This window comes from Centroberyx gerrardi, chromosome 9, assembly GCF_048128805.1.
Source record: "Centroberyx gerrardi isolate f3 chromosome 9, fCenGer3.hap1.cur.20231027, whole genome shotgun sequence".
Lineage (NCBI taxonomy): Eukaryota > Metazoa > Chordata > Actinopteri > Beryciformes > Berycidae > Centroberyx > Centroberyx gerrardi.
Window position 1 is genome coordinate 12,765,475 of NC_136005.1, and position 112,500 is coordinate 12,877,974.

Here is a 112,500-nt window from a genome sequence, read left to right on the forward strand (position 1 = left end):
CAATACTTCACAGCCACTATAGCTCTGCCATCCTTTGTGATTCCATCATAAAATGGTTGAACCGCTGAATGGGAGGTAAACCTGTAGTGACTGCAGCTCCCACAGGAATTGAATGTGAAATCAGTAAGGCAACACAGTGTTGTCTTTTACCTGTGACATGTTCAAATAATTTTATCATCAAATTTAAATTTAATGAGACACTCATGCACTCATACAACCAAAGCAGAGCCTACTTCTGCTTTCTCCATGATTTCATATTGTGAGCTTCAAGTACACATACCTAAGTCACCTGCTTTCCTCCCCGGTGTATCTCAGCGTATGAATGTGTGTGTTATCACAGTAAGTCTGGAGCAGAGGCGGTAAGGGGCTTAACGTTCAGCGCTGTATCTCCTGCATGTTTCTTTAAAGGCGATCTCTATAAGTCACAGCCTGCATTCCCCAATGCCTACTGTGCTGGTATCACTCTCCACCACACACACACACACACACACATCAGGGAGTGGAGAGCTGGCTTTCTCTCGCTCTCTCTCTTTCGCTCTCTAATAGCCCCTTAGAATTATGTATATTTTCTCTCCTCTCCTCTCCTCTCCTCTCCTCTCCTCTCCTCTCCTCTCCTCTCCTCTCCTCTCCTCTCCTCTCCTCTCCTCTCTCCTCTTTATTCTGTAGTGTATCTGCTGAGGGGAAAGTAGGTCTCGTGGTAGTCGGACGTCACCTCATCCCAGTCACAAACAGTGCAACCTCTGCAGTTCTCATTTTCCTACCTTTCCCTCTCTCCACTTCTCCCTATCACTTCCCGCTCTCCCTCTTTTGACTCCTATGAGCGGAATGCACCTCAACGCTGAAGCGACGTGCGAACCAGCCCGCGGTTTTCTGTCTTTTTTCTTTTTTTTTTTTTCATGAAATGACGCCATACCTTCATCGTTCCCTCTGTATCCCCACCCCCTTTGATGCCTCTTTAGCTCTGCACTTGGCTGCTTCAATAATATTTATAGCACAATCTCTCTCACCCTCTTTCTCCTTTTAATTTTTTTTTTCCTCGAACAAACAAGTCCAATGCCATGGGGCAAAAGACCCCCAACAACACCACCACCACCCCTCCCCACCTCACCCGCCCCCTTTTCCCTCTGCCCTCTCTCCTTCAGCACTGACAGATAGACAAACGTACTGTTCCCTCTTTCTTTGCCTTTCACCTCTCAAACCTCCCTCCATCCATCCTGCCGGCCGGGTACAATGCAGGCGCTCTATCCCGCGGCAGGGAGAATGCAGCCCTGAACTAACAATATCACCAAGGCTGCCTGAATGCCGCCGAGCCCCATTGTGCTCTGTCAGAGGGGAGTTAACACCCATGTCTGAGCCCAATGAATAGTATTATTGTGTCTGAGACATGCACCGCACCCCCAGTCCCCCTCCATGTCCCCCTAACTCAACTCGCCCCCCCCTCCCAAACTCGCTTCTCTTGTCCCAACAGTGTAACCCCCCCCACCACCCTCGCAACCCCCTTCTCTCCCTCCTTAACAGACAGCTCTAACTTCCAAAGCCTCGCCAGCCCACCAGCCTCTAAACCTCTACACTTTACTTCTCTATTCCCTTGGCGGTAAGCCTGTGGGTTTTAGTCTCTTTTTCAAGCCTGCAGAGGGGTGGAGAGAGGTGGACAGAAGGGCTGTCAGGGCTCTGTGGTGGCTGTGCTGGACGTGGTGAGGGTATTTTGGGGAGAGTGTGGTGCGGTGTGGTGTGGTGAGGTGAGGTGGGGGTTGAATTTGGCCGTGGCTCTTTCTCTGCTGAGGGACACAATGGGACCATGAGTCCTCAAAGAAATGTCCCCCAACTGCTATTATCATAAGAAGAGGGCTGCTGAACCCATTTGAATAATTCTGGATGATACAAAAGCCGAGATGTTTTCTTTGACAAAGTTTCTATAGAGCACTACTGGTCTGGCCAAAACATTTCCATTCCTTCACACTCACTATGGCCCAAACAGAGTAGGGCGAGGGAAGGGTAGTTTGGGCATTTTAAATATCCCATCAGTTGTAAACTGATGCTTATATTATTTATTGCTAATAATGGCAAATAAATATAAAACTTTGTGGGCTTCTCTGGCTAGGGGAGAGCTAAAGGGGTTGGTTGGCGAAGAAAAAGTTTTCCTGGTAAATATTTCTAATGTATTCTATTGATGCAGTGGTGATTTTTATAATGGGCCCACTCTCGCTATATTTTGCTATCTGCAGCACATCAGAATCTAATAGCTGAGAGTACCTTTGGCAGGCAGTATCTCTCTGCCTGACACACTTAACTCTCAGGCCTCCCATCCCTGCGGTTTCTGCTCTCTAAGGTTAGCAGGTTCATATTACCGGCTGAGAGAGGATGCCAGAATCCTCACCCCCCACTTCTCACTGATCAAAGAGCAGGATTGACATTCAGAGTGGGTAAAACGCTGAAAGTTAAGATTAACTTGTTTTTTCTCCATCTCTGTCTCTGGTTGTTTGTGTACAGCAGGAAGAGGAGGAGGCAGTGGAGGAGGAAGAAGAGAAGCAGAGTGGGTGGAAGGATGGAAGGATAGAAGGATAGAAACAGTTGGAGGAGGTGGTTAGAAGCGGGTGAACCCAGAGCAGGTGAACACAGCTGTGGATCGCCATGGGCTCTCTGGCTGCCTTCCTCCTGTGGCTCGGCGCTGCATACAGGGGTCCCGGGGAGCCGGCAGGGGCCAGCCAAAGCAGCGGCAGAGTGGGCAGGCTAGGCCAGCCGAGCCAGGAGAGAGGCAGGTGAGGCGGGTGAGCCGAGCTCTCATCCCCGCCGGCTAGCAGCCTCCACGGCAGAGCGGAGCAGCGCGGAGCAGCAGAAATCAATACAGAGGAGAGAGGCTAGCAGAGGTCGCCCAGCACTGCCTGCAGGCCTCAGAGCCCAGGGACCAACCACCACCACCACCACCACCACCACCACACCACCACACCACCACCGCTCGCAGCACCTCTCTCTCTATCTCTCTCTCTCTCTCTCTCTCTCTCTCTCTCTCGCTCTCGCTCTCTCTCGCTCTCTTTCTGCAACAGTCCCAGCACCAGCCAGGGCCAGGGCCCTAACCCTGCAACCACCCCACACGCTGTGTGTGTGTGCGTCAGTACGTGCACTTCTAAGTGTGAAACAGAGAGAGAGAGAGAGAGAGGGAGGAGAGAGAGAGAGAGAGAGAGAGAGAGAGAGAGAGAGAGAAAGAGAGAGAGAGTCTTTGTGTGTGGTTCAGCTGGAGGGGTTTTTGCTGGGTCCAACACCACTTGATAAAACTTTGCCAGAGAGAGATGGAGACAGCAAGGGAGGAAGAGAAATGGAAGAAGAATAAGACAGGACGTCGAAGGTCTCTCTCTTCCACCCCCTCCCACTTATTACTCATTCCACCTAACTGTTTGAATAAGGATTCAATGGAGACTGTACACAGGACGTTCTGCTCAGTCCCCCTTCCAAGCACGTAGCGCACAATATTCCTCAGATCTCATGAGCCAGGATGAAAGGACAATTTGAACTTTTTCTCTTATCCGCTGTATCAGACACAACCTGTCTTTTCGCCTTAGATTTTCTTACCCTCGCTACAGCAGCTCCCATCAGAGGATATGGCAGTGCGGTATTGATCTATAAGGTGGAAGAAAGGAAGGAGGGCCTGGGTTTTCATACCTCTCTCTGTGTGTGTGGAAATAGCACCTGAAGTCCACTTACTGCTGTGCAGCAGGAATCCCACGGCAGCAGAAGTGAATGGCTGCTAATTGAATGAGAGATGAAAAGGACAGTGGTCGTACCTGTTCAGTGCCCCCTCCTCCTGTCTAACACCACTTGGTTTTTCATCTGACTTTTTCTCCTCCACATTTATAAAAGCCCTTCTCCACATAAAGAGACTCGCTCTTCAGATATGTAATGAAAATTGCTGGCGACTAAAGAAAATTGGCAAAATCCTTTGGAATGAAAATACCTGGCTTAACATCAGTGCAGAGAGGAGAACCTCAGTGGAAGAGAATCAAGTATATTTGATTTTTTTTTTTTTGTGCGTGCAGGGATAGAGACATCCTGCTTAAAACTTTAGTCTTGAGAGGTTATACCCCACAACATTTTTATTTGTGGACTGGACAGGACATAAAAGGACAGTTGGGCCCACAACAGGACATTTTTCCAAGCGTGAGACCTCCAGAGTGTACAAAGGAACGCATACCTCTTGGTGAGTACAATATCATCGTTTAATGGTTCAATTTGTTATAAGTAAAAATGATAATGTGAGAAAAAAAAATAGTCTGACAGCTGTATAAGAAATAACGCTAACAAAAAATAAGAAATATTCTCCTTCTCGATAACGGTGTTATCAAAAGGTAACATCTGTGCTCAGAAGTACATGTGTGTTTTTAAACTGAACACAGAAGCTCTGTGTTGTAGTTGATCTCCTCAGTCAGCTCTCAACAGGAGCCCTGGGGTGTGATCATACTGTCAGTGACTGCTGGAGGAGTTAGTTGTTGTTGCCTGTACCAGGCAGCGTATTAAAGAAAGATTCCCCCTCGCCTGCCAATCTCCTGGCACAGAGAGAGTGAGACTGGCGCCTCTCTATGCTTCAGCCTGGCAGCGACCCATGCTTACAAAATGGCCGATTCCTGTCTGCCAGCTGTCTCCCTCAGCCAAGATGGCGCTCGGTCGCCTTTTAATGCCCGCTGTTTGCCATCTGCCCTCTAATTGTTAACGGCTATGCAAATGTCTTGTAATTGCATTTGCATGTGCTTGATACTTAACCCCTCCCCCCTTGATTGTAAATAATAGCGCTAGTGTAAAAGGAAAAAAAAGGAAAAACAATCCCGCGCGGTCACTGAATGAATACACAGCAGGAACAATTAGCAAATGAATGTTGCCTGTTGTTGCCCTCCTCTTTACTTCTCTTTAATCTCACCTTATTCTTCATGCGAATCATTGATAGCGTTTTCTTGCTTTTGATGCTAGCTGAAAAATGGAGCGTCACCCCGTCTTTCACTCAGCCAGCCATTCTGAGACGCTGATGTGTCTTCTCATTGTGCCATATGTGACATCTGTGGTTGGCTGCATTAGCAGGGTACCCAGCCTCCTCTGACAGGCAAAGCCCACACTGTAAAGGAGAGCAAGAGCGGGAGAGAGGCATAACATAATGACCTCATTAGCATGCTCAGCACTCCCCGCTATAGGCCCTGGTGCGCTGCTGCGCCGTGGGACCCACCGGTGTACGCCCTTCTCACAGCACTCAGCATGCAACATTGTGTTCTCCCCACACAATGCGGCGCTTCATACAGGCTTTATTACGCCTTGTCAAAGCGCAGGGGGATCAGGGGTATCAGTGCAGAAGCAGCAGGATACGGGCTGTGTACGTGGAACAGGAGATGTATTGGTGCTTTATGGTCTTAATGTGGTGTTAGCTGTGCTGATGGATCCACTGTTGCTGTTGTTGTGCATTGACATGTGTGTTTGTGTGTGTGTGTGTTTATGTTTGTGTGTCTGAATATGTGCGTGCTATATGTCTGTGTGTGTGTGTGTGTGTGTGTGTGTGTGTTTGTGCAATTGTCCGTTTCGCTGTGGACTCCCAAGGCATTCGTGGCTGTTTTCACCTGTCAGTGCTAATTATTGGAGAGCGGTTTTGGTGAATTGTCTGTGTCCTGGAAATAGGCTATCATCCACTCTGAAGACCTACTGTATGGGTGTCTCTGTCTCTCTGTCCGTCTGTGGCAGTGCAGCCTTGAACTTCACAGCAAGGATTGGACACACACACACACACACATGCACACACACACTCTCTCCTCAGCGGGAGCCCATGACAAGAGAACCAAAGCGCATATAGGCGGTTTTCTTGTTTATTGGCACACTGGGCTGAGGCAGCCAGCTATCAGCGCTGAAACGTATAGCCAAGTCACACAGGTCACACTCCTGATTTAAAACCTATAGTGGAATTCTATGGAGAACTTATTGCTTCCTTCTGACAAAAGGCTGAAATAGGACATCATTTTGCCGCTTCAGCGTGAATGTAGTCTTCACCTGTCACACTTGGGCATGGACTGGCTCTTTGCATTGCTGGCATGGCGAACAAATGAATGTGTGTGTGTGTTAGTGTGTGTGTGTGAAAAAGAGAAATAGCAAGAGTGTGAAATACGTTTGACAATCAATTGCTGTTAACCATCCTTTCATAGCGTGAAAACAAAAGCACCGTGATCCATTTATAGCGAACGGAAAGATTCTGCCAAGCTTCATACCGCTGATATGCCCCGCCATACATTTTCTACCATTGCAAAGATGTATTATTTAACATCTCTAAATGGCTGCTTACAGAGCAACGGGTGACGTTTGTAAAATACGGGCTATATTTTGTCCTTGAAAGCTGTTGGTGGATTGCCACATTGCCCTGAATTGTCTTGTAAGTAGTGTGGTAAACAGTGAGGCGGGACCGCACAGCGCTGAAGGTAGCAGACGTGTGCTGTCATTTACCGATTCAAAGGAGGCTGCTCCACCCCCCATTATCTTCCTCTCCATCGGGCTGAGGCAGTTTTAATCAAGCCTCTTGGTCTAATCTGCCTATAGTGACACTGATGAGACGGAGGTGGAGCAGAGCGGGTTTCGTTTTAGACCCCACGCTAGCTGGCGTTAGCCTGGGGGGGCTGCAGGCTACTGTATCCTTTTGTGGGTAAAATGGCAGTCAAGAAGACAGGCAGGCAGGCCGGCGCACATCACTGTGTTGCTCTCACTGTGTGGCTGGCTGGGAGGCATCAGCTAAACTAGACTAGATCGAATTTGTTTCATTTATTCGTTAATTTGTTACATTTTTATTTGACCTATTTTTCCAGGTTAGTTAACCCCTTTGAAATGTAGGTTCTCTTTTACAATGGGGACCTGGCCAAGACAGCAGCAGCACATTATGTTACAGATAGAACAACAACAATAAAAAAAAAAAACCCCAACACAATTCATAGTAATTGACAGTTTCAGAAACACTGAGACAAACAGGGATGGAGAGAGAGACAAGAGAAAGACAGAGAGAAAGCAAAAAGAGACAGACAGAGGAAAAAACAGTTCGCAGAGTCCAAAAATGTCAAACGTAAAAATGTAAAACGTGTCCTAACGTCTTGGATTTGTGTGTGTGTGTGTGTGTGTTCACTACAGAAGGGTGGGGTTAGACAGAGGGATGGACGACAAGCCAGGGGAGGTGGGGTGTCTGGGTGGGACACCAAGTCTTTATGAGAAGAGGGGAGGAAAAAAGGGGAGAGAATAGTTTGTCTGGGTCACAGGGGGGTGAAAGGGTGTGTGTATGTGGGGGGGGGGGGGCAGTTTTATTCTTCATTTGCATATTCAGAACAGCTAGGGAGGCCATATGTTTTATGAAGCGCCAGACGAACATAACACCCTACCTTACATGCTAGTCTGCCACTGCAACTGTTACATACGCACGCATGCACAAGCCCAAGCCCAAGCACACACATACATGCACACCGACACACACACACACACACACACACACACACACACACACACGCACGCCAATCCATATCAACTGCCATTTGGGTATGAATGTGTCCATTCACACTTACTCACAGAAAAAAAAAACCCTCTCCACCACCATCTCTCCTGCAGAAAGCTTTTATGCTAATGACGGTTACAGCCATGTGTGTTACTACGCTGCTGCAATTATGCATAATTCAGCACAAAGGGAACAGACAGGCTGGGTACAGTAGATCCTGCTTCAGCCGGACGTACTGCAGGCAGGCAGAATATTATTAGACTAGGTGTGTGCATGTGCTTGTGTGCAGGTGTGTGTGTTTATGCCTGCATGTGTGTGTGTGTGTGTGTGTGTGTGTGTGTGTCTGTGTGAGGGAGCAAAGAACTTAGAAAGTAGGCAATACCCACACCTTTCTATTCTCATAGGCTCTACTGCTAAGACCAAACAGATTCACCAGTAGTGCTCAGGCCACATACTGACACATCAAATTCAAAACCAAATTATTTTAACAAACAATTTTGGTGATTGGTAGTATTTAGGTAGATGATGCACATTTGCATCTTTGAATATTTTAATTTGTGATAATAATTCTGGCAAAATGATGAATACATATTAAATGTCTTTTGCCAAATACCATTTCTTGTTATGCTCAGAATGTCGCTTTGTGCTAGCTCCCAAGGAACTAAGCATGTGCGTCGTTTTCATCAAATTGTTACATGATTGAACATTTAATTTGGTCAGAGTGAAATGAAAAGTCCTCCTAAAATTTATTGTGAACATCATCATATATTAGAAAAAACAAAAACACTGACCAATATTTAGATAAGGCCCAAGTCTCAGAGTGAGGCAGTTTTATTCATTTCTAAACACCAGGAATGTTTTTGGGGTATTTACTGTAGAGGCTTTTTCTGGAGCGGTTGGTGTGTGGACTGTTCATTTGTGTGTGAATGTCGTCCGGTCCTGTGAAGCTTTCCTCATTCGGACTGCCCACTGCTTTTTATTTGCTTAGGTATTGATTGAATGTGTTCCACCCACTGAAGTAATAGTTGCTGAAAGCATTTACAGCCATTGCTCAATTCACCCAGACCCATTCCACATTTCTCTTCCTTCTTTGTTGTGGTCAAACAAATAAGTGGGACGTTCTGTCTCAAACCACTTTATCATTCAAATGAAAAAAAATAATTTGAATGTGTGCTCTGCACTGCATTGGTATGTTTTTGAATACATCAGAAAAAGGTAAATTGGTCATTTTTGACTTGTCATTTCCAAATACTTCCCTCATATGAAGATGCTTTCAAAAATATAAGTAGCTTTGCAGTTATTTGTTGCATGGAAGTAAAAACATTTTATTGTGAAGAGATTGCTGAGTCTAGATGATCAAGCACGCTTATTTTTGTAGGTGCATGTTTTCATGGATTGCACTTTGCATTTTGCAAAATTCTTTCTACATGTATGAAAGGAATTAATTTCCATAAATTGCTTGATTTTTTTTTTTTGCAGTGAAGAGGACCATCCATTATTTCCTACAAATCAAGCCATTTGTGATTTTGTTTGTACGATTTCCAATAATTCAGATAATTAGCGTATGTATTTGTAACACATATCTTTTCTGCCTGTCATTTAATGACACAAATTGCACTTATGACCAAAATCTTTTTCTGCTCCTTGAAGTAACAGCAGTAAGTTTATTTTTTCAAGCTGCACTTGGCAGACCGAACTAAATTCATTTAATTGATACTCAAGCAAATTCCTGGTGTGAAACTACTCACCTTCGGAAGTGATTCCTGAAACAAGCGTTGCTGCTGCTGCTATTTTAGAGCTGCAACACTGAACCCCAATTCTGATTACAGACTCGGGGAAAAAGAGTCAGGCATTTATCCAAGTCACTGATTATGTCATTTCAACAGGCTGCAAACACTCAGACGGGCTAGACAGCTCTGAGGGGAGAATTATGAAGCCGGAGCGGAATGGAGGCTGTATGAAAAGGAAATGAAAATGGAGTAGTGCTGTATGTGTGATTAAACTGCCTGCTCGCTAGCAAAAGGCCACGCTGGAGTAGCACAGGCCTGAGATTTGGCCATAATGAAAATGTGAGGGTGGAGGGGTTTGAACCCCCTGAATGACGTGTGCACACACACACACACACACACACACACACACCCTTACACATGCATTATATACAGTACGTATATGCTCATGCTGAATGGTTTATGTGAGAGAGAAGTTGAGAGAGACTGCAGATGCAATTTGAGAGATTTTAGAGACCAAGCAAGAAACCAGATGAAGTAAAATCACAGAGTGGAAACAAACCTGAAAGAAAGAAAAGCTTCACTAATTATAAAGGAAGCATTTTGATTAATGTTTAGCCGATAATTCATACAAACCGCAGAAAATCCTGCAGAAGTGGTTGCCATTAGAAACAGGCAGACAGGATCACGGTAGCCGACCACATAAATATTAAATTCTACCATTCAGATGCAGAGGCAGCATCCCGGTCACCAAGCGTGGGAACAGGCGAAATGATTAGGGGATGAGGGGGTGTGGGTGGCGGAGGGGGTTGTGCTCAGGCCGTGGCTAGACGCCCCAGCTGCACTGACTTCCATTCAGAAGCAGGTGAGGAAGGACCTCAGGGGTCAAGGTCAGGGGGGCGGGGGGGGTATCACTGGGAGGGGGGGGTCGTCTGCTGTGCATCCCTGGCTGGCTGTCTGGGTGCTGCTAGGTGCTTCTGTGTTTGCTTATTTTATAAGCTGCTTCTTATTGCTTCGCTCTGGGGAGAGCTTCAGCGGAGAGGCAGGGGAACCCAGCCCCCTCCGCCGGCCGCTGGCCCGGCTCCAGCCGGCCATCAGCCAAATCTAGCCAGAAATCTGTCCTGTAGCCTCGTCAACCCGCTGGTCAAACAACCCCCAGCCCAACACAGTCAAACCCAGTCAGACACTATGACAGCCCCCCTTGTCTGTCTCAGTCTGGTGCCTCCTGTAATTTAACATGTTGGCTCAGGGTTCATCTTATGTCCACGCCACAATCAGAAGTGTGTGTAATGCATGAAATGCACTTATTTCAATTGCTTCGGCTGTATCCATAAGAGACTAATTGTAGGCTACTCTCAGGGTGTTACAGAGATGTTTTGCAATGATTTTTTAAATAATTACATTTTGATTCAAATCTAATTTCTGTTTCATCCTGGGTGTGACAAAATAAAGATTCAGTATAATGTGGTTATGATTGTTCTCCCATTGTACTCTTCCACATTGTACTGCTTAGTAACATCTATACTGCATCTCCAGTCCTGTGGTAATCGAGGAGATCTCGGTCATTTGCTAATTGCATCCGTTGTAATATTCCATTCTTTACGGTATGTGACATTTTCTTGATGAAACCTCCCATCAATAGTAATCCTCTTTATTGGTTAAATGCAGTTGGTCACTGTATCATTGCCATTTCATCAAATCATCTCTGGGGCGAGTGCATGAGCTTGCGGCGCATTACGCTGCTTTGAAATAAACAGTGCAAGCCCTTTAAGAGGAGGGACTGCAGCACGCGAGATCCTTGGCGGAGGAGAGGAAGAGTAGAGGAGAGGAGAGAAGAGGAGATCTGGAGGGAGGAAGGGGAGAGAGATGGCCAGGTAAAGGAGGGAGAACGAGGGGGAGAGATGAGGAAAAGAGAGGATGGAAGAAGAGAGGAAAGGAGTGGAGGAGAGAGGAGAGAAGTGGAGAGGAGTGGAGACTCAAGCTAACCCACCCTGCGGTAGCCAGCTTCCATTCTTCATCGGGGACTTATGCTTCATTAGACTGTCTGAAAGAAAGACCCGCTTTCCCTCATCACCTCAATAGACCGGTCCCCCTTCTCTTCCACAGCCTGGAGGGTATTCCTACAAAACCCACCTCCCTTACCCCCCCGTTTCCCCCCCACCATCCCTGCTCCTAATCGTCTCAACTCGCGCTGAAATCAAGCTTAGTAACGGCAGTTTTGTGAGCCCCTCTGGCCCCCCACCCCACCCCCTCCGCACCCCTCTCCACCCCCCACCCCCCCACCTCCTCCTATCATCCTCCGATCCCCACCAGCTCCCCTTCTCTGCTCATTCACTCACCTTGGTCAGACACACCACCCACCCACTGCTTAAATCCCTATCAGCATGTCAAGTAAATGTCTGCCCAGCTGGGGTTGACACACATATGCACACACACACACACACACACACACACACACACAGACACACACAAATATAGATGCACTGCACACACAATCTTTTGCTTGCTTCTGGGGTTTAGCCTTCCTCCCTGCTGACCCTTTTCACCCGTCTTTTGCTCTCTTTCCTCTCTCCCTGCCTCTCTTTCCCCCCTCTGCCTCTCCTAAGGCAGTGTTCTGACAGGATGGTTTGGCTAGCTGACTATATCTGCAAGAGGTTTATCAGAGGAGTTTTACCGTGCCTCCACTGTAGCCTACCTATTTTTATTTTTCAAAATTATCATTAAAACCGCTGCTCAAAAAGGCAAATGTTACCTCACTCCGCGCTCACCTTCAAACACCATCGGTTTGGTTAAAGGTTACTGGAATCCGATCTTCCAAATTTGTTACAGTAAAATCTGGTGAGTTTATCTTCTAATAAAATCTGGAGCTAAAATATCTGTGTTACATTTTAAGAAATATGGTTTTATATTTTTCATACCTTTAAGTAGGTGTGCTACAACCAAACCAGTCCTTCATTTGCAGAGTTTTTCTGGGAAGACGCAAAAAAATTCAGGACTCAGGAACATTTATCTAACAGATATTTTTCTATTAAAAAGAACCTGGTTGTTCAAAGATTTATAAGATAAATTATGTATAAGATAGCGTTGCATTACGTTGTATTATCTTTCTCAGCTGTAACATTATTTTTACAGACATATCAGCATTTTACTGAGATGTAATTACTTTGTGATAAAGTAAGATTAGATTGTGATTAAGATGTTTGTCATAGGCAAGACAATATGTGGAGATCCGGTTTGTCTGTCGGCGCGCAAGAGCTGGTGTGTCGCCTCGTGCGTATTTGCATTTCCGTCTGCAATGAAACCAATTGTATTTATTTTATTGAGCTGCTCAGAGGAGGGGAAGTGATTTGGGGCCACTTGCTGGATTTCCCCTGGTCATCTCATTTGTCAGAAACTCATCCTTGATCTAATCTCTTACTCTGACTTGCTCAAAAAATACCAGCCTCAGTCTCCGTCTCGTGGGTCGTAAAAATTCTTTTGTTTAATTTGTGTCTATATTTGCTCTCCTGGTGCTACTTTATGCTGTTAGCCTCTATCTTTCTCCCCCGCCTGTGTTTCTGATTCCCATATCCACCGCTGATATCATTAACATAGAGGGGAACAGGGCACACTGAGATCCCAGCAGACTTTAAAAACACACAGCTCCCCTACTTCTTCTCACGGCAGAATAAAGTGACCGTTTTCCCTTTTTTTTTTCCCTCCCCCCCGCTCCAACCCACATTTCAATCATTACTGTGATTTTTGGGGACAATGACTAGCGCGGTGCATTCTCAGCAGTGGCCCTGCCTCTGCCAACGTAGCACAATCTTTATGTAAATGTATTCAGATGCATTCTCAGCCCATAGACCATCATCTCTGCTGGGTGGTGGAGGCTGTTCAGTCAGATTGCTGCTGTAGCCGGCTAGCAGGCTGAAAACGTGCTACGCGGCTGGTGATGCGCGCGGCGAGGTGGACCCCTGCCAACCAGCCCGAGAAACCCCTATTAAACACCATGTTTATATTGGGCTGTGATTTACAAATGTCCGCTTTCTTGCCTTTGGGCATTTGCACCCCCTATGTCATTTTGCTTTTTCATCAGGCACGCAGCAGACAGCTATAGAATAGAGTCGAGGGGTCCTTGCTGCATGTGCATGGGGAGACGGGGAGGGGAGGGGAGGGGAGGCGAGCGAGCGAGCGAGAAGAGGAGGTGTGTGCGCATTTTCATCTTAGTGGGCACTCCTCTCTGGATCCCAGTTCTCTATTCATATTGAGATATTCCTGGGTGCATCGACACAATTACACGCACGCACACATGGGCACGCACACACACACAGACACACACACATGGGTACGCACACACCCACACACACACACACACACACACACACACACACACTGTACCTTTGCGTACGGCTACACTCCTAAGCCCTAGTTCATCTCTAATGTTGTGAACTTCACTCTCAGCAAGTTCATTGTTATTCATTTCACTGTCATCCTGGGTGCCCTGTGAGACTGACTAAGTCTCCACACCAGGTTTACAAGACAGGGCTGTGTTTGTCACACACACACACACACACACACATGCACACAAATCTATTGTTTCAGCAGCAGGATGCCCGTATTCCTGGGGGTAAATGTGTATGCTGACTATATCAGAGGACACAGAGAGACGGTGCAGTTTGTCAGTGACCTGGTTCCACTGCATCCAACTGCTGCAAAGTTCACTTCTCAGGTGATTAGATGCAGTGCGGGTTTTATGTGTACAGGCCTCTGTGTGGGATTATATTGTCTTCGTTGTTTTGGCAAGGTGTTGAGGGCGGACTGGAAATATCAAAGTCAAATTTTATAAGTTGTAAATATTTCCATCAGTATTCATTTCATATCTCATAAAATTGAGGATAAAATAATCTCACTGTTGACAATTTTTTTTCTTCGGCGCTCACTTGCCAGTAATTTGAAAAGTTTTTTTAAATTTCCTTTGAAAACAAAAAACCTCCTTTAAAAAAAACCCCAACCTTTTCAACCTTCTTTTTTTTCTCTCATTCTCTTGCCCTTCAATCTCTCCTCCTCACCCTCTCGTTCTCGCTGTTTTCTTTTTTTTTTTTTTTTTTTACTTTCTCCTTCTGGCGTTAGAAAACCAAGGGCTGCAGTTTGCTTAGCTGAGTCCATAAAGAGGCGTTTTAAAAAGCTGTGTTAACAGACCAACAATGCTTTAAATGTGCCCCCCTCTGAGTGGGGGTGGTTCCCATAGGGACGTAGCGTGGCGCTCCATTGGTAGGCCTCTATCTGGCCTCCCATTCAGCCCAACGCTCAGTCACGGTCACTTATGGTAGGAGGGAAAATCACACGATTCAGCCCAGGCCTGATCCAATGACATGTATTTTTAATGAGGTGGCTCTATGTCTTTGTTTGGGCACCGAACCAAACTCCAGACCTGGGCAAGTCCCGCTGAATAAGATGCAAGGCCATGGTCAGCCAAAACTTACAAAGCATATAGAGCTATTCACCGGCTCCAGTGAATAGCTTTCTGCTTTTGTTCTGTTCCTCTGCACAAACCACTGGTACCTACCATGACGATATTAATAATTAACTGTATATTATAACAGATAATGGATTATATTAACTATTTTAGTGCTAAGAATAGCTTTATGTGTTGTTTGCTTGTTGGAAAATCGTGGGGAAAAAATGTGTAAATGTACTAAAAGACAACCTCAAGCTTTTATTTTCTTAACAGATTAAAGTGACGGTCAAAAGAAGCGCATGTTAGTCAATTCAAGCCCCTGCAGTTATTTTTTCCGGGGTCGTACACAGAGAGATTTCTTTCTGTTTCATTTTCGCCGGCCCCAGTGTCTTTTTCAGAAAACGCCACACCATATATCACACATATGTGCACATGTGTCATACAGTGTGTGTACATCTGTGAGCGTGCCAGGCGCTAGCTGGCTTGTATGTTCAGGGGTGAGGACTGTCATTAAACTGTCCGCCTGCATCACCAGACTCAACCATCACCCTGCCTGGCTGTCCATTCTGCTTCTCACTGGTCCCTCTCACACAACACACACACACACACACACAACACACACACACACACACACAGTCACTTGGCCCTCAGCCAGCTTTCACATACATAAAGCATATGTCTACCTCCTCACTCTCTACACAGTAGGGTTCCACTGATTTTGAAGGCTGATACCAATACTGATATTTTTGTTAAAGCTGCAGATAAACAATATTTTGTGCCGATATTCAATATCTTTAAAATCTTTCCATTTATATGCCAAAAAATTAGTAGTATTCAGTGTTTCCTCACAGATTTTTCTTCTTGACAGGGTAGACAAGCTTCTGACACAGTATTTTAGACCATCATGTGACATTAAAAGTCTCCATTGAAACCCATAGTAATGAAATTATTTTAGGTTGATTAGCAGCTCCTTAAGGCAGTGTGACCCATCGCACCTCTTCTATGGCAGGGAAACTCTGGGGTAAATTACAACCTTTAAATGAAGAATTAATTGAGAAAAAAACATAATTGAACAATTAAATGAATAAATAAAATGTGCAAAGAAAATAAAATTCCATTGCAGGTTTTTCAGACTATTTTCCTGCAGCTGTGTTCAGGGAGGAACCTCCATCATGTCGGCAGTGGAGCACATGACTGTCTGATTTAATGAAAGGCCAATATCGGCAAACCAGCGTCGGTCTAACACACCACAGTCTGGCTGCTAAAGCACTCCTAGTCCCACCGCCTCTCATACAACCGACCCGTCAGCCAGCCGACTTGTTTCTCATGTAGTCAGACTCTGTTCCTCGCTCACGTTCATGGCTGTGGTAATGGGGAATTAGTATGCAGAGAAGCAGACAGACAGCCGTGTGGATCTAATAGGTAGCCAGACTGGAGAAGACTAGAGCGGGGGGGGGGGGGGGGGGGGGAGCAGTTCTTGCAGAGAGAGAGGGGGTTAAGCGTGGCCTCTCCCTCTCTTCTCCTCCTCTCCTCCTATCTCCCATTCTCTTCCCTCCTCCCTTTATCCCCTCGTTCCCCCGGCCCCGTCCCAAACCTTAATGGGACGTCAGACGGACAGCCTGCCTTGAATTGAGCAGGGAGAGCAGCCTCCACCCCCCCCTCCCCACCCCCCCCCCCCACCCCTCCTTGTCTCTCCAAAAAAGAGGCTCCCCCATCCCCCATCCCCCATGCCCCTCTTGCTCTCACTGCTATAGCACCCATAGCCGCTCCTGTCGCCTCTGAGGGCTATTGAGGGGGTCCCAGACACCCTCCACTCTTCAGCCCCTCAGCTAAACTCTGCATAAATTAGGCACGTCTCTCCCTGGTGTCTCGTCTGCCGGTTAGGGCGCGCCTGGCCCTGGGTCCGCCGTCTCCCAATCTGCTGCTCCCGCTCCCCTCATGCTGTCACCTTCTGTCTCCCTCCGCCTCCCCCACCTACTGTATTCTATCAATCTTCTACTTATTTTGACCACACTTCCTCTAGCTACTCTGTCTCCAGTGTAGCTCCGTTTTCATATCTCGTCTCCCTTCTCGTGTCTCTTATGTCTCCCGTTTCTTCCAACCTCCCTATCCCTTCTTTTTTGTCAACCCTCATCTCATCCTCCACTTCCTCCTGTGCTTTCTCTGCTTCTCCTAAATCCCCCGACTCCCTCACTCCCACCTTACCTGCTTTATATTCTCCCCATTCTCCCTATCTCTACCTTCCTTAGCCTTCCAGCAGTGTGCTACCCAGCTCGACCAAGTCCTCTCCTCTCCTCTCCTCTCCTCTCCTCTCCTCTCCTCTCCTCTCCTCTCCTCTCTCCTCTCCCCTCTTTTCAGCCAGGATATTGTTTACATCTGTCTGGCTAATCACTGGCAGAGCCTCTCTAGACCTCACAGATGTTGCAATAATACAGGGGATTAGCGGGCTTAACACTCTGGCTTATTTGGGGGGTTTTCCCGATGCCCCGGCAGCGCAGCCCGTCAGCTCCTCCGGCTTTGACCTTTTTCTGTTTTACTCTGTGCTGAGATCCTACAGTCCCACATCGCTTTGATTTGTGATTTTAACAAGCGTCTGGTGCGTTTATGCTGTTTGGGGCCGTATCCATCCCGGTTCTCTGTGCTCTCACTTCATGCAGCGCTGTATTGTATTTTGCTTAACTCCGCCTTCAGTTATAGGGTTAAACACAATTACCGAAAAAAATGTTTGACATACATGACAAGCTGTGCATTTGACGGCTTTAGTAGCAGTGCTTTCTTTCAGCGGTGTGCTGCCATAATGCAGCTCCTTCACCCAGTCTAGTTTGCAAAAATACAATGCCCATAACATAGCTTGTGTATATTCATATGCTTCACTGACAGCGCTAACAGCGTTATTTAAATATTGTAACTGTCGTAGCTACCTCCACCAGTTCCCCAGTGATTCTGTGGGTATATTTGAGGTCTCCTCTCCTCTCTAGCAGCAGTAACGCCACAGTGTAGCTAGCTAACACACTGTCCTGGCTCCAGTCTCCTCTCCGCTCACCATGGTGATGCTGGTATAATGCGCTCGGCAGAAGAACCTCCCCCCAGTCTCCTCTCCTCTCCTCTCTAACTCAGAGCTGAAAGATAATTAGATGGCCTTCTCAGACTCAGCAACTCTGCTGCTCCTCTCTGCGTCATGCAGTGCAACCGAGCCTTATTTTATGACCAAGCAGATCCAACGTCTGAGACTCTGAGTGTGTGTGTGTGTGTGTGTGCGTGTGTGCATGCACGTGTGAGTGTGTGTGTTTGGGGTCAATGTATTTCTGTCTGGATCCTAATCCCAAAGGTGATATTAGTCTGGTAGGGGGCACCCCATCCCCCAGTCTGTGTGTGTGTGTGTGTGTGTTGTGTGTGTGTGTGTATGTGCTGCAGGCGCTGGGGTCAGCCGGCAAACCCAGACAGGCCCTATCCTGGCCTTTGACCCATGACTGTCTGCTAGCTCAGAGGTCATGCACACTACTGATACAGAGAGCTGATAGACGCACACACACACACACACACACACACACACACACACATACACGCACACACACACACACACAGCCCTCCCCCCATAGTAAACAACAACAGTTTGGTGTGTCTGGGGAGATGATGACACAAACGGCGTCATCCCAGCTAGCTGTATGTGCAGAGCGCATGTGCAGTGTGATTTAAGTACAGATAGTGCTTCCGTGTGCGTTAGCCTTCCTCTGCAGCTGTACTGGCTGCTGTGGCTGAGTCTCTTCAGAAAAACTGGGATTTCAATTCAGAAGTGATTTCCTGCATATAAATGTTTAATATGTAGTTACATGAAAATGAAACACACAGACACACAGAAACATGAGAATGTGACAGAACTGATTCTACAATTTAGGGGGTCTTCTCTTTTCCTCATTTATAATGATAGTGTTGATTCCCCATGTTGAATTTACTAATCGCCCTTTTCTCTTTGCTCCTGTCTTCACAGATGCAGACCAGAATGCCACTGTGGAGACAGAAAGCGATGATCAAGCTGCCACCGTTTGTCTTGAATCAGTGGAAGAACGCATGGCGTCTGTAGCCAATTTCTCTGATCATGTTTAGCCACGGCCACATATGGAAAATGCCACCTCTGTGACTGGAAGCAGAGTCAGTCAGACACCACATCATTACAGTCCGATTATCAGTTTCCTAGTCTGCGGTCTTTGTGTATGTGGACAGGTAAGTTGGAGCTGCATATAAAAGGTAAGTTTGGAGGTTGAATCAATTTAAGAGCTGTCTGAAGTGTAAAATGGAGCTGCCAAGTAATATTTCTCAAAATTAGTTTCATTAGATATGAATTACTATATTTGAGACCAATTTTAGGTTGGAGATTGGAGGAGACCCCAAGGGGTCCTTCTTTTCACTCTGTAATTTACATTCAAGTATTTGACTGGAAAATCTTTTGACAGGAGTTCGTAGCAGTGGAATTACTCGACAGATTTTCCCTTTGCTTTAGGACATTATGTACACCACATATTTATACAATCTATTTCATATTCTAATGAACTAATTTATCATAAGAAATGAAATTAGATAGCAATTTGCCAAAAGTTTTGTCTTTATGTTTTATATATTTTCAATAAAATGGAACTATTTGTGAAATGAAAAACTGCCTCAGTTGTTTTTTTTCCCTCCTATTCAATTCCTATTTCTTGATATGCCAGTAATGTTTGTTTTATTACTAGGATAACATTAGAGTTGCAGCACAGTAGAAGCGCAGCAGTGATGCTACAGTGCTGTATACACAAGTGCCACCAAAGACGTGATACGAGAAGCTATAGGAGCCTGTTCGCTTCAGTTATTCTGATTATTCCAGCAGTGTCTGAAGGGCTGGAAGGGGAACAGTTAAACCTAGTGGCCTAAATCTGTGGTGTCAATTAGGTCCCTCTGTGTGTGAGCACCAGGGGTGTTGAAGCGAGTTGCTGGAGCTGAAGGAAACTCCGAACAATGATACACATTCACACACACACACACACACAGGCACTGCTCCTATGTTTTGTGGTGATCACACCTCCTATTGTTTTCCCCCAACAGCCAGTAGAGGCGATGCCCCAGTGCCCCCAGTGCGCTCCAGTGCTCTGGCTGAAATGGGCTCCCTGTCCCCCTCTGTCTCCCCCCAGACCGTCCCCTCGCTCTGGGCTCCCCAGCCCTAGGCCTCCCCCTGACTGGTCCTGACCCGAAATTAGGGCCAAGCAAGCCTCCGTGGCCAGGCCAGCGTAAAAGGAGGTGTGTGTGTGCGTGTGTGTGTGTGTATACGCGCGCCATGGCCCTGAAAGAAAGTAGGAGATTATCCCATTCTGTGTGTCCAGTCACCAGTGCGGTATTGACCATGGTGGGCCACCCAGGGAGCGTCCAGCCAGCCGTGAGATGGCCTGATATACATGCTTACTGGCCATGCTAGATTCCCCCACTCTCACCGGGGAGAAAGCCAAACCCTACAGGCTGGACGCTTTCTAAAAACACAGGAGATTACAGGAGTGACCAGCCCTCCATATACAGGCACACACACACACACACACACACACACACACACACATGCTCACACACACACACACATGCTCACACACACACACACATGCTCACAGATCCATACATACACAGACATGCATGCCTAACATACATACACACAAACACATGTTCAGCATCCACAATCCCCTTGTACACATACACATGCGCGAAACCACACATAACACACACACACACACACACACACACACACACACACACACATTTCACCGTACCCTCTGTACAGTGAAAGACAATGCCATCAGGTCGTTTTCTGTGTCCTGTGAGGCGAGGCGGAGGTCATTGGGAAGGTGGAAAACCTCTTTAATGGTGGGAATGATACCATAACACCTATAGATAGAGTTACGGATCATGTCACATACAGTCTGCATACAGTGTACAGCTGTGACAGCAGGCCTCGCTCACTTCTGATGGTTATTGTGAAGACGTGCGGAAAGAAATGTAACTTGTGTTGAAAGACAAAATGAATTGTTCCGCATGTTCTTACTGTATGCCCATGTATATGTACTCTACTGTGTGTTTTATTGTGAATCTAAGTTTTTGAAATTATTGCATGTTTTATATGTACTTAAAGCATCCTTTGGGTCAAAACTAACTGTAATCAATTCATTTTTCATTTATTTTCACTTTGTGTTTCTCCATGCATTGCACAAGCATTGCCTTATATAAACCAATAAATATGTAAACCAAATTTTCATTCGTGAGATTTTTGTGCATGCACATATATAGATGATGAACACAACCATTCTGACAGGGAGTTTAACAAACTCTTTGCCACCCAGGACTCCAGGTCCACTGTGCTGGTTTGTGAGGGGCTTCTCTGACACAAACAGCCCCCTGGGTTGTAAAAGCAGCCCGTTGTTGACCCAAACAAAGCCTCAGGGGTCAGCTAATTGTCTTTTAATTGGTGGCGTGTTGGTCAGCTGTTTGTTTGTAGATAGAGAGTCTCTAACATCCTCCTCCGTTAACAACACAAAGGCCTTTAACAGCAACACAGAGCTGCACAAAGCTGGTCCTTGTCATGCTCATTAGCAGTTAAAACAAATAAGAGACTTCATAGGGAAGAGTGTGTTTACTGGATTTTTTCAGTGCTGTAAACCACGAATAAGGAGGTATCACAAGAATGCAATGGAAATAAATGATTTAATTTATTCTGTTTTGTTTTGCTTTGTTTTCCCAATGACAAGCTAAATTTATGTGTTTTATTTGCCTAGTAAATGAATAAAGAATAGGCTTGAATGAGTCATTTAAATTGATCAAATTATTTATTTTATATTAACAGATTTAAAATCATTCTAGAGAATTACAAAATGTATGCATCATACTAAATCACCGGCTTTCATGTAAATGTAATATCATCAATGCCAGTTTTTTTTTTATTTAGTCTATTTACATGTACAATATTTAACTATGGATGCAGATATATATGATTTATGATATCAAAGCAGAACATTTTTTTGTTGTTTATGTAATGGATCACATGAACACAATATTTCCTACTATGTTATTGCATTAAATGCAGGTCTTAAGTTATTTTTTAAATCTCTGTTAGGATAATAAATGCCAATTTTTAGCATCCATTTTTACACCCCATCTCTGATTGGCTAAATTGGCTCACATGAGGCAAATGGGCCTGAGCCCAACAGCTAATGCACAGAGATACACAGAATAGAGGAGATTTAATTAATAAAGCAGAGACATGAAGAAACAAATTAACTCGGCACATCGAGTGTGATTTTGCCACAATAAGCAATTCTTGTTATTGGTTCTAATGAGTAAAAAACTATTTTGCTCAAATTGCACTTACATTAGTCACATATTTTTATGAAGTGTGTGTGTGTGTGTCAGGTTTTATCACGTATTTTTTCATAGATTTCAGAAATTAAGATGACATTTTATTTTTACTTCTACAGCTGTTGAACATTATTGTATCTCATGGGATATTAACATTTTATATCAGAGTGTGGGGTTTTTAATTTTACATAAATTACCCCAAAATACTGTATGATATAATTTTTACCATTTTGGTTGATTAAATAGTATCTCATCAATTGTCCCTTATAACCCAGACAGAGCAGAACAGAGGGAGGAACAGACTCATCGCGCTCTGAAGTGAAATGTGTTTTACACTCAGACTATTTAGATGAACACAAGAATACATCAGGTTATCATTATCCGGTTCTGATTAACAACAGTAAAACATGCATTCACAAAACAAATCCCAATGTTTACTACATCCATTTATTTTCCATTTACATTGTAGGCATTTAGCTAATGCTCCTATCCAGACGGACTTACAATGAGTGCGACAATAGAGTAAGCTTTTATTCCTCGATCACCAGCATTACAACCAGCCAATAGTAAAGAGTACAAGGGTCAGAGCCACAGCACGCTAATTATAGATGGAACAATATTTCTGTTTCCCTAGAATTATCATGTGTGGTAAAAGACGTGCTCTATAAAAAGTAAGAGCAGAGGAGAAAATAGGCTTTTTCCATTTGAAATGGTATATACTGTACATGTGAAATGAATTGACTTCATGTAAACTAATCTTTTATGCCTTTGTACCATCCCTCATACACAAATACAAAATTGTATTATTATTCTTATGCTCTTATATTCTTGTGCTCTAATTTCAGGCCACATGTTCATTCTCACATTCATATTCAGTGAGTTGCTGGCTTTAAAATCATGTCGTTATGGTTTTAGAGTGTAGTGTAGCTCTTAAAGGTCCTGGCAAAGTTTAGGAAAACAATGTCCAGAATGACTGAAGCAAACCTACAGATTTTAGAATCCTGTATGTAGTTTAGATTTTGCTTGTATTTAGCTAATTGATTCTGCTGAATCAAAAGCTCTGAATCTTTGAAAATAAAATCCTTACATGTAGAGGTTGTGAATCCGTCCCACTTGCAGTGTGTGTGTGTGTGTGTGTGTGTGTGTGTAGTGCACTGTGCAGGGGTCGCCTGCCTGGCTCCCCTGAACTTGGTAGCCCCCAGACAGCTAATAAAAAGTGTAGGCTCAGCCCATAGTGTGCACAGAGGAGCAAGTTGAGGGTAAGGGGCTGACAAGAGGGGGTTGTGCTGGAGTCAGGACATGGACGGGTGGGGGGGCGAGGGGGGTGGAGGGTGGAGGGTGGGCCGTGTTAAAGAAAGTCCGAGAACTTGGAGCCTAGTTTGTCATGCTAACCGCAGCGGTGCTATTGAATGTGGACACAGGGAGCAGAAGGTTCACAGGACCCCGGCCATTCTCATGCAAAGTCTGTCAGAGCCTTCTCCTTCGTCCGTCCACCCACCCGCCCCAGCACCCCACCCCACCCAACCCACCCCCAGTGCTTTCCTCTGCCAGGAAAAATACATACATGTTTATAAATGGGCGCAGAACAGAGGGGTGCAGCTCTCCTTATGCATGCCATGTCTGAAAACATGCTAAGTTACATGGAGAAACAATAGAGGGGTTTCATGCCAAAATGAGATATTCACCATTTGAAAAAATATGACATCTCCTCACACACAATTATTGCTGACATGAAAACACAGCTCACTATAGAATGATGTTGAAATTATTAGCTATCTTACAACCTTCATTTGCAAAACAGTAGATTTTAGAGAATGTAACCTGCTTAAATTTGAAATATTTACCAATTACTGTAAAATCAAATAACATTTTCCCCCAAAATGGTTATAGAACATTTTGGAATGGAAACCCTGTATCAGCAGCATTTAATACAAGACCAGAGGGGAGAAAGACTGGAAAAGGAGGGAAATGAGGTCAGTTAGTCCACTTCATCGTTTATGAGTGAGGCAGAATGCACCCCAGCTCATTCTGCTGTGTTGTATAATAGTTTATTATTATAAAGCCCAGCAACACTGAATTAAGGCACTTCTTAAACTTTCTGTGACCTTGACACTACCTTGACAGGCAGAGGCATAAAATTGACCTCATTTCCTGACTGATTGTAAAATTAATTTCAACCCAATTTTTCACCGCATGTTCCAACGAACACAAATTCTATTTAAATTTCTATTTTGGGGACTCTATTAAATCAGCCTTACTCCCTGGGTCTTATTTCGGCTCGCTGCTGGTCTCCACCGCTCACCTCTCATCTGTCTCACCTGATCCAGAGATCGGGAAGCTACAACTCATTTAGTGTTGAATCTGTTAAAATGCCAAGTGGTGGAAATGCCATCTGTGGTACAAGCAGATACACCTATGCATTTACTCTCTTTTAATGCATACACTCTATGCAAATGAATGTGTTACCCCTCCGGGCTCGAAACAGTGCAGAGTGGTAACAAGCATGGACTGAGTGTGTGTGTGTGTGTGTGCGGTGTGTGTTTGTGCCTGTGTGCGTGTATGTGTGTGTATACGCACTTGGCATGTGCAGACGTGTACATGCTCAGATTTATGTGCTCAGATTTATGTGCACTATAGTTTCACAACCAGGGATTGAGGGAGTCTCCATTTGAGTGTGTGTATGTGTGTGTGTGTGTGTGTGTGTGTGTGTGTGTGTGTGTGCCCCCTCATCTGCACTTGGAGCAGCCGTTTGGAGCCTGTATTTGATTGAGTGAAGGCCAGCGCAGCCTGAACACTCCCTCTAATGGAAGAGTGGGGCCCAGCAGCTCAGTAATGCACTGACCTCAGAGCTTTTACAACGCTGCCAGCCGATAAGTGGCAATATGCTGGATCTTATAAAATTAACAAGACTGAGCTATGGGAGAAGGAGCTCGGAGGGTGGGAGTGGGAGAGGATGACGTCCCTAGCACTTGTAAATATCAGCATGCATGCATGGAGGGATTACAGCTATTCTTGAATGAGAGTTTTATTGTCACGGCTGCGCGATTTGATATTTTTTCACTCGTTTCTTGGCTTTTTTAAGGGAAGTTTACGGGGCAACGTTTACAGGGCCGTTTATGTTAGATAAAACGTCTCTCAAGGCGTTTTAATGCCACTGAATTTATGAAAGCTGCTGTAGAACCAGGTGCTTGTGAAGCTAACACTGCCTGGCCTTCAAAGTGACTGCAACTGGATCCTGGCCAGCATGGCTTTGCATGGTGCCACCGGGTTGTTAAAACGTGTATGTGTGTGTGTGTGTGTGTGTGTGTGTGTGTGTTTACCATATACTCTGTGCTAAGCCTCCTGTGCTGTGACGTCCGCAATATAAGCTCAAAGTCAAACAACAGATTGCATCCCTACGCTTGGTTATGCAGCGTTCTATTGTGTTTAAGGAAAACAGGGCCTCATCCGACCAGAACTGAACGTTTTGAAGAGCATTGAAATTTCTCGTGAAAAAAATTATATTACACTGACATGCATCTCCTGTCTTTACGCGTCCGAATCACATTCATTTCTGAGCAAGACATTATTCCTGCGTACCTCCCAGCATAACCTCCTCACCTTTCCCACACAGGATCGGGAGGGATTGGGAGGAGGATTGTGTATGTTCGTGTACGTGTGTGAGTGTGTGTGTATGCGTGCGTGTTTGCACCCACATACATTTGTGTGTGTGTGTGTGTGTGTGAACAGCTATTGTCTGCCAGTGTTCCAGCAGGGGCTCCAAAGTGAATTATTCATGCAAGATTTGAATACATGCAAATGGATCGCTCTCCTCTCTTGGCACAGATCCAGGTTACCTATGGCAACCGCGCCTTCAAGAAGCATCTTCTCACCCCTCCTCCTCCTCCTCCCCCTCCTCCTCCTCCTCTCAGGCACCCGCCCTCCGACCATGCTATCGCCCGCCCAGTGGTATTGTTTCGATTGTCGCAATACCAGGCTGGGTGGCTGCACACTGTAGGGTGGCAGGGTATCCCACAATTCACAGTCAAGGTCATGGGCAGAAAGGAGGAGAGATGGAGGGATGGAGGGATGGAAGGACAGCGGGAGGCAGAGGGCAGGATCCCTCCATCCAGCTGCTCCGTCATGAAGTTCGGGAGGCGACACTCGGCCGCTGGTACAGAGGATGAGGTGGTGGAAGGGGGTGAGGCGGCGCTGACAGACTGGGCACACAGTCACCTCCGCTTCAGATTCAGTCTCACTGCTCATGCGCAGTAACCAGTGCAGAGAGACAGGATGAGCAGAAACAAAACCACTCTCCCTCCTGTAGCATGCTGTGTATCACTCAGATATCTTATTTGTTCAAATCAAATGTAGCAGATTTGAAACAGTGAACGACAGAGAAGGATTTCAATATCTGAAGGAAAAAATGATTTAAGTTTTAATGGCATTCATGTGTTTTCTGATTAAATGAATTTAAGATTTGGGTTTTTCAAGATCATCTCTTATTTCTGGGAATAATTCTGCTATCGACTGTGTTATTGAGCTCTTTTATCAATGGCTTTTAATTAGATATTATATAAATAACAACAAAAAAATATTTTTGAGCTAAGGTGTCTCATTTCAATTTTCTTTGTTACAATGTCCATATATAAATTTTTTTGTCTTCAGAACATCTGTGCATAAAACAAAGAATAAAAATGTATAAAATATTTATACAATGTTGTGGTGTGTGATTAGTCTTTATACTGTTTTATAACTGATATTCACTGATATCACTGACATTCAATTAATATTTTTTGCAAAATTTCGTTTAGCAAAACAAACACAGCTTTTGCAGCATTTAGAAAATAAGACAGAACTGCATACAGAATCCACAGAATCACAGAGACTTGGCACAGAGCAGTAAAAGTGTCACAGTGAGCAGAGTGAAGGTCAAGTTCAGGGCAGGAGGTGATCAGAGCCCTAACTAACCTCCATCATGCTCCTGGTGCTCAGAGAAGACCAGCAGCTGCTGACTGCTGCCACCTACTGGAACTACTGAGCGGGCTGGTCTCTCAAACCCAAGCAGTTCAGAAATGATTAATCAACTTGATATGTCATATATTGCACTTATATTCTTATATATGACATATTGGATAGTGCCATCTATTTCTACTTAGATTATTTAAGAGTTTCAAATTTGGCAAATGGCCTGAGTTGAATAGATGCCAAACACAGAATTTAAATTGCTGTGATGTTGCAGCAACGTAATTAAACCAAAATCTGTACACAAAACAGAACAAAATGTGTCAAGCAGTGGTTGTACAATTGTAGGGATAAATTGTCCTTTGGCCAGTAAATATCTATTGTAACTAATACAGCCTTCAAATTCAAATTTCTCTGAGGCCCCTAGTCAATGTCCCTGATGCTGAGACAGCCTGTCACACGGCTCCCTCAAGTGGACAAACGGACTCATTGCTCAGCGTAGTGATAAGACACCTTTATTATTGCAAGTGGTAATTTTTGCTTGAAACAACAGTAAACGTATAGATCTTTGGAAATATTGCATTTTAGAAATTTAGGTTAGCAATGAAAGTATGATTACTCATTATTTCACATAAAACTCAGAGTTATAAAGGTGAGTGCTTTGGCATAACAGTATTTTTCAAGTGAACAGTGCCTCACTATCAAGCAAAGGCAATGAACATCACAGACAGAAGCTCCACAACAAAGTGAGCACAGGAAGAAATATAAATGATATCTTAGATAATATGGACATATTTTAATATCTGAAATATGTATAGATTTATTTCTCATATAATTGATTTGCCTCCACATGTTAGACATTATAAAACTTTACCATAATACTTAAGTGCTTTACAACGGACAGTGAAACTGTGCAGTCCTGCTGACATGATCCCTGACCCACAACCATTCATTCCATCCATCTCCATTCATTCCACCTTGGCACCTAAATAAAACGGAGAATTAAAACATAAACCATTGCATAATTACTTCCTTAGTGACGGGTATCAGGTGACACGTCAAACGTTAATGCCAAAACTCAGTTTGATTCAGAATGACTGAGCGAGTTACACCCACAAAGCATTAACCCTACACGATCAGGCTGCTTGAAATAATCAAAAAGAAAGAAAGCTGCGATATATGATTCAAGTAAAAATAAAATTTCCATCAAAATCAAATAAAAACATATCAAAGCAATAAAACTCACTTAAAACACTGTTTTCTTCGCCGATACCGTTTAGTTGAAAGAAAGCTGAAGATAAAATTGTGCGTCCATTATTGTATTAACACAAATTAACACAAAACTAAATTCTCCACATGCACTCATCATGAAGCAACCAGTGTCCTTATCCACGCATTTCCGCTGTCAATCGCTCTAATCGCCACCGTGACAGCACGATGAGCTCAAGACAAAGCTGCGATAAATTCATTTAAAGACACTTATTTTGTCTTTGCACTCAGCTGACATTGTCTTCTAGGGACGACGAGTGTGGATCTTGTGCGTTTACCCAACCTTTCGATACTGTGCAGCTGTGTACAAGATAGATCCGCTATCCCAATGTCAACACACACACACACACACTCCCTTGAATCCCTGTGTGAGGTGAAAAGGAGAGTGCAGCAGGACAGTCCTGCAGAGTGGACAGACTGGTTATTATTGCCATACATTCAAAGTCTCTCTGTGACTGGCTTGACCGCCTCCCACATGGCAGTCTCATCCGTGATTTTTGTCGCCGTCGCTCCGTCCTCCGTTGCTGATTTAGTGGGTGAAGCAGCCCATCTGGTGCAGTTTGTGCAGGAGGCTGTGTGTGAGGTCAAACGTGGTCAAGCTCACCCCCACGGCGATGGGCCCTTTCACCCAGTTCATGCTCAGGCCTTTGTACAGTCCGCGTACGACTCCCTCCTGCGTGACGATCTCTCGCATGGTGCCCAGAATTGTGCCGTAGGTCGAGCCGGTGACGCCGGCCGTCTGCATGCGCCGGCGGACCACGTCCAGCGGGTACGAAGCCGACTGTCCGATGAGGCCGGCGCACGCACCGAAGGCCAGGCGCTCGTGGGGGTATGGCTGGGACCTCTTTGTCTTTTCTGGAGAGAAGGATGGAAACAATGTCAGAGAAAGAGTTGAACCTCTGAGTCAATAATAGTCAATAATAGGATCATTTACAGTATATACACTACCAGTCAAACGTTTGGACACACCTGATTCCACTGTTTTTCATTACCATAAAGCCATTTTGATCTAAAGGTTTATGCTTAAATGCTTGAAATTTGTATGAATATGTATGAATTTCTTTCCAAAGCCTTTACCTTTCCATCAAGGCAAAGGGTGGCTACTTTAAAGAATCTAAAATATAATAGATAGTTTTGATTTGTTTAACACTTTGTTGGTCACTGCATAATTCCATTTGTGTTATTTCATAGCTTTGATGTCTTTGCTATTATTCTAAAATGTGAAAAATAGTAAAAATAAAGAAAAATGCCAAACTTTTGACTGGTAGTGTACTATAACGGAAATTTACAGAGATACCATTTACATTTCAAGCGACTTCACAGATCATCACTGAATGCGGGCGTGTAGCTCAAGAACCATGATCAGTACCTGCGTGTAGTTTCTTGAGGGTCTCGTAGGTGAAGAATGTGATGCCTGCGTATGGGATGACTCCCAGGATGGTGGGGGTGAAGCCTCTGTAAAGCGTCCTCACACCCTCTTCCTGGGAGATTCGCACAAAGGCGTGCATGATGTTGCTGTACCTGTGGGGGGAAAAGGGCCTCAGGTAAGATATTATGCACACTATATTTATATTACATTATGTCATTTAGCAGACGCTTTTGTCCAAAGCAACTTACAATAAGTACATTTTGTGAACAGTATTTTTTTAAAATTTTTATTAAGAGTAGAAGGGGATATATACTGTATATCCCCTTGTATATCAAACTCATATGATGTGGCAAACTGTGCAGAATTTGTGACATTTAGTGTATTTAACTGCCATGCTCTACGTTTGTCCCTTTTACTGTAATTGGAATAAAAACAATGGGACTAGAGAGTGGGGGATCCCTTGGCACTTAGCAGTGGGTGTTGTGGGAATGTAACAGTAGGTGGGTGCCTACATTTCTCTGGCAGTGACTGCCATCCTGGCTCGCATCATGTCCAGAGGGTAGGTGAGCATCACAGCGGTGGTGCCAGCCAGCGAGCCGGCCAGGAGGCGAGGGAGGGGAGGCAGAGCTCTGAAGCAAGAACACAGATTCAATTACATGTTAGCATGAGTGTCTGTAGGTCCATGATACTGTAGTATATAACAGTACATACTATAATGTGATTAAAATATAGTTAATGTACACTACCAGTCAAAGGTTTGGACACACCTGATTGAAAGTACTATGTTTTTCATTATCTTAAAAGCCATTTTGATCTAAAGGCTTATGCTTAAATGCTTGAAATTAGTTTTTTCTTAAATAGTGAAGTTGATGCCTTTGTATGAATTTCTTTCCAAAGCCTTTGCCTTGCAAGGCAAAGGGTGGCTACTTTAAAGAATCTAAAATATAAGATCGTTTTGATTTGTTTACACTGTTTTGGTCACTGCATAATTCCATTTGTGTTATTTCCTAGTTTTGATGTCTTTACTATTATTCTAAAATGTAAAAAAAATAGTAAAAAAAAATAAAGAAAAATGTGTGTGTCCAAACTTTTGACTGGTAGTGTAAGTTTCTTAAAAAAATCAGTATCATATTGATTATTAGACAGCATGCTGATATTGAAATCATCTGCCCATGATGTATTATTTTGGTGATTTGGTAATTATTTAGGTGATGTTTTAATCACCCATCACCAAACTAAACGAGTTAAAACAAGTAGCAGAGATCACCAACACATGCAGTAGCTGGTTAAACAATTGAGTCATTCCAGCTGTGTGTCTTCTACAGATGACTGTACAGAGCTGGTATGTAAATTATCACAACTACTGCATCTGCTGTGGTCCAAGGAGCCTCTACTCACTTTCCCTGGAGGCCGTAGTGGCTCCCCAGTAACCTTTTGTACTGCTCATGGGAGCAGAACTGGATGGCAGCGTAGGGGATGACCCGCACCATGGTGGCAGAGTTTCCCCTCCACAGACTGAGCAGCCCGTCCTTCATGTATGTGCAGTAGATGAGCCGGAAGGCCTCCTGAGGACAGCAAGTGCAGTGGTACATTTAGCTTTTTATTTACTAACGATCATAACACATTCAAGAGATTCCTGCTATATAGTCAAGTGTAAAATCAGATGTGTAAAGATTAGGAGACTGAGTAAGTTAATGAGTGACTGAGTGACTGAGTTAGTAAGTGGATGAGTGAGTGAGTAAATAAGTAAGTGAATGAGAGACTGACTGATTCAGAAATCAAATGCAATATTGCCACTGATACTGACATTTTGCTGGCATCTTCAATAATACTACAGTAGAGATATACTAGATATGTTCTAGTCTACTTTGAAGCCCTTCAATTTTGCCCTGGCTGGATGCCTATGCTAAGTACTAAATCTGCTACATCTAGAACAGATTTATTATTGATGGGATAGAGACCTGAACTCACCTTGGCAGAGAATCTGTTTGAGGACACTGTGACAAATAAAGGGAGAAAGAGAAACTCAAGAGTTAAACAACATGTAGGCTAAACATCTACTAAGAGGATTAGCAGCTAGTTAAGCACTGTTACAACGGTCGGTGCAAACTCCAACTGTTACATGTATGATTTACTGTAATAACATCAACAACAGAATTCAATTCAAATTTACAGAAAGCCTCTAGATTCTGTGTTTGTAAATCATGTTTATGGAGTGTTGTGCTTGCCTTGGAAGATGATCTTGGTTCGATCCAGAGGAGCGATGACTGTTTTGGCCACGGCTCCAGCAAACGCACCACACAGCAGGGAGTCCAGCACCGTCCATCTCTGCCTGAAGTCCTGTTTTCACACACACACACACACACACACACACACACATATTTGTGTTGCAAGATTTGTGAGGACATTTCATCAACTTCCATTTATTCCCAAACTGGTGCCACTAAAAAGCTAACAGTAACCCTTATAATAAAATGTCCCGAGTCAGGAGGATTTTAGTCATTTTTCTCTCTTTATGGGGATGTTTGATCCTCACAAGCATATAACACACACACACACACACACACACACACACACACACGTGCACATACGCTTATCAGCACTAGTGCTCCCATGTATATCCGTCAACAAAGTAGCTGACATAGCTCAGTAAAATCTGCATGTGTGGCTTAGAGCCAGAGTGACTCAACTGTTGTATGTCAGAATAACAAGAGATAAGATAACACCGAGCTGTACTTCCTTGTAGCATGTCTGTGTGTGTGTGGGTGTGTGTGTGTGTATTTGTGTACGTGTTCAGCTGGATGGGCAAGTTGGACCCAATAAACAGTCTCTCTAGCTGATAAGGAGTGTTTGGCATGAATAACAAACATGGTCTTTCGCAAGTATATTGTAATGCATACAACAGGTTTTAGTCCTGACTGGTGTTTTTTTTGTTTGTTTTTCACAACTCAGTGACCTAGATGAAGGAAATAGGTTAGGAGTTTATTCATTTACATACACAGTATAAAATTATTCATACACACAATCAATTTACCAATATGCGTAAAGCTACAGACTGAGGACAACTGCTGTTTTTCAGCAACACCTTGCTATATACTCACACAGTTAAACACATAAATACCTGTGCGCTGCCCAAAACAACTACATTCTTCTATTCTGGGTAATTGTCCAATTGTCCAAGGGACCAGTTGAGGGTTGAGTGTTTTGCTCAGGGGAAGATTAGCAGTATTTATGGCAGAGAATGACATAGCAACGCTCATTTCTCTTAACTTCAACTGCCCACCAACTGACTTTTAGCTTTCTTTTTTACTCTGGCAACAGTATATATAATGGCTGATAAACTCACTATTTCAGTCATTTGAAAAGATGTTTATTCTAGAAAAACATTCTATGGTGCTAGAGTAAACCAGCTGCCGTGAGTCTCCTCAGTCAGTGCCACCTATAACTCTGTAAACTGAAGACAGGCTGAGCTGGCCGGCTGCTGCTGGCACCTTCCTGCTATTTAGAGCAACGTTCTGGCAGAGGCATGTACTCAGAGCAAGCATGTACCAGCAAAGCTCCACGCTCAACAACAGCCCCATAATAGCCCTGAGAGCCCGAGAGCCATACAGTGTGGTTTAGTGTTGAACAATATCATGAAATCATACTGATATGGTAATGTTAAAGATTACAAGATCTTTTTAACGGCTTTTAAAATGAATTTAAAAATGCAATTTAAAAAGAATTTAAAGGATTTTATTTTTTTATTTTTACAATGCATAACCTATAATAGTGGGAAATATAATGTGAATGACAAGTGTTTGACGGGTACACCACCCTATAGCCTGAAAATATATCAGGAAAATAGTGAATACAAAGTCCAATGGGAGATTTACCCACAATGTACCACATTAGAACTACTGCAGGTGTTTCAAACAGCATCAAACATGACTTGTAACAACTTGAATAAAACAAACACACTGCATACCACGCTTTATCTGTCAAAATAACTGTAACAAACGTCTATGGAGAAAGGGTCAGGAGAGGCACAGTACTCACTTCTGGCTGGCTGGAGGGGGGCAGAGACAGCACCGTGTCCTGGGCCACTGGCAGGGCGCTCTGGTGGTCGTGCACACGGTGGGCCATGTGTGCCCTTGACGGATAATCAGGCTTTCAGACAGTCAGTCACTCACTCATTCAGCTCAACACAGACAGGGAACCTCTGCAGAAGACAACAGAATGCAATAAATAAAAAAAAGGAGAAGAAGTGGAGACAATTATAGAGACATGATTTCACAACAGCACGCCATGTCGCACTGCCATAATACACAAGCAGCCTGCACTGTAAACATGAGTATCACATTACAATATAGGAAGATACAGTATCGGAAGCCTTACTGTGCAGTTCAGAGTTATTTTCCCCTAAAGCACCAAATACTTTGTCTAATTATACTCAAATTGTCCCACTTGTCAATGAACTAAAACAGATGTGGACGATAACTTAACGGCCACACCTCAAAGAAATCAACTGCGCACCATATAGTTAAAATCAGAATAATCAAACAGGCCTGTGGCAAGTATTGCTACTAAATCAAGATGATTTCTTCCTTAACAGACTGTCATTTGTTACCTTGCTCCGTGTTTAAAAAGGACAGAAATCCGTGTTTGAAAAATCCTCTTGGTATTTATTTGTCCAACCCAGATTCTTGCACACTTCTTGTTTGCTCACTGGAAGCTGGTCAATCGCTCTTGTCTTGCAACACGCTGTGTTGTGTCTGCACGTCTTTCACGCTGTTGACGTTTCTGTGAAGGTGATTGGAAACGGCAGGTGTCAACGCCGCTGCAGGAGAAGGTTGCCTATTTTTAGAGGCGTCTGCGAGGAATTTCTTCTCGGAGTTGCTGGTTGGTTTTGCGCACAAGATTATTTGGGCTTTTCAAAGGCTTATCAGATCGAGGGCAACCTATGCTTGTATTTTGGACTACAATACCCATGAACGAATCCCGTTGCTATGATAAAATCTCGCGAGGGTTGCTACAACATTGGGTTGCCAGTTTGGGGCATACTGACCAAATCAGCCGTTATTTATTTGCAGTGATTAAATGCCTTTTTCATTTAGACTGCTCATTTCGTGTTCCAGTGCGATTTCCCTCATATTCACTGAGCAACTAGCCTTCTACAATGGGGATGAAAGTAAAATGTTTGAGTTGGAGGAGCTCAACTGTTAATTTCTGACAGTTCTGTCTAACTTGGGTTCAGGAGCCCTGCCAGTGCAGTTGTATATGTGTGTGTGGTGGGGGGTTAATTTGACAAGAACATAATATGGGCTTATCCTGGTTTCAGGAATCATTATTATATATACAAGCAAAGACCCACAAAAGTTTCTGAATTTATAATTACGGAGTATTTGCTCTGGATGCACTTCTTCTGTAAACTAATTTCAACTGGTACAAAGGCCCGTATCAAACAAATTATTAATTCTAAGTCCTATCCATGATAATTCCACATTTGCTTGAAGATGATTACAAGTGAATACTCCTCACTGGGGAAAATGAAAAATAAGAGTGAGTATCAGACACGGTTGGGGCTTCTGGAGACCTTTGTCGAGGGTTCTACGCGACCTAACCTGGCAACCCTGGAATCTCGCCATAGCGCTGAAAAACTTGTTGTTGTTGTCGGGGAAAATGGCGTCAAACGTAGAGGCCCCGGAGCCTTGGTACCTCGCCCTTCTCGGTTTTGCAGAGCATTTCAGAACCTCGAGTCCGCCCAAAATCCGACTCTGTGTGCACTGTCTACAGGCCGTGTTTCAGTTCAAGCCCCAGCAGAGGATCGAGGCCCGGACGCACCTCCAGCTGGGCTCGGTTCTCTACCACCACACCAAGAACAGCGAGCTAGCCCGGAGCCACCTGGAGAAAGCGGTGAGGGACAGTTGCTCTGGGAAAGAGCGGGGATGGGGCAGCGGAGGGGATGGGCATAGGCCAAAGCCAGCGGAATCAGTAACGGGGAAGTGTTAAAATAGCTGTTCCATGACGAAAGTTACATTTATAGAGAAGTTGAGATGCTAGATTCAGTTAGCATCCCGTTTTGTCGGCCGTTTTATTATTAAATATCCGAGTCGCTCGCTTTCGCTCTTTACTGGTGTTAGCCAAGTAACGTTAAGGCGCTTTATGGAAAAGTTGCTGATTAAAAGTGAATGCACGTCTGGCAATATGACGCCGCTAACATGATTTTTTATTTCATTTCTTTTTGCAGTGGTTTATATCTCAGCAGGTCCCTCAGTTTGAAGATGTCAAATTTGAGGCTGCCAGTATTTTGTCAGAACTCTTCTGCCAACAGGTAAACCCAACTATAATTTTATGAAATGTTTGGTTTGCAAGCCTTGGATTTGGAAATACATTTGTTTTCGTAAATTAACGTTTTCTACATAAATATTGCAGTCGCCTGTACTTTCTGTAACACCTAACGAGATGGTCATGGTGTCAGAAAGAAATGGTTGGGCTGGTGAAGTTTATTATGCTACTTGCAAACAGTGCGGATTAGTATTTAATATTGGTCCTGTTCATTCATTTTCAGAACCTGGTGGATTCTGCAAAACCCTTATTGCGGAAGGCCATCCAGATCTCACAGCAAACCCCTTACTGGCACTGCAGGCTGCTGTTCCAATTGGCGGTATGTGTTAGTATAAATATGTCCCAATGAGCACAGACACTGTATTGCATTGCTTCACTCACTCAATTGATTTTCATATGCAGTGCTAGCAGTACTTTGAAAAGAGATGCACAACAACCATAAGATGGTATTGGTGTAATAAACTTTTCTGACTCCAGTTTGCTCACAGCTTCTCTTAGTTAATGTCTTTGGAAGAGTTCACCAGGCTCTTGTGTCTAAATAGCAGTCTTAATTGATTTGTGTCTTATTACTTATTACCTTATTATCTCCTCCAGCAACTGCATACACTGGAGAAAGACTTGGTGTCAGCATGTGACCTGCTGGGTGTTGGAGCGGAGTACGCCAGAGTAGTGGGCTCAGAATACACCAGGTACATTTGTCCTAGTCCTCTATTGATTTTTTTTTGTTCACACAAGGCTTTTAGTGGTATTGTTATTAAACATTGCCACCAATACAGCTGTAGTACATGGTGTTTATATATTGGTTGATTGGAAGAACTTGATGTTCGATAATCTGACTTGATGTCTCTGCTTTTTTTTTAACAGGGCGTTGTTTCTCCTTAGTAAAGGAATGGTGAGTCTTCTGTTGACTTTTTTGTGAATGAAAAAATTAAACCTTTTTTGCATCTGTATTACTATGCCTTTTTGTGTACTGTTTCCACTCACCATGCTCAAGTATGGATATTTATTATGGTATCTATGGTGTAAAAGTATGGTAATTAATGGTAATTATTTGGCAGTATGAACAATCACCACGCTTTCATTCTTTCAACACAATAACATCACATTCTTTTTTTTTGTGTTTTCTATTTTATCATCATTACATTATTATATACAGCAATAGCATAATAATCTAATAATAAACAATTTAAAAACAACATCAAATTCTAACACATACTGAGTGTGCCGATGTTTTCTTATCTTCCAGTTGCTGCTAATGGAGAGGAAGCTGGGGGAGGTGCATCCTCTGCTCACGCTGTGCGGGACCATCGTGGAGAACTGGCAGGGAAACCCCATCCAGAAGGAGTCGCTGAGGGTCTTCTTCCTGGTCCTGCAGGTCACACACTACCTGGATGCTGGACAGGTATGAAATCCAGTCTGACAGGGTTAAGAAAAGCAGAGAATGACATGACATTCATAAACTTAAGGGGGCATTGTTGATCAGCTTAGGAGGGTCCATATTGAAATTGTAATGGCCATAGGGATGATGGACCATTTAAATATCTAGCTGTCAAAAACAACTAAAAGCTTATTGGAAACTTGGGCACAGAAACAAAGGAGATGAGAGTATACAGTAGGCTGAGACAGGATATTGTCATGTTTTTCCCAGGTGAAGAGTGTGAAGCCGTGTCTGAAGCAGTTGCAGCAGTGCATCCAGACGATCTCTACGCTCCACGACGACGAGATCCTGCCCACCAACCCAGCAGACCTCTTCCACTGGCTGCCGAAGGAGCACATGTGTGTCCTCGTATATTTGGTAATGCCACCTATCCTTCTGTGCCACCCGAAAGCTCCAGAAAGTTATCGTCTCCCACATGTATTGCTTTTTCTTCTGTGGAAAGTTGACTGAGCATGTTGTTTTTAACATACTCATTCGACTGCATTAGGAAGTACTGTGCTAATTGGTTCTCAGTGCTAAATGTATATTCTATCATTTTACAGGTGACGGTCATGCACTCTATGCAGGCAGGCTATCTGGAGAAGGCCCAGAAGTACACAGACAAGGCCCTCATGCAGCTTGAGAAACTAAAAAGTGAGTTATCCCACTTTTTCCTGTGCATTTCCCAAAAATCATTCAATATGAGTGAGGCTGCAATGTGGAGCCATGCTTTTGGGCTGGAAAGTGATTGTATATTTAACACCGCTTGCTCATATGCTGTTTCTCCATTTTGTCTGTTGTTCCAGTGTTGGACTGCAGCCCCATCCTCTCTACCTTCCAAGTCATTCTACTGGAGCACATCATCATGTGTAGACTCGTCACAGGTCACAAGGCTACTGCATTACAAGAGGTACATTGCTGCTGTATCCATGGTTTCTACCTTCATTTCTTGAGTCTAAGTATCATCTTTAGTATTATTTGATATGTAGCCATGTGAAAAAGATACAGCCATATCTCAGGCCGTGAAGTCACTACCAAGAATGTAGAAGTCCTCAAGTGCAGCAACCGGGAAACTCGCTTTTGCAACATCTATTAATAAAATGAGGAACAGCATATGAATGTGAACACTGATGACTTTCTGTTCTGTCTCTCCAGATCTCGCAGGTGTGTCAGCTGTGCCAACAGTCCCCCAGGTTATTCACCAACCACGCTGCCCAGCTTCACACGCTATTAGTGAGTATTTTCAACCTGAGCATGCAGGCGTGTGCATTGGCAGGGATGTGATCAGGAACCAAGGTTATTATTGTGAACTGAAACTTAAGACAAAAACTAGATGTTAAAAACATTGTTGTAAACTTAAAATGGGAACAAAAATAAATGTTCAAAATAATTGGATTTTTTTGTATTACATAAAGTCTGTTGCAAACATATAACATTATACCTTTAAAAAATATCACCCCTATCAAAATATCACCCCTATCAAAAATACTAAAACTAAAACTAAACATTTGTAAAAAAAAAACAAAAAAAAAACAAAACTACGAAACCAGATCTGAAAACTAACTTAAAATGAACTGAAATTGAAATAAAAATGAAAAACTATATAAAAATAAAAACTAATGAAAAACCCCAAACTATAATAACCCTGTCAGGAACACCAAAAAGCAGGACAATGGTAATCTTTCTGCCAAAAGCATGCCATTTGTACCTCCCAAAACTGAAACCCTGGGGAAAAAAGCTCTTAAAAATCCCATCCGTATTTCAGTGAGTAATTGACATCTATAACGGTCACATGTAACACACCTCCTTCTCATTCCCTAGGGTCTGTATTGCATCTCAGTGAACTGTATGGATAATGCAGAGGCACAGTTTACCACAGCCTTACGGGTGAGTGCCTAGTTGGCTGCAAATATCTGTTCAAATGCAGTGGAATTTCTCTCTTTATTGTATTGTATTGTATTGCATGTGCTAATTGGGGTTTGTGTTCCAGCTCACCACGCACCAGGAGCTATGGACATTTATTGTAACCAACTTGGCCAGTGTCTACATCAGGGAAGGAAACAGACACCAGGAGGTTAGTTTAATAATAATCATAATATAATGATAATGATATAATAATCATTTAATAAACATCTTTGAAGTAAAACAATGAAGAAAAGAATAATCTCGAAATAGTTGTGAATAGACAAGATGCATAAATAAGACACCCTCTTTATTTGATGTCATGGGTTATCTCATAATTCAACGCATCCAGGCACTGTCAGAATCAAGCAATCTGTTGCTGTGAACCTTTGTAGATTCCTTGGTCAGAATTAGAAGTACAACACAAGTACAGTGCAAGTTTCTGACAACTTGCCAGTGACAGGCTGCATATGTGCCCTGTTTCCCTTGTGTATGTGTTCAGCCCCCAACTGTCACTAGCCATTCTGCTCATTCTCCTGTTGAGTCCAAATGTCTACATCTGCTCTTGCTACTATTTGTAGACTGGACCAAGAGGACCAAATAATGTCCATCCAAGAGGCCAGCATGTTTTTGGTCCATTGTACTCACTTGCTGTTTTTTAACGAGTACACATTCATCTGTTTCATCATCCATCCATAAGAGTTAAGGGGCATTCCTACTTCAGCGAGAAGTGGTTAGTGGAAGCTTTTTCAGTAGTTGAGTGTATCATCTTTGTTGTGTACTCCACGTTCACTTTTTTGTAAACGTGTTTGCTTTCCTCCAGTGTACATAACACCCAGTGTTCTTGTGGTTGGACTTCACACCTGCTTTCACAGTGATTTTAGTCGTCCATTCAGCTTTCATGGAGATGATTTCGGCAGTTGGACAAATGTGTGATCGTCTTATTCACACATATCATAGACTACTCCACAGAAACAATTAGCATGAACAGCTGAAGGGAATGTACCCTGTTCCTTTTTTTTTTTTTTTTTCACAAATGAGACTTCAGAGTGAAGTATGAATTTGCCTAATATGCAAACCCATTCAACTCATTTCCTTTTCGTTACTCCTCCAGCTGTACAGTCTCCTAGAGAGAATAAACCCAGACCACAACTTCCCAGTCAGGTAAAATGCATAAGACAATGCCAAACACCAGTGCATGTTTTCATTCTTTCTCAGTGTGTAATTAGGCTAATATATCTATACAATACAAATACTTTGTTTTTAAACTACCGTACAATCTAAATCGAACCACTTGTCTCTGTTTCTGATCCAGCTCCCATTGTCTACGTGCTGCAGCCTTCTACATCAGGGGACTCCTGTCCTTCTTCCAAGGACGCTACAATGAGGCCAAGTACGGACTCTGCAAATCATACATTGTTTCGTGCAAACACACACACACACACACACACACACACACACACTGAACTGATCAAAGTGATGTTTTCTTCCCTCACATGGAAATGCATTCAGAACACTTTCTATGAATAGTGAAGGTATCGACCACACTGTGATCCGTAGTCATAAAACTCAGCTGTAACAGCATTGCTGCAGCACTAAATCTGCAGCGCAGGAATTTGAGGCGATTCATAATGTTACTGCTGCAGAGATAGTTTACATGTTATTGTCCACGGTGGCCCAAGTGAAAGCCAATGAAAATCAATATGTAAATGAAGTTTTGCATATTAAACACCCCCCTGGTCATCCACGCCCATGCGCAAGCACAATGGATCACAAACTAGATATGCCAGAAAGGCAAAGAAAGCCGAAGTTCTTGGCAGCAGAACTCTGTATATTAAGAGAAGAGGTCGTGTCATGCTAGGCAAAATTGTTGGGAAAAGATATGGTAACCCTGTTTCCAAGGACTGCACTGAAACACAAACACAACACAACCTAGCTTTTATTGATATTTGGTTTATTATGAAACTTTTTAACCATACTGCCTTGCCAGAGCAAGTGGTATTGTTGCGCAGCGGTGTGCTTGTATTAATCGCTTACGGGACATATGATGCAAATGTTCAGAAGCAGGTGGTGGAGCCAAAATAGTGTGAGCGGTAAAACTGAGGCGGCAAACCCCATTTATGAATAGGGAAAATGCTGACCGCCGCAGTCTTGCCCACAACCGCGGCGTTAACCCTGCTGGTGCCCTGTATGTCCTCAATATTACAGGTTTTCTCTCTTTTTGTGTTGCAGACGTTTCCTGAGAGAAACCCTGAAGATGTCCAACGCTGAGGACCTGAACAGACTGACTGCCTGCTCCCTGGTTCTGCTGGGCCACATCTTCTATGTGCTGGGAAACCACAGAGTAAGACTTAATACCTGACTATTGTCTAAAGTCCCCACGAAAGCTGACTTGACATTCACTTTTCACTCTGTGGCCAAACCATGAATTGGGTTCAAACACTGCTGTGATTACTTCCCAGGCACAAGAACGGATTACAGTGTCCTTTCAAACATTTATAGAACAGTTTTGTTTTGTCTCACTTCCATTTCAACTAATTTTTTATTGACAAGTATATTTTTAACTAAACTTTCAAAGCGATGCAGAGAATGTAGATCTCTTGTTCATTCTGTCATTTTACCCTTCTTGATGTGCGATGCTTGCCAGATTCACTGGTCTGTGATGTTCTCTACCACTTTGTTCCCTGATAAGTTGTCATCTTCTCCTCAGGAAAGTAACAACATGGTTGTACCAGCCATGCAGCTGGCCAGCAAGATCCCTGACATGTCTGTTCAGCTATGGTCCTCAGCACTGTTGAAAGGTACATAAAGCACTTGGATGCTTGTAAGCACTTGGATGAAAGCACAGGATTGTCTGACCACTATTGACAAAAGACCTGATTTTCCATCACATTTTGGCTTGTGGCACAAAATCTATGATGCCAACAAGATAAACAAGCTGTAGTTGAAGGAAGGTTTTGACCATGTGTTGTATTTGTAGACTTGAACAAAGCCCTGGGGAACACCATGGACGCCCATGAAGCAGCCCAGATGCACCAGAACTTCTCTCAGCAGCTGCTGCAAGACCACATTGCTGCCTGCAGCCTCCCTGAGCATAACCTCATCAGTGTATGTACAACAGCTTACATCGCTTCTCCAAGTTTACACATCATTGCTCTCCGTTATCACTTGTAACTCCACTGCCTGACTGGATTGACAATTTCTCACTTGCTCTGTTTACCTCGGATGCGTCTGTTTTCTGGATTACCATAATTACGGTGTCTTTCTGTCTGTTTTTCAGTGGACCGACGGCCCTCCTCCTGTCCAGATCCAAGCCCAGAATGGCCCCACCACCAGCCTTGCAAGCTTGCTATGAGGGACCCTTCTGTCTCACACATGACGCTAGCTGGTACATAATATCACATGCAACAGATGGATGCCTAATAACCTGCTGTCCGGACCCACTGTAGTCAAGATTTGAGCGGATTTAACAGGAGGCTCGCGGTTGGGGCCTTCACTTTACGAGCTTCTCAAGATGGCTTCCTAATAGTCTGCTATCAGTTTCATAATTGCTCTAAAAAGAATTGCCACTACTGTTCTACACTTAGGCTATTCATGGATGCTTGCTGGGTAAAGGGGCAGAGGTAGACACTTCATTGGAGTGGTGAAGGACACACAGAGACCTACACAAGGGCTTCTTTGCCTCAGATATCGAGAACAGGTTTCTTTTCCTTTCGTTGGAAAATAAAGGGGATAGATACGGGGGCAGTAGAAGAAATGTAGAAGAAATTAATTTATTCATGTTGATATTTTTGTAACTGTTGGTAAATATTTTACAGCTTGGCTTTTCTTTGTATGAATGCTATTTTTCCTCATGCATGGAAGTTACTGATGTGGACTCCCTGTACAATTGTTGCTGGCCTGAGTTGCTAAAAACGAACACTTGGTAGATAATTTGTTGCACAATATCCACATTAGAGAGAATAGACACATCTTGTCATCTGTTTTCACAAAGTAATCAGTTGAATTTCATGCTGTAAGATGCTAGATTGGAAACTACATCGTTTAGAGACACTGTACCATTATGTGCAGTTCTTTAATGGACCAGAAGATGCCTCTGTGGTGTCGTCTGTCAATGAGCAATGTTTAAATACTTCAAAATTTTATACCATTTGGCGGCTGTGAGAGATGCCACTCGCCCTTTTTTAAAAAAAAACACATTAAACTCCTGTATATTTTTGAAGTTCCATAATATATGAATTCCTGTTCATGTATTCAGTTTTACAAATCATCATGTTTAGACTTTTGGAGCTTACAGTAATCTTCAGATATTCAAAAAGTGAATTTATTTTATTTTGTAATATTTTAATTTGTCTTAATAGTTCTAGTTATTGGTTTTCTTTACAGTATGTTTGTATAGATTTGCCACTTGTTGAACCTTTTATTGTACAGTGACATTTTATAAAGTCAATTTAGTAAAGTGTGATATGTATTTTTAGCTATCCTATGTAGAAATCAAACTCAATGCTTGGTATTTAAGGCACTCTGTAAGGACACAGTTTAAGCTTGAGTACTGGCCATATTCTATCCAATGCCTATGTTTTTATTGCTTACATTGTTTTCAACAATTTTCCAATAAAAATATGATTAAAAATGATAAGTTACTGATTTGTTCATCAGTGTGCAAACTTGATATGCTCTTATTTGTATTGTCATTATTATTATTCCTATAATAACTTTACTTGTATGGCACGTATTAAAACATGTTACAAAGTGGTTTACAACAGGAAAATGGCAAACTGTCAAAGTGCAAAGTACAAGTGAATAGTCTTTTTATACAATGGCACAAATTCTCCTCACAGAACTTTGGTATCATGTGGCTTAGATTTCTGTTTCGCTGACTGAACGTTCACTCCCTGAGCGAGCAAATGAGCTCAAAACATTTCATGCTTATACAAAAACACATGCAAGATCATGAGACTATTTTCTACCAATGTGGCACATTGCCAGACTGGCTGTCTTTAAATAACCTGTTTTCCTACCAAAATAGCAGAGAGGTGATGTAATGCAGGACTTCCCAAACCTTTTCATGTGAAGGACCCCCAAATAAGAGATCCATTAGGCCATGGACCCCCTTTTGTGCTAAGGTTTTGTCCCAGGCTCCCCCATCTGAGAGGGTTTTTGTTCTTAGATCTGATATAGTCCAGAATGACATACTGTAATTGTCTAGGTGGCATAACAGAGGAGAGTGAAGCCTCTAATTAGGAGAACCGTTCTCTTGTGCAAATTTCTAGGGAATAAAAGGATAGTGAAATTAACACCACTCTTTACTTTATTGAGGACTCCCTGGAACATTCTCAGGTATGCCTCGTAGCCCCCAGACTCCACTTTGGGAACCACTAATATAATTACTCTATGAATTGTGTAGGATTTGTTTTCAGTGCCCGATGCAGCGGCGCAGCCTGGATATGCTCAGTTTATAAAATGTCATGATGTTGATTGGCCTTGCACTGCCTCCAAATGGGCCTGCTGATGATGGGAAGCCGACCCAGGACACTGAATCAACCAGTAGCTTACTGGTATGGCAGACTTTGGAAAATAATGAAAGGGAAGCTGGGTGAACAACGTATGAGGCGTGATGAATGCCACAGAGAAGGAAGAGAAGGAGGAGAAGCATCATTGTCATTGTGGAAACCAGGGGAAAAGAATAAGACTTTAAAAATACAGGTTCCATCTAAATTAGACAAGCACAAGAACTGTAATTTTGAAAAAGACTGGATAATGTTTATAGCCACTATTGAGTTTTGAAAGCAGGTGATATTGAAAAAGAAAGTTGCAATTATTGGAAATGTATTGACATGCGTAGGCTAGATTAGAGAAGCCACAAAGAGGGTAAATTACATAATTATACAAGATTGTGAAATATAGGAAATACTGTAAGTTCCAGTGGTGGAGATATGAAAAAAAAGAAGTGAAGGAACAACTTAATAGCAACAGTGACGATGCTTAACAGCAACTTGTTGTTGTTTTTTTGACAGCATCCAGACGTCCAGCATCCAGATGTTTATCCAAACATGCTGCATCTCTATTTGCGTAATCTCATAAGAAAAATCCTCATAATTCTTACCATCCACTGTTGCCACCAACATGAGTCTTGTGTCTGATTAAAGCCTTTCAAAATACTGGTGAAGTTATTAACATTTCTCCTGCTTCTCCTCCATTTCCCTCTCTATGGGATTAATCGCCCTCATACCCTGGACTTTACATTCAATGGTTGCCACATATGTTGTTGTTTTTTTTATAGTAAGCTTTGAGATTTCAGCTCCCTCATTTTTGTAATTACAGTGTAAATATTAAAAGATCTGTGCCAAATTACAAGTTGTTATCAAGAGGTTACTAATATTTCAATCAAAGTTGAGCTCTAATCAAGAACATTAACCATTTAGTGAGGGTGCCATGTTACCAAATCTCAGAATGGTATTGGCAAATCATAGATTTTTGTAGCTTAAACCAAGCCCTATATTCGTTGCACACCATCCACCCATTCTGATTGCTAATTTATGAGACATTGTTGATTTACATAAAAGGTATCTTATGGGTTCGCTGTGGCTTCACATATTCAGTCACTGAAAAATCTCCTAAATGATCAATATTACTCAGATTACTTATAAAATAAAAGGGTTATAATTTATAAGTAATCTGAGTTATGTCATTTTGATAAATACTAATAAAATAATAATAATTATAAACAATAAAAAAGTCAAAAATGTTTAAAGCCCTACATGGGTTGCTGGTGGAGGAATTTCAAAATGTTCCTTGAAATTTCCATGTAGCCTAAGCCTTGGTGAGGGTGCAGGTGGGGAGAGGTGCAGGCATGCAGCTGTCCTGGCAGTCTTTACACAGCCTCCTGGTTTGACTCTGCATAGAAACAAAGCAAGAGTGTGGGCTCTAGCTGGGCTGGCTCTGCTGTTGCTCACCTTTGCTTTGCCAGGACGTTTGCAGATGGGCAGCAGATGTGATCAGTGGCCTTCCCCACTCTCCCTGGCAGCCTAGTGTGGCCCTGGTGCTGAATCTGCACCGCTGTGGATCCCTGGGGACCCCAGTGGTGAAGAGCTTTGTCCCCACCTTCACTCCCTTATCTCCTGGACATGTTTGCTGAGTGAGTGGTGAAGAGAAGGCTGCTGCTCCCATGACTCCTTTGCCACATCTATCAGGCTAAGTAGAGCAGCCTGAATGGGGAGAAGCCTGCGGACACCTGTGGAACCTCCTGGACGGCAAAGGATGTAGGGGAGCTTGAGGGCCCAGTTATCCACCACCTTCTGCAGCGATCTCTTCAGGGTTTGAACCTCTCTATGAAGCTGTCCGTCTGCAGGTGGTAGACGAGGTTTGGAGGTGATGTAGCTTGCACAGGTTTGCCATTTGCCGGGAGACAAAGAGGGGCCTATTGTTACTGAGGATATCCATGGGAATCCCCACTTGGTAGAACAGCAGCACCAGATCACGGGCTACCTGGTGCATATGGTGTGAGTGGACCGCCTATAGGTACCGGGATGCATAGTCCATCAGCACCAGGATGTACTTGTGTCCTTTGGCAGACTTCGGGAGCAGGCCCACCAGGTCCACCATGATGCGGTCAAAAGGCAGTAAGAATCTAAGGGAGCTGGCGGGGGATGGTTTGGCACGGCCTTCTGGCACACCGGACACAAATGGCAAACGTTTTGCACCTGTGTCTCCATCTGTTTCTGCTTCAGTGTCTTCTGTGGTCTCAGGTGGGCCCCGAGGGATGGGAGGGGGCCAGCTCCATGGCGATGTACATTTTGGGCCGAGGCAGCACCAGTAGCTCCTGTTCTATCGCCCCATTGCTGTGCCACGTAATATACAGGAGACAGTTTTTTTTTTACTTGTAGGCAATGAAATATCAACTCCATATTGAAAGTGTTATAGTGTTATAGTTATAGTTTATACAAAGGGTGATTCATTGAACAACAGCAAAAAGGGCATGGTTGCAAGGTACCCAAATGGGAGTGGTTATGAAGGGTACTCCTTCAGCAAAAAGTGGTGCAAAAATAATCTTTACCTTACTTTGGGTAGTTATGCTATTTTCATGGAGTGCCAATTTAACATAAATAGCACAAAAAGGAAAACAAATGTAATGTGTTCTGCTCTTGTCCGACAGCCTGCTAAGAGTTGCTGTTAATTTTTTGAGCCATGTGAGCAGAGGCTCTATTACAGGCTGTCTGATTAAACGATGCAGTTTGCATTGAACAATTTCAGTTGGCATGTCCAGTAGGGATTTTGAAGGTGTCCATTGGAACTGAGAAGTTTCTGTCTTGAGCAGAGAACACTATTGTCACACAGGCCTGAATTAGGTGATACAATACATTACATTTGCAGTATTTATTTTTTTATTTGGTTTCAATTTGCGAGTTTGGGTTCTCCTGAAACAGTTGTCCTCTCCTTGTTTATAATTTTCCCTGTTTATCCTATTTCTGCCTTGAAGGTTGGAGATATCCTAGTTTCGAATGGTTTTGAACGCAGCATTTTCGTTCGAGTTTAGCAGCAGTCGGAATATTCACAGTTCCGAGGTATTTTGAACGCAGCATGACGCCGCATGTGGTGGCTCATTACATTATCTGGCAACCGGAGTGGCAGCGGACAGAAGAGAGGGGATCCCCGGGATTTTTTCAGCGAATTACGGGTGTAGCTAGCTTAAATACTACGTCAAAACAATTGAAAAACTTGGGTGAAGTCGGCCAGGCTGCTCCTATACTCCGTAAGTTCACATATTCAATTAACATATAAACTAATCAAATCTTTTAATTTCCAATTTAATTAAGACGACGACGGGAAGTTTTTTTCTCTCCCGACGTTAGCCCAGCTAAACTAAGCTAGCTAGCATAGCTTGATCTGCTTTGGCTAACAGCTAATGTGCAAGGTACGGTTTGTGTGTCGCCCTCAGCTACACACATACACACCTACCGAGTAACGTTACCGACTGCCAAGAACAAACCGCCTCAAAAAGTCGAGGAATAATATAACTCTAACTTCACTAGCAGAACTTGTTCCAGGATGCTTCAATAGTAAGATGAATTCTTTATTTTAGTTACCCATAATGAATCTACGAAACTCTTAGACAAAACTTTCAGATTGTGCATATCATTAAGGTCTGATTATTTGTGAGTGAATCTGAAGCGACTGTCTGGCCAGACTGGTGTCCAGGGAGTTAACGTTAGCAGGCTAACTTAGCTAGCTAGCTAGCTAGCCTGTTAACACAAGCGGCTCTCCGACATGGGGTCGGTTTCATTGTCTGTCGTGTATCGCTATTTGGACAAGTATTAGGATTCTAGCTAAATATCATCATTGTAGTTCAAGGTGTGTATGTTCCAACGTTCAATGATTTTTGTATTGTCTATGTAACCGCTGATAACCATAAATGGCTGTTAGCTAGCTTTAGTTAGCTCTTGGTTTTGTAGCTGGACAGATGGACAGGTTGTTGTTGGCAAGCCAAGTTAGCATGAGATAGCTTGTTGTTGTTGATGGGTTAGTTGGAAAGAGGTATTCTGTTGGGCAAAGTTGCATCACTAAAGTTTATGAATATGATAATCGTCTTACTACCGGATATGGCAAAGCCGGCTATTCCTTCTTGACTATGGATGAATATGATTATAGCTTAATGAGCGCTTAATTTCAGAACTTTGTCAGATTAGCTCAACCATGAAAAGCCTTTTTATGGAGGCGTAATGGTGGACGGTGGTGTCTCCGTCAGGGTGTGTGTCTGTCCGTTCACAACCGTATCACCCACCCAAAGCCATAGACAACTCAGCGACGACTTTATGTCTCCTGTAATATTAAGGCTCCGGTAATGGTAGTACCAGTTAATTTCTATAATATACGATCTTATCCTCAAATCTTGAGGCATGCTCTGCAACTACTATTGAAGACACCCCTGTGATATTAAATATTCAAATTTACATGCGCTCATTGTGAGCTATGCCTGAATCATTAACCCTTTTAATGACTGTGATGTGACATAGTTAGAGGAAATGTTTCTTAGCTTATCCACTCTACTTCTACAACAAGATGAACATTCATCAGATTGACTGAACTTGGGACACCTTGAGAGGGCTGCATACACCTGTCTTTCAGGTGTATTTAGGCTGAACAGCGGTGTTCATATCCCTTTTTCTGCCAAGCAAGTGCCCTCCATTGAGAGCAAGCAGGCAGTGGGCACCCTCGGCTAGTGATGGGGGACACATGTCGCTTTGCATTTTATGATGGGCTGTGGAGTTGCCGCAGGAGTGGTGCCTCTTGTGAAAAACCCTCCTGAGAGTGATGTGACCAGACAGGCATGACTCCACTGACTTGAGATCCACTCTTGTTCTGCTGCATCAGGGTTGCAACTTTTTTTTAAAGATACATCTGTATTTTCTACCACTTGCTAGATCTTTTTTTTTTTTTTACTTTCGTCATAAATAAGGGTGCAAAAGTACGTAGGACATTTGCTCAGTGTCACCACAAAGGGAGATCCATTGTGAAGTTTATTGTGGTCGTATTTATTTTTGTGTTTGTAGGTCTCTCTTTATGGAATGTCGTCTATGTATAGCCTAATTTTTTTTCCAGTTGTGCTGCAGTTGCAGTATGTGGAAATAGTAGTGTAATCACGATGTTGTGGAATGCAAATGAATTTGAAAGATCAGAAATTAATTTGAAAGAGCAGACAATAGCCTAATGAAAGTATCCTACTGCACAATTAAGAGGCTTCAGACCCTTTTCATAATTACATTTTGTTAATATAATATATATCTAAACTGCAGCAACGAAATATGTTGGCGCCGTTGCATTTTGTTGTTACTGTGTAGATCCATTAAATACCATCTATGGATCTGAGAGATATTAAAGTGGAGATCCCATTTGTTTCTCACTGCCTTGACAGAACATAGGCCATATACCGATTTTACCAAGATATTCTTTTCCCTGAGAAACGATAAAGGATAAAGGATTTCTCAGATCAGTCTTTTCATTCTCACCTGCTCTAATGCTTCACAGTGAAGACCTAATACAGGCCACAATTCTCTGCAGAGTAGTATTATAGCATAGCTCTTATTGTTTCCATCCATCCACATGTCTGGCTGAGGCGTTATCATAATGGCATCTGTGTAGCTCACTGTGGGGCACCATTCAACACTGCAGTCAGGGTCTGTGGTAGACTGTGAGCCCAAGCAGAGTTAAGGCTAGGTCACACTAGCTGATTTTAATGCAGATTCTAAGCCCGACTGGACCGTCCAGACCGCCGGGGTGAGTTGGGGCTTGAGGCCGTGATGATTGGGCAAGAATGTGCTGTAGTGTTAACAGGCTTAAGACCGTCTGCCTTGGCTCTCCTGACGACTCCTGAGCCGGAGCCTGACAAGATTTTATTCAAACGTTTTTTATTTCATTGAGCCCAGTTTGGCCATGCTCATGTAGTGTGAAGCAGTCTGAGACTCGCCAGGACTGAAATCTGAAAGTGATCCTGGCAACAACCAATGGGAGTTGAGCTCAAGGGGGAAGAGAAAAAGAATGAACTGGTAGAGAAGCCACTTCTAACAGAAACAACAACAACTCCCACTGGTGTAGATTGTTCACATCAGTAGAGATTCCCAAGTCCACTTGCTCCACTCTAGATAAGTTGCGATACCGTTTTATTTGGAGAAATAAATCTCATATAAAATGGTATAAGATGGCAACATGCCTGAATCAATCCAAGTCTCATAAAGAATTTTTCATCAGTGTTATCCTTATAATAATGTCACTTCAGAACACATTTGTAATGTAAATGTTAACTGTAGCTTCTCTACCATGAATCAAAAAACGATTGACATGAAGATGAGTGTATCTTCATGTGTATAACGCCTCATCTTTGCTCTGTTGCGCAGTGTGCATTGTTTCCCAAAGGGACAGAAAGCATTTACTCAAGACCAGTCGTTCGCTCTGAAATTCCTCCATCGGACAAGATTTGAACAGGGTTTGGCAGATTAGTCTCTGCGTTGCTGTAGTGGTCAGCTAAAAGTGGTCGGGTAAGAAATGCAGTTGGGAGATCCATAGTTGTCCAGATGAGGAGATACAGAGGGAGAGAGACTTACTGCTACTAGTGTTTTATTCTTGTCTCCAAAAATACATTTGTCATTTATCCTGTGATTTAGGGAGAAAGTTAGTGTTGATACATCCTCTCAGCAACCATATCTTTATAAATCTATGGGCAGCCAAGCAGTGGACAAGTGGTGTAATATTACTGCGTATAAAAAGTGTGTTCAATTAGCAGTGTCAAACTAATACAACTGAAACAGGTTGTATTAGGTCTAGATCTGATTTATGACGGCCTGCTAGCTGCTGATTTCCCAGGGTGGGGTGCTTGTTGTACACCGTCATTGTCAAGAGGTTAACAGGAAATGCTGGCGGAACTGTGAGGTTTTACTTACCCCAACTAGTCGCAAGGCTTCAATCGCCTCGCTGGGTTTCCTGACACTGAGAAGAGGTAGGCCTGGGCTAGAGTCAGTGGAGGATTTGTTGTTGTTTTGAGGTATGTGGGACCTGGATCAGTATACTTAAGTTTTTTAGTGATTGGGCCAATGTAGTGTCCTCAAGAACACTGTTTGTAGGATCTTGGTTTAGGCTCAGTCAGGCATTTTGTATGTTAGAGGCAGAGCAATTGCTTTCAATAGCTGCTTGATTGTCAAATTAGATGCAAAAGTGAAAGCCACAGCAGCAAGTGAAAAAGGACCCTCATGAAGGCCTAGCTAAATTTCAACATTTTCATGTTGTTACCTTCTTCAATTACTGGTAAACAATATTGTGCTTTTCAGCTTGCATAATATTTGGCGGAGGAACATGATATATGGTCAGTTTGTCCTCGTTCTTGTTTTAATTCATGAAACAGACCTTGCTTTCTTGTCATTTTTGGATAGTTGAGCAACATACACTGATTGCTACATATACTGGCTGCCACCGTTGAACTAGGCCTATTACCTGTTTCTGAAGGCATGCAAGTAACAGGATGTCATGGCTCTGTTTGGTTGACAAATCATGTAGTGTTGTGTCCACTGAGAAGACTTAGTTATTAGTTATTTTCAGGATGTGAATATTTTTTGTGCAAATAAGTTTGTGTGTCAGTTTCTGTTTTGGTGCTTTTCCACCGCATGGTACCGGCTCAAATCGACTCGACTCTACTCGCTTTTGGTAGTACCACTTGGTTTTCCACTGCAGATAGTACCCCCTCAATGTGCCCCCCCAACTGGTCGTCATAGCGACGCAGCATGAAACTGCTGTGACGTCATCTTCAACGCGACACACACAACAACAATGGAGGATATCGAAGGGATGGTGTTCTTGATTCTCGGTATGTGGCTGTTAGTCACAGCAAGGAGACAGATTTTATTTCAGAAGAGGCTGAAGGCAGCAAGACAAAAGACTGCTGAAAAAAACAGGAGAGTTTGGGAAATCCTACAAAGGTGACGCAAGAGGGTAAGCTAACCTGGTGGCTAACGTTAGCATATGTTCGCGCAATGATGACGATTCTCTCTGACCAATCAGTAGTCTGCAGTGTTTTCACGTCACCTTTTGGTATCGACTCAGGTCGCTTGGAACCTTGACGGAGGTGCTACCAAAAAAAGTACCAGGTACCAGCTAATATGGTACCTGGTACTGGTACTTGCCCAATGGAAAACCAAAAAAGGCGAGTAGAGTTGAGTTGAGCCGGTACCATGCGGTGGAAAAGCGGCTTTTGTAGTGTGCTAAATACCTGAGGACTGTAGTAGTTGTACTGGCCATGGGGTCCCACCCTAAGCCCTCGGGCAATTCTCAAAGGTGGAAGAGAGGAATCCTCCAGTGTTTGATTGACTGAACCATCTCTTGTTTACCCTGTTGGACTTCATATTGACTCAACTATGTGTACCAAGTTTACAGTTTGCCTAACCTCTGTTAGACAGTTTGAGGCGCATGTATGTGTGGATGAGTTAGGTATCTGGTTCAACAAAGCTAACCTCTTGGAAAGTTTCAACTGCACTACAACCGAATCAACACTATATCAGGCCTATTCATACCCCTCCCCCATACTCTCTGTACTCGCCATACTTCATGCTCTCCTCTTGACAGCACCATTAAAACACATATCCAGCATCATGACTGCCTAAGGTCCAACAGCCAGCTAAGCTTAATTGAAACACGTTACTCACTGTGTAGCTATAGTTTGGCTCATGCCCAATGAAACGCTGCTGTCTTTTTCAACATGGAGATGTGAGACTGGCTATGCGTCATTGTATAGGTCTGCATGGTATTCCTTAGGGAAATAGCCACCTGTTGACCAGGTAGGCCATATGGCTAACAATGAAATGGCCCTTGAAGAATAAGTAAGAAATGGTGTCGTGGTTAGGAGAGTGCCCTATATATTTATGGAGTCATTACTTTTTATGAGGTAGATAAATTAAAGAATTAATTCTCCCTCACTGTGAAAATATTTTTGCTTCTTGTTTTATGAGCTGTGCGGTCGAGATTGGTCACTATAATAATGACGGCCTGACATCATAAAGCCCAGGCTTATGTGCATGAAAGCCGTTGAACCCATGAGATCAATTGCAAATTGACACACATATTGTGTAATAAGCCTTTATACATTTGTTATTACAGTAATTCATATGCTATTACGTTGGCAGCCACTCGTATATAGCACACCTTTAGATGCTATCATCCATTGCTCCGTTTTTCCAGTCGGTGCATAACAATCGCTTCCACAGTGTTTTAACTGGCAGTGCTGACATGGCAACTCTGGAACTCTCAGTGCGGCAGGCAGGACAGCCACTTGGATGGATGCAGCATCAAGGCATGTGTCCAAGAGGGGAACCAACTGTCCCCTGCCTGTCTCCATGCCACATGGCTGTTAGTGTAAATGTGTGTGTTGCGTGACAGTATTGTCATGCACAGCCTAAAAAGCATCGTACCTAGAGTTTGTTACCTCAGCTTTTATCTGTAATGACAAACTGGAATGACTGAAAGGGCTTCACTGACTTTTTGGGAGTTTTCAATATCTGGCCTATCCCTAAGTGCTAGTTGGCAATGGTTAATTAACATACTGTATGCTAAAGCCTTAGCATGTGCACCAGACAGAGCCATCTACCGGACACAGATATCATTTTGGTGACAGTCCTCTCAGCACATATTGGGTAAACTCACAAGTCAGATTTTAATATTACTATATTAAAATCTGACAGCGACTGTCCAAAATCAGTATGTAGCATGCTTTACTGGATATCCCACCCATTTAACCATTCAACTGCTTATAGTTACTCTGACTTACCAGGATGGTGTGTGTGGGTCTTGTCTCTCTCCCTGGAATTTATTCATGATGATGTAAAAACAAATAAGTATGGAAAAGAGTTGATTTTCTGCGTGAGTCAGCTAATTGTCTTAAGAAGTTGCAGCCCTAATCTCAGAAATTGTGTTCAATGACCCTGATAACTGAGTAGAAATTGTTGTGTTGAAGTAACGGGTTGATACTCTGAATTGGTTGATGATTCAAATTATTTGGCTACTCATTGTCAGGTAAAAAGTAAATCATATAGCTATAGCAGTTAACAATGCAAATTAGTCTACAGAGAAACTTGTTTAACACCTGTAAAATTTTTTTTTTTTTTGGATATGTCTTTAGCATTTACATATTTTACAATTTATCGCCTGTTGTAACAAGGGCACTGCTGAAACTAAATTGACATTGAATTGACATTAACATTAGTGAGCAGAACAAGTGCTTGCATATGCCATCAAAGATTTTGACAACTTTGCATTCTTGAAACAGTTTCGTTTTCAAGTTCATTGCATCTACAGCTGTCCTTGTTGCCTTTGTTGCAGATGGTGTTTTGTCATGTGCATTGTCTGAGTGCGCCTACCTAAATTTTAGACGCCTCTTCTATACTTTGAGGTCATACGCACAATGGCTTGGCCTAGATCAAACCCTGCTGATGAAGTTTTCATGAAAGTTGTGATTGCTGACCCAAACTCAAAATAAAAGGCGACTGACCTAGTTTACCCTGTTGTTCTTCAGCAGTACAGCTGTGATGTGCTCAGCTCCCGGTTGTCTTGTCTGGTATACTGTACTCCTTTGCACCCTTTGGGCTCTTTTTTTTTTTCTTCCACTCTGGTCACTTCCTGCTACTGTCCATTTCCAAGAAATGTAATCTGATAGGAGTCTGCGTGTGTCCTGGCCCTCCAGTCTATATGTGGGTATGGGCTTCTGGTTTTACAGGATTTATGCAATAGACATTTGGAAACAATTTGTCTGAAATTGGAGATTATGCCTGTCAAAGATATTTTAAACAGTTTAGCTATTCCTTTTTATTATAGCAAGTAAGCTTTTGTGGTTGAAAACATATCCAATGATTTTGTGATTAGAGGCTCAAGAAAACAACTGGAGGAGGTTGACTTGACTTGGCTGCTCAGTGTTTAGGACCTTTTTAATGTAGCTGTTCCTTCTGTCATTTGATAGAAATGGAGTGGAAAAGGTCAGCCTTTTCAGTTTTCCCCAATTCTCACTTATACCTACATTGTTGTTTTGAGTCAGGGGTCAGCAAATGATTATCTGTTGTTAGTTGTGTTGTATAAATTGATTACTCAAAAAAACTAGTAGTAACCTAAGTAGGCTTAGGTCTTTTCCTGTGTGTGTGTGTGTGTGTGTGTGTGTGTGTGTGTGTGTGTGTGTGTGTGTGTGTGTGTGTGTGTGTGTATGAAAGCCAGAGGAGATGTGGGGTGAGAAATCCCTGTGCTTATAATTTGTATGCTAGTTTGGTATGTGGACTATACATTAGCAAGCATGTCGGTGTGTGTTTGTGTGTTTACTTTTTAAAAAATATTTTTTTAATGTGACCGTCTGGCTGTGCGTGTGTGTGTGTGTGTGTGTATGCATTCCTGTGTGCTCACGTGCAAAAGTCTGGCTTGCACTTCCTGGGCTTACTGCTGTTGTCGTTGTCACGTTGCTGAGGGAGAATCCAGGTGGAGCCACGCACACACATACACTCTCACTCACTCACACACACACACATACACACACACACACACGCACACAAACACACACACACACACAGAGGCAGTCTGGCAGATTCAGGGTTAAAGGCTTCCATTTTGTTAGGTAACACCCTAATGGTCTGATCTGTCAGTGGCGTTAAAATGGCAGGGGCTTAACCCTTGGCGTTCAGGACACAACCAGTAGGGGCACACTCGCTAGGCTGGCCCAGCGGACAGCAGAAGAACTGAGAATGGGGGGGGTTGAGTGAGTGAGGGAGGGGTAGAGGGAAGAAGGAAGAGTGAGCAAGAGAGAGAGAGGGAGAAGACAAGGAAGAGTATTTTTCAGTTGGGTACAGTTAGATTATGGCACAGCTAGCAACACACACGCTCTAAGCCCCTTTCCCTCCCCCAACCGTGGCACCTCCTCAGCTGGGTCCCTGCCCCCACTCTTAGCCTGGTGAGCACAGATTAGGGTAGGTAGTCTATTTTTTTCATCTAGATGATATCCCAAAGGGAAAGAACTTGGATGAGTGTACAATTTGATAGCCTGAATATTTCAATTTGTGCGTAGGAGATGACGTCACCCCTAATACAAACAAAGCAGTAGGAGGAACCTTTTATGATTAATAGTAGGTAATCAACTGGAATTTCAGTTACAGTCATCTGGTCATATCTGCCAGTAAGGAATTTGGCAGTTTGAACGATTAATTCAATTTCACAAGGTCCAGTCCCATTAGCCACATAAGAAAAGGAGTTGTTGCTTCGTTGTTTTTTATTGGGCAATAATAATCCATAGTTGTATTGCTTTTATTGGACAGTATAATTGTTGTTTCCCCTCACATTGAACCCCGAGGACTCTGTTGAAAAGCCTCAGTATGTTTTAAATGGCTGTTAATGTGTTGGCTGGCTGGGTCCAGTCCCAGTGGGGAGATCATTACAGTGCTGCAGATGAGAGGCTAGCCCGCTACCTGAGGGGATGAGCCTTTACCATTGATCTGCTACTCTCTATGAACTACTGGCCACAATGGGAGACTGACTGAGAACAAAACCCATGGTGTCAGTCCAGGTCACAGGATTTCCATCTGCTTTCAGGCAAGTCCATCTTGTCCTATAATACTATGGAGTTGGATGGAAGTTTTTTTTCTGCTTTTATTTCATACACAGGATGGTTGGGCTAGCGTTCGCCTGTACGATCCAAACAAGGAAATGCAAATTATTAAATGTATTGATTCACGCAAGCCTGCTATGAGGCTGTTTCAGTGCAGGGAAGTGAACAGTATCTATTGTGGTGTGATTTAGAAATATGAAGAGGTTTATACCCAATGAGACGTTGTGCATTTTTAAATGGATTTGAATGGGCAATAGATGATAACTTCTCTCACTTGCCCCCCACCTTCCTCTTTCTAGCTAAGATCTTCTCTGCCCTTAGGCCTTATTATTCTGAGGAAAAGGAGGGGGACATGTATCTACTCCTCCTCCATAGTCTCTTGAGAGAACATGCACAGATCAGTAATCACAAGCTGTCCTTTGCTCTCTCTGTCATCCTCTCTTCTCATTTTCCTATCTGTTGGATATAATGCAGTTGTATGTAAAAGTGATGTATCTTTATGAGGCTGAATAATTACAGTGGCATACAATAAGCTCTATAATGTAGAACTTCATGCTTGTTCAGTATATCACCAGCATTATGCAAATGTATGGATGTACATGTCTGGTAATGGCTGTGTACACATGTACCATTGTGTCAGTGCTATCCAGTAAGATGAGAGGTGTGTTTCATGCACATTTCCCGGCTCTGTCAAATAGCCTAGATCCATTGTAGTAGTGTGATTCTTCTCCTAATGCAGTTTGCCACTTTCTGTATGTCACCTTTTGCAAACCTGACAAGTGTCAACACCCCCCTCTTCATGTGAAATGGAGCTGACTGTCAACTCTGAGTTGGATTGTCACCCTCCTCCCTTACTAGACCATGGGCTACGTGGGGTAGCGTGAATCAGAGAGCTGTAATGTGACAAGGCTGGCAGGCTTGTTGGTCTGAAATGGATACAGGACTGGGATCAGTGCCTGTCAAGCCTCGTTGAGCATGGAGTGCTGATCCAGGATCATGGACTGGGTCCTCTTCGTCGTTTGTCATTATTAGGTGAAAGGCAAAACTGATCCTAGAACAGCACTGCTACTCTGAGATGGTTGCTCAATCCCAGGCTGCAAGGTTTGGGCTACCACCTCCTTCTAGGCGTCTCCCGGTGGACGTGCTGCTGATGGACAGGCCAGACTTATTGGTGAGATTGTTGTGTCAGTTTCAGTAGGTCTTTACAGGCTGGATGGATGGAGCTGGAGCAGCATTGGCTCTGTCAGGAATGCCACTAGCACTGATTGATTCAGGATCCATTCTCGGTTGACTGCCTGCACCTAGAATACGAATTCCCGATGCTTTCCTAGTAGTTACCTGATCTTTCAAACCAGATAGGTTTTTATTTGAGCCTAACTAAAGGCTACTGGAGAAAAAGTATGCCCATTTCAGTCATTCTGGTTTGAGGCATATTGGTTTTCAAAACCAGTGATCCAACAATCATAGACTTGAGTTCCCAGGACTGTATTTAGGCAGAGAAAGAATAGCTCAGTCTCTATCATAACATGTTTTCATTGCAGGCTCTTTGGACCTGTGTTATATCTGCTTGTCCCTCCTCTGTCTCCTGCCATCACCTATACTCTGAGCTGTCTCTCAGTGCAACACTATCTCGGCTTCTGACAGCTTGAAGCATTGATGCCATGTTTTTTCTGCCATCCATCCCTCTCATGTGTCACTCTGAATGGCATGGCTTGGATAGACTCCTGTGTTCGGATGGCTAGGCTCAGATAGACTTCCATGTAGCTAAGATGCCTTCTCCAGTTGAGTCTCCTGCATGTTTTTCATTTCCACCTGTCCAATAGCTCTCAGTGTGAGTCTCTTACATCTCTTAGCCCTGGGGTTGTGAATGACCCCATATCACAGAACAGGCCTTTGGTGCTCTTGTGGCGCTGAATACAAAATGGGCTCCAATGAGTGGTGGTGCTTCAATGAAGGCTAAGTGAGATGGGAGTGTGATGTAACAATTGAGAATGGGCGCACACATCCCTCTCACTTAAGTGTGTCTCAAGTGTGCACACAACACACATACTCACACAACATGTACGCACGCACACACACACACACACACACACACACACACCAATTCCATTTGGTTTCCTCCCCACTGTTGCTTAGCAGCAGGGCATACAGCACATTGATTGTTGCATTCATGATGCCATCCATCTCTTCTGGGACAACACTAGCCATGCGCCTGGAGACCTGCATACATGCATGTACACACACACATACACACACACACAAACACGGATAGCGCCTAACCAAGGAAAGGTCCCTTGGAGAGGGCTATGCTAGGTGTTATCAGCAGGGAAACTGGCAGCCATTGCAGCTCTAGTGACATACAGATCTGAAGTACCACTGACGCTGCATTGTCCCACAGGCTTACAGTCATTTTGTACCCTGACAGAGTTCACCACAACATTGTTACAGCTAGAGCACTCTGCAGTCACCGTTCTCACAGTCATGCTAGGTAAACTATGGTTTCTGAAGCACTGTGTGTAGTATAGGAGAATGCGCACACACAAATACAGGCGAACGTACGCTCACACACCCACACACAAGCTGTCATCCCTTGCAGATAGATGGCCTTTGTGTTTAGGGATGGTACAGCAGGGCACATCTGTCCTTGTTATGTACCAGTGCAGGGTGTCTCTGAGGCCCCACACACGCACTGGGCTTCCTCACTGTACTATCAGCACCCATGCATACACATACATATGCACACACACACACACAAGGCTGGATGTTTTGGCTTTGTTGCGGTTGTTTTGTTTTGGATGTGTTGGTTGGTTTAGTTATTGCTATGCTCTACATCTTGCAAAGGCTCAGGGACGCCTGTGCCCTGTCTTGAGTAAAAATAAAACTTGGCGTAGGCTGAATGAACAGATGTGGATGATCAGGACTAATTCATACTGCAGCCGTACTGCAGATACTGATTTGGAGAAAATGCTGAAAAGCGGTTTCCATCTGCCCCTTGTATTGCAATGCTGTGCTTTTCAGATGACAAACTCATATTTGGAGGAGTTTTTGTGTAGATTGTATCCCGGTGGTGAACTACTAGATTAGGTAGGCTTATCAATCTTGGGAGCCCTAATGGATGGCAGAGCAGATGTTTTAAAATGTTATCGTATTCAAGAATATTGAAATAACGTTAATCTTCATTTAAGAGTATCAAATATCATGAAGGGAGGGTTTTGGATGACTGGCTTTTTAAGTCTCTCAGTGGGTGGTGAGGTTTGACCTCCATAGAAGTCAGTCACGTCAATGATGCTTCCAGTCTCCTGTTGTCTGGCAGACATGTGTTTTGGAATGTCCGGCGACGGCGTCATTTTCTCTTCCTCCCTCCTTCCTCCCTCTCTGTGTGTTGGAGGCGTCTGTGGCCTCCCCGTCTCTCTCCCTTCCCTCTGCCAGTCTGTCTCTCCAGGGGTTAAACCTGCTCCAGCCTTCTCTCAACCGCAGACCAGTTTAAACCAGTTTTCAGGGAAGTGCTTTGTGTCTCTCATGGAATCTTGGGAAGGGTCATGTGGAGCTGTGATGATGTCACAGCGGACTAGAAAGACCTTGAGTCAGCTTTCTGAATCAGAAATACAAGATGGTGTGTTTGTGCGTGCATCTTGAATAGACTGTCCAATTCAGCCCAAATGATCAATTAGGCTTTGATATCTGTATTTTTAAATGTGTACTTACATGCTCAGTGGCCACTTTTATTAGGTGCACTCCGTTTTGCCAACACAACAGCCTGAATTCTTCGAGGCATAGATTCAACAAGGAGCTGGAAACATTCCACAGGGATTTTGGTCCATGTTGACTTGATAGCATAACACAGTTCCTGCAGATTTTTCAGTGGCACATTCATGCTGCGAACATCCCGTTCCACCTCATCCCTAAATGTGCTCTGTTAGGTTGATTTCTGGGGACTGCGCATGCCATCCGAGTAAACTAAAGTCACTGATATTCCTGGAACCATCTTGAGACAATGCATGCTTGGTGACATGGCACATTATCCTGCTGGAAGTATCCATTTGAAAAATAGGTACACTGTGGCCATGAAAGGATGCACCTGGTCAGCAGTCATTTGGTACTGCAGGGACCTAATGTGTGCCAAGAAAACATTCCTCACACCATTACACCACCACCACAGTGTTTCCCCTAGGATTTTTTTTCCAGCAGTTGTGTGCATGCGTTTTGCAGGGGTACTGAGGTTTACTGTGTGTGTGCGCACACACACACACCCCTGTGTACTAAGACAGTGTCTAAAATCCAAAACTTTAAGATCTGCCTAAAAAAAATTATTTTGGTGGTCTGCGTTTCTTGTACTGACACCCTAAATAAATAAATGATCAATTAGATCACTTCCTATAAAACCAATGAAATGGACGAATAGAGAGCATAGTTAGGTCTCTCGTTCGTTGATTTCTCCCTCCTTTAGCAGGCTGTTTCGGGCGAGCTACTTTGTAAAATGTAGACACTGTAGTATACAAATACCACATTCAAAGTCACTTAGATAACGCATCTTGCCTATTCTGAAGTTTAGTCGTCAAGGCAATCTTTATGCAGCAAGGTTTAAAAACGTTTTAAAACACAGAACAGCAGAAACAAAATCATGCAAAAATATAAAATAATCATAATACAACATGATTATAAACAGCTATGATGATTCACTATCTGAAGGAGCAAACTGTTCAGGTAAATTGGGAGGTAGGCCCAAAAACGTTGCCAATGAGTATCTGTTATCCATTTATTAGGCCTATCTGTTTATCTGAGAAAGGTAACCCCACCACACACCCATCCAGAACACACAGTTCTGAACTTTGATTCAAGTTTTTAGTATGAATCCTATGTCGGTGTACTTTGTGCAAATGTTTGCTCAATGTTGGTGCGATTTTTTTTTTTTGCTGTGTAATAGGTTTTCCCAGAAAGCCAAGTGGGTCTCTCCATCCTGTGCTATTACTGTAACGACTGGGATTTGGGTCAGCATCTGGGGCACTGGCAGTAGGACAGGAGACGCCTGTACACCTCAGGGCTGTCCCTTTTTACAGCTGGAAATACCAGCTAAATGGAACACTGGCTACATTTTCATGTACCCAATACTGTGAATGATCAAATTATGGTGGTAGTTCAATTAAAGTGTTTGCATGATTTGAAATAAAGGCCATTTCCCTCAAAAACCTGGGTTTACATGGATTTACTTGGTAGCCGGGTTACGTTACTCGGAGAGGGATGTTATGCAATGAGATCCAGTGATCATCTCAATAGCAGACGAAAAATTTTGAAACCTCTTGACTAGGGATGTACAAAAGTGTATTTTTTTCCTGGTTGACTAGTTGGTGGGTTGTCTGAATGACTAATCGACTAGTTGGTGTGTACAAAATGCCAAAATTTAACATAGGCTTATTGGGCTATGGGCAAAATAACTCTAAAAAAATAACTATTAATTAATATTACCATAAAAAAGAAGCATGAACTGTGCGTTTTGACTCATTTTGTCTTGGGAATAAGCAATTTTAAAGAATGCTAGGCCTATAGACCTACATAACATGGCAGAAACAACACAACTGCAGGCATTATCTCCACCTCCTGAAGAGGTGGGCCTTTAGTGCTAAATAGATAATCATTGTATACTTTTTGAAAGATGGAAAAAGCTTAGTGCAAGACTATTCAAAATAATTTTCAACATTTATGCGTACAAAAGACAGTAATAGCCTACAAATACATCTAAGAAACAAGCGCAAATGTGCAAAAAATTAAAGTATTAAAAAAAAACGTAAACAATTGACATTTTTTTTTTTTGACTTTTTTTTTTGTTCCAAATTTTGCACTTCATGACCACCTTGATGTAAACTATATTATTCTCAATGTTATCTGAAAGCAGAAGATGCTATTTTTTGTTCCCATTGTTGCACTTCATAACCACCTTGATGTAAACTATATTATTCGCAATGTTATCTGAAAGCAGAAGATGCTATCATGTACCCACGCAGCGTGTGGCACATTAGTGTTATCATTTGTGTAATCAGGCACTGCTTGCACAAATGCTGCTGTATCCGGGCAAACCTCCTTTTTGATAAATGTGTAAATTAAAAAAGCTGAAATTGGCCTACGGTCTTTACATGGCTAGATAAAGTGAACCATTGAGCAGAAATCAAGGTGTGTTACTTGGGTTATGCTTACATAAATTCTTACTCTGATTGAATTATTCAGACTAAGGTGTTTTTAACAGTTGCTGTAGTCAGTATTGACTTAATCAGGTTAAGAGTGGATTATTAAAGTGCATGTACCCGTGTCATATTTGTATAGCCTGCTTTAAGTACCCCATTACACCTAGATCTGTGTGGTATGACCCAAACCGTATCCCACTGTCTGTGTGTATGCATAGTCATGAGTTTAAGTGAGTGTTTTTGTGCTTGTTTTCAGTGTTTTTTTTTTCTGTAAACTTACTGTATTCTTAACTCTGTCTCCCTCCAGGGAGAGAGCAGCCATGTCGGAGGAGGCAGTGCGTCAGACACGCAGCCAGAAGCGGGCCCTGGAGAGGGATACAGCTCCTGCTGGGTCCCTGGGGGACATGGACAGTAAAAGGGTGAAGTTGGAGAAGGGCGACACAGCTGGAGGTCCCCTGTCCCTGGTGGGATCTGGAGCTGAGGGTGTGAAGGTGAAGAGTGAGCAGGCTGCCAAAGTGGCAGCCAGCATCCTGAAGGCTGGGGAAGTGAAGGCCACAATCAAGGTGGAGGTGCAGACTGGAGATGAGCCCGTCGACATGAGCACATCCAAGAGGTAAGATGAGGGAAAAATATCACAGGGTTTGATTTAGGGATGCACCGATACCGTTTTTTTCACTGCCGAACCGATACCAGAATTTTGAGTATCGACCGATACCGAGTACCGATCCGATATTGACCCCTTTTTTCTTCTATAATTACACAGCTGCATACAACATGTAAATAACATGGGAACAATAATTTTATTGTTAAAAAAATGAAAAGCAGCAGGGCAAAAGAACTGACCAAAATAGGAATGACAGTTCCTTGGATATATAAAAGACTGCTGCAATATAGGAATACAGTGCAAAAAAACTCACAAAAGTGCAAAAGAGCAATAAACTGACCAGTGCATACTGCTACAAAACAATATTGAAACAACCATACAGCCTTTGCTTATATATTTTTTTCTCTTCTTTAATGTGAATAACTGACAGAAAAAAAACGGCTACACATAGGCTTTTTCTGGGCATAACATCCAGTGTGTGCCAAGTCTAGTCTAGTTTTAATCACTTAGGACAAGGGGCAGGTTTTTCTTCAGAAACAGAAGCATCTCACCTCTCTCTGCTGTCAGCCTGTTCCTCCGTTCACTGACAGTGTTGACAGTCACTGACGCTGACGCACGCACAGGTCGCATCAGCGTCATCAGCGCGGTAGCATTAGCTTTAGCCCCCATCTCCAAAAAGCTTCGTTTTGTGAAAACGGAAGACTTAATTGAAACGTTTATGGTGGCGTGTACATGATACTAAGCCCAAGGACACTCGATGTAAGTTTGAGCTAAGGAGCAGGCGTTTGGAAGGCGTCGCCAGATGAAGTTCTTGGTAAAGTGAGTTGGATAAAGATCTTTGGGACGCTAGTAATGGCATAGCCATCTAGTAATACCATAGCCATCTAGCATCCCTTTGGGGCTAAAATAATTCCCAACCGCTGACATGTTTACATCAGCACATCGCCTGCACGCTTGCTTTCTTTTTTTTACTCACTCGTGTTGCGTCACGTGCAAACTCAGGCATGTTTTACGGCAGGCGACTACGCCCGTTTATTACTCCGGGGGCTCGAACTGATTGCTCTGGATCGGATCGGATTATAACGTTAGCTGCCACCGATGTCCGATCCAGCATTTTAGGCCAATATCGGCCCGATACCAAGTATCGGATCGGTGCATCCCTAGTTTGATTTAGCCATTATCGCCATCTTGTGTATTGAGCTTTTGAGTTAATACTAGGAATGTCTTGGGATGTTCGTGTGTAGGGGCAGGCATCTAGTTGGTCAGAAGAGAGACATGATTTTTATGTAAGTTTGCATGGAAAGGGAGTTTGTACTTGTGTTTTCCTTTACCATGGGTCTTAATAGTGCAAGCCAGCCAACCTTGTCCACAATAAACCCTTTATAGTCGTAAAAGTATGTCCAACTGGACAAAATCCACCATCAACGTTGAAGCACTTAGCACCTAGTTTGTATCTGTGAAAATAAAGGATGCCAGCAACAGTGTGCTGGAGCAATGCTATTTGGTGATGCTTAATTTGTGTTGATTCGTCATTTGGGTGTAGTGGGGGAACTTCTGGATGGCAGACAAAACTTGAGACAAGCTGACAACTGAAGCAGAGCATTTGTGTACAATTTTTTGTATATGGGTTAGTGTGAATACTTGTTTGTGTTTGGATTCGTGCACGCACGCAGCATGCATGGTGTGTGCATAGAGTTGTGTCTACTGGAGTTTTCACCTCTCTACTTTTGCACTAGCTAGTGGTCTGACAGGAGTCACACAGGAAGTCAATGTGTGCTTGTCGGTGGCCTGCCCCCATTTTGAAAAGTTTGAGGCTCCTGAGGCCTGGGCTCCATTTTCTCCCTCGGCAGCACCTGAACTCTGCCTCACACTTCACACAAAATGAAGGCTATGTGTCACAAACTGGTTCCAACTGGCCGTTGCCATGGTTTCCACATTGGAAGGAGCAGTTGGAGGAAGGAGGGGCCAGCAGGGGTTGTGGGTGTGTCACATGACCACGCAGAGAAATGCCTGATGTCATGTGATGTGTTTGGTAGAGTGATAAATACACACACTGAGGTGATGGCAGTAAAAAGGAAAGGGAGAGGTTACTCAAATGAAAGGGTGTGTTGCTGTGTTTGATCTGTGTTGATATATCACAAGTTCACTCAAGTGTCACCTTTGGCCCCCGTTTAACCCTCAGCATGTGTTGTTTGCCCCCCAACTCCCCTTCCCTAGTAGTTACAATGCTTGGTGATGCTTTATAGGACTGTACACCATTGAAGGAGACTGTCTAATGTTGCTTGGAATGCCAGTTTGCACCGCATTTTGAATGGAGTAGCCCACTGCAGCCAATAATGTCTGATTCATCGTTACTATAGTGGAGTCAGTGTGAAGCCATGAACGTGGAAGCCGAGGCATGCAGAAACACTGGACCTTACATAACCAGGCTGGTGCGTGTTGTGATGCTTGTGTAAGCTGTTCTCAATCGAGTAGTAGCAAACACCACATCTTGATAAGCCAGTCCATCTCAGTTTGTCAGAGAGGCTGGGATCTGCTACGATTAGTTTTTCCTTTATGAAAGATGAGTAATGATGATGATGATGAGAAAGCTATTGATCCCCTCCTAGTGCTACTGGTGTGTCGGATGTAGTTTGTAATATTATGGGCGGAATGTAAACAGAGCCAGGCAGGAAAACTGCTGCCCCCTCAGGCATCAGCTGTGGTTTCAGAGAGTAATATTTCTCTAATGGCAGTATTCTAAAAATGGCAGGACATTAAGCTTGTTTCTACATTTGAATGAATAGGCATCAGGGAAGTACTTTCCAGGAAGTAGTAGCATAATTTTAGTGTTACAGGAATTGATAGTGTTTTTAACAGTTGGGGAAAGTAACAACATTGTGATGCTAGATGTATGTTGTGGTATGTTGAATTTTCCATGTCTTGCATATGAGACAATTCTGACAATAGGTAGTCAATAGTAAATGACATGGTTATCACACAGTCAACGCTGTTGAACTGCCTATGCTAGGTTTGTGAGTAGAGTTGTTGGACGGCCCTTGTCTGTTGCTCTGTCCTGCACAAGTCACAAAGCAATGGAGTCTGGAAGGAGAGGGTAGGGGAGAAAAGTGTTTGAAGACAGCAGTGTGTAAAAGGAAGAATGGTGGAGGAATAATGGGCGTGAAGAATTGAGTGAGTGAGTTGGAGAATAAAGGATGAACAAGTAAGTAAGGCTGGGGGAGGGGTGAGTGAAGTAGTGACTGAGTGAGTGAGTGACTGAGTGAGTGAGAGAGAGTGTACACAATAGGTTGGCTCCTGGCCATTTATTCCCCTCCCCCACACTGTCACCCTCTCCAGTGTCTCCAGCGGACCTCTGCTCCGCTCAGCTCTATGACTCTGGTGTCACCAGCTGGGAGGGAGGGGAGAGCGGAGGCCCAGGCTGTGCCGATCTGGCTAGGCCCTAGGCCTTGCCAGGGAGGTAGGAGAGGGGTGAGGCCCTGCCTGGGTGGTAAACTGGGCCTAAGCCCAACCCTGAAGCCTCTTGCTCGACAGTTCCTGAGCAATTATATAACTTCGCTACATTACTTCAATGCATGTATGTACATAACTCCAAATGTTAGGGACCTGAATTGATTCAACCCACCAAAGCCAGCACAAAGTGTTAACCCTCAAACCGCTTCCTGTCACATACCATCACATATCACCTCCCTCACTTTACCTCATCTTCCACCCTGTACCCGGTCCTCCTTACTACTCAGACTTTTCTTTTCTAGCCCCTCAACTTTTAGGACCTCATGGGATCCCTGCTGTGATAGAAGCAGATTTATTCTTACACCATCATCCCCCCACCCTGTAAAATTACAACCACCCGCCCTCCACCTCTTCTCTTCACCATCTCTCCAGATTGATGGTTACATAGCTTACCAGTGCTCATCTTTGTTCTCCTCAGTCTGTAGGAAATGCAACTCTAGTTACTAGTCATTTTATCAAAGGCTTGGAGCCGCTTCTTGCCCTTTAAAAAAGAAAAACTGCCCTTGATTTGCCCTTCATTTGCATGTAGTTTTAACTCAGACTTTGCTATCTCTGGTGGAAAGGAGGGAGTAGGAGGTCTATATGTCTGTGTTGCCCCTCACTGGAGATAAGGAGATGAAGCGAGCTTGCCTCGCTCCCACTTCCCCTGCCGCCATTACACCACTATTGATCTCTTGGATGTAGTCTTCTTGTGTGTCCCATTACACATTTGCCCTGTGATGGTCAAGGTAAAATCATTATTGTATAACGCCATCTACTGGATATAAGACAAAACTACAAGTTTGTCCCAGGTGATGCTTGTTGTGATACATCTAGCTTGAAATAGAATATAGTGTCACAATGGGGTTGAATAATAAGATTTATTCCTAATGAAGTTTGCTTTTTCTTTGATTGCTTTTCCCCTCAGTGACATTAAGAGAGAGCGCCAGCCCCCATCGCCAGATGATGTGATTGTGCTATCAGACAATGAGCCATCCAGTCCCCTCATGAATGGCCACTGCTTCACAAAGACTGACACAGATAAACTCATGGTAAGACAACTGAATCTAAACTTCACACACAACACAATCTTATCTCTTATCCAGTCTATGGGCACAGAAGTCTTTATCCCCATGTTATGATGGGTGCTGGGCTGGAAAACAAAACAGAATAAATTGATGGCTGTCACACTCAAATGCTCCTACTGCCATGCAGACGTTTGTTGACAGATTCAGTATGAAATATGAAGGCATATGTTTGGACCAGTTCACTCCTGACATTGATTAAAATTGTGCCTGTGTTTGCACTCTGATCTGTCCTCAGTTGGATTGGTCAGATCCATCTGTCACAAACCAACCTGGTCAGCCTTGTCAGCCCTGTCTGATAAACGGACTCATCTCATTGGAAAAAAATATGAAAATATTAGGCCTCCTAAACCTCCTCTCGTTGTTGTGATGTGTATAGAAGAGCAGCCCTGAGGAGAGGGAGCGCATCATTAAACAGCTGAAGGAGGAACTGAGGCTCCAAGAGGCCAAGCTGGTGCTGCTGAAGAAACTACGACAGAGCCAGATCCAGAAGGAGAGCACTGTACAAAAGGTACAACACAAATAGAGGAAAGAGAGTATTCACTCTTACACATGTATGCTATGGGAACCCATAGATGCAACAGGGATGTGATTTCAGGTTTTATGGACACAACTCTCACAAGGATCCATGTTTTCTTGATTTTCTCCCCTTTTTTTGTTGTTGTCCTGATGACATCATTAATGGAAACACGTAAACATACATGCATGCTTGCTTATCCCCCTCAAGCTCAGAAAAACGTATTGACTATATACACTCTTACTTTCCAGTCGACTGGCTCCGTGGCTACTCCTCCTCCTTTGGTGAGAGGTAGCATCCCATCAGGCAAAGGACCCCTCCAGGTAGCTACTGCATTTAACTACAACCACCTAGCATCTCTGCAAACTCTCCTGTACTGTAGTGCCTTGGTTGATGCATGATGTAAAACTAGATTCTCTTATTGTGGCAGTGTACAACTCATACAAAGTGGATACTGAGCAACACAAGTCGGGGGCAGTTGAGTTGTACTTTCTGTGGCATTCACAAATTCAAAGTCAACTGCACTGCTTTTGTAGCATAATGATGTTTGATATGTTCACTGTGTCTTTATATTTGCTAACATTGTTGTGTTTACAGGTGTCGAGCCGTAGCTCAGGCACGGTGATCCCTCCTCCATTGGTGCGGGGTGGACAACATGTCCCGTCCAAACACAACTCCCAGATTGTCATGCCACCCCTGGTCAGAGGAGCCCAGGTTAGTGTCGGGCTTCCAAACCATTCGTATGATGAAGATAATGCTGACATCATGCCAATGAATTACCCACTAATTTAAATAGTTACTATTTGAAGTATTTTAATTTCAAATACTTTTAAATTTGCAAATGTTATTGTTTTATTCCAACTGGTTTAATTTTTTTCTTGATAAACTTTCTTGATTTAAAAGAAAGCTCACTGAACTGTTTTATAGAGTAGGCTTACACATGTCACAGTTTAGCAGTGATAATGAATTTTGACTAATTCTCACCACCTCTTCTATATCTCCACACTATCTTTTGCTTCTCCCTCACTTTTCCCTTTCCACGCTTGATCTCTTCATGCCTCTGGCTGTTTGTCCTCTGTCCTCTGTGATGTCTGTTTCTGTGCTCTGGCCTGTGTGCTGCTATCAGCCCATTGCGGTGACTCCCCAGCAGATAGCCAGTCTGCGTCAGCAGCAGCAGCACAGCGGTTCGGGCCCCCCTCCACTGTTGCTGGCTCCCAGGGCCTCAGTGCCCAATGTCCAGGTGCAGGGCCAGAGGATCATCCAGCAGGGACTCATCCGTGTGGCCAATGTGGCCAATAGCAACGTCATGGTCAACATCCCTCAGGTGAGAACACAGTATACACGCAAACACTCTGCACACCCATCTGGAGCACCATTTTCATAGTTGCCATCACTCAGGATAGATATGTAGTAAGGGTGCTCCGATCAGGATGTTTGGGGCCGATCACCGATTGCTGGAAGCAGTATCGGCCGATACCGATCACGGGGTCTATTTGAAGCCTTCAATTCATCGTGTAGCATTATTTATTTATTTAACTATTCTTAACAACATTGTATATTAAGTATTAAAATTAAGAGATGAGAAAGTATCATGAATTGACAACTGTTTATTGGCAGGCAACATGTGCAACATATTCCACTCTCTCTCTTAGAGACACAACTTAAACCATAGCAGCCAACGCTTGGTTATTGGGAGCAGCTTAGATCTTAACAAATATAGCTTTCCTGTGGAATAAAATAAATACAATTTTATAAAATAAAAATTAGAATAAAGCTAAATGTGCACAACACACCAAGTTAGAACAATAAATTATATATAGGCCTACTGAGGCAACAAAAATCAATTCCAACGGAAAAAACACAGGGCCTTTATCAATTTACTCCAACTTTAGAGACTATAAAAACTGCAACATAACAAAATATTTTTCAATATTAATCTGGATTGAGGGAGCAAACATTCAGAGTCAGAGTTAAAAAGTAAATATTAACGTTTTCAGTCCACTCAGTGGATACTGACTAGCACCTACAGTAGCCTATATACAGCTAATCTGCTAGTCTCGGCAACCCAGCTGTATTCCGAATAACGTTAGTAACCCTTAGTTCTTCTTTTTGGGAATTCAGCCGGTCGTCTTCTTGGCATGGAAAAAAGAATATCCCTCACGCCCGCGTGTACAATGGGAGGCGAACAGACAGGTCCGGTGTGAGAGAGAGAGCGAGCGAGCGAGCGAGAGAGAGAGAGCGAGAGAGAGAGAGCGCGACACACACACACAGAGAGAGCGAGAGACAGACCGCACCTTCCCAACTCGTGTCTCCCTAACATTTTTGCAAATTTATTGTCTTTTTCAGACACCTGGTAGAACTGCCAGACCGGTGAAGCCATGTTAGCGGCGCATAGAGAAATTGTTTTGCGTCATCTGATCGGCCTTTATAAAGACCACCGATCAAACTATTTAGAACGAATATTGGCTGATAATGATCGGTGGCCGATCGATCGGAGCACCCTTAATATGTAGTCTAGCAATTAATATAGCTGTGTTATTAATGTATTATTAATTAATGTAGCTCTATATGGTCAGCCTTATCAAAGGTAAGCTAAGAGAACACCCTCTTGTGTAGGCACTGAAGCTGCTTCTCACTATACCGCCTGCTCATCTTTTCTGTGCTTGTGTCCAGGCCTCTCCGACCAACCTAAAGGGCTCTTCAGTGTCATCCAACTCCAGCATCAATGAGTCCCCCGCCAGTCGGCAGGCGGCCGCCAAGCTTGCGCTGCGTAAGCAGCTGGAGAAGACCCTGCTAGAGATCCCTCCACCCAAACCACCCGCCCCCGAGTTCAACTTCCTGCCTTCAGCAGCCAATAATGAGTTCATCTACTTGTTGGGGCTGGAGGAGGTGGTGCAAAAACTTCTGGAGATGCATGGCAGAGGTAGGTAGATCTTTGCACTCTGGTAAGCTATTCTGGGGATGATGTAGTGCAGTGGTGGACCTAATGGTAGAAACTAAGGGTATACCTCTTGTCTGAGGTTTCTCTTTCCTTTTCTCATCACACAGGTAATCTGGGCCCAGCTGCGGCAATGGCCAACTCCATTCCCAAAGAGCCGTACACCTGCGCCCAGTGTAAGACAGACTTTACCTCCCGTTGGCGACAGGAGAAGGCTGGGACCATCCTCTGTGACCAATGTATGTCGTCCAATCAGAAGAAGGCCCTGAAGGCTGAACACACCAATCGGCTGAAGGCAGCCTTTGTTAAGGCGCTCCAACAGGAGCAGGAGATTGAACAGCGTATCCTCCAGCAGGCCGCCTCTTCATCCTCTTCCCCCGTCTCCAAAACCACCTCTTCTTCCTCTCCCTCACTGTCCAAAAGTGAGCAGCAGGTGCTGGTGTCCCATCAGTACAAACAGGTCAGGGCTGCCATGCAACAGCAGCAGCACAGAGGGACACCTGTGGCTCGCCACCACTCCACCATTAAGCAGGTTAGCATTTACCTTAATGCTATTGGACCATCATTACACTTGAAGTTGAGAACATTTTTGGGGGAAAAAAGAGATGCTCATGTTTTATTAATAGATATTAGCAGCCAAAAAGTCTGCACGTTAATTGACTTGCTCCACAACACCCTGTATTCCCCCCTCACTTACTCTCTCTACAGAGTCCTGGTCAGCTGTCACGTAGCATCCAGTCTGCAGTGAGCTCTCGGGGTGTGGCCCACTCCTTCTCCTCCTCCTCTCAGCTGCAGAGTGCGGTGACAGCAGCCGGGCTGGTCAGCAGGCCAGGTAAGCATGCTGCAGCACGCCCGCTGCAGCAGGGGGCAAAGGTCAGCGCCGCCGGCAGCAGCAGCAGTAACCAGGGCAACGTGGCTGCCTGGAGGAAGCAGAGCGGTGGGCACACAGGTAGATAAACGTGAGACCAGGCTAGCCTGAGAACGCACTCCGCCAGTTCTTCCCTTCCGTTCCACTTGGGGTAGTCTATCACTTTCTCCTAAGGTGGATTCCTCTCTCCCTCAACTTCTCACTTCTTGTTCTTTCTTCCCATTCCCTTGGGCTAGGCTTTTTCTTTTTAGTATTCCTTTCTGGTTATCCTTGTATCTTTCTGTCTTTTTGATCTGTTTCAGAAATGAAACCCTAAAGAGGTGCAGTTTTTACAGTTTGAGGGGTGAAATGTTTTCCATGGAGTTAGTCAGTACATCTCGCTCTACACCGACTTTTCCCTTCTTCCATCTTTGCCTCCTTCCTTCACTTGATGATGGGTCATGATATTGTGTTAGTCAAAGAGTATTGCCTGTTGGAGTGAATCTTTGAACCATTTGAATGCAAAAGCAGTGTGACGTTGAGGTCTCCAGTGTATTGACCGCTGATTTATTTGTTTCCTGACAGGTGTGACTATGGCCTATGTGAACCCCAGCCTGTCTGCCCATAAGACCACCTCTGCTGTTGAGCGTCAGCGAGAGTACCTGCTGGACATGATTCCCTCCCGTTCCATCTCCCAGACAGCCAACACATGGAAATAATACAACCTTATTCCCTATTCCCACCGTAACCATCACCCCTCTCATTATTAATAATATCAATAATAGTCATTCTCATTATCAATCTAACAATGGACTCTGCCTCCTGCCAAAATGATGCTGGGGAGAATCTACTTTTTGACCAATGTTTGGGGGCAAAAAAAAAGAAAAGGAAAAAAAAAAGCCTCTCGACCTCTTCCCTTGCTCTTTCTGCCGCCATCTTCCTTTCCTCGCCTGAGCCCTTCATCCCAGTTTGGAGTTGTGCTGCAACAGCCTGGGTTTCTGGGATACAAGGAATATTTCCTATAGAATTTGGGCAACTTGGGGGCGGTTGGGCTGACATGGACGTATACAATTTAAAACCTCTCCAGTGGCATTGCCTCTCCCTCCCAGTATGTCAGTTGAACTTCATGTTTGCACCGAGAGGGAGTTGTCACAAAGTCACTGAGCTCCCCTGCCTCTGGTTTAGGCAGGGAGAAAGTCATAGAAAGTCAAATCATACACCGTAAAAGATTCGCCTTACTTCCTCCCCCTCTCCAGTCTGAGACAGTCAGACTCAGGCACATGTGGTGGCAGAACCGAACTTAACTGAAGACCTCATTGCAGGGATTGTGGTTGAGCTTCGAGGACCATCCACGAAATACTAAGAACTGCTTCAGCTTTGCAAAAATGAATATAATTAAAAAAGAACTGTAAAAAATATCTCTATCCGCACACGGACTGCCTCTTCTCGCTAACCTATAGCGTGTATAGTAGAGAAGTGGATGTGGTGTGTTGGATTATTTTGTATGGCTGAATGTTAGGATTTTGTCTTCTTTCTTCTGTAAGTCATATACTGTGTTTGAGATATTGTGCTCCCTGATATTTTGGAAGTGGCCTCTTGTTGAGGCCTGAATTTACAGGCTAATGTTACTGTTGAGGTGGTTTTACATCTGCTGGGTTCCGTGTTGTGGCCTACTTTTAAAGACTTTGTTTTTTCTAAAATGAAGAGGAAAAAAACAGATTAAGGTTTCACTCACTGACTAATGTAAAAACACGGACCATATGTTTGGAGGACTATTCTTCTTGAATATTGTAAAAACCTTCCAAAGAACTAGTGGAGCCCAAATGGAATCCCTTCTGCTAGAAGGTTTCTAGTTTATTTGAACCCTCTCTGGATATAAAGATGAATTCATGCTAAGCGGAGGGGGTGTAAGGAATGTCATATTTTATGACATTGTTTTGCTTTTAGTCATAGATTGTGGTGCATTATTTTTCTTCTATAGACAAACTCTGTCTCTGGGTTTATTTATAGGGTCATGTTAGTTAAGATATATGCTTATGCCCTAAGTTTGAATGGATCTCCACTTAAGATTTGTTTTTCTTGTGTGTCCAGTGGCTCCTACGCACCCTTTAATTGGTCTAAAAGAAGCTGGACAGCTTTCAGAATGTAGTTATGCAAAAACCCCTATAGCAACACATGACATGAATTTCTTAGTCTTTCTTTTACATTGAAGTGTGTATGATTTATGTCAGGTCCTTGAAATGAGCTATCTATGCCTTTCATGTGAGCTGTAGTGCATTTTTATCAGGTTGCAGCAGCACAGGATAAGCTAGTGGTGAAATACAATATGTCCTATATGAAACGGTGACAGGCCCTATGCGTATGGAACTTCCTTATTTAAGAACTAAGTACTGTGTTCTTAATTCGAGTTCTGATGTCATTGAGGTGGTCCAGTTGCTTTAACAACCAGTTTCACTCTGACCATACCCACAACGTGTCTGTGGCCTAGTAGAGGTAAAAGTAGGCAAATTGGAAAGGATAAAATGTTAATGTATTGAATTTAAGTGGTAAATCAAGTTCTTACACAGACACTTTTTAAAAACGTTATTTTCTTCTCAAAATTCTGATGTTTTGCCAGCAATATGCATAATAATGCAAACTCAACAGATAAAATCAGTCATACTAACGTAGGATGTTGTCTGTTCTAAGTTGTGCATTCTTACAGAGCCTACTGGTACAGATGAGGCCAACCACCCATCAACAATTAATTTCTCATTACACCAATCCAGTTTTCATCCCTTTATATTCAAGCAATATTGTTGATTATCACCGGTTTGTATCATCGGTTTGTAACCAGAAACTTGGAGTCTTGCTTCCTTATCACCCCATCCTTGATTCCATAATATGTTCATAATGTGATAATCTAAACAGATGCAATCTTACAAAGATTTGAGACCTTGTTGAACTGTATTGCGCTCTTCAGGCCAGAGCTCACAGAGTGTGATCAGGCTTTGTACTAAAAGGTAGTGCACTGCATTAGGCAATTGGGTGCCATTTGAGGTTTAGCCCTCTATTCGTTTTCCAAGTCCTGGGGTGTATAGCAATACACCTGGGTTACATTCAGGATGGTGCAACACTGCTGATGGAAATATGAGACTATAAACAAAGTTTAGATTAATTTAAAATGCTCAAGATGTTATGTATTTCTGTTTGAAAGTAGCATTGGAAATATTCCAGGTTGTCTGTACATTCCAGACGGGCTGAAAGTAGCAACCCGTGTCTTGTGGATGCAATATAAGCAACCTGGAATGAGCCCACAATGTTGTGCCCTGCTAAATGTAACCCTGTGCTGTCCTGACTACTGCCTGCTGCTGCTGTTTGACAACAAAAACACCATTCCGTTTCCCTGGGATAGAAGCACTGCTGAATGCAATGCAACCCAAGTGGAAAAGAAAACGATGTACAAGAAATATGTTTGTTTTTGGATTTTTTTTTTTTTCTGCTCTATCAAGTAATAATAAAACTAATTTTAACCCCTCTCTCATGCATGTTTGTATTTATTCATGATGTTTAATAGGGCTGAAAGATATTGACAATATAAACTGCAATTCATATCACAGGTTTTTTGTTGTCATACATTTTTTTTATAACTTTAAAATATTTTAAAGAAAAGTGATTTTGAAAAAAAAAAAAATAGATGTCACTGTGCAGAATTTATTGAGTTCGACTACGATTAAAGGTTTTCACCAATACTCTAATTGATTCATGGACCAAAGATTACCTGCAGCACTAAAATACCTTGTTCAGAAAACCATTAATTAATTGCAGCCTCAGCAATTTGGAAATTGCAGAAGTTCAATTTTGATTTTTTTTTTTATTGTTCAGCTCTAATGTTTCAACATATTGTTTTACAGTTGGTAACCTTTGTCTATTGGTAGCTATTTGTAGCAATTACATCACAACTAGCTGGTGAAGACAATCTCTCTGTCCAAGACCAATGTCTATTGGTCTTTGAGACTCTGGAAGTGAACACACATGCTCACCTTTGTACATCTAGTCACATTGGAATATTACACGAGCATCTGCACACTATAACTCTGATCATGAGGTTCAGCCATTTGTACTGTGATTAGAAAAGACAAAACTAGTGAGAATTTATACTTCATACCACCCCAATTGAATCACTTTGTTTATCTGATGTAGTCAAGCATACCTTCACTATTTTCTGCAAAATACAGAAAAGCTTTAGCAAGTCACAGTTTCTGTTTGAAAAAGAGGGTGAAATATTGAAATGCCCATCTTCATATTTTACTACAGATAATAAACATTATCCTGACATCATCTTCACAGGGACTGTTGACAGACCTACTAACTAATTTACATATGCCATTTGGTGGACACTTTTATCCAAAATGGTACCTTGTTGTTCAACTCACTGAGCTACACGATCACAAATTTAGTTGATCAGGTGATTTTCATTCTACTGGCTGCCATTTAAGTTGATGCATACATCCTTTCATGTCATGTACCAAGCATTTCACAAACAGTAGGCTGTTCTGATTGCACATTCAGGCCTGTAGCCTAAGTTTTATTGAGTCACAGCTTTGTTATGATCACCGGCCTTTTACAGCCAGGAGTGTTGAGCCACCTCTTGGATGCTGGGCCTGGTACAAGGATTGAAATGCAGCAAGAAGGAGATGAAGGCTCGACAGGACTCCGGCAACTCCACCACTTCCGGATACTTCACAGGCCTACGTTGGATCTTTGGTAATCTGGCAACATTGGAGTCATCGTAAGGCAGACACCCTGTGACCATGGCATAGAGGATGACACCCATGCTCCAAATATCATGTTTTTTGGGGTCGTATGGGATGCCTCGCAGCACCTCTGGTGGGGCATATGCAGCGGAACCGCAGTATGTCTTGCTCAGTTCAGTGGATTCCATTGCAATCCTCGCAAACCCAAAGTCACTGATTTTCACCTGGTTGCCCATCAGCAGCACATTCTCGCACTTGAGGTCTCGGTGGACGATATTGTTTTGGTGCAGATAGCTCACAGCGTTGACCATCTGGGCAAACATGGCTCTGGATTGGTCCACTGGGAATCTGCCGACCTCTTGGATCTTGTAAAGGAGGTCAGTTTCTGCGCACTCCATCACAATGCACAACTTTCTGTCACAGAACTCTATAAATTCATACACACGGATGATATTGTCGTGTTTCACTGTCTTCAGGATGTCCACTTCCCTGGGTAGAAACCTCTGGACAAAGTCTCGAGGAGCAGTTCTGCGATCCAAGATTTTGATGGCAACTTTGTGGCCATGATTCTGCGAGCTGGCCAGTTTGACTTTAGAGTAAGCTCCCTCGCCTAGCACTCGCTCAACCTCGTACCCCAACGCAGACAGAACCCTGTTGGTCATTTTTGCAAACTGTAGTGTTGCTGAGTTAGGCTATTCTTCAAATTCTGTCTGCATCTAGACCAGTCTGAAGAAAGGTGCGATGTTTCTGCTGCAGAGGACAGTGTGCCACCTCGCATTATGACATCATCTGACCACTGTCAACATGGCCAAGAATGCTCTGACATCATAGATGCCTTACTACTCAAACCTGTATTGAGAATTGAAGGATTTCTTGGAAGTTTATAATAATAATAATTGTTTAGATGATCTGTGTATTGTTCTACAGGAACATTTACAAGTCCTATAGGGGCTGTGGGGCCTGCCTATAGGGTGGGGTAAGACCACTGGAAAGACTCTAGGCTCCTTCGAAGAATCCTTCGAAGAATCCTTCAAGATCTCATCTAAATTGATTTCCTTTTGAGAGGAAAAATTGAGGGAGTCACTCTCAGAGAAGTTATACTGGCTGACCAGAGGTGTCACCAGTGTGAGAGTGACTGCTCAATATCTTTCTTTCTTTCGTTTTTAATGTCATTTTATGTATTTTTTCTGTTTTATGCAGTGGCGGCTCCTGCCTAATCTCTCAGGGGGGGCAATTGTTGCGATGATGGCTAAGGTGACCCGTTCAATGGGTAAATTAACCTAAGTCAGCTAGCTAACTTGACATTGTCACATTGCATTGTACAATTAGTTTTTTCTGGTCACCTCACATAGCAATACCACCAGTAATCACATCTCCCAATGTTCCGTACTGGGCTCTGTCAATTCTCTATTAGATATAGGGGGGCTCAGCTATGAAACAGTTATATTCAAATTGCATTTAAGTCTACTTCTCTCAAGAATTTCAAATATAGGCTTAGGACCTGTCTAATGAACCAAACTTAACTATCCAAACTGATCATATCTGACTATCTTTGACTATCTTTCTCTCTCTCTTTTTTGTAAGGAGTTGTCTGAACACAAGTGTGCTTCAGTACGCACGCGCTCACATTCGCATGCACGCGCACACACTCACACATAAGCCAAAGCACCCACACCCTCATTACATTATTTTTACTATTTTATCTCTTTGCTTGTTTTATCCTGCCTACGTTATGTTTGCGTTTTGATCTTATGGTTGCTTATTTGCTTATTTTTGTTGGATTACATGACTTTTGTATTTGCTTATAATGCGTATTGAGGTGAGATTCCTTCTATAAGCCTCTAGGGGTTTTCTAGATCTCACCTGCACAATTTGCTTCTTCTCTTTTGTTGTGTTTTTTGCTTTGTTTTATTGTGCAAAATAAATAAATAAAAAAAACCCCACTAGATGGCAACATAAGCCAAGGATTGTTCTTTAGGCTACATACTGTAGTATTTGTGGACAGCTACATCCAGGAGTTCATTGTAAATGTCTTGAATAAAATTATTTTGGCTCTACAATGACTGAACAATCCACTGTGGTCATCAACAGATAAATTGTCATCAGGTTGCCCTCACAAATACCTTTGAATGTGAAGAGAGACCTGCTTTACCATTAATCAAATAAAATTGAGTAAGGTCTTCACTCTCACAATAATCTGATTCAGTCTTCATCAGATAACATTTTATTTTAGGTGCAGCAAATCTAGAAAATTTCTTTTGTAGCTAGTTGTGTTCTGATTAAACAAAGAAATGAACGTTTTTCACCTTCTGGATGGAACAAAATGCATGGGTAGCAGTCAGAACAAAGCGTTAGCTACTTTGCATCCTGCTAGCCACATTTTCCGCTCATACCAGCTCCGCGGAAATCCCCGGTTATACGATAAATTGTTGCCAATTTATCCTTATTACTACGACGACTGAACGGTATTTCTCTTAATGACACGATCAAGTTGCTCCTCTGAGTTGAGGTAACGTTAGCCATGTTGATCTTGAATGTGACCGCTGCATGTGGTGTCGTAATAATCGGAAAAATGAGTTCCCGACCGTAAAGCAAATGTGGAAACAGCTATCAACGTGTTGTTTAAACGCTCTAAGCAATAAAATAAAATACAACACATCTTCTTTGTAGCGTCCATGTTGTTTCCACATTACGACTTAAAAGCTCATGAACACACCGAAGTCGGAAGAACGACTTCCCAACGGAAATGGGACCATCCGAGGAGCACGTGAATACACCAGATTACGTATGACGAAAACACGTTAGTGCAAGCCCACCCGGAACCCATGGAGATTGCATTGCAGTGCCTGCACTTGCCTAAAAATGTGTTTTAGTATGTTTTGTAATGCAAGTGTAAATGTTTGGACATTTTGTGGACCAGGTGTTAATCTCCTGTGGGATAATTGATTATCAAACACTAAGCAATGTCTCTTAGTAGGACCCAGCTGATATAAAGGAGGAGGCTGGAGTTCCTGGGAGTTCAGTTGTGGTCAGACCTCGAAACAGAGACAAGCCAGCGTGGAGTTTTTCCAACCTGGCCAAAATGTTTGAAACCTTCATGCGGTTTCAGATGGAGAGGGAAAAGAAGCTGGAGAAGGAGAATGCGAAGCAGGAGCAGAAGCTCAGCGTCCTCAACCACCAGGTCACCCAGCTCCAATTGGACATGGAGACAGCCAGGTCACAGCTACCAGCGTCTGGGTCAAGTTGGGTGCTCGTGGGAGAACCAAAACTGGTGAGGTTGGAGGACTCAGATGATATTGAACATTTTCTCACGACTTTCAAAAGATTGGCAACTGTTTATAACTGGCCACAACGAGACTGGTCCATCCAATTAATTCCCTTGCTGACCGGTAAAGCAAGAAGTGCTTTTGTAGCTATGGACCCAGCCGACACTCAAGACTATGACAAACTGAAAGAGGCAGTTTTAAAGAAGTATGAGGTCAACAGAGACTCTTACTGCCAGCACTTCCGTGCCCTCGACATGCCAGCAGACGAGTCCCCTCAGGAGCTGTATACCCGCCTCAAGGACTTGTTCTGCAAGTGGGTCAACTTCATTGCCACCAGCAAGGACGAAATCTTGGAAAAGATGGTCCTTGAGCAGTACCTCAGGGTCCTCTATCCAGAGGTGAGGACCTGGGTCAGAGAACGTGATCCTGAGAGGGCGGCAGAGGCGGCAGAGCTGGTCGACACCTATGTCTCGGCACATAAGGGTCCAGGGGCCTACTACTACGCTGGACTACGCCAAGCAAGGGGTAAGTCTGAGGGAATGGTTAAGGGGGGTGGTCCAGTCAGTAGCTCTCCTAGCCAGCCTAGACCAAGCAGACCAGTATTTCAGGAGAACACTACGAGCAAGGCTCAGCCAGGCGACAAGGCACAGGTTGTTTGTTACAACTGTGGTGAGGCAGGCCATACACATCCAGTTTGCCCCATTAGAAAGCACAAAGCCACCAGTCTCTGCTATGTCCGTAGACCTGAGTTCATTGTTCCCCCTGAAGGGCAGTCAGACTCCCCTCTGGCCACTGTGCAGCTAAATGGTAAACCACACACAGCCCTGTTAGACACCGGTTGTTCCCAGTCCCTTGTTCGGTCTCAGCTTGTTCCTAGGGAGTTGTGGAGTGAGGGAGAAACAGTCCCAGTCATCTGTGTCCATGGACATGAGGAACAGGCCCCCACAGCTGAGGTTTACATTGAGGCTAAAGGACAGGTTTACCTCATGAAAGTTGGTGTTGCCCCAGAATTGCCCTACCCCATCCTGCTAGGGACAGATCTGCCAGTCCTGTATGACCTCATCCACTAGAGCAGGGGAAGGTTTTGTGGTGCAGTTACACGTTCCAAAGCAAAGCAGGTTGCAGTTGCTTCAGCCCCTAAAGCACTGCCACCAATGGTTTCAGCAACACAGCAGGCAGAGCCACCCATTATACCTGAGGCAGTGCCAGTAACAGCACCCCTACCCAGCACACCAGACACTCGGACAGACACACTGCAGCTAATGCCATTCCATGGGGAAGAGGTTGTAGCAGGGCCCACAGTCACACAGGAGGACAGATTGGAGAGGCGCAGACAGCTAGTGGGGGAATGTATGCTGCAGCCAACAGAGCAGGAACTTTCAGCTCCAGAGCTGCAGGTAGATTCATTGCCCTTTGACCTTGCTAAGCAGCAGCGCGAAGACTCCACTCTTGTGCACTGTTTTAAGGAGGCAGAGAAGGACCCCTCAATCACTTCCCTCAGTGAGTTCCTAATTGAAAATGACTTTCTTTACAGACAGAGCGACTATGGCTGACAGCTAGTCCTCCCCTAGTCCTGTAGAGAGGAAGTTTTGAGGATATGTCACACAATCCCTTGGGCAGGTCACCTAGGCTTTATGAAGACCTTCATGCGCATCTCCAAAAGGTTTTACTGGCCAGGGATGTACAGCCAAGTCAAGGAATACTGTAAAACTTGTCCAGAATGCCAGTTGACGGCAGGGAAAGCTACTGCCCCTGTACCTCTTGTTCCACTTCCTGTCATCAGTACTCCATTTGAATGCATAGGAGTAGACATAGTGGGCCCAGTGGAGAGGAGCCAGGCAGGGAACAAGTTTATCCTGGTCATTAGTGACTATGCCACCAGATACCCCAAGGCTTTCCCTTTGAGAGAGGTGACAGCTAAGCAGGTAGCCTCAGCCATGCTGAAATTTTTCTCTCAGGTAGGGATCCCGAGGTGTTGACAGACCAGGGTCCCAACTTCATGAGTCGCACGCTCGCACAGGCCTATCAACTGTTAGGGATTAGGAGAGTGAGGACTACCCCCTACCACCCTCAGACAGATGGCTTGGTTGAGCGTTTCAACCAGACTCTGAACGGAATGCTCAGGAAGTTTGTGTCAGAGACTGGAAAGGACTGGGACAAGTGGCTGCCATTTCTTTTGTTTGCATACTGCGAGGTCCCCCAGGCCTCGACGGGCTTTTCAGCTTTTGAGCTGCTTTACGCCCATCAGGTCAGAGGTCCCTTGGATGTGCTCCGTGAAACCTGGGAGGGGCCTGGGAAAGCACAGGACATGAACATCGTCTCCTATGTCCTGAAAATGCGGGCGCAGCTCATGAAGTCTACAGCAATCGCCAGAGAGAACCTTCTCCAGGCACAGGCAAAGCAGAAGGCATGGTACGACCGGTCAGCCAGACAGCGAAGTTTTGAACCTGGTGAGGAAGTCCTGTTGCTGTTGCCTACATCAGAACACAAACTGTTGGCAAAGTGGCAGGGCCCCTAACAGGTCAAACAGAAAATGGGTCCTGTGACATACCAGATCCACATGCCTGACTGGAAACAGCCTTTGCAGACTTTCCACATCAACATGCTCAAGAAATGGCACCCTCGTCCCACCCTTCCACCACCAGCAATTCACTCTCTGTTCATCAAGGCTGTGAGGGAGGAAGAGGAGCCAGTGGAGCAGTACTTACCAGGACCAGAGGGGGAGCCACAGCTGGATCTGAGCCACCTGGAAGAGGAGAAGAGGAAGGAGCTTCTTCAAATCTTGCCCCTGCACCTGTTCCGGGAAACTCCTGGCCGCACAGAGGTCACCCACCACCACATCACCTTAAAGGATCCCCAGCCCCTTTGCCAGCCTGTCTACAGGGTCCCAGAATGCCTGCTGCCAGTGTTGAAGAGGGAGCTAGAGGTGATGAGGGAATTGGGGGTTATTGAGCCGTCCTCCAGCGAGTGGAGCAGCCCAATCATCTTGGTCCCCAAGAAAGATGGAACCCTGAGGTTCTGTTTGGACCTCAGGAAAGTGAATGGTGTCAGTAAACTGGACTTCCAGAGCCTGAAGGACTCCCTGTGCACGGATCCCGTTCTGAGAAGCCCTGACTTTGAGCAGTCTTTCACAGTCCAGACTGATGCATTGGAGGTGGGCATTGGAGCAGCGTTGCTGCAAGGGGAACTAGATAACCTCCAGCCCATCGCATACATAAGCAGGAAGCTCCTCGAGCATGAAGGCAGATACTCTGTGGTGGAGGAGTGTCTTGCCATCAAATGGGCACTCGACTCCCTGAAGTACTACTTGTTAGGGAGGAAGCTCACCCTGGAGACAGACCATCGCGCACTGGCCTGGCTGAAGGACATGAAGGATACCAAATCCAGAATCACTAGGTGGTTCCTCGCAATGCAGCCGTTCGACTTTGTGGTCCACTACAGGAAGGGAACGGAGAACTGCACAGCGGACTTCCTTTCCAGGACTCCATACGGGTCATCTTCAGAGGGGGGGGGGGGGGAATGTCATGGGGTTAGCCCGTGCCCTATAAAGTAAGATGCACACTCGCACGCACACATGCTGCATAGCCACTTCCATTAATAATTAAATCAAGCCAGCTTGGAGGTGTCTGTGTTGTAGTGTTAGCGTAGCATGATTTCACATCGTCATCATTACTTCTGTTTGTTGATGTCGGGAGGCCCGCCGACAAAGCGTTAATATTTTTTCCATCGTGGGTCATAGTGTAACAAAGCACACAGAATGTATTTTTAAATAAGACACAGGGACTAGTATTTGTATTAAACATTTCTATTTATTGTTAAAAGTGTTTGGCAAGGAAAACCAATTGTTTGTCACCTGTTTCTCCTCTGCTGTACTTGCGCTCCTCTGTTTAGACCCGGAACTGCCGAAACTGTACAGGAGGGTACCATTGGCTTATGAAAAGGGGTTCCCGGGGGAAGGCGCCAAGTATGGTAGAGTTGGAGGGGTGTTTTGTGTGTTAATTAGCAAATGCTATTTAAATTGCCCTTTGAGTAAGTACTTGCCTAAAAATGTGTTTTAGTATGTTTTGTAATGCAAGTGTAAATGTTTGGATATTTTGTGGACCAGGTGTTAATCTCCTGTGGGATAATTGATTATCAAACACTAAGCAATGTCTTTTAGTAGGACCCAGCTGATATAAAGGAGGAGACTGGAGTTCCTGGGAGTTCAGTTGTGGTCAGACCTCGAAACAGAGACAAGCCAGCGTGGAGAGCTGCGAGGGCCCAAGAGTTAAAGGGGCATTGCCTAGTGCAGAGCTGAGCTTTGTCTTTGTTTTACACAGTTTTTTGCATTTAGTTATTTTTTCTATTTCTTTTTGTATTGTTTTTCTTTAGTTATTTTGCCAGGCCTGCACTGTACATATTGCTGCACGGGATTGTCGGTTTCCACTGGTAAATAAATACACCTGGACTGCATAACTGGGTTTTGTCTCAGTTTTTGTGCCTCAGCCAATCAGCCAACCTTACAGAGAGGTATACCACTTTCCATACATAACCCTTAGTGACTCCAATTTTGATATTGTAGTTTTAATCATTTTAAGAGCAAAGATTGTGCAAAAATTGCCAGAAATATATTTGCAAACCAGTCCCACGGTGCCTGTTAGGTGTGCAGCATCAACTGTTGCTGTAGTTGAAGTTACTACACATCAATCACCAATGAAGAACCGATCCACTACTGCTACTGTAAATGCAAAAATTTACTTCACCCGTTGTGGGTCAAAATGAAGAAGCAAGGTTCAAGAGTCCATTTTATTTCTTACACTACACTGGGGTAGCTGTCTTCATTAGCATTTCCCAAACTTAATACATTCCACAACTACTACACAAAAAACTGCTCTGCTAGCTCAATCCAGTTGTGACAAAAACATTTGCCAACAAAAATATACATTTTTTGTCAGCATTAATTAGTCTCTGCAGTTACAAACCCACACTGTGACATGAACACTGGACAAGCGAGCTTCACTCAATATAAAGTGAGAGACTGCCGTTTCCTTAGCATTGGGCAATCTTAATTATTCAGAACCCTTTACACAAAAAAACTGCTTCACTAGCTCAATCTAGTTGTAACAAAAATATTTGCCAACAATAATATTTGTTGTGAACACTAGGCAACAAAAACACCATTCCGTTTCCCTGGGATAGAAGCACTGCTCAATGCAATGCAACCTAAGTGGAAAAGAAAACGATGTACAAGAAATATGTTTGTTTGTTTTTTCCTGATCTATCAAGTAATAATAAAACTAATTTTAACCCCTCTCTCATGCGTGTTTGTATTTATTCATGATGTTTAATAGGGCTGAGCGATATTGACAAAAAATCGAATTAAGATTATTTGACAGAATATTGCAAAGGCGATTTAAACTGCAATTCATATCATCACAAGTTTTTCTAGTCATACATTTTTTTTAGAAATTTTAAATAGTTTAAAAAAAAGTGATTTTGTAAAGAAAAGAAAATAGATGTCACTGTGCAGAATTTACTGAGTTTGACTACGATGAAAGGTTTTCACCAATACTCTAATTGATTCATGGACCAAAGATTACCCGCAGCACTAAAATAGTTTGTTTAGAAAGCCATTTTGGACACCCCTCTCTCTTGAATAATTGCAGCCTCAGCGATTTGGAGAAGTTCATATTGCAATTTAGATTTTTTTTTCCTATTGATTGTTCAGCTCTAATGTTTAAACATTGTGTTACAGTTGGTAACCTTTGTCTATTGGTCTTTGAGACTCTGGAAGTGAACACACATGCACACCTTTGTACATCCAGTCACATTGGAATATTACACGAGCATCTGCACACTATAACTCTGATCATGAGGTTCAGCCATTTGTACTGTGATTAGAAAAGACAAAACTAGTGAGAATTTATACTTCATACCACCCCAATTGAATCACTTTATCTGATGTAGTCAAGCATACCTTCACTATGTTCTGCAAAATACAGAAAAGCTTTAGTAAGTCACAATTTCTGTTTGAAAAAGAGGGTGAAATATTGAAATGCCCATCTTCATATTTTACTACAGATAACAAACATTATCATTACATCATCTTCACAGGGACTGTTGACAGGCCTACTATCTAATTTACATATGCCATTTGGTGGACACTTTTATCCAAAATGGTACCATCAATGCGTACCATTTTAGCATGGGTGGCCCCAGTGGGACTCAAACCCCCAACCCTGACAATGTTAGTGCATTGTTCAACTCACTGAGCTACAAGATCACAAATTTAGTTGATCAGGTGATTTTCATTCTACTGGCTGCCATTTAAGTTGATGCATACATCCTTTCATGTCATGTACCAAGCATTTCACAAACAGTAGGCTGTTTTGATTGCACATTCAGGCCTGTAGCCTAAGTTTTATTGAGTCACAGCTTTGTTATGATCACCGGCCTTGTCCAGCCAGGAGTGTTGAGCCACCTCTTGGATGCTGGGCCTGGTACAAGGATTGAAGTGCAGCAAGAAGGAGATGAAGGCTCGACAGGACTCCGGCAACTCCACCACTTCTGGATACTTCACAGGCCTATGTTGGATCTTTGGTAATCTGGCAATATTGGCGTCATTGTAAGGCATACACCCTGTGGCCATGACATAGAGGATGACACCCATGCTCCAAATATCATGTTTTTTGGGGTGGTATGGGATGCCTCGCAGGACCTCTGGTGGGGCATATGCAGCGGAACCGCAGTATGTCTTGCTCAGTTCAGTGGATCCCATTGCAATCCTCGCAAACCCAAAGTCACTGATTTTCACCTGGTTGCCCATCAGCAGCACATTCTCGCACTTGAGGTCTCGGTGGACGATATTGTTTTGGTGCAGATAGCTCACAGCGTTGACCATCTGGGCAAACATGGCTCTGGATTGGTCCACTGGGAATCTGCCGACCTCTTGGATCTTGTAAAGGAGGTCAGTTTCTGCGCACTCCATCACAATGCACAACTTTCTATCACAGAGCTCTATAAATTCATACACACGGATGATATTGTCGTGTTTCACTGTCTTCAGGATGTCCATTTCCCTGGGTAGAAACCTCTGGACAAAGTCTCGAGGAGCAGTTCTGCGATCCAAGATTTTGATGGCAACTTTGTGGCCATGATTCTGCGAGCTGGCCAGTTTGACTTTAGAGTAAGCTCCCTCGCCTAGCACTCGCTCAACCTCGTACCCCAACGCAGACAGAACCCTGTTGGTCATTTTTGCAAACTGTAGTGTTGCTGAGTTAGGCTATTCTTCAAATTCTGTCTGCATCTAGACCAGTCTGAAGAAAGGTGCGATGTTTCTGCTGCAGAGGACAGTGTGCCACCTCGCATTATGACATCATCTGACCACCGTCAACATGGCCAAGAATGCTCTGACATCATAGATGCCTTACTATTAAACGACTGTCATTCCAAAATACATGACCATCAATTGGGTATGGAGAGGTATACCACTTTCCATACATAACCCTTAGTGAGTCCAATTTTGATATTGTAGTTTTAATCATTTTAAGAGCAAAGATTGTGCAAAAATTGCCAGAAATATATTTGTAAGCCAGTCCCACGGTGCCTGTTAGGTGTGCAGCATCAACTGTTGCTGTAGTTGAAGTTACAGTCCTGTAATCAGGATAACCACATCAATCACCAATGAAGAACAGATCTACTCTACTGCTACGCTGCGGTAGCTGTCTTCATTAGCATTTCCCAAACTAATAAATTCCACAACTACTACACAAAAAACTGCTCTGCTAGCTCAATCCAGTTGTAACTAAAACATTTGGCATCAAAAATATACATTTTTTGTCAGCATTAATTAGTCTCATTAGTTGCTCTGCAGTTACAAAGACACACTGTGACACAAATACTGGGCGAGTGACCTTAACTCAATATAAAGTGAGAGACTGCCGTTTCCTTAGCATTGGGCTAACTTAAAACCCTTTACACAAAAAAACTGGTTTAGCTTGGTCTAGCTCAATCTAGTTGTAACTAAAATATTTGCCAACAAAAATATTTTTGTCAGCATAAATTAGCCTCTGCAGTTACAGACACACATTGTGATATATATATACTGTATATACATATATATATACATATACATATATAATATATATGGTCACATATATATTACCCACACAGTTGCAAAGCTATACAGCTAAACATTTACCTTTAATGTTGAAAGGTTCGGGATAGTAGCATCCACATCAACTCTACACTAACAGCCGAATGACCGATTAGATGATTCCTCATATGAAGGACTGTCAGTTTCAATGAAAATGGAGCTAAGGTTGTGCAAAAATTCATAGCTAAGGTTTAATAATCTAACTTTAACATTGTTTTCATAATTGTAGTAAAATATCAGCACAATACAAAAGATATCGTACAGTTCACTATATAAACACACTGCACCATGACAATTGTCCTTGGTTTAAGGAGTGCAGAGTAATATGACTGACTTATCTGACTTTGCGTTCTTAGCCTATGTGGGAAATACACATTAGGAAAGCATCCAGGTAAGGCAGAATTTTCCCTGTAAGATATGTCCCTGTGCAAGAAAGTTTGGTGACCTGCTACCACATTGACCAAATCATATTTTTCAGTCAACAGTTATTGTTAGTTTATTAGGTCCCATTCAGAAGCCTTCAATCTTTTCTAGCGCCAGTTTTTTTTTTAAACCTAGGCACTCCCTAGGTTTAAGCTGCAATGGCAATTTAAATCCTCTGGGTGGCAGAGTTCACCAACAGTCCTCCAAGCACCCTGCACCTGTATCTGCCTCCAAAAGGTATCCTTAATACAGGAATTCAGCATCCCAACAGGTTAATTCGAATAGCCCAATAGGAAAACAAAGACTTAAATGCTTGTTTTTTATGCAAACACATCGAAAATATGGTGTTGTAATGAGTGGTCATGAACTCTGAGCAAACTGGAGAGAGAGAGAGACAGAGAGAGAGAGAGAGAGAGAGAGAGAGAGAGAGAGAGAGAGCGCTTTATAGAAGAATGTGAGCTATTGTGTGTTGCCACGACCCACTTAGGACCTTCATTCCTTGGCAGCCACTGGTTCTCACTGTAATACTACATATTCTTGTGTGTGTGTGTGTGTGTGTGTGTGTGTGTGTGTGTGTAGGCCTATGTGTATTTATATGTCTGCATGGATTTGTAAGTTAGTGTGTATTCATGATACAGTAGTACAGTGGAATCTTTCCTTTCATGTTTTTTCTCAGCTGCCCCAAATCCATATGATCAGTCTTCATGCATCAAAGTCTATTCATCAAATCCCATTTATATCACCCATCTTTCATCCTTTGTGTTGCACACACTGCAAATTACTGCCACATACTCAGGCATTACAGAGTTATTATCTCAGTTTTGTTAATGTGTTTCATTTACCTTCCCCCATCAGATAAAAAGTGTTACTGCTGTGTTTGTTATTCAGTGAGCAGTCAAGTGTTTCCTCACTCTGGTGCTTGCTCTAGATTCTCCATCAAGGGATCCTTTAGCCACCAAGGGGGGAGGAGTATGTGTGCTTGTGCGTGTGTGTTTGAAGGGAGGTGGGGGGTGGGTGGGTGCACCCTGGCTGACTGGCGATGATCACGGCAGCCTGAGCCAATCAGCAGGCTAGCACCATGCCTCCCTGATTCTTAATTGGCTCGCTGTCCCGGTGAGCGCAGCTGATACACAGAGCCAGCTGGTTTTATCAGAGAATGAGCCGGGGCCACGGTGAGAAAAAGACAGATAGACAGAGACAGAGACAGAGAGAGAGAGGAGGGGAGAAAAAGAGATACAGAGGCAAGATTCAGAGTCGGGAACAGCCAGTAATTACCTTCCAGGGTCTGAACCAATCAAGAGCCAGAGAGAGATAAAGATAGAGGGAGAAAGCCCATTTAGATTCCCAGTCTATTCCTGAGCAGAGAGATAGAGACAGTGTGTGTATTCGGTCAGAGTCAGAGAGAGGGAACAGGAGTATTTTCTTTGGAGCGGTGCAGCTCATCCTTCTCCTATTTGCCGAATCCTGCTGGGTGAAAACAGACAGACAAGATGAACCACAGCTCAGCTGAAGCAGACTCTGAAACCATCGAACCACTGCGTTACCTCAGGTAGGCACCTGAGAGCAGGACCTCAGATCTACTATGATGGGTTTCTGTTGCATCTCTCTCTCTCATGGTCTCAGTTCTATTCTATTCTATTCTATTCTATTCTTCTTCTTTTCTACTCGATTCTGCTCTTTTCTGATCTGTTCTGTTCTACTCTATTCTACTCTGCTGTGTTCTGTTCTTTTCTACTCTATTCTTCTCTGTTCTGATCTGTTCTGTTATGTTTGGTTCTACCCTATTCCACTCTGTTCTGTCCTGTTCAGTTCTCTTCTGTTTTGCTCTATTCTGTTCTGTTCTGTTCTGTCCTGTCCTAATATATTCTTCTCTATTCTGATCTGTTCTGCTCTATTTCTGTTCTGTTCCATTCTGTGGTTTTAAAATCACGCTAGTTCACAAGACTGCGAGCAAATCAATACACAGTAGAAAAGAGAGAGAGAGAGAGGCGGCGGCAGGGAGAGACAGAGGGGCACGCACTGGTCTTCTCGCTGGAGGTTGTGCCGGTGTAAAGACAGACACACAGTGACACTAGAGCAGACTTTTCAGGCAGCATATACTGCACGTATGAAGTTGTATTTCTTGTGCAACAGCTATCGTAACCTGTGGAATGTAACTCAGTGGCCGCTGCCTCCTCTATTCACCACACCGTCTGTTTAAACCTGAGCATGTTTGTGAATGAAAGAGAGAAGAGAGGAGTAAGATGCGGAGGCCTGAAAGAGATATCAAATATTTAAGTTGAATAGCTTGACAGATCCCACTTAATTGGCAATGTTGATGATAAAGATGATGAGGATGATGATGATGATGATGGCCATAAAAATACCTTGGTCTACTCCCAGGAATTCCTATCATTCTTTGCCAGTCTTTGAAGTCTTCCCCTGCTCTTTTCCCCTCCAGTGAAGCCGCAAATTGAATTACAAATATAGGCTGTGTTATTGAATCAGCGAGGCCCATGTTTAATTTGGCATTATCAGGACCCAGGCTGCTGACTATACCCCAAGCCTCATCTGACTATCTTGTTGATCAGACGTTTAATCAGTTTGTTATGCATGCAAGAGTTAGTGTGGTGTACCTGCTCCTGGCTGCCTCTGGAGCACCACAGGGTTTCAGACAGAGGGGGAGAAACAGAGAGAGAAAGTGTAGGGAGTGGGGGTGAATTTAAGGGATGCTTGTATGTGCAGCTGTGTCCTCATATACATGCACTAAAATGCAGGTAAGCAGTTTTCCCTCTCATGGACACAGACAGACAGACAGACAGACAGACAGACAGACAGACAGGCACGCACGCACGCACGCACGCACGCACGCACGCACGCACGCACGCACACACACACACACACACACACACAGTAGACACATAAAACCCCCCATACTGATAGTGAAGGGTGTTAAATTATATAGTGTGAGCTGCCATATAATGGCAAGATTACAGGCTTATAGTCTGGACGCAGGCAAGATTTCTCTTTCTGTCCTTAATCCAAATGGGAATTCTTGTCACTCACAGGAAGCAGCATTGATGAGTAGTCTAGTTCCTTCAATGCACTTCAAATTGAATGATGTGCTTAAAATGTTCAGCATGTAGCCAATTCCCTGGTTGATAATTTAAATATATAACTGATTCTGTAAGCCCTGTTTATTGGATGGATTTTGCATTATGGATGTACATACCTGAAGGTATGCGCATATGTCTCCATGAATCATATCAGTTACTCACATGAAGAGCCTTAGCTGTGCCTCTTCTATTTACAGCTAACAATTCTACACTCACAGTCGTGCTTGGTCGTTTAACCGTTCCAATCTCCTGATACTTGTCTCCGTGTCATTGCCATGTTTATCTGTGTATGTACCTATGTATTAAATCTATTCAAGACACTCCTTTTTGTGCTCTTCTCCATACAGTATATAATTACACTCATTACACGGACTGCTTTTACATTCCTCTCCATATGCCCTCGATGTCTGAGCAGCTGAGGCGGGCAGATTAACTATCACCCGAGAGGCTTCGCCCCAGTCTCCAAGCTCTGTGATCTCCACAGCTTGATTGGGGATGGCTATTAAATAGAATAACCCTGGCAGTCAATTAAGGCACACAGCTACATACATATACCACAGGGATAACAGATTATAGAGCTTCTATCACCACCAGGCTCTAGGTGTGTGTGCGTGCGTATACATGTGTGCGCACATCCTTGCATATGTGTGTGTATGTGCGGGCACATGTGCATGCTGGTGTATGTGTGTACATCTGATTCCTTCAACTAATTACCCTATGGTTCATTTTTCAAGCAATAATTCACTCAAGAATGAACTGATGTATACATTTTTAGCCATGGTTTATGTCAATGTACTTGCCAGCTCATATGCAATCGTCATAGCAACAGGTTTAACCAAGAGCATGGTGAGAATTCTGCGAACATGGGAAGATTAGATGAAGATAATTCTGATTCTTGCACTGTAAGCTCTATGCTTGATATAAAAGCCATGTATTTATGGGAGATAACATTGGCTCCTAGAAACCAATTTGATAAAGCTGCTCAAGGATCCGATACAATTATTATAGAACTTGTAAAAAATGCATTTGCCAGAAGCAAGCAGAATCCAAGTTAGCTAATGCATGAAATTCTCAATAGATGGCAACCCTGCTGGCTCAGTCTGATAATGTGCATGATGTGTGGTTCTGGCTGTAGCAGGGTCAAAACTCATCCCATGCACCACTCACTTCTTATACTGCTGTCTGTCTACACTCAAAGATTAAACATAGCAGACTACGAGCTGTCCTTGACACACACGCACACACACACACACACACACACACACACACACACACACACACACACACACACACACACACATCAATAGGTGTAAAGGAAAGAAGCGGTGTTTGTGTAAAATATCACAAGCTCTGCGCTCTCATGACTGTGGCTTTCGGTCTGGTTTGGGATGAAGGTAACAGAGTGTGTTGTGAACTTTCCTTGCCCTGGAGATCGGGCTGGGATGAGTTTTTGGGCTGTTGCTCTGCTGGATCTACTGTCTTGTTGCATTAGCTTCACTCGGATGTTTGTGTCACCCAAATTTTGGATGGCCTCTGGGTAGAGCAGACAAAAACACACATACCAGTGACAGATTGCTGGATGAAGTGCAGGATAACTAGGGAAAGAAAATGCCGCCAGCATACTTTATAGTCCAACAAATATAGTAGTTTCAGATTCCACAAAATAGTTCTGACGGTTGGACTAGCTGTTATCTCTCCCCTTTCCCCATCCGGCCCTTCTCTCTTCTCATAATCAGCTTTTTCTCCAGAGCTTTTTCTTCTTTTGAATGAAATGAATGAGAGCAGTACATAGGAGAATACAGACAGTGTTTGTCCCAGAAATTTGTTTGTGGGGAGCAAAAACCTCTAAAGAAGCATTTTGATTGCATGGCATACATATTCAATTACAAATGATATTTGTTTGTTTTGAATCCAGTGTTTTTGATGGAAAAGCATTAGCATACAATAACTGCACCAGTTCCTGGGAGTATATACCAGGGTTGAGGTGATTCAATGATTCAATTCAATTGAATTCAATTCAGTGATTCAATTCAGTGATTCAATTTAAAATGTAAGGGTAACTGCCATTCAGTAGTTAATTACAGAGCATTTACGCCTAATTATATATCTCTAATATCAATTAAACAAAACAAAACAAAACAAAATCCACTCCCTGATTGGTTATGTATACCATCACCCAACATACAATAACTAAGAATTAAGAACCATAATTAAGAACCATAATATCCCAAAGAAGAACAAGAAAAGGTTCTTGAAAGGTTCTTTGTGGAACCAGAAATGGTTCTTCCATGGCATCACATGTTCCAGTTCGCACCTTTATTTTTCGTGTGTGTATTTTAAATGCAGACACCGCCCAGCCACTCCAGCCGGTGTGGCGGCTTGTTACCTGCGTACTGTAAGGAGATAAGCTGTAAATGTCAGCAGCGGTTCGGAGCTAAAGGTCAATGCTCTTTAGACACTCTGCTGTTAATACTTTGTGACCAGAGACATGTTCCTATCTCACCATCACTGGCTGTACTGTTGTATCTATTCTTTGCTGTCAACTAACCTCCATGGTCTGCTAAGGGGGGGGTTGAAAATACCTTGGTACATAAAGAAAAATAGGCTTGTATTGTATCTTTCTATGGGCTCATTGCCATCATTTTTTCACAGCTACCTTGAATTTAGAAATGTTATTCATTGGCAATTTTACCAAGACTGACTCATCATATAATGCTGGATGTAACATCTGCTAGCACAATATGTCATGTTAATTTTACAGTCGATGCTCTGCTAAGTGTAATTAACCTAAGTGAGACACCATTCTCCTTTTTGATCTTTCCTATCTCGTTTATTCCCTCCCTCCGTCTCTCCCGACGCTGATGGCTGTCCTGTGTCTTTTCTCCACCTCCCACCCCTTTTTTGCCCATGACACTTTTCCGCCTCCTGTCTGTCTATCCATTTGCTGGTCTGACTACCTGTCTGTCTGTCCGGTTGCCAGCCTGTCAAGCTGTCGGACTCTTTCTGCTTTGTCTACATGTTTGTCCTTCCCTGGCTGCGATGCACGGGGCTTATTGTTATTCGTCGGGCTCGTCTCCCTCCTTCCAGCTCCCTGCCACCAATTCCCATGTTGGCAGCTCCATTTGCCTGTGTGACAGCTGAGGCATTTATTTATAGGCCAAATGTAATGATGGGGACAGAGAGGTAGAGAAGCAGAGAGGGAGAATGGAGGAGAACGAGGACAAGGAGCGAGATGATTTGCTACCAGGAAATGGCTCGGCCATAATTTTCCTCCGCCATTAAAGTCGGATTAGCCGTAAGAGCTCTCCATTTACCATGTTTGAAGGGGGGGCATGTGAGGGAGAGAGGGGTGAAGGGGTCGAGGTGAGGCGGGGTGAGGACTGGATCAATTGAATTATGGGATCTAAGAATGCGGAGTGTGATCCTTGTTTCATATGTGGCATGGTATGGCTGTGAAGTGGCGGATAAAAACAAACTTGCACGCGGTCACTTCAGCTGCACACTGCAGGCAGACTTACTGTGGGATGGATTACAGTACAATAGGTGAGTGGACAGGACATTCGCTCACACACACACAAACACACACACTGCATGTGTCTATCGTAGCGGAGCAGTTAGTCAGTTCAGTGTCCTTGGATCCCTGGAGGGCCTTGGCTGAGCGGTGAGCTTTTGTTTTACCTGTTTGTGCTTGTTTTTGTCAGGTCCTGTTTCTTTTACTGACCACTCCAACGTAGAAAAGCTGTGCTGACTCAGGCTTAAATTAGTCTCCAGGCAGCAGCTTGTCCAGGCTTTGCTAATGTAAAACACAAGGGGGCAATTGGAGAGCGGCTGAGACAGGATTGTGCCTTTATTATGTCCCCACTGTGAGTCATTTTGGGGATTTTAGGGGAAAAGGGAAAGAAAACAACATTCTCCCTCAGCCTCCCTTAATTTGCTTCATGCTCATGCTAAGAATGGTGGATTTTAGTGCAACTTCTCAAAGCTAATCTTGTTTTACCAGTTGGAATTAACAGTCATGAGGGCAGAGTCTAAACCAAATGACCAGGGAAAAGGCGATACATTTGCTGCAGAGTGAGTTTGTTTTGTTTGTCTTGACCCAGGGTATTACAGTAAGATTTTGTTATGACAAGCTGTATACAAGGCCTGAAATAATTTAATCCTTTCAACTTGATGACCTGCACAGCACCAGCAGCAGTAGCACAATGCGTGTTTGTGTGTATGCATATGTGTGTGCGTGTGTGTGTGTGTGTGTGTGTTTGTGTGTGTGTGAGAGAGAAAGAGAGAGAGAGACCAACCTGTGACTTCTACTTTGCTGATGTAATAGCTGATCATGTGTGCTGAAAATTTGACAGCTGAAATTGGGACCGAAAACATCAATTATTTATGCTGTTTTATTTCACCTGTCCATGTCCTTCACACTGTGTGTGTGTGTGTGTGTGTGTTGATTTTTCTTTTTTACCTTCTTTCTTGCCTTTTATTTATTGTTATATGTGTGGCTTACATGTTTTTACTCTATCCATTTACTCTTTTTATTGTGTATCTTTATATGTCTTTGCTGTGCTTTTTGTTTTTCTCTATGGTGATGTACTCTATTCCATATAAAATTCTCTTATAAAACATAATAAATAATTGTTTTTAAAAATTGATAACGCTGAATGAGCGTGCTGAGACCCAGCAGGATACTTTGATGTGTAAGCTGGACTCTAATCAGCTTATCATCTCCTTCACACCTCTAATGACTGTTAGCTTTACAGTGAGCTAGAGAGACAGAGAGAGCGAGAGATTGAGAGAGAGAGAGAGAGAGAGAGAGAGAGAGAGAGAGTGAGTGAGTGAGTGGGTGTTAGCGTGTGTAAGTGCACACATGCACGTGTGTGCTGGGCCTGCAGGCATGCTTTGATGGTTAGGGTTTTGTGAAGAAATAGCAGCTAGATACTCCTTGTCCTTGGAAATTGAATGTGATTGAGATGACCTTCAGAAAATACCCTCTCCTCCGCCGCCCTCGTCTTCCCGTTCTTTCTCCCATTGTGCCTCCTCCTCTCCTCCACTCTCATCTCCCCTCTGAAACACTGGGCTCGTCATCAGGCTTTCTCCTGTTAAGAACAAAGGGAACAGAAGGAGGTTACAGTGGGGGAACACTCTGTGGACTCTGCTCTCCTATGAGGCGTCTCCTAACCAAAACAGAACCCATGCATTATTCTTTCAGGCTCCTCACCATCGGCAGTAATTGAGATAGAATTGTACAGTGGTGCTAAAAATAACTTCAACATTATTAAGCTGCAGCAGCAGGTGAGATGAGACATTTGTTTTTTCTTTTTTTGGCAGAATGAGAACTGAAGTGGTACAGTGGGAATCTACTTTCACGTTACAAAGTGGAATGAACGTGAATGCGAAGCTGTGCGCAGTAAAAGCACATTTAGTACACCGGTTGCACTGGCTGTGTGTTTGGCTGTGTGTGTGTGTGTGTGTGTGTGTGTGTGTGTGATTGATTTGGCAGGATTGGGGTGAGCAGAATATCGATGCTGTCTCTTTGATGGTGGCTGAATGCGCTGGGAGCTTAGGATCTCTTGAAAACCCTTGCTTTTTATTTTCCCTGCCTCCAGGCCACTCACTCTGGTAAATCCTCATCAAAGAGATGGGCGTAGTGACACACACACACACACACACACACACACACACACAGACACAGACACATACACACACACACACACACACACAAACACACATACGTACGTACATATATACAAGCAGCAGGATCACTGCTTTAGACAGACTACCCCAGGCCAAAAAGACATCTGATTAACTGAGTGACTGTGAGTGTGTGTGTGCTTGTGTATGTGGGGGGTGTATATGTGTGTGTGTGTGTGTGTGTGTGTGCTTATATTCCCTGATAACATTTACACAGTCTTTAGTGTCTGCAAAGAGGATACAGTGTCATTATGTGTGCGTTTGTTCGAAATTTTGCCCACCGAGCCAAATTTGGAAAGCTGAGAGGCACGAGGGAGGGAGAAACAAAAAGACTTAGAGAGAGAAAAAGAGAGGGGGATTGTGGGAGTGTGTGCTTGTGCGACTTACTCTATCCCTGTGTGTGTGTGTGTGTGTGTAGATGAGGGTGGTTATACGCAGTTGGGGGTTTAATAAGTAGCTATTGTGATTGCCCCCCTGTCGTCCTTGCTCTTCTATTTCCATGACAACAGTGAGGGTCAAATTTCAACATGGACAGTCGAGGAACACTTCAGCTGGCCCCCGAGTTATTTTTGGGACGGCTCTCTAAAACATTTAGACCTTGGATTTATCGCAGCCAATAATTCGAGCTCATCTGTAAGCGCTCCTGTTTTTCAGAAAAACCTTTGTGTTTGAATTCCGATGAAAATGTTATTTATTTTATTTATTTATTAAACATTTAGCTGCAAAGACGGCACACAGCTTGCCATTTCATACAATTTGCTGGTTTATTGTGTTGCTCAAGAGAAAATCGTTTTGTTTTTTTATGTACCTGCATCATTGCTTCTCTAAAGCCAGCATGAGCTCTAGTCTTGTCTTGCATTATTGATTTAAAGTGTGGGCGGGGGTGAGAAATTGATTGTTGTAATTGTCTATTGGCTTTGCTCTCAAGCCCTGGCTGAGATTTGTACCCGTGGGACTTAAGGAAATCAGTAAGTATGCCCGAGCTTGTATTCAATAGTGGTTTTAACACACAGCAATAATCCATTAAATCTATTCTACCCAGAGAATACTGACAGAATACTCAATGAGGGAGATTTATGTGGCTTAAAGATTTATTTATTTCCAGATTCTTGCAATGGTCCCATCAGTGAATAGCGACTGATAAAGAAAGAGAAAGGCAGCTGAAATCATTTCCTCAGTGGCAATTTATTTCCTTATGTCCTTGTAAGAGGTGATGAATAGACTAGTAGACTTTTACTCTCCATCTGTCTCTAGCCAGCGTCTTGCCACCAGTTTGTCACCAAAATAGGCATTCTGACTTGCCCACATATCTCGGCCTACAACAGTCTCACTGGAGCTTCTGAAAAGCCTCCCAAAATTGGTCGCACACTTTCGAATTCTCCCCGTCCAAATGAACCCCCGCAGCTGGAGCCCGGTGCTGTGGGCGACACTTGCCACCTCGCTGACAGGGGTCAAAGCCGTGCGAAGGAACGGGACCGGAATGAAGTCTTCTCATGGTGACAGAATGGGAGCGATGTCCATTAGCCACTTGCCTCAGTACGTCTCCTCCGCAAGAAAATGAGAAATCAATGTGGAGAGAGAGCGATAGAGAGAAAGATGCAGATAGAAAGACACCAACAGACAGAAAGAGAGAGAGAGAGAGAGAGAAAGAGAGAGATACAGAATTGAGACACAAACAGAGAGAAAGAAGGGGCCTCTATTCGGCAGGAAGAGGAAGAGAGGAGGTGGTGAGAACCAGTAAAAGCATAATAAGATCCAGAGGGGGTGATAGCTCAGCACTCACTTTTCTATCAGCTATTATCACTTGTCACTCACATCTGTTTTGTAGCCATGAGTCGCCATAGAAACCAACCCCAGCTATACCCCGGCAAGGGATGCCGACTGACTGACGGACTGTCTGTAATGTGTATATGTGATGTGTTTGTTAAAGATATTAGTAGGGATGTGACACTGATTTGAGTAGATATACTGATTTATTCAGATTGATCTAGTTATTAAAATAACCTCAATCACAATATACGTATGCGTGTGAGAGAAAGAGTGTTTGTAGTGAAATTGTACTTTGTGTATGCCAATAAATTATTGAAAATGAAATTGAATTGGCGAGGGAGACAGAATAAAGAGAATATAAAAGCGTATAGGACTATAATATCCATTGGAGTTGACTTGATATAGGTGCATGCCCTCAATTTACTTTACTCGCTTTGCTGCTTATCTTCTCACTCTAGTATCTCAACTGATTATCTTTGCATATGTGTATTTTTGTGTCTGCATGTGTCTGCATTCGTGTCGGTGTATTTGTGAGTTTTAGAATGGAAACTGAGTGTGTATGTGTGTATATGTCTGCGTGGATATGTGTGGGCAGGCAGGCGTGTGTGTCTGTGTGCGTGCCGCTAGAGGCAGTCTGGAAGGCTTTCCCAATTTTCAGTAATTGGGTTCACACACACGCTCTGCTGAGTCTTGATTGTCGTTCTGTTCTGTTCCCGTCCGAGGAATACTGTCACTGATTTTTGATTACGTAAATGGCTGTCTTGTCTTTTATATAGCTCTCTGTTGTTGTTTGTCGAGGAACACACTGGCTGCCAACACTCTCTGTTCACTGATGGATTACACAAATACTGATAACAGTTTGCGTCTGAGCTTCATTTTAATACCCCAGCCCAACACATTCGTCTTTTGTGCGTAAACAGCATGTAAACACGGTGTTTTCAGCCAGTCTCTGCCAGTCTCTGCCTAGCACACAGTTTTGAAAGATGTGAAAAAGTGGGGTGGGGAGCGACAGCAAATATAGGGGTGTGTCTGTGATAACAGATCACTCATCTCTGCTTGGAGGCGCTAACGTCTGATGCTGCAGAAGACAAATACCTGCCTTGACATCACTGACTGAGGTGTGGCAAAAGTTGTGGGTAAACAAAGCTTCAGCCCATAGAGACAATTTTCTGCCCCTTGAAGTGGATACAGGACTTAATTTGAAAAATGTTGAAATTAAGTACAGGATTAATGCTATTATATTATCATTATCATCATCATTAGTCATTATTGTCATTATTATAAGAAAGATGTATTGAACACTGCCAGTGGACAGTGGAGGCACAGCAACACACACACACACACACACACACACACACGCACGCACACACACACACACACCGATACATGGGAGGGGATGGGATTCATTTTCTGAAATGTTGGTTAATTGATGACTAATTTCTTGTTACATGCTTTGGCAATATTGTTTGTTTGTAAACAGTCATGCCAATAAAGCACATAGAATTGAGTTGAAATTGTATTGAACACTTTCTATTCTATTCTACTTGCTATTCTAAAGCACATCCTGTCATGGCTTTAAACCTAGGCCAAGAACTACCTTTTTTTCTTCCACCTATAATGAAACGCTCAGTGGAGCTGCTGGGAAATTCTTGCCTCCTGGATGCTTTGATGGACAGTTGCTAAGGCCAGATCCCCCAGTGGCCAGTGAGGCAGCGGGGAGGGTGATGCTGAGAGACAGACATCAACCTGGTGAGCCAGACAGAAGATGAACAGACAATCGAAAAAATCTTTGGTCAAAGAGAGCCAATCACACCCCTGGAGAGAGGAGGAGAGGGAAGGAGAGACAAGGAGAAACAGAGAGAGAAAATGCCAGAGCCAGAAAGACAGAAGCTATACGGTTACACCTGTCATTTCAACGTAATTTTTGAGATCTGATTCTAAAGTTTGGATTGTATGAGCTCACATCTCTGAATGTGTACACTTGGTCTGAAAATGATACCTCATGTGGCTGTGTTTATTTAAATATTTGTCTGCATTGCTCGCTCTCCCAGTGCAAAATTCGATTTTTAAGCATCCAGACTTGTCACTCAATGCATCCTGGCATGATTGGATGAAACATTGAAACAAGCAATGTAATCATAACCAGAGAGAGAAACAACGAGAGAGAGAAAGAGAGATAGAGAGAGAGAGGGGCACTCAACATGAGGCTCTCCAGCTTTTGCTTTTCTGTCAACTCACTGTAGGTAATCAATAAATATGAAGCCCAGGGGTTTCCAATGGTTACGGGAGACTAAAGAGATGAATTCGATGGCACTAAAATTGTCAACACAGGAGGTATTTCTCAGGAGGCTTTATGTAACGCAGACTAGATACCATTATAGATGGACTGTTCAAACTTTTCTGTGCAGGAAACTTTGGAGTGGGGGTAAAAGGGTAGAGATGTGAGAGAAAGGGAAAAACCTGCAATCACACTGTATTTATGTTACGTAATCTCAGAGTTAAGTGGAAAACTGCTTTCACATTTCACTTCTTGTAATCACCATTAAGTCTCCCTCTCCTCTTCCTCTTTCTCTCTCTCTCTGTCTCTCACTATAAAGTAATTAGAAGTTGCACTGGAGATATTTCTAAGGAGGCTTTATATTAGGCTGCCAAACACGGCCGATATCCAGTTATACCTTTCAATATTTTTCTGTCTGTGGAGAGGAGGAAGAGAGAGGCACAAACAGAGGTTATGTAATCTCACACTTGAAAGCGAAAAACTACTTTCACATTTCAATTTTTAGTGTAGTCATAAAATGATCGGAAGTTGAAAGCCACAAACTTTGGCTAAGAGATAATACATAAAGGACTAAGGTTTGTAGAAATACCACTTATTCTTCTAACATTCAACTTATTCAAGAAATGAAAGCACAGCTAGTGGTTGCACTTTAACATTTACAGAGTTTTATAATGCTAGGTATCCACTAATTAAATGGCACTTATCACTCTGACTTAGAGCTTTACTCCGTCGATGTATTAAAAAATAACACAAAGGCCTCTCAGAGACCATAGATACAGCTGCACAGGCTGCATGCATCTAGTAACCATATGTAGCTTCTGTCATCCTCATGATGATCGTCGGTTTTTGGGAGCAATGCAGTGTGTTAGAGTGCTCACATTACTGTGTTGTGGTAACTAAATTAATGCGTTAGTTTTTCAATTCTTGTAATCCATTATTAGTAACTTGAAACTCGGAAAAATTGAATGCAGTTACTTTTATTTTCCTATTGTTCATTTTTGTTAATGCAAATCAAAAAAAAAAAAACTAGAAAAAAGTGAAAGTCCTGCAGCATCTCTTGCAGACAACATGATGCTAATTTAAACATTTTTAAGTATGCTTGATATAAATGAGACTGGTTTAGTCTTGCGTTGTATTTTAAAACAATGATCAATGCCATATTGCTCCAGCATGTTTTTGAAGAGTTACTTTTAATGAAGAGTAACTTTGTAATTTAACTATTTGTGCTTTTTAAGGTAAGTAACAAAGTAAAGCAATTACCCAACACTCATAAACTCTATTGGCTCGGGTTCGGACTGCTTACCCTGTGTGGTAGCTAGAGAAGCAGTGTTTAGAGATTATTTTTTACTTAGCCATGGTGCTGAAATGGAAAATTATGACCGTGTGTGTGTATGTGTGTGTTCACACATGTGCGTTTGTGTTTATATACCCACTGTAACCAAGCCTCAGTGAAATGGTCGATAGACTGCTGGAGCCGATCTGTGAACCGGGAACTTTAACTTTAGCCTCCTGGCCTCTTCTGCTGCAGTTATAACTACATCCATTAGCTTCAGTCCTACTCACTAATCCTTGGACAGTTCACACATAACACTGATACACACATACACGCATGCATAAGCACCACTTGGCAAAATCCGGATGTGCGCATGGATAAACACACAAAAACACATAAATGCATGGATTTTCACACACTCCTACACAAATAAAACTGTCTTCACTTGAATCAGTAACCACTGCATCAATTTCTTTAGCTTCTGTTTTCAAGCTATATCTCCTTTAGCTTCTGGTTTGTTTATTCCTGCATTTGCTTCAGCCAGGGGATTGGCACAAATTTGGCAGCAACAGTTACATCCCAGCTTTGATCAGTTGTTTTAAATTTAGGACCCTTTGATGGTGACTCATTTTCTGTTTTATTTCATTTCGGCTGGCATATCTGTGTGAATAAACATCACACACCACAAACCCTTAAGTAGTAGACATCAGTAGATCTGGTATTCATTGCTCACAGCTGGTGAATGGAGATAGTTTCTTCTAGGATGATGATGCTTTATCAACAAACTGTCATTCATAGTCCTCATTCTGTGTCAAGATTTCCCTCTGCGACTGGGGGCTTCAATATGCATCCACTAATTAAAATTTTACATGTTAGGAATCTAGCTGACGCTCTTATCCAGCGTGACTTAGAGAGAGTGCAACAGCGGAATAAACTTCATTTACTAGAACACCAATAGCAACCAATAGTAAAGAGTGCAAGGGTTAGAGACATAGAAAGAAGTCCCAAGAGAGAAGCATAATGTTCTTTTTTATGTAAAGAGCAAATAAACGTTAGTAGAGGAGGAATATGGGAGAGGAGATATGAGTCAGGGGGGAGAGGGGGGAAGTGAGGCACTTCTTGAAGAGATGATGAAAGAAACTTCCTGAGGACAGAGGTCACTTTTGCACCGTCATTAGCATTATTTTCTCCATGGTCACGCTCAAGGTCGGTGTGATAAGATGAGCCAGACATGAGTGGGATTTAATAACGGTGATCACGTGCTTAGTTATGCAAAAAAATATTCAAAATACACGGTGCTGTCCTTGCCTTCCCTGTTTATATTTGTTTCAGTGTGGGTGAGATAATAGTTGGGGTATAGAAAAACAACTTCTGACGTCATCGGAGGGGTCAGTGTCTTTTGCCTGTGTATAAACTTGTTGTGGAAAGTAAGGCTTCAATTAAAGGCTCAAAGGATCATCCTTACGCACCTCTTCGCCTCTGGAAAGTGCTTGGCATGCAACAGCCTCGCCGTCGACGAGTAGTGAAACAAACCGGTGGGGTAAAACAGAAGCGTTGGCGTTGATTGTGGTGGTTCATGAGTCATATGTGTCTGACCTGTGGAGGGAAGAGCGTCGGAGCCGGGCTCTCTGTGGCGGCTCTCCATCAAGATCCCACCTCTGCAGAGTGAGGCGCACAATCCTGCAGCTCCTTCTGCTCCTCCTCCCGCTGTTTCACCTCCGAATCATCATGGAGGGAGGTGAGGAGGATTAACTGTACACACTCACATGTGCGGCACAGAGACAAAGACACAGACCAAGACACACACATACACACACACACACACACACACACACACACACACACATACGCCCTGCCTTGCCCCCCAAGCTTGTGACATTCTGGTCTTAACGTATGGGAAATGCCACATGTGCATACATTATAGCTAAGCCTGTCAGGCTGTTTGTGTGAATGCAGTTAGCCGTCTGTTAGGGGGAGTAGAGGCAGAGTGGGTAAAAGCCAGCGGTAGCCTGAGGTTAAGGTTGAACACAAGGACCTCCAGCAGACAAACTCTTCTGTCAGTAAGGAAGGAAGCTGAGGCTGAACAGAAGCTGGCATTTAACACGCATTTCTGAAGTCCTAAGGCTGTTGCAAGTAGGGGGGTGTGTCAATAATGTAACACCGTGCCTTTGTGGCTGGATAATTGGCACTTGACTTTGGGAATAGTTTCCTGATTGTGTGATTGACTCACGTTGCACTCTCCATCTCAAGCCTCAGCTGAGTCTTTTCTGTCTCATCTTCATCCAGGTTTAGCATAACTAAAAGACCCGTCATAGCTCATCAGAGACATCAGATTCTCTCTCTCTCTCTCTCTCTCTCTCTCTCTCGCTCTCTCTCTCTCTCCCCCAACCTTGTTTTTTACTCTTTCATCTTCATTGTTTTTACATCAAGTGTCTCTGGAGAATATTCTCTCTCTCTCATCTCTCTGTCACCAGCCTTGTTCTCTTTGCAACTCTCACCCACTTCTCCCTGCCACCTGCCACCCTAGCGGCACGCACACACACACACACACACACACACACACACACACACACACACACACACACACACGCACACACACATATATATGCATGCATGCATGCACACATGCCAGTAGCTGTGAAAGGTCGGCCGAATGCCAGTTTAGATGCGATAGGTCCCTGGTCCCTCTCATGGTCCCCCCCTACTGCTGCACTCATCAATTATACACTGCCTACACTTTGTGTGTCTCTATGTGTGTGTGTGTGTGTGTGTGTGTGTGTGCGCGCATGCAGGTGCACTCATGTACGCATGTGTGTGGATGGATGCTGTGTGTGTGGATGCATTTGTGTCAGAGAGAAAGCCCCACTGGGTGTGAAGACTTTTGGCAGAGGCCGAGGGTGGGAGACGCAGGGAGACTGTGGCGTTGTGGGTTTGAGGCTGTGTTTACTCATTAATATGCTCTTGGCTGTTAGTGGGCTGTATGTTCTGTATCTGACTGCCTTTCTGCTGACCCAGTTACCCTTCCCTAATGGAGCATTCTTCAAAGACTGCCCAGAGAAGGAGAACTGTCTGACTCATGAGAGAGTTAGGACTGGATCGCGCTCTTACACACTCACACACATACAATGCAAAGGCATGGCACTCACTTTTGCAAATGTGCATATACAAACAAACACAAGACGGTGAGAAATAAAGCGAGTGAGGTGTTTATGTGAGGGGAGTTCAAGGTACGCCTCGGAGGCTTTTCAGCAGCAGCCGCAGAAGCATCGCTCTCTTTTGTGTTGTCCCCTGGCTTTGCCTCAGGATTCTCTCATTTTGCTCTTTATTGGAGATTGCTACAAAATAAAGCCATAAAGCAGGAGAGCGGGGAAGAAATAAATCCTTTTTATACAGAGGAAACTAGCTGCGATGAGGCCCTGCGCTCTCCTGCAGGGGCCTTGGAGCCTGCGATGAGGACACTTGCTGAAGCGATAATAATAATGATCAAAGAATTACGAAGGAAATTACCATGCCGAGGTTTTATCTTCAGTTTCACCCGGACTAAAGAGCAACCCAGGTGGTTCCTCTTCTTCATTTCCCTCTCTTTTTTGAGACTGTGTTTTTGTACGCTTTTGAGTTTTACTGTAGAATAGAATAGAATAGAATAGAATACAGTAGACAAAGAAAGATGTGACAAGTCAGATGACAGTGATGAGTTCAGACTTCATGATGCGGGGCATGCAGACCTGTCGGTGGGCCCTCTGTAAGTCTTCCATGTGACAGCTGAACCCGCCTCACTGCTCCGCTGTGGGAGAAACTGGCAGGGGATAAGAAGCTGCCACAGCTGATACCAGGGAGAGAGAGAGAGAGAGAGAGAGAGAGAGAGAGAGAGAGAGAGAGAGAGCGATGCAAGAGTTACAAGAGACATGCCTTGTGGTTTCATAACATCTCCACCCCTCCAGCGTGTTCAGGTTCAGAAAAACAGCCATTTATAGCTTTTTGTTTTTGCCTCAGTAGAAAGCAGTGTTGTGTGTTTCATCTTGGGACGTCACAGCAGATTAAAGCTTTGGATCAGTTGAATTAGTAAATGTTTCTGCTGGACCTAACATTCTGGAGTGATAGCTCAAAGTTTGTTCTATTTAGTTTCTTGGGTGTTTATGTGCACACACATAGACAGATGCAAAAACAGACACACACACACTGAGTGAGCTGCAGAGCGTAGAAGCACCTTATTGGTTGAATGAAGAGGTTCCCTCCGAGGTTAACGCGACCTTTAGCTCAAGTCAGGAGATGGAGCAGTGAAAGGTGTGAAGACAGAGGTGAGATGAACAGCGGCTCCCTTGCAAGTCCAGGAAAAGCTGAATGGATGGAAAATGACTTCTGACTGACTTTCACTGACTTCTGAAGGTAGAGTGTAGATTTTTAATGAGTGTTCCTAGGGGAGAGACCGGCGAGACTGACAGCATAGCAGTATAAAACCACTTTTAATTGTGGATTGAATTGGATGCCGTGGGTGTGTGAATAGGCATGCAAATTTGCAATTTGAAAAATTTTAGCGGTCGCATTAACCTGAGTGCAAAAATGTTCACTTTTAAACTTGAAGATCCTCTGAGAGTGCATGTTCCTTTGCCCAAGGCCTGTCTCTCCACCAAATTTCATACAAATCCATTCATACGTTTTTGAGATATCCTGCTGACAGATAGACAAAAACATAACTTTGACAGAGGTAAAAAACAGTTCGATTGAACATCCTCAGACTTGCCAGAATATGTTCCCTCTAAATGTTATTTGAATCTTAACTGTCATGTCTAAACCCTAGTTACTTCTTATTAAATGACTGGTAAGAATGCAAAAATATCTGCAAAACCCACACATACCAGTCAGTTGCAATGGCTTCCACTATGGGGAAATGTCTGATGTTAAAGGCATTGGTTTGAGAAGCCAGGTGTTTAGCTTGGTCAGTAAGTGAATGAATGTTATTTAAATCACACAATCAATGACTCAAACCTGATTTTACCCATACAGCACATTTTTTATATTGCAATGCAAAACATTTCAAGTTGTAAAAGTATAGTTTTAACAAGATTATGCATTTTGGCAAATGGCAGTTTTGGCAGAATTATTTCTATGCACAGGCATTTTCTTGCCAAACATAGATTCTGCAGTAATCTGCAGCATGTCTGTACATCTGGGTTAGTAACTAGTTATCAGCCTACATGTGTTTGTGAATAAATGCATGCATGTAAGCTATGTAAGAGAGACAACAGTGATGAAGAATAGTGGAAAATTTGTATCTTTGTAGGCATTATTCTAAGGTACCAAACAACGTAAATTGTGTCTAATGTCTTTGTCTTCTCTATGTCTTCTTTATACAATGACATCTGAAGGAAGGCTGAGGAGCCAGTGTTTCTAAGAAGATGTTTTTCATGAAGGAGTCTATGCTTCAGGTTCAACTCAATTTTTTATGGTCTGTGTATTCTGTGCCTTCCTCTTATTTTCAATTTTCTTTCCTCCTTCACATTTTTCTGTCTGATATCTTCCCCAGCAGTCTGTTGCCTCATGCCTGCTAGTTAACCAGCCATGACATCTGGAGCCAAGTGGGTAGAAGCTGCCTCATGGGATTACAGGCCGGTGTGAAATACAGCAAACACCATGGGATTCACTTTTAATTGGTTTCAATGGTACGAGTTATCAGCCCCCAGCCAACATTAGCCACATGGCTGTGTAATGTTAGATCTCTCACACTGATGAAAACACCATCTCTTGCAGACATAGTAAATTATCGTGCTATTAGTTTGTAGCCTGGGAGCAAAGTATTTGTTTAGCTCCATAGCAGCGTAGAGGAGTTGGCTTGAGTAGCTCTGAGTCGTCTTCTTAATGGCAGGGTTTTATTAGCGTGATTTGTGTCTTTGTCTCCTCTGCAGAGCTGGTGGCAGAGGTGTTAATTATGCTTGAGGTATTGTGTCACTTTCTTCTCCTCTCCTCCGCCCCTCCTCCTTATTCCCCCTCTCTACTGCATCTCCACCTCTCTCCTCCATCCTTCACTTAGTTTTTTACATTGCCATGGTAATCCAGCCCTCTCTCTCGCTACACAGCTGCCAGACTGCAGTTTTTCTCACTTTTCGCCTTTATTGCAGTGCCGTACAACTACACCGCGGGTGGACAAAATAAAAGAAACACCACAGGAAAAATGACTTTTGCTTTGTAGCAACTAAATCACGTTTACAAAGGCAGCTACATAGGTGAGTCATTAAATTGAATGACAATAAGCAGCATGCGTCGGCTTTAAAAGAGGTCTGACAATCATCACTTTTATATGTGAGTTTTCAAAGCAATATGAGGCAACTAACAGAGTTACAATGACGGCAAATTGTTTGTTGGCTGAATTACAGATACTTCAGTCACAAAACATGCTAATTTATTTAATGTGGAAAGGAGAACAGTCTCAAAAATGATGCCAACATATGCCTAACATGGACAAACTGCATCAGCAAGCTCACCAACAGGGATAGATGGACACTTAACGGGATAGTTGCTAAACGCCACAGAACTACGGCCTCAAAAATGATCATAGAATTGAATAAAGCTCTCTGTCTGCTGTATTCTATTCAATTTTATTCTCTCACAAAGCTTCACAAAGCTGGTGTTTATGGCAGGGCTGCAATCTGGAAACGCTTGTGTCTAAGGCCAACTCACAAAGAGGCATAATATGATGTTAACAGCATAAAACCTGGACCTCTGAGCAAAAGAAAAAAAATTAATATGGTCTGATTCATCGTGTTTTACCCTTTTTTCTGCGTCTGGGTGGGTTTATGTTTTGAGAAAGCCAAAGGATGCACAATATCTGTTGCAGCTGTTACATAGCAGTGGATCTGTAATAGTGAGCAGCCATCTTGTGGGAGTCATTAGTTCCGATGATTTCTCTTTGTGGTTGTATAACAGCCAAGGAATATAAGACACTGTTCTGTCTTGATATTCCCATATTCCCGGATGATAATGCTTCCATATAGTCTCACAAACCAGACGAGTCCTGCAAGTTGATCACACTTCAAGACAAGTCTAGCATCCCTCCCTGATGAGAGGCTAGGATTGAGGCATCCATAAAGTGGACGGTCCCACACTGATGATGTCAAAAGCCTTCTATAGCTCGCCAGATCTAAACATCATTAAACCTTTATTATGGGACGTTCTGCAGAGTGTTTAGTAGATTTCCACCCCCATTCCTCAAAGAACTGGAGGCTTTCCTTCTTGAGAAATAATCCAATATCTCACTACGCACCTTCCAATAAGACTGAAGTTGTTCTGACGGCAAAGAGTAGCACTTCTACATACTGATATTCATATATTGTTAGGTATTTTTGTAATTTTGTCCGATCCCTGTATTTTCCCCACTGCTCTAATTGCAAGTCTTCATTATTTGACAATGAAAAACACCCTAAGCTTTTGTAGATCAAATGACAGCAGGTGGTGTTTTATTCAGTATCAGTCTGCAATTAGAGCATTACATGATATGATGTGTTTTTCCCCAGAAAGTTTGCATTCCTGCTGTGCTTAGTAAACACTGCTGTGTAAAGTCTCCACACTGGGCTGATTGTGACGCTTCTGGGTGCTGGTCTTGGGTCAGATGTGATTCAGCTGAGGTCGTTGTGCGGCCAAGGGACCAGCTGGAAGCCTCGAGATGCACACACAAACACTTCTGCTGCCCTCCTCTACCATTGGGAGTCCAGTTAACGACGGGAGGAAAGAAGGTGAACAAAAAAGACAGGGATGGGTTACGCCTTGGAGCTGCCGAGGAATAACACAGTCTTCTACTCTTGGCCACTAAGCGCCTTCACTTGAACAGTTGGGGATTGAGTGCCTGGACAGTAACTTTTGAAGGAGGGAACTGGGGTTTTTGCTCATGTTTCCCACAGAGATTTCCACTGTTGGTTTGGGGAATTGAACTGGCAAGCTTCTGGTCACAAGGCTGCATCTCTAACCATTCATGCTTAATAGTTGAAATGGAACAGATGTGGACAATTCAGTTTGGTCCCACTTTATCTGGATAGTCCAATGTTGATACTCAACTCCCTATTAAATGACTATAATGTGTCACTAAAAAGTTTCAAGTGATACTCATTACTGTGTGAAAAGCAGATATTCTGATCAAAAGTGGTGAACGGAGCGACCGACCGAACAACAGACACCGCGATCCTTAGAGCCCCTGCTGTCGCGGGGCTAAGAAGTGGAAAGAGAAGGAGAGAAGTCAGAGACACAGAGAGGCTCGCCTCATATAAAGCCTGATCCGGGCAGAATCTCTCTCCAAAGACAAGCTGCTCCTCCTAAACCAGAGGGCAGCTGATATATTGTTGTTATTAAGCTTCAGGTCAGCGAGTTACACAGGCAGGTCATCAGTCTGCTGTGTCCAGGCCAGTGGCCATATAAATTGCGTTAGCTGTCCTGCTCTGCCTCCTGGAGGACGAGACCTGGCTCAGTGGAAATGAATGGGTTGTGACAAGACACGCCCTGTAATTTGTTTTGCTGATGGCTCCTGGCTTCAGGCTGAGGGATGGGCTTAAAGCAGGGTGCTGAGACAGCGGGTATAAATGGATGATCCGGATAACTTGGTGAAATGATTAAAGCCCAATGAGGGGGCATGGGTTGATATAACCTGTGGGCATGTGTGCGTGTGCGCGCATGTATGTCTTGTTCACTTTATGTCTATTTGCGCATAGATTCATCTGTGTATGTGTGTGTATATGTGTGTGTGTGTGTGAGTGCATACGTGTGTGGGTGCTCCTCCATCCACATAAGAGTCCTCCTGTGTTGCATTAGGCATCCGAGCAGACGGGCAATGGGTGAATTTCA

At 43.4% G+C, this 112,500-nt stretch overlaps 5 protein-coding genes across 5 annotated transcripts; 2 read left to right on the top strand and 3 right to left on the bottom strand.

Annotated features, from left to right (window-relative positions):
* Nucleotides 1-27,460: 27,460 nt before the first annotated feature.
* Nucleotides 27,461-34,549, bottom strand: LOC139932297 (mitochondrial coenzyme A transporter SLC25A42-like). The gene is made up of 8 exons (XM_071926019.2): nucleotides 34,210-34,549; nucleotides 33,639-33,801; nucleotides 31,829-31,940; nucleotides 31,572-31,597; nucleotides 30,999-31,165; nucleotides 30,113-30,229; nucleotides 29,601-29,752; nucleotides 27,461-29,086 (listed from the first exon to the last, which is right to left on the bottom strand). The coding sequence occupies exons 2-8, from the start codon at nucleotides 33,723-33,725 to the stop codon at nucleotides 28,761-28,763; spliced, it is 987 nt and encodes a 328-aa protein (XP_071782120.1). The 5' UTR covers nucleotides 33,726-33,801; nucleotides 34,210-34,549; the 3' UTR covers nucleotides 27,461-28,760.
* A 692-nt stretch (nucleotides 34,550-35,241) lies between these two features.
* Nucleotides 35,242-43,877, top strand: LOC139932279 (MAU2 chromatid cohesion factor homolog). Its single transcript, XM_071926000.2, has 18 exons — nucleotides 35,242-35,495; nucleotides 35,830-35,913; nucleotides 36,151-36,246; nucleotides 36,522-36,616; nucleotides 36,792-36,819; nucleotides 37,174-37,329; nucleotides 37,576-37,722; nucleotides 37,908-37,998; nucleotides 38,151-38,254; nucleotides 38,500-38,577; nucleotides 39,166-39,231; nucleotides 39,335-39,418; nucleotides 40,361-40,410; nucleotides 40,562-40,639; nucleotides 41,479-41,590; nucleotides 41,957-42,047; nucleotides 42,227-42,354; nucleotides 42,527-43,877. The coding sequence occupies exons 1-18, from the start codon at nucleotides 35,262-35,264 to the stop codon at nucleotides 42,599-42,601; spliced, it is 1,797 nt and encodes a 598-aa protein (XP_071782101.1). The 5' UTR covers nucleotides 35,242-35,261; the 3' UTR covers nucleotides 42,602-43,877.
* Nucleotides 43,878-47,863: 3,986 nt separating this feature from the next.
* gatad2ab (GATA zinc finger domain containing 2Ab) lies at nucleotides 47,864-76,532 on the top strand. Its single transcript, XM_071925984.2, has 11 exons — nucleotides 47,864-47,998; nucleotides 63,842-64,147; nucleotides 68,556-68,679; nucleotides 69,092-69,223; nucleotides 69,481-69,552; nucleotides 69,827-69,943; nucleotides 70,356-70,553; nucleotides 71,903-72,152; nucleotides 72,278-72,699; nucleotides 72,876-73,116; nucleotides 73,600-76,532. Exons 2-11 carry the CDS (start codon nucleotides 63,855-63,857, stop codon nucleotides 73,731-73,733), a joined length of 1,983 nt encoding a protein of 660 aa, XP_071782085.1. The 5' UTR covers nucleotides 47,864-47,998; nucleotides 63,842-63,854; the 3' UTR covers nucleotides 73,734-76,532.
* Nucleotides 76,533-77,617: 1,085 nt separating this feature from the next.
* tssk6 (testis-specific serine kinase 6) lies at nucleotides 77,618-78,412 on the bottom strand. Its single transcript, XM_071926010.2, has one exon. The coding sequence runs from the start codon at nucleotides 78,410-78,412 to the stop codon at nucleotides 77,618-77,620; it is 795 nt and encodes a 264-aa protein (XP_071782111.2).
* A 9,004-nt stretch (nucleotides 78,413-87,416) lies between these two features.
* Nucleotides 87,417-88,247, bottom strand: LOC139932289 (testis-specific serine/threonine-protein kinase 6-like). Its single transcript, XM_071926011.2, has one exon. It carries the CDS (start codon nucleotides 88,245-88,247, stop codon nucleotides 87,417-87,419), a length of 831 nt encoding a protein of 276 aa, XP_071782112.2.
* Nucleotides 88,248-112,500: the final 24,253 nt, after the last annotated feature.

Excerpts from the sequence above, each read along its gene's own strand:
- LOC139932297 (XM_071926019.2), bottom strand. The coding sequence starts at position 33,725 with ATGGCCCACCGTGTGCACGACCACCAGAGCGCCCTGCCAGTGGCCCAG. Across the intron at positions 31,166-31,571 it reads CAAACAGATTCTCTGCCAAG|GAGGCCTTCCGGCTCATCTA; the intron begins GTGAGTTCAGGT and ends TGCTGTCCTCAG. Across the intron at positions 29,087-29,600 it reads CCTCAAGAAACTACACGCAG|AAAAGACAAAGAGGTCCCAG; the intron begins GTACTGATCATG and ends CCTTCTCTCCAG.
- tssk6 (XM_071926010.2), bottom strand. The coding sequence starts at position 78,412 with ATGACCAACAGGGTTCTGTCTGCGTTGGGGTACGAGGTTGAGCGAGTG.
- LOC139932279 (XM_071926000.2), top strand. The coding sequence starts at position 35,262 with ATGGCGTCAAACGTAGAGGCCCCGGAGCCTTGGTACCTCGCCCTTCTC. Across the intron at positions 35,914-36,150 it reads CAGAACTCTTCTGCCAACAG|AACCTGGTGGATTCTGCAAA; the intron begins GTAAACCCAACT and ends ATTCATTTTCAG. Across the intron at positions 41,591-41,956 it reads ATGTGCTGGGAAACCACAGA|GAAAGTAACAACATGGTTGT; the intron begins GTAAGACTTAAT and ends TCTTCTCCTCAG.
- LOC139932289 (XM_071926011.2), bottom strand. The coding sequence starts at position 88,247 with ATGACCAACAGGGTTCTGTCTGCGTTGGGGTACGAGGTTGAGCGAGTG.
- gatad2ab (XM_071925984.2), top strand. The coding sequence starts at position 63,855 with ATGTCGGAGGAGGCAGTGCGTCAGACACGCAGCCAGAAGCGGGCCCTG. Across the intron at positions 72,153-72,277 it reads TCTGGAGATGCATGGCAGAG|GTAATCTGGGCCCAGCTGCG; the intron begins GTAGGTAGATCT and ends CTCATCACACAG. Across the intron at positions 73,117-73,599 it reads GCAGAGCGGTGGGCACACAG|GTGTGACTATGGCCTATGTG; the intron begins GTAGATAAACGT and ends GTTTCCTGACAG.